The sequence below is a fragment of the Bufo bufo genome, chromosome 2 (assembly GCF_905171765.1).
Source record: "Bufo bufo chromosome 2, aBufBuf1.1, whole genome shotgun sequence".
Lineage (NCBI taxonomy): Eukaryota > Metazoa > Chordata > Amphibia > Anura > Bufonidae > Bufo > Bufo bufo.
This window is the reverse complement of record NC_053390.1, coordinates 643,604,351-643,748,529: the sequence shown is the minus strand read 5'-3', so window position 1 is coordinate 643,748,529 and position 144,179 is coordinate 643,604,351. Positions and strand designations below refer to the sequence as shown.

The 144,179-nt window shown below is 45.9% G+C and overlaps 1 protein-coding gene across 1 annotated transcript; it reads left to right on the top strand.

The window, feature by feature from the left end:
* The first annotated feature begins 59,500 nt into the window (after window positions 1-59,500).
* On the top strand, window positions 59,501-136,999 carry OTUD4 (OTU deubiquitinase 4). The gene is made up of 20 exons (XM_040418505.1): window positions 59,501-60,008; window positions 68,911-68,994; window positions 78,584-78,634; window positions 82,045-82,091; window positions 85,318-85,390; window positions 86,471-86,552; window positions 98,238-98,385; window positions 99,416-99,470; window positions 99,851-99,962; window positions 102,946-103,010; window positions 119,790-119,890; window positions 121,136-121,257; window positions 122,324-122,492; window positions 124,817-124,973; window positions 125,181-125,304; window positions 133,221-133,270; window positions 134,178-134,304; window positions 134,466-134,720; window positions 134,839-134,879; window positions 135,326-136,999. Exons 1-20 carry the CDS (start codon window positions 59,859-59,861, stop codon window positions 136,442-136,444), a joined length of 3,132 nt encoding a protein of 1,043 aa, XP_040274439.1. The 5' UTR covers window positions 59,501-59,858; the 3' UTR covers window positions 136,445-136,999.
* The last annotated feature ends 7,180 nt before the right edge of the window (window positions 137,000-144,179 follow it).

The window sequence follows — 144,179 nt, the reverse complement described above, 5'->3', positions numbered from 1 at the left end:
TGACATTTTGGGTCCATGGCCTGGAAACTCCCCAGATCTTAATCCCATTGAGAACTTGTGGTCAATCCTCAAGAGGCGGGTGGACAAACAAAAACCCACTAATTCTGACAAACTCCAAGAAGTGATTATGAAAGAATGGGTTGCTATCAGTCAGGAATTGGCCCAGAAGTTGATTGAGAGCATGCCCAGTCGAATTGCAGAGGTCCTGAAAAAGAAGGGCCAACACTGCAAATACTGACTCTTTGCATAAATGTCATGTAATTGTCGATAAAAGCCTTTGAAACGTATGAAGTGCGTCTAATTATATTTCACTACATCACAGAAACAACTGAAACAAAGATCTAAAAGCAGTTTAGCAGCAAACTTTGTGAAAACTAATATTTGTGTCATTCTCAAAACTTTTGGCCACGACTGTACAGGTTGTGTCCCTTATGATTCTACATATCAACATAAGGGACCATACTATTTGATCGAATATTCTATGCTGATTTATGCATATGGATTCAACATATGTTTTTATCCATTTTCTATCCACTTTTCATTTACTATTATGAATCAATAATTTTAATTCACTTACGAATATCTATTATTAACTATTTATTACTATTAACTAGTAGTTAATAGTAATAAATGAGACTATATTTTCATACGGATTGATTAGGAGCACCATCACTACCATCACCATTCTGAATACCAATATAAATATTCCATTCATTTGCATGTATTTATGTACTTTTATATGTATATACATGTGTGTTTACTGTGTTCATCATACACATATGTATATATTTACCGTGATCAACATTATTATTATTATCATTAGTCTTACTGTTAATTTTACTTTTAAATCTACCTTTATTATCAATTTTTTTTTAATATGAACATAGTATTTATTATTTAAAATGTTTCTACATATATAGGCTTTTACGCGTAGGTTCCTTGTTTTATATATATATATATATATATATATATAAAAAATCGATTACTTCATACTACAGACTAACTCTAGAACATGTATAATATCCCAAATTTTTTCTTTATAGGTACCTTTTGTATATCATTTTCTTCTATCATATATTTTAGATGTCAAACTGCATATATACCTGGCACTGTATATGCTGTGTGCACTATATATAGAACTATATTACATACTATATACTATATGTATATGTTTCTTACCCCGTTTATATCTCCCTATATTTACAGCAGGCAATCACAGTAATTCTGTGTAATTGCGTGGTGTCTATATACAAATATACATATATATGTATATGTTTTTACAATATATATATACACACACATCTTTACAATTTATTGTGCCTACATTGGGCAATTTTAGAATATTGTGCCCCCATCTATTATTATCTATTTGCTATTTATTTTATTTTACACATAGCCATCTCCTATTAATTCAAATTTTATTTGATATAACTAGCCTATTTACTCTATATATAGCCATATTATCAATTGATTCCCCTATGAATCCGCATATTGGCTCCCTTGGCGGCTACATAGTAGCCAGACCCAGGAACCAGAACTACTATACATCAGCCAAACTACTCTGGAGTTTGTCCTGCCGTGGTGGAACGCATTCTTGCGTTCCATCGGCAGGATATGACGTCCTGATACAACTCTGGCCCTTCCCACACGTCCGACCGTCGTGGAGCGCAGATTGTGTTCCACAGGCGAGTGGATGTGACGCCGGTACACTTCCGGCTCCGGCCAGCGAGGCCGTTCCTCCATTACACCCGGAAGTGAGCCTGTATGCCGTTCTCCACCCCTTTTTTTCCGCAATTTCTGTGGGTATTTACAGTCAGTTCCATAAATATTGGGACATCGACATTTTTGGCTCTATACACCACCACAATGGATTTGAAATGAAACGAACAAGATGTGCTTTAACTGTAGACTGACTTTAATTTGAGGGTATTTACATCCAAATCAGGTGAACAGTGTAGGAATTGCAACAGGTGTGTGTTATTCCCTCATTATCCCAATTACAATGAGCAGATAAAAGGTTCAGAGTTCATTTCAAGTGTGCTATTTGCATTTGAAATCTGTCAACACTCAAGATGAGATCCAAAGAGCGGTCATTATCAGTGAAACAAGCCATCATTAGGCTGAAAAAACAAAACAAACCCATCAGAGAGATAGCAAAAACATTAGGTGTGGCCAAAACAACTGTTTGGAACATTCTTAAAAAGAAGGAACGCACCGCTGAGCTCAGCAACACCAAAAGACCTGGAAGACGACGGAAAACAACTGTGGTGGATGACCGAAGAATTCTTTCCTTGGTGAAGAAAACACCCTTCACAACAGTTGGCCAGATCAAGAACACTCTCCAGGAGGTAGGTGTATGTGTGTCAAAGTCAACAATCAAGAGAAGACCAGAGTGAATACAGAGGGTTCACCACAAGATGTAAACCATTGGTGAGCCTCAAAAACAGGAAGGTCAGAATAGAGTTTGCCAAACGACATCTAAAAAAGCCTTCACAGTTCTGGAACAACATCCTATGGATAGATGAGACCAAGATCAACTTGTACCAGAGTGATGGGAAGAGAAGATTATGGAGAAGGAAAGGAACTGCTCATGATCCTAAGCATACCACCTCATCAGTGAAGCATGGTGGTGGTAGTGTCATGGCGTGGGCATGTATGGCTGCCAATGGAATGGGTTCTCTTGTATTTATTGATGATGTGACTGCTGACAAAACAGCAGGATTAATTCTGAAGTGTTTCGGGCAATATTATCTGCTCATATTCAGCCAAATGCTTCAGAACTCATTGGACGGCGCTTCATAGTGCAGATGGACAATGATCCAAAGCATACTGCAAAAGCAACCAAAGAGTTTTTTAAGGGAAAGAAGTGGAATGTTATGCAAAGGCCAAGTCAATCACCTGACCTGAATCCGATTAAGCATGCATTGCTGAAGACAAAACTAAAGGGAAAATACCCCAAGAACAAGCAGGAACTGAAGACAGTTGCAGTAGAGGCCTGGGAGAGCATCACCAGGGATGAAACCAAGTGTCTGGTGATGTCTATGCATTCCAGACTTCAGGCTGTAATTGACTTCAAAGGATTTTCAACCAAGTATTAAAAAGTGAAAGTTTGAGTTATGATTATTATTGTGTCCCATTACTTTTGGTCCTTTAACAAGTGGGAGGCACATATGCACCGTTCACCTGATTTGAATGTAAATACCCTCAAATTAAAGCTGACAGTATGCAGGTAAAGCACATCTTGTTCGTTTCATTTCAAATCCATTGTGGTGGTGTATAGAGCCCAAAATGTTAGAATTGTGTTGATGTCCCAATATTTATGGACCTGACTGGTATACACATATTAGCCTGCTGTACCTGTTAGTTTGTATTTTCTCCTGAGGAAGGGGAACTGTGGTCCCCGAAACGCGTTGAGCCCGTCTACCTAATAAATGATTGATCTGAAGCCTTCTTGAGTGTGCTGCCATCTATCACTGACATTCTTCATGCGATCCTGGCCAGGGGGGTTTTACATCACAGGTGTTATATGCTTATCCTGATGACTACCCCCCAGCAAAGTGAGTACACATATGTTTTAGTACCGTTTTTAAAATATCCTTTTTTTTTTTTAACTCAATTTTATGGATACTCTCTTGACTTTCATTGCTTTGTCATAGCACGTATCTGGGTGTACTGGTGTATAACCCTGAACTGTAGTATCAGTATTTATCTGTATATTCCTTTGCTATTCATCCTTACATATATATATACTATATGGATTAACAATTTACCATCCTAACTTCACGGGAGAGCTGGCGCTTAACTACTAACCCACCCCCTTTTTTGTATCCTAAGGGGATATGTGTGCACTATAGGAAACTCCTTTATAGGCACCTTCCCTTCATCACATGCCCCCCATCATATACCTACTAAGTGTTTTGATTTTTATCAAACACTCGGTTGAGCTGCCTAGCCCGTTGTTCATCTATCCCATGTGGTCTCTTCTCTCTCTATCCCACCACTGTTGGCGCCCATTATATTTCACCCTTCTTGGGGATTTTATTATCCCTAAAAGATTGGAATAACCTTCCCCCTTCTTTTCTCTTTATTTCATTGTCTCAAGAGCATATGCGGCAGGCTCAGGAAGCTTGGACAACAATTTGTTGCTAAGGTCAGATCCTTTCAACCACGTGAAAGTGTTAGTTCTGGTGCCAACAATAGACAGTAAGGGGGTCATTTATTACGATCAGCTTTTTAGATGCCAGTCTTAATAGCGCAGGGCGCTTCAGTTTGCCTCCTGTTGCTTCCTCCTACTACTCCGCTTCCTCATCCTCTACCGGCTCCTCATACGGTCAGCGTAACACCTTCACCACCAACTTCAGCACAGCCAGGGGTAAACAATAGCAGGCAGTTTTAAAATGTATCTGTTTGGGGGACAAACCCCAGACCACAGGAGCTGTGAACAGGCCTTGAACAACAGACCGATGAGTGGTTGGTGCCAGTGAGCCTCAAGCCCGGCCTGGTGGTGTGCGATAATGGGCGAAATCTCGTAGCAGCTCTGGGACTAGCCGGTTTGACGCACATCCCTTGCCTGGCGCATGTGCTGAATTTGGTGGTGCAGAGATTCCTTAAAAATTACCCCGATATGTCAGAGCTGCTGCATAAAGTGCGGGCCGTCTGTGCGCGCTTTCGGCGTTCTCACCCTGCTGCTGCTCGTCTGTCAGCGCTGCAGCGTAACTTCCCGCACACCGCCTAATATGCAATGTGCTTACAAGGTGGAACTCCACCTTGCACATGCTGGCCAGACTGTGTGAGCAGCAGCAGGCGATAGTGGAGTTTCAGCTGCAGCACGCACGGGTGAGTCGCTCTGCGGAACAGCACCACTTCACCACCAATGACTGGGCCTCCATGCGAGACCTGTGTTCCTTGTTGCGCTGTTTCGAGTACTCCACCAACATGGCCAATGCCGATAACGCCGTTCTCAGCGTTACTATGCCACTTCTATGCCTCCTTGAAAAAACACTGCTGGCGATGATGGAAGAGGATGTGGCACAGGAGGAGGAGGAATCATTTCATAAGGTTTCCGGCCAGTCATTCACAAGTGGCTCCGAGGGTGGGTTCCTGCACCCACAAACACCAGGTACACAATTGTCCAGCCAGGGCACAGTTCTGGAGAATGACGAGGTGGAGGATGAGATGGAGGAGGAGGAACCATGTTCACAGCAGGGTGGCACCCAGACCTGCTCATGGCCATCAATGGTGCGTAGCTGGGGGGATACAGAGGACACAGACGATACACCTCCCACAGAGGACAGCTTTTCGTTGCCTCTGGGCAGCCTGGCACACATGAGCGATTACATGCTGCAGTGTCTCCGCAACAACCGCCAAGTTGCCCACATTCTAACTTGTGCTGATTACTGGGTGGCCACGCTGCTGGATACCCGTTACAAGGACAACATACCATCCTTAATTCCCTCACTGGAGCGTGATCGTAAGATGCGCAAGTACAAGCGCACGCTGGTAGACGCGCTGCTGGTGGCATTCCCACCTGACAGCGGGGGCACAGTGGAAGCCCAAGGCGAAGGCAGAGGAGGATGAAGAGGTCGCCAACGCAGCTGGGGCACCGCCAGTACCTCAGAAGGCAGGGTTAGCATGGCCAAAATGTGGAAAAGCTTTGTCAGCACGCCACAACAACCAGCACCACTAGCTAATATGGAAAATCTTAGCAGGAGGCAGCATTTCAGCAACATGGTGGAGCAGTATGTGTGCACATGCCTACACGTACTGAATGACGGGTCTGCCCCCTTCAACTTCTGGGTCTCCAAATTGGGCACATGGCCTGAGCTTGCCCTTTATGCCTTGGAGGTGCTGGCCTGCCCTGCAGCCAGTGTATTATCTGAACGTGTGTTTAGTACGGCAGGGGGCGTTATCACAGACAAGCGCAGCCGCCTGTCCACAAACAATGTGGGCAAGCTCACGTTAATTAAAATGAACCAGGCATGGATCCCATAGGACTTGTCCGTACCTTGTACAGAATAGACATGTATACCGGCCTTAACCAGCCATTGTTATACTACAGCGCAATTGATCATTCTTGTATTTTGGATATTTCACACTCTTTTGGAGTGTACCCTAATAAAAAAAAAAAAACAGCGTTGGCTACCTCGTCCTCCACCGCTGCTTCCACCTACACCGCTACGTCCACTGACTCCTCAAACTCCTAATCCATATGGACCTCCACCTCATAAATCAAGTTTATTTATTTTTATTTGTACGTATTTTATTTTATTAATTTGTCTGTTAAATTTACAAATTTTTGGGTGTAATATACCACTGCTCTACCTAGTAGACAGCTTAATAAATTTCACTAACTTTTCTGTTACATTTTCGGGTGACATTCAACAATTTTTGGCTGTGATAGACCCCTGCTCTACCTAGTAGACAGCTTAATAAAATTCACAAATTTTTATGTTACATTCTTGGGTTGACATTTTAGTCAGTTTTTGCCGTGAGTAAACCCCTGCTCTCCATAGGTGACATGGACCGAAATTTTTAAAAATCATCTGTTCCATTGGTGGGTGACATTAACCCATTTCTGGCGATGAAAAACCCCCTGCTCTGCATAGGTGACAGGGACTTAAATTTCTAAAATTCGTCTTTAATTGGCCCTTTCATTCGATCCTTCTGCTTTAATAACTTGTCCACATTTCCGCTTCATCCCATTGAAGCCATTGACCTCCCTTGGATGAGGTCTCCCTTTCTCACGCTCCCTCTCTGGCGTGGAACCCTGATTCGCTGATAACCGTGGTAGGCTCAGAAAAGAACATCGAAAGTTGATAGAGAAGATATCCAAATGGATCGTGGACGTCACAGGGACATGCGATCAGGCAGAAGTTATCTAGAGTCAACAAAGTGGCAGCAAGGCCTCTCCTGGCTAACGTTTCCAAATCCAAAATACCCCAGTGACATTCCCTATAATTTTTTATTAATCATTCCAATAACAGGGCATCTTAAGAGTCCTGTATTGTTATTTATCGTCACTACCTCCCAAAGTCAGGAGTGGTTAATTGCCGCGCGCCCCATCCATAACGGCCAAACCCGTGGAACCTTAACATCCAGGTGTCCGCTCAACTGTAATCATAATGGAATTGTAGGTACCATGACCTACTGACCATACATTCTAAAAATCATAATGGAATTCTAGGTACAATTACCTGCTGAGCCAACATTGTGACATCTTAATGGAATCCTGGATACCTTTACCTGCTGACCACAGATTGTGACATCATAATGGAATCCTAAATACCGTTAACTGCTGACCAAACATTGTGACATCACAATGGAATCATAGATACTGTCATATATTGCCCATACATTGTGACAAAATAACGGAATCCTAGGTAACATCCCCTGCTGACCCAACATTGTGATATCATAATGGAAATCTGAATACCATCATCCACTGCACATACATTTTTACATTATAATGAAATTCTGGGTACCATCACCTGCTAAACATACATTGTAATATCATACTGGAATCCTAGATACCATCATCCACTGTCTATCCATTTTGACATCATAATGGAATTCTAGGTAATATTACCTGCTGCCCATACATTGTGACATCATAATGGAATCCTGGACACTATCATTTGCCTCCCATACATTGCAACATCATAATGGGATCCTGGATACCATCATCCACTGTCTATTTATTTCGACATCATAATGGAACTTAGATAACGTCATATGCAACCCATACATTGTTACATAATAATGGATTTTTTTTAGAACATCATCTGCAGACCCAACATGGTGACATTATAATGGAATCCTGAATACCTTTATCCACTTCCCATACACTATGAAATCATAATGGAATCCTTGGTACCATTAACTGCTGACCATACATTGTGGGATTATAATGGAATCCTGGATACTGTAAACCAGTACCCATAGACTGTGACATCATAATATAATGATAGATAGTGTCAAATATTGCCCATACATTGTGACAATATAATGGTATCCTAGGTACCATCACCTGCTGATCCAACTTTATGACATCATAATGGAATCCTGGATACCATCATCTGCTGCCCATACAGTTTCACATTATAATGGAATCCTAGGCACCATCCCCTGCTGACCCTACATTGTAAGATCATAATGGAATCCTGGATACTATCATCCTGTCACGAGGGTGTCAAGAGCCACGCCTGACTCCGTTATACCCGGGGTCAGGAAGTCGCAGCGGGTGGCTGCGCGCTCTATGTAGAAAGATAGTGCTGTTTCTTTATGGTAGCTTTCTGGGTTTGCCTTGCAACCCTTTTTGGCTCACTCAGGGATCTGTAGATCCTTCTCCTCAGCTGTTTCTTGTCCAGCACTCCCAACCTCCTTATTGTCACGTCTGTGACTGATCCAGACAGGTCTGGGAGGAGAAGGTCGCAGCGACTTGCTACTCGCGATAGCTTGTGAGTTTGCTCCATGGTTCAGGGTATGTCATCCGGGTTTTGCCTTGTGAACCTTTTTGTCCTGACTGGGAGTTTGTAGGCATCCTTCTCAGGTGAGTCCTGTCTGCCACTCCCAGCTACTATATTAGTTTCAGTTTCACTTGCAGTCATTGCCAGATATAGTCCTTACTTCCAGTTCTATTCTGACCTTTGAAGGAGATCGTTTGATGGTGTTGCTGTGGAGCTCTTGTCCGGCGTGGACTGTCGTGATTGGGATCGCCTTCTCTGCTCGTGACTGGATAAGTCTATCTCTGCTATAGTTTGTTTGTTGCTGTCTTCTCCTGCTGTTCTCCTAGACATGAGTGATGGTGACTAGTGCTCCCATCGGCCTTTCCCCACTCTAGGCTTGTTAGGGTGACTGAGGGTTAAGGCATCCTGCTCGCCGCACGGGTTCACACCCCGTCTAGGGTATCAGGGCAGACAGGTGCCAGCTTAGGGTTAGTCAGGGGTGGCCATACTATTCCCACCCGTAGATAAGGGTCCCCCTTCCCCTCTGTCTGGTGCGACACGACTGCTGCTGGGATAGCAGTCGTGACACTTATATTCCCCTCTCCCACTTCTCTGGTTGCCAGATATAGAGCTTCCTGCCTGGACTTCTATACTGACCCACTGGAGCTGTGTAGCTGTGTTCCCTGGTTGTTGTTCCAGAACGTTACCCTCCGGATCCCTGTTGGGCCTTGGTGGTCTGCTGTTGTCGCCCACCTGGGATTATATGTTTGTCTGTATTGTCTGTCCTCTCCTTGGTGTTTTCCTCTTAGTGTCAGTGGTGCGGACTAGTGATCCCACCGCCCCGTTCACTACATAGGGCTCATCTTAGGGAAAGCCAGGGTTTAGGCACGTGATCGGCGTACGGGTGAGGAACCCGTCTAGGGACGTAAGGGCAGTCAGGTACCAGCCGCAAGGTGAGTCAGGGGTCACCACCTTTCCTTCTCCCTTGGACAGGGCCTTCCCATTTCCCTCCCTTTGCGTGACGCCGGTCATTACATTATATCTGGCCCTTATTTTGTGTAGGTAAAAAAAAAATAAAAAAAAAATAAAATACTTTTTTCTTTCTACCTACTTAGAATCCAGTATGGATCCAATTGCTGCTTTGTCAAAGCAACTTCAAGGCCTGTCTTTGGAGGTGGCAGGATTGAGGGCGTCGGTCCTCCAGCAACAGCAGCAATTGCAACAGACCGCAAGCCCAGCGGTTGCTACAGGTAACCAGGTTGTTGCGGAACCCTAGGTTGCTCTTCCTGACAGATTTTCTGGGGGAAGGGACAAATTTGTGACGTTCCGTGAGGCCTGTAAATTATATTTTAAGCTGCGCCCTTACTCCTCTGGTAATGAAGAACAGCGGGTGGGGGTTGTTATTTTCCTGCTACAGGGGGACCCGCAATCCTGGGCGTTCTCTTTACCCAGGCTCTCCGGTCAGTGGATGAATTTTTTGGGGCCTTGGGTCTCATATATGACGACCCTGACCGAGTCGCACTGGCTGAATCAAAATTACGGAGACTCCTACAGGGAGAGTGGCCAGTAGAGGAGTATTGCTCAGAGTTCCGTAGGTGGGCTACGGATACCCAGTGGAACGACCCGGCTCTCAGGAGTCAGTTCTGCTCTGGGTTATCCGAAAGGATTAAGGATGCGCTTGCGCTGTATGAGACTCCCTTGATGCGGTTATGTCCCTTTCTATCAGAATAGATAGACGTCTTAGGGACAAATTGAAAAATCCGGAGCAATTGGTAACCCCTCCCAAGCAGCAGTTAGTCTGTACGGACTTAGACGAGCCTATGCAGCTAGGAGGAACTACTCGTCAGGTCCATCCTCCTGAGGCTCGCCGTAGGCATAGGGTTTGTTTTTTCTGTGGGGAGAGGGGTCATTTTATTAATGTCTGTCCTTCCTTCCTCAAAAACAAAAGACCGTCGGAAAACTACTAACCCCAGGCTGTGTGGAGGATGTTAGCCGGGGGGTATACGTTTCCTCCATATGAACATCGCAATTTGTGTTGCCAGCGGTTGTTGTTTTTGGTGTTAAGACGGAGACTATTTCTTTTTTTTTAGACAGTGGAGCAGGAGTAAATTTGATAGATGCCCATTTTGCCCACACTATGGGTTTGTCTCTCTGTACGCTACAGAGACCTATTCCCATATTCGCTATTGATTCTGCTCCTCTGTCTCAGAGAAACCTCACTCACATTGTCCATAACTTACACCTTCGGGTAGGGGACCACCATAACGAGTTGCTTTCATGTTATGTTCTGGAGGGGCTTCCCACTCCGGTGGTGTTGGGTCTTCCCTGGTTGGTAGCGCACAATCCAGTGGTGGATTGGCAGGCCAGGGAGATATTGGAGTGGAGTGAGCATTGCAAAGAAAACTGCTTAAATAGCAATTGCTTAGTCGCCTCCATAGCTACCCTACCTACATTTGTTTCAGACTTTGAGGACGTTTTTTCTGAAAAGGGTTGTCAGAAGTTACCACCTCACCGTCCTTATGATTGCCCGGTTAACCTGATTCCCGGTGCAAAATTACCCAAGACCAGGTTATATAATCTTTCGGGTCCGGAGAGACAAGCCATGAAAGATTATATCTCCGAGAGCTTGGCTAAGGGACACATCAGACCCTCTTCTTCACCCGTGGCTGCAGGGTTTTTCTTCGTTAAAAAGAAAGATGGAGGCCTGCGTCCTTGCCTAGATTTTTGCGAATTAAACCGGATAACCATCCGAGACCCATACCCTCTTCCTCTCATTCCTGACCTGTTTAATCAGATTGCGGGTGCTAGGTGGTTCTCCAAACTTGATCTTAGGGGGGCCTACAATCTGATTCGTATCAAGGAAGGGGATGAGTGGAAGACAGCTTTTAACACCCCTGAGGGGCATTATGAAAATCTAGTCATGCCTTTCGGTCTGACCAATGCTCCTGCTGTCTTCCAACATTTCGTTAATGACATTTTTAGTCATCTTATCGGCAGGTTTGTGGTGATATACCTAGATGATATTTTAATTTATTCGTCTGATCTGAAAACACATGAGGTGCATGTCAGACAGGTACTGCAGGTCCTACGGACAAATAAATTATATGCTAAAATTGAAAAGTGTGTCTTCGCCGTTCAGGAAATACAGTTCCTAGGTTATTTATTATCTGCTTCAGGTTTCCGTATGGATCCTAGGAAGGTCCAGGCAATTTTAGATTGGGATCTTCCTGAGAACCTCAAAGCACTGCAACGGTTCTTGGGCTTCGCAAATTTCTATAGAAAATTCATTAAAAATTATTCGGTGATTGTAAAACCCCTTACTGACATGACTAGGAAGGGGACTGATTTTTCTAAATTGTCTGACGCCGCTTAAATAGCTTTTTCCACTCTAAAAGAGAGGTTTACCTCGGCACCTGTACTAATCCAACCTGATGTCTCCCAGCCTTTTATTGTTGAAGTCGATGCGTCAGAGGTGGGAGTGGGGGCTGTGCTGTCTCAGGGTCCGTCTCCTGGCAAATGGCATCCTTGTGCTTTCTCATCTAAAAAACTATCTGCAGCAGAAAAGAACTACGATATTGGCAATAGGGAACTATTAGCTATTAAACTAGCGTTTGAAGAATGGCGTCACTTTTTGGAGGGGGCAATCCACCCCGTCACTGTTATTACGGACCACAAAAACCTTCTGTACCTCGAATCAGCTAAGCGTCTCACCCCTAGACAAGCTAGGTGGTCGCTATTTTTTACCAGGTTTAACTTTGTTATTACCTATCGTCCTGGGGCAAAAAATACCAAGGCAGATGCATTATCTAGTTGTTTCCCTGGAGGGGGTAATGTGAGTGATCCGGTTCCCATTCTACAAAGAGGAGTGGTTGTCTCTGCGGTACACTCTGTTCTGGAGGGGAAGGTGTTAGAGGCCCAGGGGGACGCCCCGGTCTCTTGCCCCTCAGAGAAATTGTTTGTACCGTTGAACCTGCGTCTCGAATTATTAAAGGAACATCCTAATTCGGCACTTGCTGGGCACCTGGGTAGTAAAGCAACCTTGGAGCTATTGTCTCGTCGTTTTTGGTGGCCAAGGTTGCATCAGGATGTAATGGATTTTGTGTCTTCTTGTTCTACTTGTGCGCGCGCAAAAGTCTCTCATACATGTCCTGCAGGGTCTTTATTGCCACTTGTCATTCCCAATAGGCCATGGACACATCTGTCAATGGATTTTATCACTGACTTACCTTTGTCTGCGGGTAAAACAGTTATCTTGGTAGTAGTGGACAGGTTTAGCAAAATGGTACACTTCATTGCGTTACCCGCACTACCTAATGCTAAGACTCTTGCTCAGGTATTCATCAGTGAAATCGTGAAGCTTCACGGGGTCCCTTCCGATGTTGTTTCGGATCGGGGAACCCAGTTTATTTCTAAATTTTGGAAAGCTTTTTGTTCCCGTTTAGGGGTACACTTGTCCTTTTCCTCAGCTTTCCATCCTCAGTCAAATGGACAGACTGAGCGTACCAACCAAAACCTTGAGACATATCTAAGATGTTTTGTGTCTGAAAACCAAGAGGTGTGGTCATCATATTTACCGTTAGCCGAGTTTGCCATAAATAATCACTGTCAGGAATCTACTGGTAAGTCACCATTTCTTGGTGCATATGGTTTTCATCCCCAATTCTGTACTTTCGAAGAGGGGGGGGGTCTTCTGGGGTTCCCGAAGAGGAACGGTTTTCGTCATCTCTTTCATCGGTATGGCAGAAGGTGCAAGCTAACTTGAAAAATATGGGAGGTAAATATAAATGCATGGCTGATAAGAGGCGGTCGCCAGGTCCGGACCTAGGAGTGAATGACTATGTGTGGTTGTCTACTAGGAATATTAAATTAAAGGTTCCCTCTTGGAAACTGTTTCCTAGGTTCATTGGCCCTTACAAAATAGTAGCCATCATTAACCCCGTGGCTTTTCGCCTTGAGCTACCTCAGACTTTTAAAATCCATAACGTCTTCCATAAGTCGTTACTCAAGAAATATGTTCCACCTCTAGAACAGTGACCGCTGCCACCCCCTCCTGTTGTTGTGGATGGTAATCTAGAGTTTCAAATATCCAAAATTGTTGATTCTCGTCGGGTCCGCCGCTCTCTTCAATATCTGGTGCATTGGAGGGGTTACGGTCCCGAGGAAAGAATGTGGGTTCCAGCGTCTGAGGTAAACGCCGACAGGTTAGTTCGGGCTTTTCATGCCTCTCATCCTGAGAGACCTAGTCCTGAGTGTCCGGAGGCCCCTCATAGAGAGGGGGTACTGTCACGAGGGTGTCAAGAGTCACGCCTGACTCCGTTATACCCGGGGTCAGGAAGTCGCAGCGGGTGGCTGTGCGCTCTATGTAGAAAGATAGTGCTGTTTCTTTATGGTAGCTTTCTGGGTTTGCCTTGCAACCCTTTTTGGCTCACTCAGGGATCCATAGCTCCTTCTCCTCAGCCGTTTCTTGTCCAGCACTCCCAACCTCCTTATATTCCCCTCTCCCACTTCTCTGGTTGCCAGATATAGAGCTTCCTGCCTGGACTTCTATACTGACCCACTGGAGCTGTGTAGCTGTGTTCCCTGGTTGTTGTTCCAGAACGTTACCCTCCGGATCCCTGTTGGGCCTTGGTGGTCTGCTGTTGTCGCCCACCTGGGATTATATGTTTGTCTGTATTGTCTGTCCTCTCCTTGGTGTTTTCCTCTTAGTGTCAGTGGTGCGGACTAGTGATCCCACCGCCCCGTTCACTACATAGGGCTCATCTTAGGGAAAGCCAGGGTTTAGGCACGTGATCGGCGTACGGGTGAGGAACCTGTCTAGGGACGTCAGGTGCCAGCCGCAAGGTGAGTCAGGGGTCACCACCTTTCCCTCTCCCTTGGACAGGGCCTTCCCATTTCCCTCCCTTTGCGTGACGCCGGTCATTACACATCCACTGTTTATGCATTTTCATATCATGGAATCTTTGATAATGTCATATGCAAACCATACATTGTGACATCATAATGGAATCCTCAATACTATCATCCACTGGCCATACAGTGGTGAAAATAAGTATTTGATACACTGGCGATTTTGCAAGTTTTTCCACCTACAAAAAATGGAGAGGTCTGTCATTTTTATCGTAGGTACACTTCAACTGTGAGAGACAGAATCAAAAAAAAATCCAGAAAATCAAATTATATTATTTTTAAATAATTATTGGCATTTTATTGCACAAAATAAATATTTAATACAAAAGAAAAACAGAACTTAATATTTAGTACAGAAATCTTTGCATTTACAGAGGTCAAACGTTTCCTGTAGTTCTTGACCAAGTTTGCACACACTGCAGCAGGGGTTCTAGTCCACTCCATACAGATCTTCTCCAGATCTCTCAGGTTTCGGGGCTGTCGCTGGGCTACATTGAGTTTCAGCTCCCTCCAAAGAGTTTCGATTGTGTTCAGAACTGGAGACTGGCTAGGCCACTCCAGGGCCTTGAAATGCTTCTTACAGAGCCACTCCTTAGTTTCCCTGGCTGTGTGTTTCGGGTAATTTTCATGCTGGAAGACCTAGCCATGACTTATCTTCAATGCTCTTACTGAGGGAAGGAGGTTGTTGGCCAAAATCTCGTGATACATTGCCCCATCCATCCTCCCTTCAATACGGTGCTGTCGTCCTGTTTCCTTTGCAGAAAAGCACCCCCAAAGTATGATGTTTCTACCCCCATGCTTCACAGTCGGGACGGTGTTCTTGGGGTTGTACTCATCCTTCTTTTTCCTCCAAACATGGCGAAGTTCTATTTCGGTCTCATCTGACCACATGACTTTCTCCTATGCCTCCTCTGGATCATCCAGATGGTCATTGGCGAACTTCAAACAGGCTCTGACATGTGCTGGCGTGAGCATGGGGACCTTGCGTGCCCTGCAAGATTTTAATCCATGACAGCGTTGTGTGTTACTAACAGTAATCTTTGAGACTGCTCCCAGCTCTCTTCAGGTCATTGACCAGGTCCTCTCATGTAGTTCTGGGCTGATTCCTGACCTTTCTTAGAATCATCCTTACCCCAGGAGGCGAGATCTTGCATGGAGCCCCAGTCCGAGGAAGATTGACAGTCATCTTGTGTTTCTTCCATTTTCTAATAATTGCGCTAACAGTTGTTGCCTTCTCACCAAGCTGCTTGCTTATTGTCCTGTAGCCCATCCCAGCAGGTCTACAATTTTGCCCCTGGGATCCTTAGACAGCTCTTTGGTCTTGGCTATGGTGGAGAGGTTGGAGTGTGATTGATTATGTGGACAGGTGTCTTTTATACAGGTAACAAGTTCAAACAGGTGCAATTAATACAGGTAATGAGTGCAGAGTAGGAGGGCTTCTTAAAGAAAAACAGGTCTGTGAGAGCCAGAATTCTTTGTGGTTGGTAGGTGATCAAATACTTATTTCATGCAATAAAATGCAAATTAATTATTTAAAAATTATACAATGTGATTTTCTGGATATATTTTTTAGATTCTGTCTCTCACAGTTGAAGTGTACCTACGATAAAAATTACAGACCCCTCCTGTTGGTAATTCATTCTTTGTAGGTGGGGAAACATACAAAATCACCAGTGTATCAAATTTTTTTTTTCAGCTGCTGTCCCAACATTGTGACATCATATTGGAATCCTGGATACCATTATCTGCTGCCCATACATTGTGAAATCATATTGGAATCCTTGGTACTGTCATCCACTGCCCATAGGTTGTGACAATATAATGGAATCCTAGGTACCATCACCTGCTGACCCTACATTGTGGCATCATAATAGAATCCTGGATATCATCATCTGCTGCCTATACACTTTTACATTATAAATCGAACCCTAGGTACCACCGCCTGCTAAACATACATTGTAATATCATAATGGAATCCTGGATACCATCATTCACTGTCTATCCGCTTTGACATCATAATGGAATCATAGGTACAGTATCATCACCAGCTGTGCATACATTGTGACACCACAACAGAATCCTAGGTACCATCATCTGCTGACTATACATTGCCACATAATGGATTCCTGGATACATTGGCGCATTACAGTACTTGCAATATTGGCAGACCACAGGACTACTATGGAGACAGGGGGGGCCCCGCACTGACTGAACTTGCTCTTCTCTTCCCTATGTGAAAACACAGCATTTTTACACAGCCGCCACTAGAGGGGGTTCAATGTAAAGAAGTTATTACAGCTTCAGTTGTAGTTGTATTAAATTCTACTCAATGAGCTCCCACTATTGGTGACTGCAGATAGCTAGCTTTGCAATAGAAGAGATGCAGATTTAGCAATGTATTTTTGTTAGTTTTCTTGTTCGTTATTCTTTGGGAAATATGGTTTTCAGAATGAGTGCTATATATTTGAGGCACCTGTTCCACTTTTTCCAACATAAAGTGGGACAAAGTGGGTAAGGCCACAGGCAACTTTTGTCAGAAATCTGGGGCATTACACATTTTCTGCATTGCCTAGGTGTGATTGATGCACTTATTCTGGGAAACTAGGCTCCACATGGTCATCCTTAGACAATCTGCAAATTTCTGCAGATTAATTTTTATTTTGTGGTACAATGTGGCAAACACCTCATGAGTTGTGAATGCCGATGTAATCCGATGCACCCAATACTGCCAGTGAAGATGCTGTTGATGCATTCTTCTCAATCACAAATCAAGTAGTCTATAGAAAAAAATCTGATGGGCAGGAAGAATGGTTTGTTTCAGCCAATGTACAGAACGGCATCTGACTGCTGCTGTAAAATCCTGTATATATACAGTCAGGTCCATAAATATTGGGACATCGACACAATTCTAACATTTTTGGCTCTATACGCCACCACAATGGATTTGAAATGAAACAAACAAGATGTGCTTTAACTGCAGACTGTCGGCTTTAATTTAAGGGTTACAATTTACATCCAAATCAGGTGAACGGTGTAGGAAGTACAACAGTTTGCATATGTGCCTCCCACTTGTTAAGGGACCAAAAGTAATGGGACAATTGGCTTCTCAGCTGTTCCATGGCCAGGTGTGTGTTATTCCCTCATTATCCCAATTACAATAAGCAGATAAAAGGTCCAGAGTTCATTTCAAGTGTGCTATTTGCATTTGGAATCTGTTGCTGTCAACTCTCAAGATGAGATCCAAAGAGCTGTCACTATCAGTGAAGCAAGCCATCATTAGGCTGAAAAAACAAACAAAAAAATATCAGAGAGATAGTAAAAACATTAGGCGTGGCCAAAACAACTGTTTGGAACATTCTTAAAAAGAAGGAACGCACCGTGAGCTCAGCAACACCAAAAGACCCAGAAGACCACGGAAAACAACTGTGGTGGATGACCCAAGAATTCTTTCCCTGGTGAAGAAAACACCCTTCACAACAGTTGGCCAGATCAAGAACGCTCTCCAGGAGGTAGGTGTACAGTATGTATGTCAAAGTCAACAATCAAGAGAAGAATTCACCAGAGTGAATACAGAGGGTTCACCACAAGATGTAAACCATTGGTGAGCCTCAAAAACAGGAAGGCCAGATTAGAGTTTGCCAAACGACATTTAAAAAAGCCTTCACAGTTCAAGAACAACATCCTATGGACAGATGAGACCAAGATCAACTTGTACCAGAGTGATGGGAAGAGAAGAGTATGGAGAAGGAAAGGAACTGCTCATGATTCTAAGCATACCACCTGATTAGTGAAGCATGGTGGTGGTAGTGTCATGGTGTGGGCATGTATCTCTGCCAATGGAACTGGTTCGCTTGTATTTATTGATGATGTGACTGCTGACAAAAGCAGCAGGATGAATTCGGAAGTGTTTCGGGCAATATTATCTGCTCATATTCAGCCAAATGCTTCAGAACTCATTGGACAGCGCTTCACAGTGCAGATGGACAATGACCCAAATCATACTGCAAAAGCAACCAAAGAGTTTTTTAAGGGAAAGAAGTGGAATGTTATGCAATGGCCAAGTCAATCACCTGACCTGAATCCGATTGAGCATGCATTTCACTTGCTGAAGACAAAACTGAAGGGAAAATGCCCCAAGAACAAGCAGGAACTGAAGACAGTTGCCGTAGAGGCCTGGCAGAGCATCACCAGGGATGAAACCCAGCGTCTGGTGATGTCTATGTGTTCCAGACTTCAGGCTGTAATTGACTGCAAAGGATTTGCAACCAAGTATTAAAAAGTGAAAGTTTGAGTTATAATTATTTTTCTGTCCCATTACTTTTGGTCCCTTAACAAGTGAGAGGCACATATGCAAACTGTTGTAATTACTACACCGTTCACCTGATTTGGATGTAAATACCCTTAAATTAAAGCTGACAGTCTGCAGCTAAAGCACATCTTGTTCGTTTCATTTCAAATCCATTGTGGTGGTGTATAGAGCCAAAAATGTTAGAATTGTGTCGATGTCCCAATATTTATGGACCTGACGTAAGATATAGGCTGGGCCAAAAGGTGGGAAAAAAAACAAAAACCAGGTCCTAGAAGGTGCTTTTAGTCCGTTATTTAGATGGATAAGGTGAATAGATCCGTCAAAATAACGGACGTAAATGCATCAATTTATTTTATTTTTTACAGAGTAAGGCTTATTGCACACGAACGTGTGTGCTCCGTGGCTGTATTGCAGACCGCATTTGTGCATTCCGCATCACAGATGCGGACCCATTCACTTCAATGGGTTCGCATATCCGGAGATGCGGAACGGAAGCACGGAACGGAACCCTACGGAATGCTTCCATGGGGTTTCGGCCCATACATCCGTTCCGCAAAAAGATAGAACATGTCCTATCTTTTTGTGGAACGGCTGGATCGCGGACCCATTAAAGTGCGGCTGCCCTACGGTGGGTGCATGAATGGCCACAGGGCGCACACGTTCGTTTGCAAGATGCCTAAGGCTCTATTCACACGTCCGCAAATTATTTGCGGAACGGGTGCAGACCCATTCATTTTCAATGGGTCCGGAAAAGATGCGGACAGCACCATGTGTGCTGTCCGCATCCGTGATTCCGTTCCGCAAAAATATAAAGATTGTCCTATTATTATCCGCAAATTGCGGTCCGTGGTACAATACAAAGTCAATGGATCCACAAAATGCGGATTCCGTTCCTGGAAATTAAGTCCTGCTCATAGAGACCAAAGTGCTAGGCCTTGGCAGGGCTGGATATAGAGACATCAACAGAGAAGTTGACCAGATTTCAAGATGTCAAAAACTTTGGACGTGGAGAAATTAATAGTCCTCATCCACGATCGTCCAAATTTATGGGATAGTAGTAAGGACTCCTAGCATGACTGGATAATGAAGGACAGGTCGTGGGAGGAGATCAGGAAATACATTTCTGGTTCTGATGAATGGGAGAAGGCAGATGCAAAAATGAAGCAAAGCATCAGTAAGTAAAGACATTATATTTTCAGTTTATGTATGGCCTTTCATGTGAACACCATGTATTCAGGACTGGCCAACCTGTTGCTCTCCAATAGTTTAAAAACTACTACTCCCACCATGACGTGCTCAGGGAGAGCAGGAATCCATGAATAACCATGACTCTTCTCAGGTGGACGTGACTCTTTTTCAGGCCCAGTCTGCAATGATTGTGATGTTGGTTCTTGGCAACCACTAACTTTTAAATGACAGACCACTGAAATCAACTCACCTGTCACTACTTTATGCTGCTGTTAGTATGGACAGCATAAAGTTGATGACAGGTTCCCTTTAATATCTTAATAACAAAATTATACATTTATATTGTAAAATTGTGCGATTTTAAGTGAACGCACCCAGAAAGAATTCTGACACAATCCATATTTATGTGAAAGAGGCCTACATTATTTCCTAATCCTATACATGATCAACCTATAGGAATTTACAATTGATGTATATTATATGATATAAAAATAATTTATATTTTTAAAAAATAAATTATATTAATTGGACTGTTGACAACCTGAGCGAAGAGGCAGAAGTATCCAACACTCAAGCTGCTGGAATTTCTATTTAACCTGCCGGAGAAAATCCAGAAGCACCTGCTCCTTAGTCATCGCAAGAACAGCTTGTAGAGCATGAAGAGGAGTCCCAGTCTTGTGAGAGGCCACAACAAAATATTTCAGAAGAGCTGCCAGTAAATACATCTCGCCGTTCATCAGGCAGACAAAGGGGTCCTCCTCCCCACGATTCTGGTTCAGATACCAGAACCATATTTGAATCACGTGTTCTTGACTATCTAAACCAGAATCGTGGAGAGAGTAATGAGGAAACTTTATTAAAAAGTTTGGCACCTTGTTTGAAACGTGTGCCTGATGAACGGCGATCAAGGTGTATAGGAGCTATGGTCATGATTATGGACCTAATTGCAGGTCCCCGAGAACCTAGTGATGTAGTTCACTATATGGAACAAGTGCATGATGCCATGTTGAATTGACCCTTTAGGCACACTAGTGTTTGCCCTAATCCTCCTCCTCATTATTACCAGTCTTCTGAAACACTGTCTATGGAGAGGGCAGTACATGGGCAATTACCAATCTACTTCTGAGGACAGTCATCAACCATCTACTAGTGCAGGCGTCCTCGCCGTTCCACACATTCCCGGCGCGTGCGCACTGCATTGCCCATTATGGGCAGAGGAACAGGGACTTTCAATGCGCATGCACCAGCCTGCGCAACCCGATCCAGCCCGCGGAGGCGCAGGATTTCAGACAGAGAGGAGGTAATCAGATTAAACAAGGGTGGGCCAGAGGGGTGAAAGAGGAGGGGTTTGGCAAGCAAAGCGCCGAGGGGCCTGGGCACCGGCCGCATGAATGCTGCCCCTGGACACCTTCAGAACCTAATTACCATATGGTATAAAAGTGTTTTTGGGAGAAAATCGGCGATGGACTGCAATATGAAAGGTACCATAGTAATCTGGGGAAAGTAATGGAGAACCTGATCTGAGTGGTCTGTAATGGTCATATTTGGTGAAAGACTCCCTTTAAGTTTATTAATATTCTGATTTTGTTTATTATATAATAAATGTTATATTATATAATGTATCTGAGTTTATTTTTTAATTAATTCAAAATTTCTAGAACATTATACACAGCTAGTTTTCATGGTAAGAGACCACCCTGCAATCCATCATATATGGCCGTATTTTCACAATATAGGAAAGAGCAGTAGCCTATGTACACACCCATTTTCTTGGCCACCATAGAGGCTAATGTTTTTTCCGATTGTGTGCAAGCACTACGACCGCTGATGGATTGCTGGATAGTCTGTTACCATGGAAACGAGCAGTGTATAAAGTATGAGAAAAGATGACAGCCAGCAAGGGAAGCAATATGGACTATATTTAGAGTCAATAATGAGTCTTCACAAAAAATATCTTTATTGATTATCTTTTATTAGGCCATTAAAAATGTATATACTTACCAAATTTTTTCTGTAACTGCCTTAAAATTTTTTTTTTAGCACTCCTTTTCTCTATAAGATGTAAGAAACAGGTATCAACATGGTGCGGGTACAATTGCGTAGAATTATTACTATTTTTTAAGATGTTGTTATTTGTAATGAGGTATTAGAAGGTATTAAAACTAAATTCTAATAAAGTAATAAAACAAAAGTAAAAAAATTCTTAATCACTATCATTATAATAGTATATCGATAGTGGAATTTGGAAATTACAAAATACCTCTGGACTGCAGAAGTAGTCGGCATAGACTTCCCGAACAGCTAGTCCAGCAGTTCCAGGTCATCCAGTCCGACTCTGATCAAAAATGACAGAAGTCATATTTTGACCAATATCTGCATCAGCTGAGGCATCATGTATCCAGGTGAAGTTCTGTAGCAGTACACACGCCTGAATCACCAGGGTGGCATTGTCCGGATTCATCTGTATGGATGACATTAATACTCTCCACTTAGTAAACAGTATTCCAAAAGCGCACTCCACATACCGACGGGCGCGAATCAATCGATAGTTGAAGATGCGCTTCTGGTCAACCAGATCGCGTCTAGGGAAGGGCCGCATTAGGTGGGGGGACAATTCGAATCCTGCCACGATCACAAATGGAGCCGGCGGACCTGCAGATCCGGGAAGTTTTCTTGGCTCTGGCAGGGCAAGCTGGTTTTCGCAAAGCCGTTCACCCATTCTGGAAACACTAAAGATGCGGCTGTCTGAAGTGCTCCCGTAGACCCCGATATCCACAATTACAAACCTGTAATTACTGTCAGCCAAGGCCATCAGCACCACAGAAAAATATTGTTTGTAATTGAAGTACCGGGAACCTGAGTGAGGCGGCTTCTTTACACGGATATGTTTTCCGTCCAGTGCCCCAATGCAGTTAGGAAACTGCGCTGATTGGTAAAATCCCTCAGCGATATGAAGCCAATCTTCTGCCTTGGGGGTGGGCATCACCGCTTCTCTGAGTTGCTGCCATATGACTTTACACGTATGACAGACGATCCCAGAGATTGTTGAGATCCCAAGGAAAAACTCAAAATGCAGCAATGCAAGCGAATTTCCAGTTGCAAGGAATCTGAAAACAAAAACATTTATTTAATATATAATTTTTTTAAATAAACTTACCAAAATATACATTATTACATTTTCTTACCTCAACGTGACTATAAGCCCTTGCTCGGCAGAGATGCTGCACCACATGCCCGTGTCCACGAAGTTCAGGTCGGGATGTAGAGACGACAACAGATTATCAAAGGACTCCATGGGCATACGGCAGAAATTATGGAATTTGAAAGGGTCCTGACACAGGTCATTATATATAGTGTGGAATTGTCCCTTCTGATGACGCTGATGGGATGAATCCACTGTCTCCTCCTCCTCTCCGGTTCTTCATCCAGCATCGCTGCTTGTTGTCCAAATAACTGAAATAGGAGCCAATAAAAAAGAACTCCATTTATAGCCTTTGGCATGATATCGTTGTAGAGAATGCAAGAAAAAAATGCCTATATCAAGCAAAATTTTCACACAGAGCTCTTAACGACAAGATGAACCAAACAAAATGGCACCTGAGCTGTCACACGACTTGACTTTTATTCTCTTTTTAAATGATCCGCAAAAAAACGGATGACATACGGAAACAATTTCAGGAACAACGGATCCGCAAAAAATTGACCGCAATTCGGGATATAGAAAAATACTTGTGTGAATGGACCCTAACTGTTATTTTAAACGGATAACAAAGAACTGAGAAAAGTGAATGGTGATGTGAACAAGTTCTTATCTATACAGAGGTGAATCTGTCATTGTCATCCTACCTGTAACGATAAGCAGATGACTGCTATAAATTGATCTATACAGAACAAGGAGTGGCGCCTATTATGAGGCTTTGTAGCCAGTGCAAAAAATGCAGGATTTTATGTTTTTTATATAGATATCGCTATGGAAAATTAAAAATAACCACCAAAAATTATTTAGAAACGTTTCACATAAGAAATGTCAATACATTAGGTAACTTTTTGATGACACGTTCCATTTAATAAAAGTGGGAGCAGAAGTAAAGCCTGATTATAGGAGAAGGAAGCATCTTTGATAATATATTACGTTTCTGATATTCGTCTTTACAATTAATTTATGGAAAAAAACTGTTACTTTTCAGTAGTTTATACATGGCAATACCAATGTTTTATTTTTTTATTGTTTATTTGTAAAATTTTGGCTACTTTCACACTAGCGTTTTGTACCCATTCATTGTCAATGGGGACAAAACGTAACTGAACAGAACGGAATGCTCCAAAATGAATCCCGTTATCATACCGAAGAGCAAACCACAGCAAGCGGGATGCGGAGCAAGACGGATCATGACCCACAATGCAAGTCAATGGGGACGGATCCGTTTTCTCTGACACAATCTGACAATAGAAAACGTTGACTTTCAATGGAGTTCATGACGGATCAGTCTTGGCTACGTTAAAGATAATACAACTGGATCTGTTCATAACAGATGCAGATGGTTGTATTATCAGTAACGGAAGTGTTTAACCGAGCAAAGACGCTAGTGTGAAAGTAGCCTAAAAAGGTGGAGAGAGTTGAATTGTTAGTGCTTTTGTTTTTATATTTTTTTATTTCATCTTTATTTACCCTAGGGGACTAAATTTGATTGCTTATACCATAAAATGCAATAATTACTGCAGACTACAGCGATTTTAACATCTTTTTTAAGCCCTGTCAAATGCAGGGCTTAATAGGAATGTTAACATGACAGACCTGGCAGCCACCAGAATTTCCCCTTGGAGGTCAGAAGGCGCCCCCCTCTGACTAACCTCTAAGGGCCCTGTTACACCTACAGATTCTGCAGTTGATTGTTAGGTGGGAAGCATTCCTTCCCGACAGTCGCCTGCTGGCTAGTAGAGGAGACCACTTTTATTACATACAGCGATCTCCTCCTCAGTATGGGAATGAGCGAATGCTAATGCCATCGCTCGTCCCTATACTGAATCACTGTTTACCGGAAGCAGAGTACTCATTACACAGCACGATCTACCGCCAGCAAATTATAATTTTTAAACACATTTAAAGACTCCAATTACCCAATGAACAAGCAAACTTACACTGCCAGATCATTGCTAACGAGCGTTACTATAAACCCTTGTAAGCGATGATCTTAGCAATTATCTGCAAGTGTAATAGAGCTTTAAGAAGCCGCAGTCAATATTGATCCCAGCATCTGAGGGATTAAATCGCAGGGATCAGAGTTATCTTCAATCCTGGTCACTGTGGTTAGGTGTCAGATATATTATACAGCTGAAACTCTTCTGACATTATGGCGTATATGTACAGCAAATGAGTTAAAGAGGACCTTTCACTAGAATAAAACATCTAAACTAAGCATACAGACATGGAGAGCGGAGCCCAGGGATCCCCCTGCACTTATTGTTATCCCCGGGGCCGCTCCGTTCGCCCGGTATAGCCTCCGGTATCTTCATAGTTAGGCTCCACCCAGGGGAACCTGCCGGCGTCTCATTCTCCCATGCTGTAGCGCTGGCCAATCGCAGCGCTCAGCTCATAGCCTGAGAGAAAAAAAAAAGCCTCTCAGGCTATGAGCTGAGCGCTGCGATTGGCCAGCGCTACAGAAAGGGAGAATGAGACGCCGGCAGGTTCCCCTGGGTGGAGCCTAACTATGAAGATACCGGAGGCTATACCGGGCGAACGGAGCGGCCCCGGGGATAACAATAAGTGCAGGGGGATCCCTGGGCTCCGCTCTCCATGTCTGTATGCTTAGTTTAGATGTTTTATTCTAGTGAAAGGTCCTCTTTAAAGAAGTTAAAGAAAGAAAAACTAAGTTATTCAGCACATCCTAATGTTCCCATGGCTGAAAATACAAAATCAAACACACAATGCAACATCACTCTGTATACACAAAATACATGATCACAATATATACACTGTCAAGTTACATTATTATGATCACCAGCTTATATCCAGAGTAACCGCCATGTGCAGCACAGACAGCAGCTAAACAGTCTGGGAGTGACTTCATAAGGTCCTGGTGGATTGTCACAGGTATCTGGAGCCATGCTGACTGCAGTACATCCCATAGCTGCTGGAGGTTGAGGATCCATAGAGCGAACATGATGATCGAGGTGGTCTCAATTGAGTTCTAGTCTGGGAAATTAGGGACCAGGGTAGTACTTGTAAGTCTAACAAAGTGCACAGTTTCACAAATACTACCACCCTTGGCCTAACTCTGATAAATTGTACCTTTTACCCATGACAACAATGAGGGATATGCATGCAGACAGTCTATCACCTTATATAGCCACCAAACCTGCTCAAGATACCCGACTTCCTGCATGAGTCACGTGCTGCCAAAATTAGGAAGTGCTCATGATAATGTGACTCAACTGTGTATAAACGAATGCTGTACTCACTATGTAAATGCATGTGAAGTACTTACAGTAGCAAATACATTTTGATCAAAATCATTTGTGCCTATCCACTACAGCATGGCAACCTCTTCTTAATGGGAATCTCTTCTTAACAGGAACCTACGCTAACTGCTACCTCTTGTGGTGCCAACTAGCATTCAATGAATTTAGGGAAGGCAGGTTCCATATATACACTGAACCCACTCTGTATTTTATCTAAGGGGTGTATTCACTGGCAGGTGTCATAAGTGTTTAGACCCCACAGTTTTTTGTAGGAATTAATGCAAATCAGGTGGAAAAAAATTCAATTTTATCACATTTGTATCCTTTGAAAGTTTATTGTACAACACACTTGAAAATGAAGAAACATACCCAAAAATATATCATTCTGTTTTTCCTCAGGATAGGTCATCAATATCAGATTGGCAGGGTTCCGACTCCTGGAACCACCAGAGGATGCAGTGCTCGTGCAAGCGCTACTTTCTCTTCAAGGTTACACTGCGTGTTGTCTCACTTGCAGTGGTGAGCAGTGTAATTACAAGTGCTAATCCTATTCAAACCCCTGGCACAACCCCTTTAACATTAAAGACATAACTGCTTTCTTCCAGAGTTACACCTGTTCACATCACTGGAGCTGAGCTGCAATGCCACATACAACCTGTGGACAGACAAGGCACTGTTTTTATTTCAAGGAGTATTCTAGTTTTAAAATTTTAAGCATCAATTGACAAGAAACAACACATACTATCATGTACTAATAGTGATTGTTTATCTGCAATGCCCTGTTTTCCTGAACTCCATGATGGTGACCTGACATTTTCCACCATGTTCGTTACCTATCCCAATGACATGACGTCTACATCTGAGGCGTGGCAAGACTTGTAAGGCTCTGCCCTGTAGACACAACATCATCAGTGAACTGGTGTGGTGTTCTGCTCATTCTCCTGGACCCTGTCCTGTAGATGTGATGTCAGCAATCTGAGGTCGCAATAACGCCTGTAGAAGCGCCATAGACGCCTGTTCAAGCCATTTTACTCCCTGGAAAAATTAGGCATGGTCTTTTTCTAGTCAGGAGCGCTGTATCAGAAGCTGCCAGGATCGGCACACATGAAGCCCCGCCCCTGACATCTGTCTCACCAGGTGCAGCTCCAGAGTCTGGACTAAACACAACACATTGCATGTGATCAGCCATGTGTGTGGGAGGAGTTAGGGGAACACAGGCTCCGTGTAGGACTGTGCTGGTGGAGAATGCAGAGGTACTTCATGTATGGAAGGTGTGTATGTCAGTGTAACCAGTTTATTGTACAGTTTTCTGTGTGTAATGTGCACACATTAGTTCTATCTGTGTAATGGACATGTAGCAGAGCTGTGTGTGCAATGTGTATATGGTAAACTATCTGTGTAATGGGCATGTGGTAGAGCTGTGTATGTAATATGTATAAAGTAGTATCAGGTGGGCGCAGTGTATGGTAGCGTCAGGTGGGGGCGCAGTGTATGGTGGCGTCAGGTGGTGGCGCAGTGTATGGCGGCGTCAGGTGGGGGCGCTGTGTATGGCCATGGTCTTATGTTTAGTGTGTGATGTTGGATAAATGTAAAGTATTATATATGAAAACACTTAGGAGGATATCTATTGATAAGTTACACGTAGGAAAAATAGGTTGGAAGAAAATCGAAAATTAACGTGCTTCATTAGGAAACTTGATACCTTTATTAATAAATGGGTATGAGCAAGAGTGGTCGATATGTTCAGATGCTCTGATGTATAAAAAAACAAAAAAAAAAAAAAAACCTCCTATTATAGATAGGTGGTGAAATACTGAATCACTATAGGGGCGGGGGTAATGTTGGGTAAGTCTGTGGAAAAATACTCTCCCTAGACGACCCTATGGAACTATGTCCTTAGCACAGGGATGTCCCCTGATGGTGGAGACACCCTGCCCCCGTACCTAGGCCTGGATATGGCCCTAGTGATGCCCTACTTAGAAAAGCTGGATCGGGAAATATTGATCCAGTGAACAAAACAAAAAGAATAAGTCTAATATAAAAAATATAAAGACACGACCCCTTGGGGTCGTGTCTTTATATTTTTTATATTAGACTTATTCTTTTTGTTTTGCTAAGGACATAGTTTGCTAAGGACATAGTTCCATAGGGTCGTCTAGGGAGAGTATTTTTCCACAGACTTACCCAACATTACCCCCGTCCCTATAGTGATTCAGTATTTCACCACCTATCTATAATAGGAGGTTCGTTTTTTTTTTTTATACATCAGAGCATCTGAACATATCGACCACTCTTACTCATACCCATTTATTAATAAAGGTATCAAGTTTCCTAATTAAGCACGTTAATTTTCAATTTTCTTCTAAAGTATTATATATATGAATTACTGCAAAATTTGTACTCTGAAATGTGCAGTTTTGCCTTACTGGGGAGGGGGGGGGGGGGGGCAGAAAACCAGTATCTGGTGTGGCCACCATTTGCCTCACACAGTGCAACACATCTCCATCGCATAGAGTTAATCAGGTTGTTGATTGTGGCCTGTAAAATGTTGGTCCACTCCTCTTTAATAGCAGAATGGATTAGGCAGTGGCTGAGGGACAGACAACAGAGGGTTGTAGCCAATGGAGTATATTCAGACCAAGGTCTTGTTACCAGTGGGGTACCTCAGGGATCTGTTCTGGGACCCATATTGTTTAATATCTTTATCAGCAAAATTGCAGAAGTCTTCGATGGTAAGGTGTGTCTTTTTGCTGATGACACAAAGATTTGTAACAGGGTTGATGTTCCTGGAGGGATACACCAAATGGAAAAGGATTTAGGAAAACTAGAGGAATGGTCAAAAATCTGGCAACTAAAACATAATGTTGATAAGTGCAAGATAATGCACCTGGGGCGTAAAAACCCAAGAGCAGAATATAAAGTCAGTGATACAGTCCTAACCTCAGTATCTGAGGAAAGGGATTTAGGGGTCATTATTTCAGAAGACTTAAAGGTAGGCAGACAATGTCATAGAGCAGCAGGAAATGCTAGCAGAATCTTTGGATGTATATGGAGAGGCATTACCAGTAGAAAGAGGGAGGTGCTCATGCCGCTCTACAGAGCACTAGTGAGACCTCATTTGGAGTATTGTGCTCAGTACTGGAGACCATATCTCCAGAAGGATATTGATACTTTGGAGAGAGTTCAGAGAAGAGCTACTAAACTAGTACATGGATTGCAGGATAAAAAAAAAAAAAAACTTACCAGGAAAGATTAAAGGACCTTAACATGTATAGCTTAGAAGAAAGACGAGACAGAGGGGATATGATAGAAACTTTTGAATACATAAAGGGAATCAACAAGGTAAAAGAGGAGAAAATATTTAAAAGAAGAAAAACTGCTACAAGAGGACATAGTTTTAAATTAGAGGGGCAAAGGTTTAAAAGTAATATCAGGTAGTATTACTTTACTGAGAGAGTAGTGGATGCATGGAATAGCCTTCCTGCAGAAGTGGTAGCTGCAAATACAGTGACTGGGTTTACGCTGGGTTCACACATGAGCGTACCTTGTTGCGCTCTGTATGCGCGATTTTATCGGGCGTCTCCGAAACTAGCAAACGCCCATTGTCGCGCGTTCCGGGAAGTCTATGTACGGGAACGCGCGACCATACGCCCCAAAGAAGCTCCTGTACTTCTTGGGGCGTAGGGCGTTTTACAGCGCGTTCGTACGCGCTGTAAAACGCTCAGGTGAGAACCATTCCCATAGGGAATCATTGGTTCTTGCCTGTTGAGCGTTTTACAGCGCGTAGGAAAGCGCTGTAATACGCTCAGGTGTGAACCCAGCCTTAAGCATGCATGGGATAGGCATAAGGCCATCCTTCATATAAGATAGGGCCATGGGCTATTCACAGTATTCAGTATATTGGGCAGACTAGATTGGCCAAATGGTTCTTATCTGCCGACACATTTTATGTTTCTATATGAAGTTGCAGTATATTGGCAGGAACTGGAACACACTGTCGTATACGCCAATCCAGAGCATCCCAAACATGCTCACTAGGTGGCATGTCCGGTGAGTATGCTGGCCATGCAAGAACTGGGATGTTTTCAGCTTCCAGGAATTGTGTACAGATCCTTGCAATATGGGGCCGTGCATTATCATGCTGCAACATGAGGTGATGGCCGTGGATGAATGTCACAACAATGGGCCTCAGGATCTCGTCACGGTATCTCTGTGCATTCAAAATGCCATCAATAAAATGCACCGGTGTTCGTTGTCCATAACATACGCCTGCCCATACCAGAACCCCACCGCCACCATGGGCCACTCGATCCACAACGTTGACGTCAGCAAACCGCTCACCCACACGACGCCACACACGCTGTCTGCCATCTGCCCTGAACAGTGAAAACCGGGACTCATCTGTGAACAGAACGCCTCTCCAAAGTGCCAGATGCCATAGAATGTAAGCATTTTCCCACTCAAGTCGGTTACAATGATGAACTGCAGTCAGGTCCAGACCCCAATGAGGACGACGAGCATGCAGATGAGCTTCCCTGAGACGGTTTCTGACAGTTTGTGCAGAAATTCTTTGGTTAAGCAAACCGATTGTTGCTGCAGCTGTCTGTGTGGCTGGTCTCAGACGATCATGGAGGTGAACTTGCTGGATGTGGAGGTCCTGGGCTGGTGTGGTTACATGTGGTCTGCGGTTGTGAGGATGGTTGGATGTACTGCCAAATTCTCTGAAACGCTTTTGGAGATGGCTTATGGTAGAGAAATGAACATTCATTGCATGGGCAACAGCTCTGGTAGACATTCCTGCAGTCAGCATGCCAATTGCACGCTCCCTCAAATATTGCGACATCTGTGGCATTGTGGTGTGTGATCAAACTGCACATTTCAGAGTGGTCTTTTATTGTGGGCAGTCTAAGGCACACCTGTGCAATATTCATGCTGTCTAATCAGCACCTTGATATGCCACACCTGTGAGGTGGATGGATTATCTTGACAAAGGAGAAGTGCTCACTAACACAGATTTAGACAGATTTGTGAACAATATTTGAGTAATGGGTCTTTTGTGTATGTAGAAAATGTTTCAGATTTTTGAGTTTAGCTCATGCAAAATGGGAGCAAAACCGAAAGTGTTGCGTTTATTTTTTTGTTCAGTGTAGATATATCATCCATTATTAGAGGTATACATGGATATATCATCCATTATTAGAGGTATACATAAATATATCCTCCATTATTAGAGGTATACAAAGATATATAATCTATTATTAGTGGTATACAGAGATATATCCGCCATTATTATAGGTATACAGAGAAATATAATCTGTTATTAGAGGTATAAAGAGAAATTCTCCATTATTAGCAGTATACAGTGAAATACAGTATGCTCCATTATTAGGGGTATACAGAGAAATATTCTACATTATTAGCGGTATACATATACAGTCCTGATCAAAAGTTTAAGACCACTTGAAAAATGGCAAAAAAAAATCATATTTAGCATGGCTGGATCTTAACAAGGTTCCAAGTAGAGCTTCAACATGCAACAAGAAATGGGAGTGAGACAAAACATTTTTTGAGCATTCAATTTAATGAAAACAACGAATAAACTGAAACAGGCTGTTTTTCAGCTGATCAAAAGTTTAGGGCCACATCTCCAAAAAAATTATAAACCGCCCCAAAACAGAAATCCAACTTCCAAACATGAACTCAGTAATGAGTAGCTCCGCAGTTATTGTTTATCACTTCCAAAATTCGTTTTGGCATGCTTGATGCAAGCGTTTCCATGAGGTGAGTGGGAACATTTCTCCAAGTGGTGAAGACGGCCGCACGAAGGCCATCTACTGTCTGGAACTGTTGTCCATTTTTGTAAACTTCCCTTGCCATCCATTCCCAAAGGTTCTCAATTGGATTTAGATCAGGGGAACACGCAGGATGGGCCAAAAGAGTGATGTTATTCTCCTGGAAGAAGTCCCTTGTCCTGCAGGCATTGTGTACTGTAGCGTTGTCCTGTTGAAAAACCCAGTCGTTACCACACAGACGAGAGCCCTCAGTCATGAGGAATGCTCTCTGCAACATCTGGACATAGCCAGCGGCCGTTTGACGCCCCCTGCACTTCCTGAAGCTCCATTGTTCCATTGAAGGAAAAAGCACCCCAGACCATTATGGCGCACCCTCCACTGTGGCGCGTAGAAAACATCTCAGCTGGGATCTGCTTGTCATGCCAGTAACGTTGGAAACCATCAGGACCATCAAGGTTACATTTTTTCTCAGAGAATAAAACTTTTTTCCACCTTTGAATGTCCCATGTTTGGTGCTCTCTTGCAAAGTCCAAACGAGCAGTTCTGTGGCGTTCAAGGAGACGAGGTCTTTGAAGACATTTTTTGTTTTTGAAGCCCTTCAGTCTGAGATGCCGTCTGATGGTTATGGGGCTGCAGTCAGCACCAATAAGGGCCTTAATTTGGGTTGAGGATCGTCCAGTGTCTTGACGGACAGCCAATTGGATCCTCCGGCTCAGTGCTGATGAAATTTGTTTGGGTCTTCCACTTGACTTTTTTGTTCCATAACCCTCAGGATCATTTAAGAAATTCCAATGGCGCGCTGTGAGAGACCCTGCTTATGCAGTTCAACAACCGACCACATTCAAAAAGGGAGAGTTTTTTTGCCTTTGCCATCACAATGTGTGACTACCTGACAGAAATTGACAATGAATCCACATCTTTGCACAGATTTGGCCTTTTAAAGACATGTGGTCCTAAAATTTTGATCAGCTGAAAAACAGCCTGTTTCAGTTTAATCATTATTTTCAATTAATTGAATGCTTAAATTTTTTTTTGTCTCACTCTCATTTCTTCTTGTTGCATGTTGAAGCTCTACTTGGAACCTTGTTAAGATCCAACAATGTAAAATATGATTTTTTGCCATTTTTCAAGTGGTCTTAAACTTTTGATCAGGACTGTATATCGTTCATTATTAGAGGTATACAGAAAAATAACCTCCATTATTAGAGGTATACAGATATATATCCTCCATTATTAGAGGTATACATAGATATATCCTTTATTATTAGGGGTATACAGAGAAATAACCTCCATTATTAGAGGCATACATAGATATATCCTTCATTATTAGAGATATACCCTCATTATGAGAGGTATACAGAGATATATCCTCCATTTATAGCGGTATACAGAGAAATATCATTCATTATTAGGAGTATACAGAGATATATCCTCCATTATTAGCAGTATGCAGAGATATACCCTCCATTATTAGAGGTATAAAGAGATATATAATCTATTATTAGTCTTATACAGAGAAATATCCTCCATTATTAAAAGGTACGTGTATACAGAGAAATATTATCTATTATTAGGGGTATACAGAGAAATATTCCCCATTATTAGCGGTGTACATACAGATCCTCCATTATTAGCAGTATACATATATATCCTTCATTAATAAAGGTGTACAGAGAAATATCCTCCTTTATTAGAGGTATACAGAGAAATATCCTCCATTTTTAGGGGTATACAGAGATACAGTGCCTTGCAAAAGTATTAACCCCCCCCCCCTTGACTTTTTTCGTATTTTGTTACATTACAGCCTTAAATTCAATGTTTTGTTAATCTGAATTTTATGTGATGGATCAGAACACAATAGTCTAAATTGGTGAAGTGAGATGAGAAAATTATATAAATAAAACTATTGTTTAGAAATAGAAAACAGAAAATTGGCATGTGCGTATGTATTCACCCCCTTTGTTAGGAAGCCCATAAAAAGCTCTGGTGCAACCAATTACCCTCAGAAGTCACATAATTAGTGAAATGATGTCTACCTGTGTGCAATCTAAGTGTCACATGATCTGTCATTACATATACACACCTTTTTTGAAAGGCCTCAGAGGCTGCAACACCTAAGCAAGAGGCATCACTAACCAAACACTGCCATGAAGACCAAGGAATTCTCCAAACAAGTAAGGGACAATGTTGTTGAGAAGTACAAGTCAGGGTTAGGTTATAAAAAAAAATCTAAATCTTTGATGATCCCCAGGAGCACCATCAAATCTATCATAATCAAATGGAAAGAACATGGCACAACAGTATCACGACCGGCGTGCCGATCACATACGTGACGCAAAGGGAGGAAAAAGGGAAGGCCTTGTCCAAGGGAGAGGGAAAGATGGTGACCTCTAACTCACCTTGAGGCTGGCACCTGACTGCCTTGACGTCCCTAGATGGGTTTTTCACCCGTACGCCCATCACGTTCCTAAACCCTGACTTTCCTTAAGATGAGCCCGAAGTAGTGAATAGGGTGGTGTGAACACTAGTCCGCACCACTAACACTAAAGGGAAAAACCAGGGAGACAACAGCGGACAACAAAAGACCAACAGGGATCCGGAGGGTAATGCTCTGGTACGACAACCAGGAATAACAGCTACACAGCTCCAGTGGGTCAGTATAGAAGTCCAGGCAGGAAGCTTTATACCTGGCAACCAGAGAAGTGGGAGAGGGGAATATAAAGAGGTTGGGAGTGCCGGACAAGAAACAGCTGAGGAGAAGAAGCTACGGATCAAAAAGGATTGCAAGGCAAACACAGAAAGCTACCATTAAGTAACAGCGCGATCTTTAGACATAGAGCACGCAGCCACCCGCTGCGACTTCCTGACCCCGGGTATAACGGAGTCAGACGTGACTCTTGACACCCTCGTGACAAACAGCAAACCTGCCAAGAGACGGCTGCCCACCAAAACTCACGGACCGGGCAAGGAAGGCATTAATCCAAGAGGCAGCACAGAGACCTAAGGTAACCCTGGAGGAGATGCAGAGTTCCAGAGAAGAGACTGGAGTATCTGTACATAGGACGACAATAAGCCGTATAGAGTTGGGCTTTATGGCTTTCTTCTGGCCACTCTGCCATTACTTTCAGCTAAAAACGAAAAGGCACGTTGTGAGTTTACGAAAAGGCATGTAGGAGACTCCCAAAATTTATGAAAGAAGGTGCTCTGGTCTGATGAGACTAAAATTGAACTTTTCGGCCATCAAAGAAAACGCTATGTCTGGCACAAACCCAACACATCACATCACCCAAAGAACACCATCCCCACAGTGAAACATGGTGGTGGCAGTATCATACTGTGAGGATGTTTTTCAGAAGCCGGGACTGGGAAACTGGTCAGAGTTGAGGGGAAGATGGATGGTGCTAAATACAGGGATATTCTTGAGCAAAACCTGTACCACTCTGTGTGTGATTTGAGGCTAGGACAGAGGATCATCTTCCAGCAGGAAAATGACCCGAAACACACTGCTAAACCAACACTTAAGTGGTTTAAGGGGAAACATGTAAATGTATTGGAATGGCCTAGTCAAAGCCCAGATCTCAATCCAATAGAAAATCTGTGTTCAGACTTAAAGATTGCTGTTCACAAGCGCAAACCATCCAACTTGAAGGAGATGGAGCAGTTTTGCAAGGAAGAATGGGCAAAAATCCCAGTGGTAAGATGTGCAAGTGTTATGGACTATTGATACAAAATGGATACTTGCTTGTTGAGAACTATACTGTAGTTAAAATGGCGGTCACGTACCCAGCCAATGCCTATAACAAGAATCTTGCTCTTTGCTTTATCATGCATCACAAGACGGTTTCCGTTCAGCTCAAGCAAGCAGCTTCAAAGAAAGAAGTAACGGCTTCACCCACCAGCAAGGGGGGAGGGAACTTCCTCTTGTCATCGATGTGACAGACAATACAGAGTTTATAGCCAATAGAAAAGATACACGCCACTTTACACCCCCCACTCCTTTCCGTCCTATATACTGTCTACTGTTCCGCAATAAACCAGAGATCCTGTGCTGTGTGCTGTCTCAGTATTGATCTCTCAGTATACGAATACTTAACATTAATTAATTTGGAGCAGTACATCAACCGAACTGGCAGCTTGACCAGAACCAGAACACAAGCTCATAGAGACGTATCCAAAGCGACTTGGAGCTGTGATTGCGCAAAAGGTGGCTATACAAAGTATTTACTTTAGGGGGGTGAATAGTTATGCATATTGACTTTTTCAGTTATTTTGTCCTGTTTGTGGTTTGCTACACAATAAAAAAATATTAAAAGTTGTGGCCATGTTCTGTAAATTAAATGATGCAAATCCTCACCAATCCATGTTAATTCCAGGCTATGAGGCACCAAAATACGAAAAAGTCAAGGGGGGGGGGGGGGGGGGGTAAATACTTTAATACTTTTTAAAAAGGCACTATATATCCTCTATTATTATCAGTATACAGAAAAATATTCTACATTATTAGCAGTATACAGAGAAATATCCTCCATTATTTGCAGGTCACAGAAATATCCTCTATTATGAGAGGTATACAGAGATATACCCTCCATTATTAGAGGTACACAGAGATATATCCTCCATTAAGATAAGATAACCCTTTAATAGTCCCACCATGAGGAAATCCACAGTGTTAGGCCTCATGCACACGATCGTTGTTTGTTTCCACGTCCGTTCCGCTGATTTTAGCGTTTCTGATGCGGACCGTTGAAAATGCGGATAGTCTACCGTTTGTTATCCGCGTCCGTGGTTCCAGTCCTTCAAAAAAATATAACCTGTCCTATTCTTGTCCGCGAAAAATGGTTCGCGGACCCATTCAAGTCAACGGGACCGCCAAAAATGTGGATGCACAACCATCTGTCATCCGCGTCCGTTTTTGTAGAATCAGTATCCTGGGTGGGGATATTAAAATTATACTTTTGACTTCCGGTTCCGGCACCAACATGGACGGACGTACTGAGTAGAGCTCCGCATCTGCCTGCTCTGGAAAACCTCTGCTCTCCCACCTATCAGGCTCGGTACAGACACAGATCTGGGCCCACATACACCCGGACGTTCCCGGGCATCATATGGAAAGATTTGTAGTCAATATGGGGAGTAGAAATCGACAAAAGGGGCAACAGAGAACAGCTAGAGCAGCGTCAGTGCCGCACGAGATGGCGGAGTATGATCCCTCCCCCCGCATGGAACCTGAAAAGGCACCGCCATTACCACCTAAAGATGATCTTGTGGAAGATGAGGAAACATCGGGTGGAATAAGTGTGGATTACAAGAAGCTGGCACTCGAGGTGGCAGCGCGAATACTACCTGACTTACAAGAATCCCTCTCCAGTACAGTCTCGGCGTCCCTGGCGCAGATACGACAGGAAATATCTGATCATGGCCAGCGCTTAAAGGAAATAGAAGAAAGGGTCAGCTCTCTGGAAGACGACCAAGCCAGCCATTCGGCGAACTACTCCAGTCTTCTACAAGAGAACAAAAAGATAATTGCAAAACTGGAAGACTTGGAGAATCGCTCCCGACGGAATATAAGGTTAGTTGGGATACCTGAATCTGTTCCATTAAGTGACCTTATACATGTATGCGCACAAGAACTACCCAATGTGCTAAATATATTATCTATATGCAAGGTAGAGAAAGCACATAGAGTGGGCCCAGCTCCTACACTAACCAAACAACACCAGGATGGTTCTTCTCTACACGCGGCACTGGATCAAAGGCCTAGACAGGTCATCGTCCGGTATCTCGACTACTCAGAGAAGGCCTCTATCCTCCGAGCATATAAAAATCACAAAGCCCCTCTAGAGCTTCGGAGGAAAAGGACATTGCTTTTTGAAGATTTTTCGGTGGATGTCACCAGAAGAAGGCGGGAATTCTCGTCCGTCTGTTCAGAATTGTATCGGGCCCAAGTCAGATTTGCACTAATCTATCCCGTGACGCTTAAGATTTATGATAGCGATGGATCTGTGCACACTTATCAAGATCCTCAAGAGGCAAAGAAAGCCCTACAAGACAGAAACATGGAAGTCCGAACGCAGCGGGAGCAAAGAAATGGGAGTCATGGCTACATGCCACATAGGTCCTCACCGAAGTCTGTTGCAGATGCCAATACAGCTTTCGATCCCAGAGAACAGAGGAAGAGACCAGGAACTTTAGTGGTCTCATGAAAGGCTGATATAAGCATATGCCGCTTCTCTAGTGTTTAAAAGAAAAGATGCGGGTAACGGTTTCTTAATTCAAACACCCCAAGATTTTGCATTGTATTAAGTGTCGTTTTACAGAGCTATAAGAATGCGGTTCGCCACAGGCTTAGTAGGTCTATAATAGGAGAACTGCGCTCATGTTGGGAAGAAGTGAAGTCCAAATCAGTTCTCATTTAAGTGAGCTTATGTTATGGTTTTTAAACGGGTTGTTTGTTATATTGTGGGGGGTATGTTGTGGGAAATGGGACTGCACATCTCAGAAATATGATCATATGCATAGATACAATAAGGCACATATAGGAAAAAACACCAAGTATAATTCTAGAATCAGGGATCAGCAACCTCCAGCACTCCAGCTGTTGTGAAACTACAATTCCCAGCATGCTCCATTCATTTCTATGAGAGTTCTGAGAAGAGCAGAGCAAGTATGCATGCTGGGAGTTGTAGTTTCACAACACCTGGAGTGCCGGAGGTTGCCTACCCCTGTTCTAGATTATGACAAAGATAGTAACGTGGAATGTTAAAGGTCTGAAATCACCACATAAGCGGTTGATGATACTGAGACACCTCAAGCGCTTGAAAGCAGATATTGCTCTACTCCAGGAAACTCATCTGTCTAGGGTAGATTTTACTCGAATGCAAAGAATGTGGGTAGGGTAGGTTTTAGGTTCGCCAGCTTGCAGCTCCAAGGGTGGGGTGCTACTGTTGATCCACAAGAATTTGCAGCACAAAGTGATCTCCACCTCTGAAGATCAGGAGAGTAGATTATTACATGTACATCTCAGCGTGTCAAACGAAACGTTGAGTATATTTAATGTTTATAGCCGGAATGACAATAATTCGGAATTCTTCAATAACTTGAGGAATAAAATAATTCAGGACATGGCCCCTCTTCAGATAATAGCGGGAGATTTGAATACAGTGATGTTACATGACGAGGATAGGTGTAGTTCATCGACTAAACTAGTAAAACCTAGACATAGGGATACCATTTTAAAACAAATTACTTCGGAGGTGGGATTACATGATGCTTGGCGTAGTTTTCACCCAGAAAACAGGGAGTTCACTCATTTCTCATCAGTGCATGATTCCTGGTCACGCATTGACTATATTTTTTAGTCTCTGACATTATTCTCCAAAAAACCTTGGGAGTGGAGATTTCAGACATGGTGATCTCGGATCACTCCCCAGTGAGCATAGAAATAGCTGACACTATTCCAAAGGGGACTGACTTTCTGTGGAGATTCCCCTCTGATCTAGCCACAAACGAGTCCTTTTCGGAACTACTGAATCACTGTATTGGGAAACAAACTCCCCCTCCAGCGATTGGTATGGAGGGCAGGTAAAGCTGTTCTGAGGGGTAAAATATTGTCTTACACGAAAAGATTTAAAAAACAAACATTTTTGAAACTAAAAGAATTAACTGATATCCTTAGGGAATCATACACCAACTATCTGTCTCACCCCTCAGATAGTTCCAAATATAAATGGCAGGCACCCAAGGCTGAGTATGATAGATGGGTCAGGAACAAAGAAGAACTGGCTAGAAAAAAGAGGGAAGCGAAGCTCTTCAAGTATGGGAATAAATCGGGGAGGCTTCTAGCCTGTTTGGCAAAAGGGATGAGATATCCCACGCAGATATCTGCCTTGAAAAATTTGCAGGGCACTTTGATCCATCGGCCAACAGAAATAGTAAATGTCCTGAGAGAATATTATGTTAATCTTTATTCACATTCAAACGATGTACCCACGCGAGGAAGGGAGTGGTTAGAATCCCTTTCCATGTCCCAGATTTCACAGGCTGATTTGTCAGTATTGAATCAACCCATCACAGAGGACAAGGTTCTGAAAGCTATACGCCAATCAAAAAAATGGCAAAGCGCCAGGCCCTGACGGGTTCATGAACAAATTTTATAAATTGTTGGAACCGAGATTGTCTAAAATCCTTGCATCCCTATATAACCAGATATTACAGGGCCAGAATTTGCCGTCTGATATGACCATGGCATATATTAAAGACAACAACCTCAAATTTTTGTCAAAGATATTGGCAGATAGGTTAGCTCCCTTTATGCCCAAACTTATAACGACTCATCAAGTAGGATTCATTCAAAATAGGTCAGCGGTATATAACATTCGGAAGGTGTTGGCAGTACTTGATGTGATCAAAATGAATCCGCATGTTCATCCATCTCCAGCTCTATTGACTATAGATGCGGAAAAGGCTTTTGATAATGTGAGCTGGAGATGGTTGAACGAAGTACTCGACACTATGGGCTTTACGGGTCCATTTAGAACATATATCTCAGCATTGTATTGTTCCCCCCTAGCGAGGATTTCCATTCCGGGTTTCTTGTCAAGGCCTTTTCACTTACAAAAGGGCACTAGGCAGGGGTGCCCATTATCTCCCTTGCTGTTTAATTTGGCATTGGAGCCGTTATCTAGGGCGATATCCAATAATGATCAGATTAAAGGCATAGCTGTGGGTAAGAAAATGCTCAAACATGCCCTTTTTGCCAACGACTTATTGATGTTTCTGGCAGCACCGCAAACAGATATACCAATCTTGTTTGATCTCCTCAATCAATTTGGTCATATGTCAGACTTTAAGGTAAATATGTCCAAGTGTGAGCTATTATATCTATCACCACCTCAGAATGTAAATGTGAAGTTGTTACAAAATCTCCCAGTCACAATAGCAACTCACTCTATTAAATATTTGGGTATTAAAATAGGGAAAACACCGGAATCATTATATGCCTTAAATTACCCTCCTCTATTTAAAAAGATTATTTCGGAACTAAAATCCTGGTTGATGTTACCTATCTCTTTCTTAGGGCGCTGCCATTTATTAAAGATGATGAGCTTCAGCAAACTTTTATATCCCATGCAAACACTGGCACTCCTCATAAAACACACAGATATCCAAGCCCTGTAAAAAGCTTTCCGCTCTTTTGTTTGGCAGTCCCAGAGGAGTAGAATATCTCTACGCACACTGGCTAGACATAAAACAAGAGGAGGGGTGAGCTTTCCGGATATCAGAAAATACAACTTGGCCAGCTTGATGAGACATAGTATAGATTGGATGAATGACACATCCCACTATTCAGCGTCATATATAGAATCAGAAATGTCTAAACCCTGGAGTCTAAACACTTTATTACACACAAAATATGCGATGATACCTACTCAGGTATAGTGTCCAAACATAGTGTCCTGCTACGCAACACGATAGCAGCCTGGAAGACGGTTAGAAAGTTATTTAATTTGCCGTTCTTAACATCCAAAAAGATGAGATTGTGGAATCATCCAGAATTTAGGGCACTGTCGGCAAATAAACAGTTCCTTCAGTGGATAAGTGTGGGCATATTGGAGGTCCGTCATCTATGGAATCACAATGAGCGCAGGTTTCATACCTTTGAGGAGCTGCAAACTCTGTACCACATACCCAAGAATCACTTTTTAACATACCATCAGATAATGTCGTTTTTAAGGCATAGGGTTGTTGATTTATCTAGGGAATTCACTAGCAATCCTTTTGATACTTTCTTGAACTCCTCAGGTACTAGGAAAGACCTTTCGACAATATACAGTGTGATGAGAGAAACGAAATCCAAGCAGGGCTATGCTTCGCTATTCAAAACATGGCTTAAAGATTTTCCTAGTCTGGCTCTTCCAGATCAACTATTAGAGGGGTGGACTCTGGTTAGGAAAATAGTATGTAGCGAGATATAGAGAGAGTCGTGTTTTAAAATAATACATAGAGCTATATAAGAAATCCTGTCAAAATTGCAGCGGACAGAATAACACACTGTCCAAAGTGTAATTTACCCAACACAGATATCACTCATGGTTTGTGGTCATGTACAAAGTCTCAATCTTTTATATCCACGATTAATACCAAATTTCACGCACAGATCCAAATGGATCCGGAGCTTTTAATATTCCATGTAGGAGGGGAAAATAACAGTCTCAAGGTCAAAGATGCAATTCATGTGATGTTACTGGCTGCGAAAAGGTGTCTTCTAAAACACTGGCTTAAACCGGATATGCCAGTTATGAAAGAAGTCATTCAACATTCGTTAAATTTTTGGACTTTGGAGCGTATAGAGGCTGAAGGGTGTAGGTCCAAAAAGACAACTCCTTTTTTCAGGAAATGGAGACCATTTATGAATGCTTTCTTTACTGATCAGGAGATAGTAGAAACAATTTCCCCGTTCGCATATACAGAATGGTTTGCCAAACTGGGGCTTTTAGACCCATGGTACCAACTGTTTCTGAAAAAGACAAATAACAAAAACTAGGAAACAAGTGTCTTGAAAAGGCTCATTTTATTTCTCAGGGCGCTTTTTAGATATAAGTCATAATTCTTGGGAGGATGTGTTATATTAACTCCATGATGTCAAATGAATAAGGAGCCATGACTCTGAGATGATGTAGAGTTGGGTGGGGGGAGGGTTCTATGTCTTTATTGTTTGTAAAGATTTCACATACTTGTCAAAAGATGATATGACTGATGTCCATTATGTGGAAAATCCTAAATAAAAACATGTTTTTAAAAAAAAAAAGACACTTTTTTTACCTTCTTTTTTTTGGCGGTCCGCCAAAAAAAAAAAAAATGCGAGACAAACGCATGAGGCCTTACAGCAGCACACAGAACACAAAAACTCCAAAATAAAAGCAGTACAGTACAGATAAAAAAAAGTAAAAAATAAGGGATATAGATAACATTAATAGTCAGCGGGTGCGAACCCGCTGTCACACGTGACCCACCTCCTCAGAGGGGGATGACTAAGTGTACCCCTTGTTCTTCAAATTACCTCTGATGGTTAGGATAGACTTTCCCAAGGGGTACACCAGGCCCTACCTCTGAGGGGGGTTGGAACACGAGGAAACGAGAACCTGGGTGTGGACCCACTCGACTGGCCTCCAGATGATACGAGACACCCAGAAGGTGCAAGGTGGCCAGAGGCTGATCAGACAGAGGCAAGGGAAGGTCTAGGTACAGATTCTGAGGTCAAAGCAGGCAGCAATATGGCGAAGTCTGAAAAAGAGGTCCAAGGTTAGGGCAGGCGGCAAGATAGCAAAATCCATAAGACAAACTAGAAGGTCAGGGCAGGCCGCAGTAAGGCAAGGCCTGTTCAAGATGCAGGGTCTGGTACACTATAATGGCAGACAATTAGACAAGGCTAGGAACCAAAGTTGGTCAGACGCCTTTAAATACCTCCTGCAGACAACCCATAGGCTGGGGAAGATAGAAGGCGTGGACATGCTGCCTCACATAAGGAGGAGAGACACACCCTAAATGCACAAAAGGAACTCTGAGCCAGAGTGCAATCTCTGCTCAGAGCCAGGAGGGAGATGCTGGTGGCAGGGGTGCCATCAACAGCTAAGAACCCTGTTGCCCGCGCCTCTCAGTACGACGTGCAGCAGCAGGGAGGAGTGAGAAAGCCTGGCGCCCGTAACTGCATGTGGGGACAGAATCACAGGTACAGGAAGCCGGGTCAACATACAGCTCATAGGATTCAGTCGCTGGATGGAATGATATCCACTGGAACTCGTAGGCGTTGAGTGCAGTCTATCTCTGCTTCAGTCTGTGTTTGTTATACAGCCTAATAGCTGCAGGGAGGATTGACTTCAGATAGCGCTCCTTCTCACACTTGGAGTGAAGCAGTTGGTCACTGACTGTACTGTTCAATGCTCTCACCGTCTCATGCATGGGATGGGAGTTATTCTCCACCATGGAGGTCAAGTTGGAGAGCATCCTTCTCTCACCTACCACCTAGACTGGCTCTAGGAGACTACCCAGGATGGAGATGACCCTTCTAATCAGTTTCTCAAGTCTCTCGCTCTTTCTGGTTGAGATGCTGCTACTCCAACAGGCCACTCTGTAGAAGATGGCTGTGTCACGCCCTGCCCTGTGAGCGATCTGAGAAAATCTGTCAGACTTGCTGCACATGAATTTGACAGATTGCTTTGGGAAGGATCCCACCCCTCACAGGTTCTGCTCATTAGTTAGTTAGTAATGCTATTTATATCTGCCTCTCACTATAGCCCTTGCGGTTTATAGTTTCTCCTGGAGATCTCTTCTGGTGTTTGGTGGATCTCCTGCTCCCAGTTCGTCTTCAGTTAAGTTCTCCTTCCTTCCCTTCTGTTTGTACTGGCTAGGCCTTAGGTAGACGCTGGTTCCTTTATCTTGTGCAAAGAACCGATTGTCTTTTCGCCTGCTCGCTAGCTGAGGGTTTATGTCAGTTGCAGCAGGGCTTAAGTTGGTGTGCATGAACACTTCTACCATCGAGATTTGTTCATGTTGGTAGCAGTCAAAGGCTCAGGGATTGTCAGGAGGTGACCTTTCCCTGTTGCCTAGCTGTGGGGCCTAGCCTGCTGTTTTGTTAAATTTTGTTGTGTTTGGTTTGCTTCCCTTCCCTCACCTACCATGACATTATAAACTGGCCATACCATTTTTTTCCCCTTGCTCTGTGCAAAATAGAAGCTATTGGAGGTTGCTGACCTCCGCAATTCAGTTGCACGGTGTCAGAGATCTTTGGCATCTGGCGCCGCTGGTGGGAACCAGGTCAGCCTTGAACCAAAGGTCGCTCTCCCAGATAGGTTTTCCGGGGAAAGTGATAAACTTTGTTCAGTTCAGGGAGTCCTAAAATAGTTATTACTTTACATTCCCCATATGTCTAATTCATGTTTGGATCATTTTGTGAATGCCATTTTATTCTTGAAATTTTTCTGAAAATTCCAAAACCGACTTTTTAAGGACCAGTTCAGGTCTGAAGTCACTTTGTGAGGCTTACATAATAGAAACCAACCAAAAATGAAACTACACCCCTCAAGGTATTCATAACTGATTTTACAAACGTTGTTAACCCTTTAGGTGTTCCACAAGAATTAACCCCTTAAGGACACAGCCTTTTTACACCTTAGGACCAGGCCATTTTTTGCAAATCTGACCAGAGTCACTTTAAGTGCTGATAACTTTAAAACGCTTTGACTTATCCAGGCCATTCTGAGATTGTTTTTTTCGTCACATATTGTACTTCATGACACTGGTAAAATTAAGTCAAAAAAATTATTTTTTTTGCACCAAAAAATACCTAATTTAACAAAAATTTGGAAAAATTTGCAAATTTCAAAGTTTCAGTTTCTCTACTTCTGTAATACATAGTAATACCCCCAAAAATTGTGATGACTTTACATTCCCCATATGTCTACTTCATGTTTGAATTGTTTTGGGAATGATATTTTATTTTTTGGGGATGTTATAAGGCTTAGAAGTTTAGAAGCAAATCTTGAAATTTTTCAGAAATTTACAAAAACTCAATTTTTAGGGACCAGTTCAGGTCTCAAGTCACTTTGCGAGGCTTACATAATAGAAACCACCCAAAAATTACCCCATCTAAGAAACTATCCCCCTGGAGTAAAAACTCCCTAAAAGTGACCCCATCTAAGAAAGTACACCCCTCAAGGTATTCAAAACTGATTTTACATACGTCGTTAACCCTTTAGGTGTTGCACAAGAGTTATTGGCAAATGGGGATGAAATTTGAAAATTTCATTTTTTTGCCAAATTTTCCATTTTAACCCATTTTTTCCACTAACAAAGCAAGGGTTAACAGCCAAACAAGACTGTATCTTTATTGCCCTGACTCTGCCGTTTACAGAAACACCCAATATGTGGCCGTAAACTACTGTACGGCCACACAGCGGGGCGTAGAGTGAAAGGTGCGCCGTTTGGTTTTTGGAGGGCTGATTTTTATGGACCGGTTTATTTACACCGTGTCCTGTTTAAACCCCCCTGATGCCCCCCTGGAGTCGAAACTCCCTAAAAGTGACCCCATTTTGGAAACTAGGGGATAAGGTGGCATTTTTTGGGGGACTATTTTTAGGGTACATATGATTTTTGGTTGCTCTATATTACATTTTTGTGAGGCAAGGTTACCAAAAATTGAAATTCTGAAATTTCATCTCCATTTGCCATTAACTGTTGAGGAACACCTAAAGGGTTAATAAAGTTTGTATAATCAGTTTTGAATACCTTGAGGGGTGTAGTTTCTTAGATGGGGTCACTTTTAGGGAGTTTTTACTCTAGGGGGGCATCAGGGGGGCTTCAAAAGGGACATGGTGTCAATAAAAAAGGCCATCAAAATCGGCCTTCCAGAAACCATGTCGGTCCTTTCCTTTTGCAGCCTCCCTTTTACTGATACAGCAGTTTACGACCACAAATGTGGCATTTCTGTAAACTGCAGTATCAGGGTAATAAATATTAGCTTTTGTTTGGTTGTTAACCCTTGTTTTGTTACCGGAAAAAACGGATTGAAATGGAAAAGTGCCAAAAATTGCGTTTTTGGCACCGTTTTTTTTTTGTTTTTTTAACCGTGTTAATCTGGGGGGTTAGGTCATGGGATATTTTTATAGAGGAGATTCTTACGGACGTGGCAATACCTAATAAGTCTACTTTTTTTTTACAATTATTTAGGTTTTTGACTATATTATCCTTTTTGATACAAAAATAAAATTTTTGGATCTCTAAAGTCTAGGTGTCATTTTTTTATTTATTTTTTATCCGATTATCTTATGTGGGGGCTCATTTTTTGCGGGACGAGCGGACGGTTTTATTGGCACTATTTTGGGGGCTATATGACTTTTTTATCGCTTGCTATTAAATTTTTTGTTATGTTTGGTGACAAAAAATAATCGTTTTTTGCACTTTTTTTTTTGACCGTGTTAATCTGGGGGGTTGGATCATGAGGTATTTTTATCGAGGAGATTCTTACGAACGCGGCGATACCTAATAAGTCTACTTTTTTTACATTTATTTAGGTTTTAGACTATATTATCCTTATTGATACAAAAAAAAATTTTTGTATCTCTAAAGTCTAGGTGTCATTTTTTTTTTTTTTTTTTATCTGATTATCTTATGTGGGGGCTCATTTTTTGCGGGACGAGCGGACGGTTTTATTGGCACTATTTTGGGGGCTATATGACTTTATGATCTCTTGCTATTAAACTTTTTGTTATGTAAGGTGACAAAAAAAAATCTTTTTTTGCACCTTTTTTTTTTTTTTTTCCTTGACCGTGTTAATCTGGGGGGTTAGGTCATGGGGTATTTTTATAGAGGAGATTATTACCGACGCGGCAATACCTAATATGTCTACTTTTAATATATTATTTTCTTTTTTTGGGTGTCTTAAGTCTGAGAACCAGTTTTTTTTTCCGATGTCAGTGCTAAATTGGGATATAAATTTAGTACTCCATGGAAGTGTGATACTCCCTGAAGCAACCAATAATGCAGAGGCCCGGATGATCGGGGCACGTGTCACATTGTGTAGTGGTGTCCTTCCGTATCCCCCTCCTGTGACACACTCTGCACCTTTTTTGGGTTCGTCCCTTCTTTCCAGTATGGGGGACCACACCTGGAAAGTGTTGGCCAAGGACGATCCGGGCACCTACAGTTCCCGAGGTACTCCGGCCTGCTCTTTCCCGGTCCGAAAAGATCAGGGCTTTGAGGACTGCCTCATAGAACTGGAGGAATGTCCCTGTGCTGCCAGCGCTTCGGGATAGTACAAAAGAGTTGTACATGGCAACCTGCACCAAGTAGACCGCAACTTTTTTGTACCATGTCCGGGTTTTGCGCATGGCGTTATATGGCTTGAGGACTTGATCCGAGAGATCAACTCCTCCCATATACCGATTGTAGGCGACGATACAATCGGGCTTGAGGACCGTTGCCGCGGTACCTCGCACAGGGACAGGGGTGATGCCGTTACCATGAATTGTGGACAGCATAAGGACATCCCTCTTGTCCTTATACCTGACCAGCAACAGGTTTCCAGTGGTAAGGGCACGGGTCTCACCCCTGGGGATAGGTACCTGGAGGGGGAGGGCAGGGAGGCCGCGTTGATTTTTCCGCACGGTCCCACAAGCGAACGTGGATCTGGCGGCAAGGGACTGGAACAAGGGGATACTGGTATAAAAGTTATCCACGTACAGGTGGTAACCCTTATCCAGCAGTGGGTACATAAGGTCCCACACAAGTTTCCCGGTAACACCCAGAGTGGGGGGACATTCTGGTGGTTGAATCCGGGAATCTCACCCCTCGTATATACGAAATTTGTAAGTGTACCCTGAGGTACTCTCACAAATTTTGTATAGCTTTACGCCATACCTCGCCCGCTTGGAGGGCACATACTGGCGGAAAATGAGTCTCCCCTTGAACGCAATGAGAGACTCATCAACTGCGACCTCCCTTCCAGGTACATAGGCCTCCATGAATTTGGCCCCAAAGTGATCGATGACCGGCCGTATCTTATACAGACGGTCATGGGCAGGATCACCTCGGGGTGGACATGCTGCATTATCGGAATAATGCAGACATTTCCGGATGGCCTCAAACCGGGAGCGTGTCATGGCTGTACTGTAAAGTGGGGTCTGGTATAGGACGTCCCCACTCCAGTACAGCCTGACACTGGGTTTCTTGACCAGGCCCATATGCAGCACGAGGCCCCAAAATGTCCTCATTTCGGCTGCACTGACCGGCGTCCAGCCACCGGGCCTGGCCAAAAAGGAGCCCGGGTGTTGAGCGACGAACTGTTGGGCTTACAGATTCGTCTGCTCCACCATCAGATTTACCAGTGGGTCACTGAAAAAATGACGAAAAAAGTCATATTTAGTGTAGCCCACTGTGGAAATCTGGATTCCTGATTGGCCTACAAAATCAGGAATCACGGGCTCGTATCGCTCTGGGCTACACCAGACAAGTTCACCGGCAGGGTGCTCCGGTGGATTTAACTGGTGGGCTGGGAAACCAGTACGAGCCCCAGAGCTGCTCGTACTAGGCTGGGCCACAGGGTCCCTAACATGGCGGTCCCCTTGCTCCGCCTGGCGGCGTCTCCGCCGCCTTGGGGGCTCATCATCATCGCTAGATGATGAGGAGGACGCGGATGACAACAGGAAAGTGGGGTCATCCTCGTCCTCACTGGGACTCTCGGAGTCGGAGGCAAGCTGGGCGTATGCCTCCTCGGCCGAGAACATCCGGCGGGCCATAGGGGAGTGTGTGTGTCTGCGTGTATATGTGCGTGTGTGTAACTCTTTATTTTGTTGATCAGCGGTGAGGTGTGCGATGCGCTAACAGTGGCCGGACACTAAGTGCCGGCCACAGTCAGCGTACACCAAAAAAGAAAAAAAAAAAAAAGAAAAAAATGCACCCCAAAAAAGGTGGGGGGGGGGGCAGGGGGTGGGAAGTGGCAGCACCCCTGTGCTGTGGACCCCAGACACCCTAACTTAGGCAATCAAAGTTCAGAAACTAACTTTCCCTTTTTTTCCCCTGCCTAAACCAAACTTTCCCTGTGCTGTCCCTATGTACCTGATGGGGGGTGCTGGGGCACAGATCGGGTCCTGGGGGCAGAGATCGGGTCCTAAGAGTCCTGATCCAAAGTTTAAGACCACTTGAAAAATGGCAAAAAAAAATCATATTTAGCATGGCTGGATCTTAACAAGGTTCAAAGTAGAGCTTCAACATGCAACAAGAAGAAATGGGAGTGAGACAAAACATTTTTTGAGCATTCAATTTAATGAAAACAACGAATAAACTGAAACAGGCTGTTTTTCAGCTGATCAAAAATTTAGGACCACACCTCCAAAAAAAAACGAAACCCCCCCAAAACAGAAATCCAACTTCCAAACATGAACTCAGTAATGAGTAGCTCCGCCGTTATTGTTTATCACTTCCAAAATTCGTTTCAGCATGCTTGATGCAAGCGTTTCCATGAGGTAAGTGGGAACATTTCTCCAAGTGGTGAAGACGGCCGCACGAAGGCCATCTACTGTCTGGAACTGTTGTCCATTTTTGTAAACTTCCCTTGCCATCCATCCCCAAAGGTTCTCAATTTAATTTAGATCAGGGGAACATGCAGGATGGGCCAAAAGAGTGATGTTATTCTCCTGGAAGAAGTCCCTTGTCCTGCGGGCATTGTGTACTGTAGCGTTGTCCTGTTGAAAAACCTAGTTGTTACCACACAGACGAGGGCCCTCAGTCATGAGGAAAGCACTCTGCAACATCTGGACAAAGCCAGCGGCCGTTTCACGCCCCTGCACTTCCTGAAGCTCCATTGTTCCACTGAAGGAAAAAGCAACTCAAACCATTATGGCGCCCCCTCCACTGTAGCGCGTAGAAAACATCTCAGGTGGGATCTGCTTGTCATGCCAGTAACATTGGAAACCATCAGGACCATCAAGGTTAAATTTTTTCTCATCAGAGAATAAAACTTTCTTCCACCTTTGAATGTCCCATGTTTGGTGCTCTCTTGCAAAGTCCAAACGGGCAGTTCTAAAGACGTTTTTTGTTTTTGAAGCCCTTCAGTCTCAGATGCCGTTTGATGGTTATGGGGCTGCAGTCAGCACCAGTGAGGGCCTTAATTTGGGTCGAGGATCGTCCAGTGTCTTGACGGACAGCCAATTGGATCCTTCGACTCAGTGCTGATGAATTTTTTTTTGGGTCTTCCACTTGACTTTTTTGTTCCATAACCCTCAGGATCATTTAAGAAATTCCAAATGACTGTCTTACTGCTTCCCACCTCAGCAGCGATGGTGCGCTGTAAGAGACCCTGCTTATGCAGTTCAACAACCCAACCACGTTCAAAAAGGGATAGTTTTTTTGCCTTTGCCATCACGTGTGACTACCTGACAGAAAATGACATTGAATCCACATCTTTGCACAGATTTGGCCATTTAAAGGCATGTGGTCCTAAACTTTTGATCAGCTGAGAAACAGCTTGTTTCAGTTTATGCATTGTTTTCATCAAATTGAATGCTCAAAAAATGTTTTGTCTCACTCTCATTTCTTCTTGTTGCATGTTGAAGCTCTATTTGGAACCTTGTTAAGATCCAGCCATGCTAAATAAGATTTTTTGCCATTTTTCAAGTGGTCTTAAACTTTTGATCAGGACTGTATATATATATTTTTTTTATCAGAAAAAAGAAAAAAAAAAGTGCTCCAAAAGCAGTGGAGCTTTATGTCACTGGTGACAGAAATTTGTCACTGCTGGCAAAATTAGTGACAAGGACTGGTCACAGATAGAAGACAGAGATTCGGAGGTATGGGGGTTTTTGAAACTGAGTATTTTATAATCGGAGACAAGTCCTGACGTCGCCAATATTTTTATTTATTTATAATAAACGTTAGTCTAACTTACCCTAAAACTAGAGCTCTAACCCTGATAACTCCCTAACTAACCCTAATGAATTCTCAAAAAGCTTTCTGACAGGTTACTGACCGTATGGATGGCAGGGACTGGGGGGTTTATTGAAGTGTAATTGTGTGTGCTGATGTACTGTCACTATTGGCAGCCCGAACACTGTGACAGGTAAAGGGGACAAATGAGGGGCACTTTTGGTGTGTGTGTTTTTTTTCACAGGTCTTTCACTGGCTCCGATCACTTCTCTCACTGAAATGAGAGGATCGAAGCTGAGATAGCGTTCTGTACATAACTCATTGTGATTGGTCCACTGTCAGGAACGGATCAATCACAATGAATTATATACAGAAAGCTATTTCTCATCTGCAATCCTGTCATTTCAGTGAGAGCCGGAAGCCAGAAGAGGAGAAGTGTGCGGGAATGCGCTCAATTGCTCGCAGGGAGGAAAAGATGAGTGGCGGTGATCTGCGGCCGGGACCACAGCCGATTGGTCCCTGGCCTTCAAGGGCGAGTTGATCAGTCCTCCTCGGCCGGGGAGCATTTAAATGAACGCTGTGCATGTACAGCGGAATGCGTTCTGGCACAGTTTCTGCATTATGCAAAGAGATATGTGTTTGGTATAGATTCCGTACCTCTCTCGCAAAAATGTCTAAGTCATATTGTGCATGATATTCATTTGAGGGTGGGTGATTCTCATGTTGAATCCTTTTCTTGTTTTGTTCTTAAAGGTTTGCCTGCTCTGCTGGTTCTGGGTTTACCATGGTTGACCAAACATAACCCTACCATTGATTGGCAAACTAGACAAATCAGTAATTGGAGTGATTTTTCTATGGAAAACTGTCTCGGCGCATCTATTTCTGGGGTATCCTCTGTTACCTCCATTTCTTTCAGATTTTTCGGACGTATTCGCGGAGATCAGGAATCGCCCCCTCATCGAGAGTATGATTGTCCGATCAATCTTATTCCCGGAGCGAAATTGCCAAAATCTGGGTTATATAATCTTTCCCAACCTGAAAGAGTAGCTATGCTGGAGTATATTGCCGAGATTTTGACAAAAGGGCATATTAGACCATCTAAATCACCTATGGCAGCGGGCTTCTTTTTTGTAAAACAAAAAGACGGGTCCCTGATACCGTGCCTAGATTTCCGGGAATGGAATCTCATTACTGTCCGTGACCCTTATCCCCTTCCCTTGATTCCGGATCTATTTGATCAGATTGTTGGTGCCAAGGTGTTTTCTAAGTTGGATTTAAGAGGAGCTTATAATCTGATAAGAATCAGGGAAGGGGATGAATGGAAGACGGCCTTCAATACCCCTGAGGGTCACTTCGAGAACCTGGTTGTGCCTTTTGGTTTAACTAATGCCCCGGCAGTCTTCCAGCACTTTATCAATTATATTTTTCATCATTTGGTGGGAGGTTTATCGTTATTTACCTCGATGACATACTGATTTACTCACCCGATATGGAGACTCATCAGGATCATTTAAGACAAGTATTATTGATCCTTCGGGAGAATAAATTGTATGCTAAGATGGAAAAATGTGTGCTGTTCGGGAACTGCAGTTTCTGGGTTACTTACTTTCTGCCTCAGGTTTTCGTATGGATCCCGAAAAGGTCAGTGCGGTACTAGAATGGGACCGGCCAGAGAATCAGAAAGCTCTGATGCGGTTTTTAGGATTTACTGATTACTACAGGAAGTTCATCCTGAATTATTCCACTATTGTCAAACCTTTGACCGATATGACTAGGAAGGGTGCTCACTTCTCTCTCTGGTCGGTAGAGGCATTACAGCCTTTTTCTGCAATTAAGGAATGTTTTGCTTCCGCTCCCATTCTGATGCAACCCGATGTGTCTTAACCTTTCATTGTGGAGGTAGACGTGTCAGAAGTGGGAGTCGGAGCAGTTTTGTCGCAGGGTCCCTCTCCTAGCAAATGGCGTCCGTGTGATTTTTTTTCTCTAAGAAACTCTCTGCCGCCAAAATAAATTATGATGTTGGGAATAGAGAGAGTTGTTAGCCATCAAATTGGCCTTTGAGGAATGGCGTCATTGGCTAGAAGGAGCGATTCATCCGATTACGGTAATTACTGACCATAAGAATCTGGCTTACCTGTAATCAGCAAAGCGTCTGAACCCTAGGCAGGCCAGATGGTCATTGTTCTTTACCAGGTTTAATTTTGGGGTCACTTATCGTCCTGGGATCAAAACGTCAAAGCAGATGCTCTGTCACGTAGCTTTCCTGGGGGGGGGGGGGGGGGGGATTCGGAGGATCCCGTTCTGATTTTGGCCGATGGGGTGGCGGTATCCGCTCTTTATCCCGAGCTGGAGGCGGAAGTGTTGGGGGCTTAAGGTGAGGCACCCGATTCCTGTCCTCCAGGGAAGATGTTTGTTCCTTCAGAACTGCGACACAAGTTTTCAAGGAACACCATGATACTGTCCTTGCGGGACACCCTGGGAGTAGATCCACGGTGGATCTTATTTCCCGGAGATTCTGGTGGCCAGGTTTGCGTAAATGTGTTGAGGGCTATGTAGCAGCTTGTGAGACCTGTACACGTGCTAAGGTGGCTCACACTCGCTATCAGGATCTCTTCTTTCTTTTGTCCATTCCATCTGGTCCTTGGATGCATTTGTCCATGGAATTCATCACTGATTTACCAAGTTCCTCAGGGAAAACTGTGATTTTGGTGGTGGACTCAGTAAGATGGCTCACTTTGTACCATTATGCTAAATGCTAAAACTCTCGCTCAGGTGTTTATTGATAACATCGTGAAATTACATGGCATCCCCTCTGATGTGGTGTCTGATAGGGGGACGCCATTTGTCTCCAGGTTTTGGAAGGCGTTTTGTACTCGTCTGGGTATTCAGTTGTCTTTCTCTTTGGCTTTCCATTCTCAGTTGAATGGACAAACTGAGCGCACTAACCAAACACTGGAGACTTATTTGAGGTGTCTTGTTTCTGAGAATCAGGAAGAATGGTCCTCGTTTTTGTCCTTGGCTGAGTTTGCCTTGAATAACCGTAGACAGGAGTCGACTGATAAGTCACCATTTTTTGGCGCATATGGTTTTCACCCTCAGTTTGGTACTTTTTCCGGGACTGAATCTTCTGGTATAACTGAAGAGGAGAGATTCTCTTCTTCGTTGTCTTCTATCTGGTGGAAGATTCAGGTTAATTTGAAAAAGATGGGCGAAAGATATAAATGGATGGCTGACAAGAGACGTATGACTGGTTCGGACCTGTGTGTGGGTGATTTGGTGTGGTTGTCCACTAAAAACATTAAGTTTAAAGTACCCTCTTGGAAGTTGGGCCCAAGATTTATTGGTCCTTACAAAATCTTGGCCATTATTAATCTGGTGGCGTTTAGCCTGGAACTTCGCAGGCCTGGAAAATCCATAATGTGTTTCACAGGTCCTTGTTGAAGAAGTATGTTAAACCTGCTGAACCATCTCCTTTGCCTCCTCCTCTTTGTCTTGGTAGATGGTAATCTGGAGTTTCAGATCTCCAAAATACTTAACTTGCGTGTTCTTCGGGGTTCCGTTCAGCACGTGGTGCATTGGAGGGGATACGGTCCTGAGGAAAGGATGTAGGTTCCGGCTACCGATGTCAATGCTAGCCGCCTTGTGAACGCCTTTCACAGGGCACACCCGGATAATGTTGATCCTGGGTGCCCGGAGGTCACCTGTAGAGGGGGGGGGGGGGGGGGGGATATACTGTCACACCCTGCCCTGTGAGTGATCTGAGAAGATCTGTCAGACTTGATGCACGTGAATCTGACAGATTGCTTTGTTGTGGCTTTGGGCAGGATCCCACCCCCTCACAGGTTCTGCTCATTAGTTGGTAATGCTATTTATACCTGCCTCTCAACATAGCTCTTGCGGTTTATAGTTTCTCCTGGAGATCTCTGCTGGTGTTTGGTGGATCTCCTGCTCCCAGTTCGTCTTCAGTTAAGTTCTCCTTCCTTCCCTTCTGTTGTTTGTACTGGCTAGGCCTTAGATAGACGCTGGTTACTTCATCTTATGCAAGGACCCGGTTGTCTTTTCGCCTGCTCCCTAGCTGAGGGTTTGTGTCAGTTGCAGCAGGGCTTAGGTTGGTGTGCATGAACACTTCTACCATCGAGATTTGTTCATGTTGGTAGCAGTCATGGAAAGGCTAAGGGATTGTCAGGAGGTGACCTTTCCCTGTCCCCTAGCTGTGGGGCCTAGCCTGCTGTTTTGTTTAATTTTGTTGTGTTTGGTTTGCTTCCCTTCCCTCACCTACTGTGACAGGCTGATGCCAGCACAGAGTTGAAAAAGGTCCTAAGAAGTGCCCTCTGCACTCCAAAAGCTCTCAGCCTCCGAAGCAGGGGTATACAGTGAAATATCCTTTATTATTAGAAGTATACAGAGAAATATTCTCAATTATTAGCAGTATACCGAGATATACCCTCATTATTAGCAGTATACATAAAAATATCCTCCATTATTAGAGGTATACAGAGATATATTCTCCATTAATAGCAGTATACAGAGAAATACAGTATCCTCCGTTATTAGAGGTATGCAGAGAAATATTAGACTCTCAGCCAATATATTTTGATCAGAACACATCTGTGCCCACCTACCTGCGCCAAGGTGGTCTCAGTCAGACAGGACCTACTCCAAGGCTAGTTTCACACTAGCAGCACGGATCCGTCCTGCCGCTAGTAAACGCGTGCCCCCGGACTACCGCTCCGGCCCCATTGACTATAATGGGGGTGTGGCGGAGTTCCGGTGGCAGCACATGCCTAGAGGCCGCCGGAATAAAAGTACGACATGTCATACTATTATTCCGGCGGCCTCTCGGCATGCGCTACCGTGCTGCCGCCAGAACTCTGCCCCACCCCCATTATAGTCAATGGGGCCGGAGCGGTAGTCCGGGGGCCCGCGTTTACTAGCGGCAGGACGGATCCGACAGCCTGCCGAAGGTCTGATGAAATTCACCTAAGCCTACCTATGCTGTTGGGCATCTATATTCAGGAGAGCAGACCAGACCCTGAACATATAGTGTGCTGCTCCTAGTTACCTCTGTGTGCATTCAGCAACCTCCATTATTAGAAGTGTACAGAGAAATATCATCAATTATTAGTAGTGTATTGTGTTTACACCCTCATTATGAGAGGTATACAGAGATACATCCTCCATTATTAGAAGTATAAAGAGATATATCCGCCATTATTAGAGGTATACAGAGATATATTCTTCATTACAAGAGGTATACAGATATCCTCCATTAGCAGTGTATATATATATATATATATATATATATACACACACACATACTCCATTATTAGCCATATACAGAGATATACACTGTCATTATTAACGGTGTACAGAGAAATACCATCTATTAGCAGTATACAGAGATTTATCCTCCATTATTAGCGGTATACAATGAGTACACCCTCATTATTAGCCATATACAGTGAGTACACCCTGATTATTGGCCATATACAGTGAGCATACCCTCATTATTAGCCATATACAGTGAGTACACCCTCATTATTGGCGGTACATAGTGAGTACACCCTCATTATTGGCGGGTACACAGTGAGTATACCGTCATTATTAGCCATATACAGTGAGTACACCCTGATTATTGGCGGTACACCCTGATTATTGGCGGTACACAGTGAGTACACCCTGATTATTGGCGGTACACAGTGAGTACACCCTGATTATTGGCGGTACACAGTGAGTACACCCTGATTATTGGCGGTACACAGTGAGTACACCCTGATTATTGGCGGTACACAGCGAGTACACCCTGATTATTGGCGGTACACCCTGATTATTGGCGGTACACAGCGAATACACCCTGATTATTGGTGGTACACAGCGAGTACACCCTGATTATTGGCGGTACACAGCGAGTACACCCTGATTATTGGCGGTACACCCTGATTATTGGCGGTACACAGTGAGTACACCCTGATTATTGGCGGTACACAGCGAGTACACCCTGATTATTGGCGGTACACAGCGAGTACACCCTGATTATTGGCGGTACACAGCGAGTACACCCTGATTATTGGCGGTACACAGCGAGTACACCCTGATTATTGGCGGTACACAGCGAGTACACCCTGATTATTGGCGGTACACAGCGAGTACACCCTGATTATTGGCGGTACACAGCGAGTACACCCTGATTATTGGCGGTACACAGCGAGTACACCCTGATTATTGGCGGTACACAGCGAGTACACCCTGATTATTGGCGGTACACAGCGAGTACACCCTGATTATTGGCGGTACACAGCGAGTACACCCTGATTATTGGCGGTACACAGTGAGTACACCCTGATTATTGGCGGTACACAGCGAGTACACCCTGATTATTGGCGGTACACAGCGAGTACACCCTGATTATTGGCGGTACACCCTGATTATTGGCGGTACACAGCGAATACACCCTGATTATTGGTGGTACACAGCGAGTACACCCTGATTATTGGCGGTACACAGCGAGTACACCCTGATTATTGGCGGTACACAGCGAGTACACCCTGATTATTGGCGGTACACCCTGATTATTGGCGGTACACAGTGAGTACACCCTGATTATTGGCGGTACACAGTGAGTACACCCTGATTACTGGCGGTACACAGTGAGTACACCCTGATTATTGGCGGTACACAGTGAGTACACCCTGATTATTGGCGGTACACAGTGAGTACACCCTGATTATTGGCGGTACACAGCGAGTACACCCTGATTACTGGCGGTACACAGCGAGTACACCCTGATTACTGGCGGTACACAGCGAGTACACCCTGATTACTGGCGGTACACAGCGAGTACACCCTGATTACTGGCGGTACACAGCGAGTACACCCTGATTACTGGCGGTACACAGCGAGTACACCCTGATTATTGGCGGTACACAGCGAGTACACCCTGATTACTGGCGGTACACAGCGAGTGCACCCTGATTACTGGCGGTACACAGCGAGTGCACCCTGATTACTGGCGGTACACAGCGAGTGCACCCTGATTATTGGCGGTACACAGCGAGTACACCCTGATTATTGGCGGTACACAGCGAGTACACCCTGATTATTGGCGGTACACAGCGAGTACACCCTGATTATTGGCGGTACACAGCGAGTACACCCTGATTATTGGCGGTACACAGCGAGTACACCCTGATTATTGGCGGTACACAGCGAGTACACCCTGATTATTGGCGGTACACAGCGAGTACACCCTGATTATTGGCGGTACACAGCGAGTACACCCTGATTATTGGCGGTACACAGCGAGTACACCCTGATTATTGGCGGTACACAGCGAGTACACCCTGATTATTGGCGGTACACAGCGAGTACACCCTGATTATTGGCGGTACACAGCGAGTACACCCTGATTATTGGCGGTACACCCTGATTATTGGCGGTACACAGTGAGTACACCCTGATTACTGGCGGTACACAGAGAGTACACCCTGATTATTGGCGGTACACAGCGAGTACACCCTGATTATTGGCGGTACACAGTGAGTACACCCTGATTATTGGCGGTACACAGTGAGTACACCCTGATTATTGGCGGTACACAGTGAGTACACCCTGATTATTGGCGGTACACAGTGAGTACACCCTGATTATTGGCGGTACACAGTGAGTACACCCTGATTATTGGCGGTACACAGTGAGTACACCCTGATTACTGGCGGTACACAGTGAGTACACCCTGATTACTGGCGGTACACAGCGAGTACACCCTGATTATTGGCGGTACACAGCGAGTACACCCTGATTATTGGCGGTACACAGTGAGTACACCCTGATTATTGGCGGTACACAGTGAGTACACCCTGATTACTGGCGGTACACATTGAGTACACCCTGATTATTGGCGGTACACAGTGAGTACACCCCGCTCTGTGCTCGGGTATGCCGCCGCCGCCGCTGTGCGCCCGGCCCCGGTGATGACAGCCGCCACTTCCTGCTCCTCCCCGTCCTCCATCTCGCCGCCCGCTCCCTCTACTCCTCGCTAAACTGAAAACAAAACTTTTCGCATCCGGAGTCACTTTCGCTTCTGGTTGAGGCTCCGGGTGCTCGCGCCGCCTGTCATGTGCCCGGGCTCCGTGCTGGCTGCAGCTCAGTAGCGGGGGCCCCGTCTGTCACCTCCAGCTGGCACTGCACGTGGAGATCCTGTGCCCCTCTCATGCCCCCCACACACAGGCTCCATGCCACACGGGCCCTCACCTCCCCATGCCCGGCTACCCGTCTCCCAGGCGGGCTAGATAAGGACACTTGGCTGGCTTTTCTTGACTTTCGGTTCGGCGTTTGCTTTCAGCCATGGACGGGCACAGAGAACAAGGCGCAGCCCCCGGGAGTGCTGGAAGCACAGAGGAGGCTGCAATGGACACTTATCTGAGGGCTAATGGGCTGTACAGGAAGAAGATTGCCAAGGACGGCTCCTGCCTGTTCAGGGCAGTGGCCGAGCAGGTAGGTACTCCCGGTAGTGTCACCTCTGCTATGGGGGTCTCTGTAGGGGGCTTCAGTCCCACCTCCGGCCTGCAGGTGGCAGTGTGTGATTACACGCCCCTTAGGCCTCATGCACACCACAATATTTCTGTGCTCTCTGCACTGACCTATTCATCTCTATGGGGCGCGCACACATCTGTATACAACATGTCCTGTTCTTGTCCTTAGCAGAGAATAGTCCTTCCTATTGATGGAAGTGCCCAAAATGTGCTATGGATTTCTCTGGATCCGTGTGCAGTCCGTTGAGCACACTGAAAAAAGTGCAGTCGTGTTAATGGTCCCTAAGAAATATTTTCTAGGGAAGTTCCCTGATGGCGAAATGTACAGGGGTTCTCCTCTGTTCCCAAAGTCATAATCTTTCTTTAGCACAGGTAGAACCTTCTTCACACGTCCGATTTTCCATGACTTTCGTGTGCGTTCTTCTTCTCACTCCCATACTCGAATGGGCTATTCTGATCCACATCAACCCACCAGCAAAGCGGACATGTGTGAATAGAGCCATAGACTGGTATGGGTCTGTGTGCGTGGGCAGCACGTGGAATAAGGATAGGTTATAAGCACACCTGACCACTGCGGAGGTTAAATACTGTATGGCGGTTCTTGTCACTTAGGTGGTCTCCCCCAGCTACTCAGCAGATATGGGAAACGTTGTATGTGACCACCAATACCACCCCCTCCCCATAAATAAAGCTAGATCTTTATAGTAGGGTGCAATGTCCGTTTTTGTTCCAAGTGAAGCAATGACGGGTCGCCCTTTCATCCCTCCAGTGTCATGGTTGGACATGCCTCCATATTTTTGGGGATTGTCTATTTATAAAGAGAATTCAGGAGCACTGAACTATTTTGGGGAGGCCATCTTGGGTTCTTCTCATGGACCCCAGGCTCTGCTACCTGTTTTAGAGGGTTGCATGCTTGTAAACATTTAAGCCTCACGTGGGTGGTATAGAACTGTAATGTGGTGGCCATAGAATTATATGGGGATTATACTGCCTAATTCTGTGGGTCCATACTGTCAGTTCCATGTGCCCTTTAATGTAGTATGGAGATATCCTTCTAGGTAGAACGTGGTACCTCGTGGAGCTGCCACATACAGTGCAGGAGGCCATGTTCTTATAAAATCTCTCCTATTGTACATGAAAAAACCTCCTTGAATCATGCTGATTAGTGTTGAACGAACTTGTGTTTTAAGTTCAGCGTCTAAAGTTCGGGTTATCGAAGAATCGCGTTATGGATTCCGCTACCACGGACCATAATGGAATTTAAAATCCATAACGCGATTCTTCGATAACCCGAACTTTCGACGCTGAACTTAAAACACAAGTTCGCTCAACACTAATGCTGAACTTTCCACCAAGAGCACCTGGATGTCCATTTTGGCAAATCGGTAATGGAGCAGAACAAGCTGATTAAATGGGATAGGTGATACATCATGGATTGCTGGGTTCCAACAACTGGGACCCTCCATGATCTCAGGAACAAGGGGTCCCTAGGTGCTCTCTCTGCATGGACCAGCAATGCGCATGTTGGTCCTCTGTTCTATTCACTTCTGTAGGACTGAAGTAGACAGAGCTCCCTCACACCCATAAAAATGATTGGAGCGGTGGAGCACTACTAGTCTGTTCAGAGAGGGCACTTGGGGACCCCTCATTATCCCAGTGGTCGGACCCTTGAGGGATGAGCAAACTTGTGTTTTCAAGTTCGTCGTACAAGGTTCAGGTTATCTAAGAATTCCGTTATGGATTCCGCTTATGGTCTGTGGTAGAAGAATCCATAACGGAATTCTTAGAAAACCCAAACCTTGTACGCTGAACTTAAAAACACATGTTCGCTCATCACTACTTCTCACCTATGCTGGGGATAGATGATAATTTTCCAGAGATAACAGTGCATACCTATTAGGCCACCTATTAAAATCCATAATTTAAAGAGATCTTTTCTATTCTTTTTTCACATGTTATCTGTCTAATCTAACTAATGTCTGAAGCCTCATTCACACGTCAGTGTCTGTGCTCAAATCCGTGAGAAGGTGGTCAGTGAAGGACCCATGTGTCCATTTTTTGCTGTCCGTGTGCCATCCGTGTTTCATTGACCCTGCACAGCTGAAAAATAATTTTCAAAGCATCTTTCTAATGATCAGTGAAAAACTGATGTCATCACGGATGTTTTGGCGGTCCCCTACACTATAATGGGCGGAACACTAAAAAAATAGAGCATGCATTTGTGCTAAAAAACGGAACCACGGACACAAATTAAAATGAATGGGGACGTGTGCTGTCCATGGAGAACACGTACAGCAGACGTCCATGAAACACTAACGTGTAAATGAGGCTTAAGGCCTCGTCTACAGTTCCGTTTTTCACTGACATGTGCTGTCCGCATTTTCCACGGACAAATGGTAGCCTTCGGATAAATACACAGTAGCCTTTTAGTGGTGGAAATCAAAGTAATAAATGTCTTTTATTGTTGGCACACCACAATTCAACAGGCGGCAGTGATCAGCTTACTTCAGCCGACACTTAAAGAAAAAAACAATTCAGTCCCGAATCTGAACAAATCACATAGGAAGGATTAGGGCACAGTACCGTACTCCCCACGGAGTGGATGGGGACCTTGCTTTGTCCTTTGTCTCGGGGGAGACCCTCCGGTTTTCACTCAGCTTCAAAAACACACAGCTACACAGAGCTCCACCGTCAGCCAGGTAATCACCCACCTGACCCTGCTGGCTGACTTTTTGTAAGCCCGTCAAAACCCGGCCTGGACCGTGGGGAGTAGCCATCCGCCCAGTACTATGGCTACTCCCAATAAGAGCCGTCCCGGATTATTTTTTCACAGCTATGCTAACTACCAAAGTGTCCATCAGCAACTGCTGCGGACATATGCACTACTGGCTCCTACTTCACCGTGGCCAGGAACCTCGGTGACACACATCTTCCATCTATGATGGTCCTTTGTGCCTTTCTACACCATGTACCCATTGATTTAAATGTGTCTGTTCACATTTCAGCATTTCTTTTACTGACCGTGGGTACTTTGATCCGTGATGCCGACCAAGCACACCCATTGAAGTCTATGGGTCAGTGAAAATCACTAACATACATCCGTGTTATGTCCGGGTGCGTCCGTTTTTCACTGAAGACTAATAGGAGACTCTTTTTAGAAATGAATTTTCAGCTGAGCAACTGTCAGTGAATTACAGATGACACACAGATGGTAAAAACGGACACACAGACAAACCGCGGATCCTTCACGGATAGCTTTACGGATGAAACACGTACTCTTTTTTTTTTTCACGGACGTGTCACTGACATGGAAATGTGAACGAGGCCTAAGGCTGTGTTGTCTGCTTAACACCTGTCTTTATACCTTGTCCACTTGTCTACCAGGTGCCAAGGCCTTTGCGCCTCTTTGCTCCCAACCATGGTGTTAAGGGTGCATCACACGACCGTAGTGTTTTGTCAGATTCGCAAACAGGGATACCGGTCATGTGCATTCCGCAATTTGCGGACCGCACATGACCACCACCTTTATAAAAAGTGCCTATTCTTGTCCGCGATTCTGGACAAGAATAGGACATGCTCTATCCTTTCTGAAGAGCCGCGGACCGGAACTACAGATGTGGAGAGCACACGGAGAGCTGTCTGCATCTTTTGTGGCCCCATTGAAATGAACGGGTCCGCACCTGTTCTGCAAAATTGCGGAATGGGTGCAGCCCGTTCATGCAGCCGTCTGAATGGGCCCTAAAGGGAACCTGTCAGGCAGAGGTCGCGCTACGTTTTTTCCAGAAGAGTAAAAATACTCCTTATACCATTTTTGAGGAGTATTTTTAGCCGAGGAGGAGTAAGAAATTTGTGGTAATTCATATATACACTGCTCAAAAAAATAAAGGGAACACAAAAATAACACATCCTAGATCTGAATTAATTAAATATTCTTCTGCAATACTTTGTTCTGTACATAGTTGAATGTGCTGACAACAAAATCACACAAAAATTAAAAATAGAAATCAAATTTTTAAACCCTTGGAGGTCTGGATTTGGAGTCACACTCAAAATTAAAGTGGAAAAACACACTACAGGCTGATCCAACTTTGATGTAATGTCCTTAAAACAAGTCAAAATGAGGCTCAGTAGAGTGTGTGGCCTCCACTTGCCTGTATGACCTCCCTACAACGCCTGTGCATGCTCCTGATGAGGTGGCGGACGGTCTCCTGAGGGATCTCCTCCCAGACCTGGACTAAAGCATCTGCCAACTCCTGGACAGTCTGTGGTGCAACGTGACGTTGGTGGATAGAGCGAGACATGATGTCCCAGATGTGCTCAATTGGATTCAGGTCTGGGGAACGGGCGGGCCAGTCCATAGCATCAATGCCTTCGTCTTGCAGGAACTGCTGACACACTTCAGCCACATGAGGTCTAGCATTGTCTTGCATTAGGAGGAACCCAGGGCCAACCGCACCAGCATATGGTCTCACAAGGGGTCTGAGGATCTCATCTCGGTACCTAATGGCAGTCAGGCTACCTCTGGCGAGCACATGGAGGGCTGTGCGGCCCTCCAAAGAAATGCCACCCCACACCATTACTGACCCAATACCAAACCGGTCATGCTGGAGGATGTTGCAGGCAGCAGAATGTTCTTCACGGCGTCTCCAGACTCTGTCACGTCTGTCACATGTGCTCAGTGTGAACCTGCTTTCATCTGTGAAGAGCACAGGGCGCCAGTGGCAAATTTGCCAATCTTGGTGTTCTCTGGCAAATGCCGAACGTCCTGCACGGTGTTGGGCTGTAAGCACAACCCCCACCTGTGGACGTCGGGCCCTCATATCACCCTCATGGAGTCTGTTTCTGACCGTTTGAGCAGACACATGCACATTTGTGGCCTGCTGGAGGTCATTTTGCAGGGCTCTGGCAGTGCTCCTCCTGTTCCTCCTTGCACAAAGGCAGAGGTAGCGGTCCTGCTGCTGGGTTGTTGCCCTCCTACGGCCTCCTCCACGTCTCCTGATGTACTGGCCTGTCTCCTGGTAGCCTCCATGCTCTGGACACTACGCTGACAGACACAGCAAACCTTCTTGCCACAGCTCGCATTGATGTGCCATCCTGGATAAGCTGCACTACCTGAGCCACTTGTGTGGGTTGTAGACTCCGTCTCATGCTACCACTAGAGTGAAAGCACCGCCAGCATTCAAAAGTGACCAAAACATCAGCCAGGAAGCATAGGAACTGAGAAGTGGTCTGTGATCACCACCTGCAGAACCACTTCTTTATTGGGGGTGTCTTGCTAATTGCCTATAATTTCCACCTGTTGTCTATCCCATTTTCACAACAGCATGTGAAATTGATTGTCACTCAGTGTTGCTTCCTAAGTGGACAGTTTGATTTCACAGAAGTGTGATTGACTTGGAGTTACATTGTGTTGTTTAAGTGTTCCCTTTATTTTTTTGAGCAGTGTATAATACGTAGTCCTAAATAATGTTAAGATGTTGCTATTCCTGCAAGGAAACCATTACCAGTCTCCTCTATAATGTCTTCCATGTAGGAATAGCACATTTTGACCATTTTAAATGTATCTCTCAGAAGACTGAATCCCTACCTTTCTGAAGCACCAAATCTATCACGTAGGGATCGGAGTGGTAGACTGTGCAAAACACAATGCAATAGGAATTCAACAGGGATGTCTGGTCGTTGTGGCAGGGAGTAGTGAGTGTGGATAGCACATGGATGTCCATATTTTGTGGATCTACGATTTGCAGACCTCAAAATGGATACAGTGGTGTACATGAGACCTAATGGAGGCAAAATGGCTGTCCGTATATCTGGGACAATCTATTGCCTATTTGCCAATCCTCCTTGGTTTTTCTGGAGTCTCCCTAAAAATGTAAGCCCTCTTAGATCCCAGCAGGACATATATAACATTGCACCAATCACAAATTGTGCCGTCTAATTACGATAAATTCATTTAATGTGCTCACCAATAATAAAAGTCTTCCAATAGTCACATTCACTTCATGTTCTGGACGGTCGGGCTGCGGGTCACTTTCTCCATGTGCTCACAGCGTCCTCTGCAGTGAAGAACGTGCGCCCAAACTCATAGCCCACCCCAACACATCACCCCCAGTCTCCATGTCAACATGCGCTGCCGCCGACTAGCCTGGCACGGACCCGATCATTTTATTCATCCGAACGGGTAAAGCATGCTCAGGCATATAGTGCCCTGGGGGGAGTTTGTTGGTATCTGGTTACTATGGCGTTTGGGCACACATTATCTTCACTGGAGAGGACGCCGTAAGCACATGGAGGAAGTGACCCACAGCTTACCCCGCCAGGCGCCACCCGGTGAGAATCTCGCACCGCTGCAGGACTCTTCCTCCTCACTTCCGAGCGGTGTGCCGAATGGTCCGGCTGCCCGCTCAAACCGATCAATAACAAAGCTTCTTGCTGTAAGGAGCTTTGTTATTGGTCATTTCAGGCACAGGCAGCATCGCTGCGCTGCACGTGCCGTTCACAGCGCTCACTGCGCTGATGAAAGGCAGAGAAAAGTCGAAGGCGTATTGGTACGCCTTAGACTTTTTTTAAGGAGTAAAATCACCTGAACACGCGTCCATTGCGCTTGTACAGGCGTTATTGCGACCTCTGCTGTCAGGTGCTTCATGATGCCCGAACCACAGGCAGCAAGAAATGCCAACAGGCTCCCTGGTAACAAACTCCACAGACTCGCCGCCAACTTGATTGAGGGGTCTCTCCGTAAACACATTAGATGGCCATCTGATACCGGTGAAACTGGCGGGTTTGGCAGAGGTGTATCTAATGATTATGGCATATCCGCAGGATATTTTATAAATCTGGGTACCACCTCTGGGGCCTGATCCTGTCTCGAGAAAGAGGCCCTGCTTCCATTGTGAAAGATGAGGTGTCTGAGCATGTACGGTTCTCTCCATTCACTTCTATGGGACTTCTAAAGATAGGCGCGCACGGCTGCTCGGCAATTTTTGGAAGTTCCACAGAAGTAAACGCCGAGAGCCACACTTTCTCATCCACCTCTACATTCTCGGTAGGGTGAGGTGGGTCCACATTTTTTAGATAGGCGTGGGTCCACAAGATATGCCATAAATGTCTAGATTGGAACGGATGATTCAGGCAATTATCGGGAACCAACCAGATGTTCCCGATAATTGCTTCCTCGTCAGTTAAGATGCAGGCTGCGTTTACATGTAGCAATCACCTCTGCTGTATGGGAGCATTACAGGGATTGATTGTCCCCATAGAAAATCATTGTTCCTGGGCAGCAGATCGCTGTTTACACAGGCCATTCTGCTGCGCAGAAACAATTATTTTACGTGCCGGCGAAAAGACCTGATCCCCTGATGAATTTGGTCATTCATTGGGTGATTGTCGACACTTTTTATACAGGGCAATTATCAGGAACAATTATTTCCACAAACGCTTATCCACGATAATTGGCCTGATTATCGGCCCGTGTAAATGGACCATAAGGCTGGAGCTACGCAGCACTTTTGGCCATGATAAGTATCAAGCAAAAAATGAGAGAGATCTATAGATATTGGTACAAGTAGTATAAAATATTTGTAGCTGGAGGCAGTGCTTGTCTATGTCAGCGGACTGTAGTAAATATACTGCTTTCCTGAGGCTCTGTAGTGTACAGCTACCTGCAATAGGCATGCAGAGGTATAGGAAGGTTGCTGTGTTATCTGTGATGTTTGGGGGTAGCGGTATAGGGCACATCAAAGCCATTTACAGCAGCTGCATCAATGCAATGTACCTTTTATTGACGGAACACCCCTTTAATACTGCAAATCTTTCTCATATTGTTTTAAAGGGCATCTGTCAGCAGATTTGTACCTATGAAGCTGGCTGACCTGTTACATGTGCATTTGGCAGCTGAAGGCATCTGTGTTGGTCCCATGTTCATATGTGCCCACATTACTGAGAAAAATTATGTTTTCATATATGCAAATGAGCCTCTAGGAGCAACGGGGGCGTTACCATTACACCTAGAGGCTCTGCTCTCTCTGCAACTGCTGCGTCCTCTGCACTCTGACAGGGCAAGGCAGTATAAACGTGATCATGCCCGGTCCTGACTTCACCTAAAGGCTCGCAATCTGCAGTGCGCTTCAGTATCCGGCACAGGCGCAGTACATGAGAGAACTGCCAGCGAGCCTCTAGATACTGGAGGAGAAGTCAGGGCCAGGCGTGATCAGCTTTTTCATTGCCTAGCCCTGTCAATCAAAATGCGGGGGACGGGTGTCGGTTCCAGAGAGAGCAGAGCCTCTAGGTGTAACAGCAATGCCCCCATTGTGCCTAGAGGCTGATTTGCAGAAATTAAAACATCATTTTTCTCAGTAATGCGGGCACATATGAACATGGGACCAACACAGATGCCTTCAGCTGCCAAGTGCACATGTAACAGGTCAGCCAGTGTCATAGGTAGAAATCTGCTTACACATGCCTTTTAAGTATTTTACTGCTGTTCTTATTAAGGCTTCATTCACACGTCTGCAATTGTGGTCCGCATCCGTTCCACAATTGTGCGGACCCATTCATTCTCTAGGAGGACGGAATGGATGCGAGCAGCATTTCCGGAGCGCGCCGCCGATCTTCCTGTCCGCGGCTCCGGAAAAAAATAGAACATGTCCTATTCTTGTCCGCAATTGTGGACAAGAATAGGCATTTCTATCGGGGTGCCGGTCGGGTGTATTGCGGATCCGCAGTGCACTACGGACGTGTGAATGGACCCTAACACAGTTTATGGCTGATGATAACCTAGTCATTGTAGATCAGTGGCAGTCATTAAAAAAGGATGGCATAATATGATGAGGATCTGTAATATGACCATTATTTTTTTCTTGTAGGTTTTGCACTCTCAGGCACAACATTTGGAAATCAGGCAATCCTGTATAAAGTATCTGCGGGAAAATCGAGCCCACTTTGAAGCAGTAAGTAAAAGAAGAGCTTCCCCTTACCGGTGTCCTCTTCTTGCAGCTCATCTTCACGTATTGTATTAAGCCTCATTCACACATCCGTGTCCTTGCTTAAATCCGTGAAAAGGTGGTCAGTGATGCCTTTGTGAAGATGTCCGTGAAGGATCTGTGTGATCCGTGTGTCGGTTTTTTGCTGTCCGTGTGTCATCCGGACACTGCACAGCGGAAAAATAATTTTCAAAGCATCTCTTCCTAATGAACAATGAAACATGGATGGCATCCGTGTTGCATCCGTGGTTTTCACGAACCCATAGACTATAATGGGCGTGATGGATCCGTGAACAAAATGGAGAATGCATCCGTGCTAAAAACAATGTGAATACACACATTAAAATGAATGGGCACGCGTGCTGTCCGTGGAGAACACGTACGGCGCACGTACCTGGAACAATGATGTGTGAATGAGGCTTTAGGGTATGTTGAGCAAACAGAGGGTCTTCATCTAGTTAAAACCCCCCTTTACTCAATAAAGCATAGCCTCTAGCTGCCGTGATGACGCTCTTTATAATAATGAGCATCTATGGTTTTCAGTGGCTATTCTCATCCTGTTTTATTATATCTGTATTAGCTCTGCATGGAAAAATATGCTTTTAAGGCTCTGTGTTTCACTGTCCATTTGCTTTCTAAATGCACGGTGAGGCAACTTCCTAAATATTCTGTTAAAAATGTCCTCCCATTTAGCTGCTGTAGTGTCTGTATCTCCTTCACGTAGCTATCTATCCTGCTGCTTCTGACATGCATCCAATAGCAGGCCCCCTCTCTATTCTCTTCATCCCTTCGCTCAGTGTTAGGGCTCATGCACACGGTCGTTGTGCGGCCCGCATGCGGTGGGTCCGCAATACACGAGCACCGGCCCATGTGCGCTGCGCAATCACGGAGATGTGGAACAGAATCACGGATCGGAAGCACTACGGAGTGCTTCCGTGGTGTTTCTGGCCGTGCCTCCGCACCGCAAAAAATTAGAACATGTTCTATTTTTTTGCGGTGCGGACGGATCACGGACCCATTCAAGTTGAATGGGTCTGGATCCATTCCGGCCGCCGAACGGATGTTGCCCACGTATTGGGTACCGCAAATTGCGGTCCCCAATGCATGGAACGGACACACAACGGCCGTGTACATGAGGCCTTAGAGATAGCAGAAGGGGAAGTGAGGTGGTTTTACATGGCAAATCAGAGTGCAGAGAGGGTAGCAAGCATGCACATCTTCAGGGTGGGCAGGTTACACAGGCTGTCAATATCATAGATATAGTGGAAAGCAGTCACTAGGCTGTCTGCAGGAGGAAGAGAGTGAATCGCACAAACCGAGAGGAGAGGGGGGATATCGCACACACTTCAGCATCGGTGATACTGGAGAAGAGATGCCTCATGAGCTGTAGCAGGATAAAGCAGTATAGGAATGAATCTGTGCTTGTGTATGAGAGCTAGTGAGGACAGCAACAGTCTGGTCACAAGGAACGCACATCCACATTGCGGTGTAGCCTTACAAAGAGGGACTTGTCCCATTGAGTAGAGTCTGAAACTATATGCAGGTTGTAAACATCAAGGGGTCTGATTAAACAGTTCAAGACCATAACATTTATCCCATTTCCTTACCAGGCGCAGTTTTCAATTTTTTTTTTTGTACGTATGTCTTTGAAAGTGATAACTTTTTTTCTATTCGTTATGTAAATTTTTTGTGCTTTTTTTTTTTCCGTTGATGAATGGGGCTTTATTTTATGTCATTTTTAGTTCAATATTATATTTTTCTCTTTTGCCTGTGACAGCACCCCTGGAGAGACCGCCTCCTCCCCCTCAGGACAGGAAACGGGAACCAAAACCACCTTTTTAATGAGGGATCATCCCCTCGACCTCCAGTTCTGTTTCCTGTCCTAAGGGGCAGGAGGGAATCTGATCCGCTGGAAGATGAGATGAATATAGAGCTGCGGGGGCCCCGGCTATTGCTATAGTGTGAGGAGGGTTACCCCGTGTGGCATAAGACTCCTCTAGGAGCTGCTGCAGAAGTCTGGGCTCCCTTCTCTCTCCCTACCCCTTCCGTTCTCCTTTCCGGGTCCTGGGAGGATGCGAACATCTGCGGCCATGTTCGCATGTTTGGCCAACGGCCTGCGTGCAGGATTCCTTTACTTCCGGGTTGCGGCGGTGCAAGGAAGTTGGCGCTGTGGACCAGAAAGGGAGCGAGCCGGCTTGCACGCACCGAGGAGAAAAGCCCAGCCGGCTCTCTGCCATATTGAGTGGAAGAAAGTGGCAGTTCCTCCATTCTGGCTTGTGTTTGCTGTAGGAACATGGAGCAGGCTCAGCGCGCTGAAACCACTAATGATACATCGGTACCACGGTGGGGTAAGAAGGGTTATACCCCAGCATGAATTGTTTGTAACAGTGCTCATGGGGTCATGTTTTGTTGCTTAGGTATCTAAGGAGTCTTCCAGGAAGACCTCCAGAGTAAAAGAGAGGGGATGTGCTGTATGTAAGAAGAAGCTACCTTCTGCCTGGGCAAAACCCCTATGTCAAAGGTGTATCAGCAAGTTAATGAAGGAGGAAGCTGTATCTTTAATGGGCAGCATTAAGCAAATGATCTGTGAAGAGGTCAGAGAGTTGGTTAGCGGTTTAATAAAAAGTCGCCCCTAGTGACAGTGATATACTTTCTGGTTTGGAAGGAGGAGACTGGGTATCATCAGATGAGCCTTCGGAGGACGAGGCCGCAGGGAAACCACTTTTTCATGTCGAGAACAGTAACTCCCTAGTCAAGGCGGTTAGGGCTACCATGGGGTTGGATGATCAAAAGTCACAGCAATCAGTCCAGGACTCTATGTTTGAAGGTTTAGGTCCCAAGAAAAGAAAGGTGTTTTATGTGCATAAGAACATTCAGGCGGTGATCGCTAGAGAGTGGAAAAAGCCTGATAAGTTTTTTGTTCCTTCTTCGGTGAAGCGGAAGTATACATTTAATGAAGAGATCTCCGCTCCTTGGGATAGGGCCCCAAAGCTTGATGCTCCAATGGCGAAGATGTCCAAAAAAGCCGCTCTCCCCTTTGAAGATATGGGTTCGCTTAAAGACCCAATGGACAAGAGAGCAGAGGTTTATTTAAAAAAGAACTGTGAAGAACTGTAATGCTTAGATTTCCCCTACGACCATGTCTGCACCCTTGAGAGACCGCCTCCATCATCAGGACATGAAACAGGAACTTTTGTGGAGCGCTTATAATGAGGGGCTCTGCCCCTATAGCCCCAGTTCCTGTTTCCTGTCCTAAGGATAGGACATGCGGTGGAATTAAAGGATTAGGCTGCAGAAGCCCAGCGTAATATTACCAGTGTGGGTTACCTGGTGCAGCGTCTGGGAGCCGTCTGCCAAGTCTGGGGCAGCGTCCTTCTGGGTCGCGGACTTTGGTTTGTCGAGTTGTGGTTTTGGTGCAGTCCCAGTTGTTACTGTGAGGTGGCCCCGGCACGCCGGATCCTCCTGGCAGTGTTTAGGAGGTCCGGGGCCTGTACTGTTCTGCTTCCGGTAGCCTTACAGAAGCTAGGGGAGGTTTCCTTCTTTTCTAGGCACGCTCCGTGCGTTAACCGGCTGTTGCGGGTCGCGACTTCCGGTATTTGGAACGCAGTTTGGTTCCGGGTAATCAGCGTTCCGGAAGAGGAACCTGTACATCCTCCCCATAAAGGCCACATTTGGTACGCCGGCAGGGACCCGACCTGGGTTGTTTAACCTCCCTTTCAGCGTGCGGTCAGAAGGATCCCAGCCAGCCTGCAAGCATCCCCAGGTGCATATGGACGCTCTATCCGGAGACATGGAAGAAGAGAGCGGTGAGCGCGCTGATGTACAGGATGGTCGCAATGGCAGACCGGTATTACTGGTGGGGTAAGGGGTCAATCCCCACCTTTTGTATTTATCCCTGTTTGGTTTATTATCTTATTTTGTTTAAGAATATTAAAGAGGCCCCTAGGAAAGCCGTCTGCAGAAAAAAAAACTTGCTTTTTCCTGGTCTAAAATGTTATGTCAGCATTGTGCTAATAAGGTGTTAGAGGAGGAATCCCCATCATTACTTCAGAGCATGAAAGAGATTGTCAAATCTGAAGTCTCTGATTCTATCAAAATGTTTAAGAAGTGTCTACCTTCCTCAGCTACGGGCAAGCAAGGTCATTCTAATATCATATCTGATAGTAAATCTTCCGAGGAGAATGAGCAAGGAGAGATCCTAGATAGTTCAAGTTCTTCCTCGGATGAACAATCCTCGGGTAGACCTTTATTCTCCTCTGAGGATACGGATTCCTTACTCAAAGCTATTAGAACCACAATGAAGGTGGATGAATCTAGAGAACAAAAGTCCGTTCAAGATATAATGTTTGGGGATCTGGGTCACAAAAGATCTAGAGTTTTTCTGTTTAATGAAAATTTAAAGCATTTAATTCAGAAAGAATGGAAGAAACTCGATAAGAAGTTTTTATTCCCAGAAGTGTAAAGAGAAAATATCCTTTTGATGAAGACGAGTCATCCTGTTGGGACAGGCCTCCTAAACTAGATGCCCCTATTGCAAAAATCTCAAAGAGATCTGCTTTGCCTTTTGAGGATCTTGGCGCTTTACCTTTTAAAAAAGTTTGGGCGGTCTCTACTCAGGCCTTTAAGCCTAATATAGCCACTACCTCCACTGCCAGGTTATTGAAATTGTGGCTTCAGGATTTAGAATCCCACATCCAGAATAAGACCTCTAGGGACCAGCTCCTAGGTTTTTTTCCCACTATACTTAAAGCGGTGGACTTTTTTTCAGATGCATCGGCCGATGCATTAAGATTAAATGCCAGATCCGCTGCTCTTTTCAATTCAGCTAGAAGAGCGATTTGGCTGAAAGGATGGTCTGGGGACACAAGTTCGAAAAAGCAAACTTTGTTCTATACCATGTCAGGGAGAATTTCTGTTCGGTTCACTTGTGGATGACCTCTTGGAAAAAGCCTCTGATAATAAGAAGGGGTTTGCCGTATCTAATCCCCCTAGGAAGCAGCAGTTTTTTCGCAAAAATAAGAGAAGTTTCGATAAATCAAATAAAAAGCAAAACAGGTGGAGAGAAAACAAGGGTAGAAGAGATAGAGGTTTCCTCTTTAATTCCCAGTCCTCTTCAGGGAAGGCTATCTGTTTTTTCTCAGGCTTGGGGAAAATTTTCTGCAAGCCCCTGGATAAATGGTATCGTGTTTGACTCAAAATTCAGCAAAAGACCTAGCACTAAAGGAGGAAGTGTTTTACCTTTTAAAGAAAAATGTCAGTTCCCGTCCCAGACTCGAAAAAGGAAGAGGGTTTTATTTTTCCCCTTTTCTCGTACCCAAGCCAGTTCCTTCAGAATGATCATAAATCTGAAAGACTTAAATCAATACCTCGTCTACAAAAAATTCAGAATGGAGTCCGTACAGTCGGCAATGAAGCATCTTTTCAAGGACTGTGTAATGGCTACCTTTGACATAAAGGACGCTTTCTACCATGTCCCTATTCATGCCGATTTCCAAAAATACCTCAGAGTAGCTGTGTCTATGGAAGGTCAGGTGAATAATCTACAGTACAGAGCTCTTCCATTTGGAATTTCCCAGGCTCCGAGGCTTTTTACGAAGTTAATGGCAGAGGTTATGGCCCACATAAGGGAAAAAGACATTCTCGTTATACCTTACTTGGATGACCTCCTGATAGTAGCAGAATCTGTGGAACTTCTATCGTCTGCTGGAAGTGGTAAACATTTTAATAAATCTCGGATGGCAGATAAACTGGGAAAAATCCAACCTAACCCCTTCCCAACAATGTGTCTTTCTAGGTTTTATCCTAGATTAAGTAAATCTACGGTGCATCCTCCCTTAGCACAAAATAGACAGATTAAGAAAAGACGTGCGAGTCTTGATGGCCTCAAAAAAATCAAACTATCTATCAGGCAGGGGATGGCAGTTCTTGGCAGAATGACCTCCACAATACCAGCAGTAGGTGGTTTCGCTTCAGTGGCAGATCCTAAAAGAATGGCAAGGATCATTGTCCCCGTTGGATACCCCTCTTCCTCTCACCCCACAGGTGATACAGTCCTTAAACTGGTGGCTACAGCCTTCAAATCTGTCTCAGGGCCTCCCCTGGATTCTGCAAGAACAAGTAACCATAACCACAGATGCCAGCCCAACCGGATGGGGGGCATTCTGTCAGTGGGGGGTGCTGCGGAGAGTTTGGAGTCTAACAGAAAGCCAGGATTCCCAAAATGTCAGAGAACTAAGAGCGGTTCTGCTAGCCTTAAAGGGTTTCGGTCATCAGAAATTACGTTATGTAGCTGACTGACATTAGCGATGTGCTAATGTCAGCAGTACATAACAGTATGACTTATAACTCCTTGCCTGCCGCCGTTCTCTTAAAATAAAGACTTTTAAAATATGCTAATGAGACTCTTGGTGCTACTGGGGCATTGCTTCAGCACCTAGAGGCTCGGTCTACGCACCCTTTGGCACGCCCAGTTGATTGACTTTCGAGTTCTCCTCAGTGTCCCGTAAATCCCGCGCCTGCGCCGTTCCTTTTTGTATTCGGCGCAGGCGCAGTGAGTGAAGGACGTGCTCCTGCTGCCGGCTTCCTTCCTTCGGCACAGGCGCAGTGAGGAAGCCGGCCGCAAGAGCACGTCCTTCACTCACTGCGCCTGCGCCGAATACTAAAAGGGATGGCGCAGGATTTACGGGACCCTGAGAACTAGCGTGCTTATTAAACCAGACCCAGCGTTTCTGCCTAAAGGGGTCTCTCTCTCTTTCATAGGTCCCAAGATATTGTTCTCCCATCATTGTGTCAATCCCCTAAGAATGAGAAAGAAAAGAAACTACATTGTCTAGATGTCAAAAGATACCTGTCACATTATCTGAATGTCACCAGTCAATGGAGTAAATCCTCTAGAGTGTTTGTACAATTTGGGGGGGGGGGGGGGGGGGGAATAGGGGTAGTATGGTTACATCCAGGACTCTAGCCAGGTGTATAGTAGGTGCTATCCTTTTGGCCTATTCCTCAGCAGGGCAGGATTCCCCTTTTAGGTTTCGGTGCTCATTCAACCAAATCTGTTTGTTTCATGGGCAGAAAGGCCTAATGCATCTTTAGAGCAGATCTGTAGGGCTGCCACATGGAAGTCTCCAAATACCTTTTTCCGTCACTAAAAGTTAGATTCAGACTCTAATGATACTCTTTCCTATTACAAGCAGTAGTCCCCCTTCCCAAGCTAGTTCTATTCTGGTCGTCTCTCAAGGGTGCTGTCATGGGCGTAGGGGAAATTCAGGATTACTTACCGGTAATCATTTTTCATATATATATTAATAAAAATAATAAAAATTAGGACTTCTCGCAGATTAACTGGGGCTATTGGGGCAGAGCCCCTCCTTATGAGCTCTCCACAATTGTTCCTGTTTCCTGTCCTGATAATGGAGGCGGTCTCTCAAGGGTGCTGTCATGGGCTCATGGAAAAATAATTACCGGTAAGTAATCCTGAATTTCTTAGCCGACGCTTCTGCGGATTCCTTAAGATTTTCCGCTAGGGCTTCCGCCTTATCTAATTCTGCCCGTAGGGCAATTTTGGTTAAAAGGCTGAAATGGGGATACTAGCTCCAAGGCAAAACGTTGTGCTATTCCTTGTGAGTTTTTGTTTGGGCCGATCCTTGACGATTTGCTAGAAAAAGCCTCAGACAAGAAAAAAAGGTTTCCCTCTGTTAGTCAGCCCCCCAGAAGGCCTTTCCGTCCCAGATTTAATCGAGAAAGCTTTAAAGGGAAGCAAAGAGCAAAGCAGTTTACAGGTGCGGGTAGGAAAAGTAAGGGATTTCTTTTTTTCCGGGTCAGATGCCTCAAAAAAGCAGTCCCAATGACGCTCTTCAATGGCAGAAGATCTCCAATCTCCGATTTGTAGTTACAGATTACCCTTCAGATCCCACAAAACAGCTATCATCTCAGAAGTTTTTCCCTAATAGAGAGAGATTTCGTATGGAGTCCATCAAATCGGCGGTGAACAATCTTTTCCCGGACTGTTTTATGGCAACAGTAAACCTGAGGGATGCGTACTATCATGACCCTATCCATCCCAGTCACCAGATGTTTCTGCTTGAGAAAGGATCATATGTGAGCCGAAACGTCGCTTGTGCCACCTTATGGGTGAATAAATCCTTTTTTCACTGAAGATTCATCTGGAGTGCAGCCCGATTTCTTTATTCCGTATCAGTGGGTAAGCACCAGTTACCATACTCGGGCAGTGCACCCTTTCTACTTAGTTTTTTGGCTTAGTGGTGCTGCTGGTGATTTTTTTTTCCTATATATATATATATAATATATATATATATATATATATATATATATATATATATATATATATATATATATATATATTATAAAAAAAAGAAAAAAAATGTTGTGTATAATGTTAGGTTGTGAAGATATTATGTTTCTTAGTTCTTGAGAAAAGGACTGGAGATAGAGTGGATGATCCCTTTTTGAAAAGGCGGTTCTGTTTCCTGTCCTGAAGAGGAGACGGCGGTCTCACCAGGGGTGCTGTCATAGGCTCATGGGAACCTATTGCCCTTCAGTGTAATCCAATCTTTTTAACTTTTTCTAAAAAGGAAAAATTATTAAAAAAACTTTGGAAAACAGTTTTTTTTCTTCTCATTTAAATATTTTTTTTTTTGTTAATGGTGCAAAATGCAGCTAAGACCCATGCAGACTTCCAGCCCCTGACCGTCCCTGCCTTCTCTATGGGTAGCCGGCTCCCTGCTCCGGCAGCTTCATGATTAGTGTGCACCTCTGATCTGTGCAAGGACGTTGTAAAACCTCTGTGCAGAGATATGTGCCAACCGCCCGGTCGTATATAACCAACAGGTAGAGAAGGCAATGTGAAGTCAGTGTAGGAAATATACTGAAACAATATCCATAGTTGCCAACAGTCCCACGTTCAACAAGATTGTCCCCAGTTTTCACAGACAATCCTGCCAAATTGTCCCAGTTTGAAAATGGGTGGAGTTTATACAAACCCTGCCCAGAAGTGAGTGTTCCCATGTGGAGTTGCGAGCATCCAGGCAGGGCTTCAATGACACAATTTTACCAACAAAAATCTTGGCACACATGGGCATCACATAATGTTACAATGCACCCTGCAGAATGCTAACTGGACACCAGTAAAAATGGGGATGGCCGTTTTAGATTTTCACTACTCTGGGAGGGGCTTAGTTGCCTGCACCGCCCACTAATGACCATGTATGGAGAGGTAATTAATATACAGATGACTCAATCGCTGGACTGTGGAAATTTCATGAGTCATGGAGATAGCATCCATTTCATGCTACAATGTGCAAAGAGGTAACTCCCAGGAAAAGAGAACCTTCTGGAAGTGGCTCCCTATGAGTTGACTTTTTAATAAGTCTTGGAACACGACATGGAAAAAGAGCCAAACCCTCTTTTCATATCCCCCCCCCCCATGGATCATTGCTAATGAGTCTCCATACCATGGAGCACTGCTAAAAAGTCTGATTATGTGAATGTCTTTTTTCTCATTGTTTTAAACTGCTTTATTTATTTATTAATTTTTTAGTTTATTGAGGGATCTTTTGAAGAGTATTTGAAACGTCTTGAAAATCCACAGGTACAGTAGACATGTATTTTCAATAAAATATGCCACTACATGTGAACAATCAGAACATGGAGGCCATTTAAGTGAGAAGAGAGACGGGTCATGTTGTCTCCTAGAATAATTACAATCAACATGATTTTAAATATAAAAAGCACATACATTGTCCCTTGTGAATGTCTGCAGATCTCTGGTGCATCTCTTATGGTACACCAAGAGTCCCTGAGAATTTAGTATTTTCGGTGATTACAGATCACTGTTGGCAAGTGTTAGACATACATTTTAGTTAGGAAAAAAAGGTTAAAAGGGTTTTCTAGGACTTTATTATTGATGATGACCTATCCTTAGTTCCAAACGTCACAAGTACATGGACAGCACTGATTTAATCAGGTGCAATAATTCCTGATTTTATTGGTAATCCGCCACTAGTATGTACTCGCATATGTGTAGCAATGTTTTGGATCTTAAGGGTGTGGTTGTCTGTTTTCCGGAAGAAAACAGCAACAGATGGGAATATCCTGCTAAAAAGAACTGATCATTTCTTACCTGACAAATCCTATGCCACTGCTCTGGTACTCCAGTTGGGCCTTGTTTACCTGGCTGCAGTGATGATATCGACAACATGTGACCGCTGAAGTCATTCACTGGCATCTTCAGTTCACTGCTGAGGCCAATGAATGGCTTCAGTGGTACCCGTCTGGGAGAACTAGAGCAGTGGCATGGGATCTGTCAGGTAAGTAATATTTGCTTCCTTTAGAAGGAGGATCTCATTGTTGTCTGGTTTCTTCCTGATACCCCCTTTTAATTTAGTGCTCTTTTTTCAGTCTGGTGAACTGGACAGCTGAAAGGAACACATTTAGGCTACATTCACACGTCCGTATTTTTCTACATCCCGATTTTCGGTCCGTTTTTTGCGGATCCGTTGTTCCTGAAAATGTTTCCGTATGTCATCCGTTTTTTGCGGATCCGCAAAAAACGGAAACATGTGAAAACTCAAATCCGACAGTATATTCTAACACAGAGGCGTTCCCATGGTGATGGGGACGCTTCTAGTTAGAATATACTGAGAACGGTGTCCATGACTGCCCCCTGCTGCCTGGCAGCACCCGATCTCTTACAGGGGGCTGTGATCCGCACAATTATTGTGCGAATCATAGCCCCCTGTGAGAGATCAGGTGCTGCCAGGCAGGAGGGGGCAGACCCCCCTCCCTCCCCAGTATTGAATGTGCCCAGTGCGGCCTCACCTCTCCCCCCCCATCATCGGTGGCCAGTATTAATAAATGTGCCCAGTGCGGTCTCACCTCTCCCCCCCCCCCCCATCATGGGTGGCAGTGCGGATTCCCAGTATTAATAAATGTGCCCAGTGCGACCTCACCTCTCTTCCCCCCCCCCCCATCATTGGTGGCAGCGGAGAGTACCGATCGGAGTCCCAGTTTAAATCGCTGGGGCTCCGATCGGTTACCATGGCAGCAAAGACGCTATTGCAGTCTTGGCTGCCATGGTTACTTAGCAATAAATACAAGCATTATACTTACCTGCGACTGCGAGCTGCGATGTCTGACCGGCCGGGAGCTCCTCCTACTTGTAAGTGAAAGGTCTGTGCGGCGCATTGCTTTTAGCATAGACCTGTCACTTACAAGTAGGAGAAGCTCCCGGCCGGACACACATCGCAGCTCGCAGTCGCAGGTAAGTATAATGCTTGTATTTATTGCTAAGTAACCATGGCAGCCAAGACTGCAATAGCGTCTTTGCTGCCATGGTAACCGATCGGAGCCCCAGCGATTTAAACTGGGACTCCGATCGGTACTCTCCGCTGCCACCAATGATGGGGGGGGGGGGGAAGAGAGGTGAGGCCGCACTGGGCACATTTATTATTACTGGGAATCCGCACTGGCCACCAATGATGGGGGGGGAAGAGAGGTGAGACCGCACTGGGCACATTTAATACTGGGGAGGGAGGGGGGTCTGCCCCCTGCTGCCTGGCAGCACCCGATCTCTTATAGGGGGCTATGATATGCACAATTAACCCCTCAGGCGCAGCACCTGAGGGGTTAATTGTGCAGATCACAGCCCCCTGTAAGAGATCGGGTTCTGCCAGGCAGCAGGGGGCAGTCATGTACACCGTTCTCAGTATATTCTAACTAGAAGCGTCCCCATCACCATGGGAACGCCTCTGTGTTAGAATATACTGTCGGATCTGAGTTTTTCACGAAGTGAAAAATCAGATCTGTAGAAAACTTACTGGGAATCCGCACTGCCGCACTGGCCACCAATGAATATAGAGGGAGGGGGGCACATTTAATACTGGGGAGGAAGCCTAATTTCCAGGAACGGAATCCGCATAAAACGGATGACATACGTAATGACATACGAATGTCTTCCGTTTTTTGCGGATCCATTGACTTTGTATTGGTCCAGGATCCGATTTTTCAGGACAAGAATAGGACATGTTTTATATTTAAACGGACATGCGGAACGGAACAACGGAAACGGACAGCACACATTGTGCTGTCCGATTTTTTTCCAGGACCCATTGAAAATGAATGGGTCCAGATCTGGTCCTGATCTGTTCCTGAAAAAACGGAACAGATCAGGAAAGAAAAAACGGACGTGTGAATGGACCCTTATATTAATGGCCTACGGCAAATGGCGTAGCGGGAAAAAATATAAAACGGCCAATAATTTTTTTATAAAAAGTGATCAAAAAGTCGCACACACTTAAAATTGGTATCTCTAAAAAGAACAGATCGTCCCGCAAAAAATTAGCCCTCACACAGCCCCGTACACATAGCTACAAAAAAGTTATAGGGGTCAGAATATGGTTATGAAAAAAAAAAAAAAAAATTCTCTCAAAGGTTTTAATTTTTTTTTTCAGTATTAAAACGCAAGAAAAATTATACAAGTGTGGTATTGTTGAAACTGTACTGACCTGGAGAATAAAGATAACAGGTCAATTTTACCGCATAGTGTACAGTGTAAAAAATAAAAACCTTTATCAGAATTGCGTTTTTTCCCAATTCTACCCTATTTGGAATTTTTTCCCCGCTCCCTATTACATGGTATGCAACCGTAAATGGTGCCATTAGAAAGTACAACTTGTCCCGCAAAACCCAGGGTCTTAAGGGGTTAATGAACAATTGATGCCACTTTAAAGCATAGGCAAAAGTTTTACTGATGGTACAGCTTCAGAGGGGCTTTGATCATTTGCTAGGCAAATAGTCGAAACCTCACCAGTCACACTTTGATGACATTCCTCAGCATATGCTACCCGTTAACTGGATAACTTTTTTGTAGGCTGTTTTGGGTCACATACTTGATTTTCCAGAAACAGCCCATTCATATACTATACTTGCATGTTTTCGTCAAGTGTCTGATTTTATGTTGGGAACATGTTTTTTAAATGTATACCCACTTTTTCCCTGTAGGAATGGGTTGGTCAAGTTGAAATAAGTGCCCTTTCTTTAATGTTCAAGTAAGTAATGTCCTTTTATTTTTCTTGCATGTACAAAATGCAGTAGAGATTTACCAAAACCCAATATTTCTATGCATAAGTGATCTGTACAGGTAGTGATGTCATAAATGTAAAAAATATATATAAACGTAGTGTCTTGTGAAAGTATTCTCCCTCACTGGTGTTTTTCCAGATTTTGTTGCATTACAACCTGGGATTAAAATGGCTTTTAATTTAGATTTTATGTGACTGACCTGACAAAAAGAAAGAAAAATGTCTTGTTCAACAAATAGCTAAAGAAATAAAATGAAAAGTTGTGAGTGCGTTTGTATTCACCCCCAAATAAGGTCTGGTCCAACCAATTAACTTTCAAAGTTGCAGAATAAGTTGACTAAGGTTCCTTATTCCCCTGTGTGCAGTCAAGTGTCACATGATGTGGCAATAAATCTACCTGTTCTGGAAGTTCCGAGTCTGTAACACTAGTAATGAAGCAACGTGAAGACCATGGAGCACTCCAAAAAGGTCAACATAGAGAAGTATACCTGAGGGTTGGGTTATAACATAATATTGAAAGCTTTAGACATTCCACAAGCACCTTAGATCCATTATAACAAAATGGAAAGAATATGGCACAACTACAAACCTGGCGAGAGAAGATTGCCCGCTAGTACTCGCAGAGCGGGCAAGGAGGGCATTCGTCAGAGACTCAACAGAGACCACAATGATAACATTGAAGAAAAACATAAGAAAACACTTGGAGTTTGAAAAGTCCTTTTGGACTTTGAACACTTTTGGAGTTTGAAGCTTGTGGCAGACTCCCCAAACACCATGGTCTTCTGGTAAGATGAGAATAAAATTGAACTTTTTGGTCATTATGGCAAATGCTGTGTGTGGTGCAAACCAAACACTTCCCATCACTCCTGGGACACCAGTCCTACAGTGAAGCATGTTCATGGCAGCATCATGCTGTGGGGATGCTTCTCATTGGCTAGCACTGAAGAACTCGACAGGATTGAGGGAAGCACAGGGCACTTCTTGAGGAAAACTTTTTTTTCCCATCTGCCAGAGATTGGAGACCAGGATGGAGGTTCACCTTCAATGACCCTAAACATACTGTTAAAGCTACACTATAGTGGTTTAAGGGGAATCATGTTAATGTCTTAGGATGGCCTAGTCAAAGCCCAGACCTCAATCCAGTTGTGAATCTGTGTCCTGACTTAAATACTGCTGGACACCAAGCAACCCATCTAACTTGAAGGAGTTGACAGTTTTCCTGGAAGAATGGTCAAAGATGAGGCTGCTGCAGCCAATTGCAGGCCGCAGTGATGACCTGCTACCTTGCGTCACATGACCAGTTGTCATGATGCAAGATGAGAAGGTCATTGCTTGCCCCTTTAACCTCGTATACACATCTACTTCCTCTTTCAACATAAATCTGATCTTATCACATGTATTACTAAATGTTCTAAAAGTCTATTGTCAAGATACCCCTGCCATAAAACCATAAACTTTATCTGAAGTTATATATTTTTTTTTCTTTTCCTGTTTAAACATTAAAGAGGACCTTTCACTTGTATAAACTATGTGAACCGAGTATGCTGCCATATAGAGCGGCGCCCGGGGATCTCACTGCACTTACTATTATCCCCGGGCGCCGCTCCGTTCTCCCATTATAGGCTCCGGTACCTTTGCTCCTTAAGTTATAGTAGGCGGGTCTTCCCTTGTCCTGTGGGCGTCTCCTTCTCCTAGGCTGCAGCGCTGGCCAATCGCAGCGCACAGCTCACAGCCTGGGAGAAAAAAACCTCCCAGGCTGTGAGCTGTGCGCTGCGATTGGCCAGCGCTGCAGCCTAGGAGAAGGAGACGCCCACAGGACAAGGGAAGACCCGCCTACTATAACTTAAGGAGCAAAGGTACCGGAGCCTATAATGGGAGAACGGAGCGGCGCCCGGGGATAATAGTAAGTGCAGTGAGATCCCCGGGCGCCGCTCTATATGGCAGCATACTCAGTTCACATAGTTTATACAAGTGAAAGGGCCTCTTTAAGCTAAAGGTACTTTCACACTAGCGTTTTTGTTTTCCGGTATTGAGTCCTAGGGGCTCAATACCGGAAAAAAACTGATCAGTTTTATCCTAATGTATTCTGAATGGAGAGCATTCCATTCAGGATGCATCAGTTCAGTCCCTCTTACGTTTTTTGGGCCGGAGAAAATACCGCAGTATGCTGCAGTTTTCTCTCAGGCCAAAAATCCTGAGCACTTGTCGGAGTGCCGGATCAGGCATTCATTTCTATTGTTCCATTGCATGGTTTTGCGGTCTGTGCATGCTCAGACCTTTAAAAATTAGAAAAAAATAAATACCGGATCCGTTTTTCCGGATGTCAACCGGAAAGACGGATCCGGTATTGCAATGCATTTGTGAGACGGATCCGCATCCAGATCCGTTTCACAAATGCATCCATTTTCGTCCAGATTGCCGGAACTGCCTGCCGGAATCCGCTGCCGCAAGTGTGAAAGTACCCTTAATTGTTGTTTTCGGGAGATCCTTCAGAGGATACTTTTATCTGAAGAATTTCACTTTCAGTTTTATTATCTTTCCATTTTTTATTCTGCATTCTGAAAGTGATTATGATGGTGGCCATCTTGTCTGAGCTGCTATTGACTTCACTTAGAGAACTGCGTTACCTCAGCCACAGGGCCATAGGAATCTCTTGTTTGGAGAAGGCTAATTGACTTCTATTGGAGAGTCTTCTAGGCTCTGACCTGTGCAGGGAGGGGGAGGAGATAAGCTTTGAACATCTCCTATTGTGAATGGCGGATCCTGTATTATCTATGTATAGGTGATACCATTTATTATAATCTGCCTGTGATGATAATGAAATGATTGCTGAGAAGTGATCTCTACAGAACAGGACATGACAACTTTTCATATGGCCAAATTGAAACCTGCAGGATTTCAAGATTCTTTTTTTATTTTATTTAGAGTGACATGGAAAATTAAAAAAAATAACTCGCTAAAATGTTTAAAACACATGTTTGGCATCAAAGTGATTTATATAGTAGTTTTTTTTCTCATCATACGCTCCCTGTTTTTAAGTGTATACATTTAATGCCATGCTAGATCTTACAGATGTGATATACTGGCTGTCTTCCCTCTACTTCTGTAATGTGTTTTTCATTGAGATAAAAAATATTTTGAATTAGTTTTTCAATCTAATAGACTTTCTCCTTTTTTTTTTTTTCTTCTTCAGCAAAGATTTTATAATTTATCAAGAACCTAATACATCTCCTGCTCGTGTCACTGATAATGGCTTTTCTGATAAGGTTGGTTGGATTAGGTGACATTATATGATTGGTTGATGACCACTCCACCTTTGAAATCCTTTACCTGGTCCCTGTATGCTTGATTACAATGATGTCGAATAAAGTCCATTGTAGCTATTGGTTATCTATGTAACAGGATAACCTAGTGTTGAAGGGGTTGTTCGGGTTCAGAGCTGAACCCGGACATACCCTTACTTTCACCCAGGCAGCCCCCCCGAGGCTAGCATCGGAGCATCTCATGCTCCGATGCGCTCCCTTGCCCTGCGCTAAATCTCGCAGGGCCCAGGCTCTTTTGTTTTCAATAACACACTGCTGGGCAGAAACTTCCGCCCGGCAGTGTGCTCGGTGACGTCACCGGCTCTAAAGGGCAGGCTTTAGCACTGCCCTAGCCGTTTTACTGGCTAGGGCAGCACTAAATCCTGCCCATCAGTGCCGGTGACGTCACCGGGGTTCCTGGCAGCCCCATGGAGAGCCCGGTACGTCACCGGATCTCCAAAAAATGCCTTTGCCCTGCGCGATTTAGCGCAGGGCAAAGGAGAGCATCGGAGCATGAACTGCTCCGATGCTCTTGTCAGGGGGGCTGCCTGGGTGAAAATGGAGGGATGTCCGGGTTCAGCTCTGAACCCGGACAACCCCTTTAAGAATTTCACAATGGATGTATGCTCATTCAAAATTCTACATTCACGCAGTATAAAAATGAAGGCTTCAGTGGTATAAAGCAAAACACTTTGAAGACAGTTCTAAGCAGATGAGGATAACAAATTGTGCTGCCATAAGAAATCATTGTTGTTGGCACAATGGGTAAATGTTCCATCTATTCCAGGCTGTGTGATCTAGCACGCAACTCCATTGGGAACCTTTGCTAGGTAGCAATTTAGCTGCCCGCCCTGCAAGGAGTAGTATATGTCTCATAGGGGTGGTTTGAAAACCATTACTTGTAATGGGACCTATAGTGACACCTCTTGTGCTCGGCAACCAGTAAGGCGATTCCTTTGAGGTGTCATATGAGACCTGTTTTCTGAAGTACTTAACTAAAGTAATAAAAATAATGCTATTCCATATGTGTGTTTTCTGTTTTAGATACTGCTTTGTTTTTCTAATGGAAATCATTATGATATCATATACCCTGTGGGTTTTGCTGAGAATGCCGCTATGTGCCAATGTAAGTAAAAAAAAAAAAAAATAGAGATATATAGAACAGGTGTAAGAGACTTGAAGGGGTCGTTCACTTTAAACAAGCACTGCTTTTTAGAAGGTGCTTAGACATTAAGCTGATCCCATATTGTCCACATGCTTGAATCCCCAGGCATCCGCTGTTATTCCCGGGGGAAACATGGCATTAAATGGGCAGATTTATGTGTAGAACATCTGCACTAAAAACGCACTATTTATAAAGTTGTTTTTTTTATGTGGATTTGATGTGGATTTTATGGAGATTTTCACCCTTCCATTGAAAAGGGTGAAATCTACACAAGAAAAACAATCTTGTGTAAAAATCCACACAGCAGGTCAATTTCCGCACCTAAGGGAAAAAACTCAATTTCCATGAGATTTGTGTAATCTCATCCACTTTGCTGGTACTGTATTAGGCCTCATGCACACGACCGCTTTTTTTGCGGTCCGCAAAAACGGGTTCCGTTTTTCCGTGATCCGTGACCGTTTTTTCGTCCGTGGGTCTTCCTTGATTTTTGGAGGATCCACGGACATGAAAACGGATCCGTCCTGACTTACAATGCAAGTCAATGTTTGACGTTGACACAATATGGTGCAATTGCAAACGGATCCGTCCCCCATTGACTTTCAATGTAAAGTCAGGAGTTAATATACCATAGGATTGGAGTTTTGTCCAATCCGATGGTATATTTTAACTTGAAGCGTCCCCATCACCATGGGAACACCTCTATGTTAGAATATACCATCGGATTTCAGTTACATCGTGAAACTCAGATCCGACAGTCAGGGGGCGTCGAGCCCCGGATGTTTTGACCAGTGCCCCGAATGTATTCCTGGCAGTGCACTGGCAGGGCCGGCCGGCGCTCTGACTCTCCTGCGCTACACTGGCCCCGCCGCTCATGTCTTAATCCGCCTGCCCTGTGCCTGCAGAGTGCAGACTTAACTTAACTTGAAAAATCATCCCCAGATTATGCAGCCGGCCGCTCATCTCGGTGATTCCTACTGCAGCTCCGCATCCGGTAAGAGCAGGCAGTGCGGGCGGCGCTTGCTCACTGACGTCAGGCGCCTGCTCCTCCCACTAGGCGGCGCAGGCGCGTGACGTCAGTGAGTGAGCACCACTCACACTGCCTGGAGGCTGGAGCGGACTAGCTGAGTGAGACTAGAGAGAGACTCTCTGACTGAGTAAGACTAGGTCACTATCTTTTAAAATAATGTACAGTTGTACACTTCTGTGAGTGGAGGGGAGAGGGATCTGTGGTGGATGGCACTGTTATGGGGAGGGCTGGGGGATCTGTGGATGGCACAGTTATGGGGAGGGAGGGGGATCTGTGGATGGCACAGATATGGGGAGGGGGATCTGTGGATGACATTGTTATGGGGAGGGGGATCTGTGGATGACATTGTTATGGAGAGGGGGATCTGTGGATGGCACTGTTATGGAGAGGGGGATCTGTGGATGGCACTGTTATGGGGAGGGGGATCTGTGGATGGCACTGTTATGGGGAGGGGATCTGTGGATGGCACTGTTATGGGGAGGGGGATCTGTGGATGGCACTGTTATGGGGAGGGGGATCTGTGGATGGCACTGTTATGGGGAGGGGGATCTGTGGATGGCACTGTTATGGGGGGGGGGATCTGTGGATGGCACTGTTATGGGGAGGGGGATCTGTGGATGGCACTGTTATGGGGAGGGGGATCTGTGGATGGCACTGTTATGGGGAGGGGGATCTGTGGATGGCACTGTTATGGGGAGGGGGATCTGTGGATGGCACTGTTATGGGGAGGGGGATCTGTGGATGGCACTGTTATGGGGAGGGGGATCTGTGGATGGCACTGTTATGGGGAGGGGGATCTGTGGATGGCACTGTTATGGGGAGGGGGATCTGTGGATGGCACTGTTATGGGGAGGGGGATCTGTGGATGGCACTGTTATGGGGAGGGGGATCTGTGGATGGAACTGTTATGGATGATCTGTGGGGTTGCCTAGATAGCTAGGCCCTTCACTGTAGTTATTAACCCCATTATTAACCCCATCCCCTATTCACTGAAGGGGGACTGCTGAAAGGGGTTAATAACTACTGTGAAGGCCCCCCCATTTTGGTGGCGACGAGGGCGTGGCTTCATGGGATGGGGCGTGGCTTCATGGGATGGGGGCATGGTTTCACGTGGGCTCGTGCCCCGGATGTCTTCAGACCCTAGCAACGCCCCTGCCGACAGTATATTCTAACACAGAGGCGTTCCCATAGTGATGGGGACGCTTCAAGTTAGAATATACTACGAACTGTGTACATGACTGCTGCCTGGCAGCACCCGATCTCTTACAGGGGGCTGTGATCAGCACAATTAACCCCTCAGGTGCCGCACCTGAAGGGGTTAATTGTGCGTATCATAGCCCCCCTGTAAGAGATCAGGGGCTGCCAGGCAGCAGGGGACACACCCCCCTCCCTCCCCAGTTTGAATATCATTGGTGGCCAGTGTGCGCCCCCCCTCCCTCCCTCTATTGTATTATCATTGGTGGCCAGTGTGCGCCCCCCGGCCCCCCCTCTATTGTATTAATATCATTGGTGGCCAGTGTCCTGGTTGCCATGGTTACTTAGCAATATTAGAAGCATCATACTTACCTGCTGCGCTGTCTGTGACCGGCCGGGAGCTCCTCCTACTGGTAAGTGAGAGGTCTGTGCGGCGCATTGCTTAATGATCTGTCACTTACCAGTAGGAGGAGCTCCCGGCCGGTCACAGACAGTGCAGCAGGTAAGCCACCTCCTCAGACGAGCTCCACTCCGCCCTTTGTTCTCCACCTCTGCTCACAGGACGCGGTTTAACCCTTTCAGCACTCTAATAAGAGCAGTTCCTTTATTCAAAAGAGGGGGGGGGGGGGCGCACACTGGCCACCAATGATATTAATACAATAGAGGGGGGCCGGGGGGGGCGCACACTGGCCACCAATGATAATACAATAGAGGGAGGGAGGGGGGGGCCGGTTTGGGCCGCACTGGCCACCAATGATATTAATACAATAGGGGGGGGGGGGGGGCCGCACTGGCCACCAATGAAATTAAAACTGGGGAGGGAGGTGGGGGGGGGGGGGTGCCCCCTGCTGCCTGGCAGCCCTTGATCTCTTACAGGGGGCTATGATACGCACAATTAACCTTCAGGTGCAGCACCTGAAGGGTTAATTGTGCTGATCACAGCCCCCTGTAAAAGATCGGGTGCTGCCAGGCAGCAGGGGGCAGTCATGTACGCAGTTTGTAGTATATTCTAACTAGAAGCGTCCCCATCACTATGGGAACGCCTCATTGTTAGAATATACTGTCGGATTTGAGTTTTCACAAAGTGAAAACTCAGCTCTGAAAAAGCTTTTATGCAGACGGATCTTCGGATCCGTCTGTATGAAAGTAGCCTACGGACACGGATGCCAATCTTGTGTGCATCCGTGTTTTTTCACGGACCCATTGACTTGAATGGGTCCGTGAACCGTTGTCCGTCAAAAAAATAGGACAGGTCATATTTTCTCGCCCATATTCCTTGGGGGACACAGGAAACCATGGGTATAGCTCTGCTCCCTAGGAGGCGTGACACTAAGTGAAAGCTGTAAGCCCCTCCTCCATCAGCTATACCCTTCAGCCTGGAGAGAGAGACTGCCAGTTTTTGCTTAGTGTCCAAGGAGGCAAGACACTCCCTGCTTAGGCAGGGTTGTTTTTCCTATAATTTTTTATTTTTTTGCGTTATTTGTTGTTTTTAATTCGGATTTTTTCTACTTACAGGGACAACAGAGGCGCACTAGACCCCTCTGTTTCTCCCGGGGTTGAGTTGCGCCAGTACCGGTAATTCCGCACTGCCGCCTCCCCCACAGAAGACAAGGTGGACCAGGGCAGCCTCGCTCCCCTGCGTCCCGCCAGCTCAAGGGTCGCCCGCACGCCAAGTCCCTCCCCCGGCTTCCTGCCACTGCGGTGCCAGTAGCTGAAGGGGCGACCCTGCTGGATGGATTGAGGGCGAAGACAGCGTATGGTGAGAGTGGCTGCTCCAGCCTCCCCTTCCCTCCCTCCCACCGCTGCTACATCTACGCTCCCCCCCCCCCCCCCCCCATGGGCATATCGGGGCCGGCAACTTTACCGGGCATCATTTGGGGGGGACTTCGTCTTCTTTAGCGGCAGGGCATCAGGGGGACGGCTGTAGGCAGGAGGCCGTCTGCCACATCCAGGCGTGGCGGGGGCCGCTTACTTGGCGCGAACGGCGCCATTTCACTTGGCCGGCACTTCACTACCTCGGGGGTTAAATCATTTTGCCGCGTGCGCGCGGCTCTGCTTCTCCTTCAGCGCGGCAGGGGGGGGGGCGGAGCTTCCTACATGCGCTCCGCTACTTCCTGTTTCGTCGGGCTCCACATCTCTAGTGCTGCGTGGAATCCTCTCTGCCGTCCAATCCTGAAGCTATTCATCTCCGTGCCTGCTGCCTCTCCTCCACAGCCTCCTTCAGTCTGCTGCCCTTGCTGCTGCCGCTTGCATCATCCGGGTAGGACTGTTAACCCCCTCCGTGCCACCAGTACTGTTGCTTGGGTGTAATCCCCGTTCCGTTTTTTCCCTGGGGTCTCCCACTTTAAGCGCAACATTTTTTCCACCATGTCAGACCCTTCTGCAGCTGCCAAGCCTTGGTACCATGCCTGTACCGCTTGTAGGGAACCCTTTCCCCGGGGGCAGTCTGATCCGCACTGTCCTGCATGCCGAGCTCCACCGCAGCCTCAGTCGCCCGCTGTGTCGCTCCCTGCTTCCTCTGACCCGCCTGACTGGGCTAGATCCCTGTCCCAGGCCGTGGAAAGCCTCACTCATGTCGTGGGCCGCCTAATAGACAGGCCGCCTACCCCGCAGGCCGCCACTCTTACTGTCGCGCCCTCCGGGTCCACCGCTTCTGCCGCTGCAGCGGGTTCACCCTCTCTTAGTGACCCCTCCCGAGCTAGGCACTCTCAGAAGCGTTTTAGAGTAGAGCGAGCCTCCTCCTCGGATGCCTCCCTCTCCCCGCGTGCGCACTCAGACGGGCCTCTCCTCTCCAAAGGATTCGCCCTCTGAAGGTGAATTGGCGTCTTCAGATTTGGAAATGGACTCTGCCCTGCCGTCCAAGCTAGCCTCAGCGATGGGTCAACTCATCTCTGATATTTGTGACACCTTTAAGGTGCAAGATGACCCCCCTAGCTCTGACGCAGCTAGCGTCTCCTTTATCAGACCCAGGCAGGCCTCAAAAGTCTTTCCAATCCACTCTGATTTCTCCTCCGTGGTGTCTAAGGCTTGGGCTCGCCCGGACGCCCGTTTTGTCAACCCCAAGAAGCTGGACATTTGCTATCCTTTTCCAGCCGATGTCGTGGCCACCTGGTCGTCCCCACCCAAGGTGGACCCCCCTGTGGCCCGTCTGTCAAAGAACACGGCCATCCCTGTTCCCGACGGGTCCTCTCTTCAGTCAGCGGAGGACCGTCGCATGGAGACCCTTTCCAAGGGCATTTTTGCTGCCTCCGGTTCTGCCCTCAGACCGGATTTTGCCTCTGCTTGGGCAGGTAAAGCAATCTCTGCTTGGGGTGCGCAGCTGGAAGAGGAGTTGGACTCGGACGTCCCCATCCAGGACCTACGTTCCTTGGCCCAGCTTATTATTCGGGCCGGGAATTTTGTTTGTGAGGCCTCCCTTGATGCGGGAGCCCTTATAGCACGCTCCTCCGCCCTGGCAGTTTCCGTCAGGACGGAACTCTGGCTGAAGGTTTGGAAAGCGGACGCTGCCTCCAAACGTTCCTTGGCGGGGCTACCGTTTGCGGGTTCCCGCCTTTTCGGGGTCCGCCTAGACGAGCTTATTTCGGAGGCCACGGGTGGTAAAAGCACCCATCTTCCTCAACCCCAAGCCAGGGGCGCCCCCCGCGGACGCCCTGGTGCGTCTCGTTTCCGGTCCTCCCGCAGGACCTCTGGGGCTCCCCCCACAGCTGCCGCTTCGGCCCCTCCCCAGGATAAGCGTAGGAAGCCGTTTTTTCAGGCGCAGCCCTCCTGGCGCAGGCCGCAGGCTGCCCTCACACCCGCAACAAAGCAGTGCTCTGCCTGAAGGCGCGCCGCCACCCACCCGGGTGGGGGGCCGGCTCCTCCTTTTCAGGGACGTCTGGATGGCTCACGTCTCCGACGCCTGGGCTCTCGAAATTGTGTCCTCCGGATACAAAATCGAATTTGCGTCCTTCCCTCCAGATCGGTTCTTTCGCTCCCGCCCGCCACGGGATGCGAAAAGCGCGGCTGCGTTCTCCGCGGCTGTTCAAGCCTTACTAGAGGAAAGGTTCCAAGGGTTCTATTCGAACCTCTTTGTAGTTCCCAAGAAGGGAGGTTCGGTGCAGCCCATTTTGGACCTCAAAAAGCTCAACCGTTTTCTCCTCCTTCGACGGTTTCGGATGGAGTCCCTCCGTTCCGCGGTGGCTTCCCTGGAGCGGGGAGATTTCATGTCTTCCATCGATATACAGGATGCCTACCTCCATGTTCCGGTAGCCCGGTGTCACCATCGCTTCCTCCGATTCGCCGTGGGGGACCTCCACTTCCAATTTGTCGCCCTTCCCTTTGGGCTGGCAACAGCCCCCCGGGTGTTCACCAAGGTCCTGGCCCCGGTTTTGGCCTTACTCCGTTCCAGGGGTGTTTTTCTGCTACCGTACTTGGACGATATCCTCATCAAGGCTCCGTCTTTTTCTCAAGCGGTTGCCAGCGTGGATCTCACTCTAGAGACTCTGGCGAGGTTCGGTTGGGTCATCAACTTCCCCAAGTCCTCCCTTCCCCCCTCCAGACAACTGGTCTTCCTGGGAATGCTTTTAGACACGGGAGCGGCGGAGGTACGTCTTCCCTCGGAAAAACGACTGACCCTCCGTCGGGCGATTCGGGGTCTCCTTCTCCACCGTCGACCGTCCTTCCGCTTCTGCATGCGGGTCTTGGGGCAGATGGTTGCCTGCTTCGAGGCGATCCCATTTGCGCAGTTTCACTCCCGCCCTCTCCAACGGGCGATCCTCTCCTCCTGGGACAAATCGCCGGAGTCTCTGGATCATCCCTTCCATCTATCGCCTCCGGTGCGGTCATCTCTCCGCTGGTGGTTACAGTCCCCTCTTCTGGGCAGGTCCTTTCTGCCGCTCAACTGGTTGGTGGTTACAACCGATGCCAGTCTCTTGGGCTGGGGAGGCGTGTTTCCTCCCCGATCCGTCCAGGGCATTTGGTCTTCATCGGAGTCCAAACTCTCGATCAATGTCCTGGAGCTGAGAGCGGCCCTTCTGTCTCTGCGACACTGGACTCATCTGCTGAAGGGTCATCCAGTTCGTGTGCAATCGGACAATGCCACGGCCGTGGCGTACATAAACCACCAGGGGGGCACTCGCAGCGCTGCAGCAATGCGGGAGGTCACCAGCATTCTCCGTTGGGCGGAAGCCCACGTCCCGGCTCTATCTGCAATTTTTATTCCAGGGGTGGACAATTGGGCGGCGGACTTCCTCAGTCGCACCACCGTCGACCCCGGCGAGTGGTCTCTTCACCCGGAGGTGTTCGAGGCCATTTGCCTTCGTTGGGGCATACCGGATGTGGACCTCATGGCCTCCAAATTCAATCACAAGGTCCCCGCCTATCTGTCCAGGGCCAGGGATCCGGGAGCTTGTGGAGCCGACGCCCTCGTTCTTCCTTGGCGAGGCTTCGCGCGTCCATACATATTCCCTCCCATCCCTCTCCTGCCCAAGGTCCTTCGGAAGATCGCGGCGGAAGGCGTCTCGGTGATTCTTGTCGCTCCGGACTGGCCCCGCCGGTCTTGGTATGCCGACCTCATGCTGCTCCTGGCAGACGCGCCCTGGCCGCTGCCCGCCAGGGAAGATCTTCTCTCTCAGGGACCGATCTTCCACCCGCGTTTAAGGTCCCTACGTTTGACGGCTTGGTTGTTGAGACCACCGTCCTGACACGTAGGGGTTTTTCTGCGGACGTCGTCCGCACCATGATCCGCGCCCGAAAGCCGTCCTCTTCTAGGATCTATTATAGGACCTGGAGGACCTATTTGGGGTTCTGTGCCGATCTGGGGATTCCTCCGCTCCGCTTTTCTCTCCCCACCGTTTTGTCCTTCCTGCAGAGCGGACTTGCCCAAGGTCTGGGTCTTAGTTCTTTGAAGGGTCAGGTGTCTGCTCTGTCCATTTTGTTTCAGCGCCCACTGGCCCCCCTTGGTCCTGTCAAGACCTTCCTTCAGGGCGTGGCTCACGCGGTTCCCCCGTACCGCCCTGGGACCTGAACCTGGTTCTCTCAGCGCTCCAGGCTTCTCCTTTCGAGCCTCTGCGGACGGTTTCCTTGCGACTTCTGTCCTGCAAGGTTATTTTCCTTGTAGCCGTCACCTCTCTTCGGAGGGTGTCCGAATTGGCTGCACTCTCCTGTCTGGAACCTTTCCTAGTGTTCCACCAGGACAAGGTAGTTCTTCGTCCGGTCCCTTCCTTCCTTCCTAAGGTGGTCTCCGCCTTTCATCTGAACGAGGACATCGTTCTCCCCTCTTTGTGTCCTTCCCCTTCCCACCCCCGGGAGAGGAAGCTTCATCGCCTGGACGTTGTCAGGGCGCTCAAGGTTTATCTGGAGGTAACCAGCTCTTTCAGGCGTACTGACTCGCTCTTTGTGGTTCCAGAGGGGTCGCGCAGAGGGATGGCGGCGTCCAAAGTTGCTATCGCCCGTTTTGTCAAGATGGCTGTTACTGAGGCTTATCTCGTCAAGGGCAAGGTTCCGCCCCTTGGTGTTACCGCTCACTCCACTAGAGCGGTCGGGGCTTCCTGGGCTCAGAGGAATCGGGCTTCTACGGAGCAGATTTGCAAGGCGGCCACTTGGTCCTCCTTGCACACCTTCACCAAGTTCTACAGGGTGCATACTCATGCGTCGGCTGACGCTGCTTTAGGCCGTCTGGTGTTGCAGGCGGCAGTTGATTGATGCCTCTAGTGTTGGTCTAGTTTATTCTGGTCCCTCCCTTCTGGGACTGCTCTGGAACGTCCCATGGTTTCCTGTGTCCCCCAAGGAATATGGGCGAGAAAAGGAGACTTTTGTATTACTTACCAGTAAAGTCTCTTTCTCGCTCTTCCTTGGGGGACACAGCACCCGCCCTTCATTTGGGTTTACAGTTGTGGTTCCGGCTTGGTTGCCCCCGTTGGGGCTCGACAGTTCTTTTTTCCGGTTGGTGGTTATCTTTCACTACTTGGACACGCAACTGGCAGTCTCTCTCTCCAGGCTGAAGGGTATAGCTGATGGAGGAGGGGCTTACAGCTTTCACTTAGTGTCACGCCTCCTAGGGAGCAGAGCTATACCCATGGTTTCCTGTGTCCCCCAAGGAAGAGCGAGAAAGAGACTTTACTGGTAAGTAATACAAAAGTCTCCTTTTTTTGACGGACAGGATACACGGATAACGGAGGCGGATGACAAACGGTGCATTTTCCGAGTTTTCAATGGACCCATTGAAAGTCAATGGGTCCGCAGAAAATCACGGAAAACGGAACAACGGTTCACGGACCCATTCAACGGTCGTGTGCACGAGGCCTTACTCTGCGGTTTTTCTGGAGTAAATCAGTCTTAAAAATCTGCACGTAATCGGCACCATGTGAGGGCACATCACAGGGGAAAGCACCATCACAACAGAAACAAAGCATTACACATGCTGATTCAAATTCAGACCTCATCAAGGGCGACAACTTCATGGAGTTTGTATGTTCTCCCCTTGTTTCCTCCTTTACTCCAAAAATATACTAATCGGGAAATTGGCTTCCTATGATATTGACTCTAGGGAGTATTATGTGTTGGGGGATGAGCGCCTATAGGGCAGCCACTGACTTCCCAGGGAGTAGTGCTCTTTACAAATATTTAGTGCAGGCATCATGTTCTAGAGCAGGAGGAGCAGAGCAGATTCGGTATAACTTGTTTATTGGTCTAAACCTCATCTCATTCTGGGTTTAGGAATCCATTGAGGGGTCTTAGCAGTGACTGACCGCTATCTCTTTATGTACATTTGCAAGAAAGGCAGTCAATTATTGGGACCGCCCACTGGACTCCAAAGTCCAGAATAATTAGAGGTTGAGATCAATACAAGTTGTAACTGCACTGACCGGAAGAACTGCTGGTCTGGGACGCTTAACTCCTTAGATGCTTGCGGCATACAAGTGGTTACAGAGGGAGCAAATGAGCTGACAGGGTGCTGATGTCTGTGCATGCAGACTGGGGCCTAGTGAAGGTCTCAGCAGGCTGCTCCTCTGGCGCAGCCTGCTGGTGGATGTCAGTATAGCACTTACAGTAGAATACATTGCACTATTCTTGCAGTGCAATGTGTTTTAAAAGTGGTCAAAACATCACCTAATATAGTCCCCTTGTTGGACTATTAAATGGTTAAAAAAAAAGGTTTAAAAACATTTATTTAATAAAAAAAATTCCAAGTAAAACAAAATGCACCTTTTTTTCCATTGAAAAAAAAATGCTTTTCAATGGGAAAAAATTACAAAAATAAAATCTTGGTATTGCTGCATCACACAGTGATACCAATTATCACAATTATGTAATTTATACTGAATGCTGTAAAAAAAAAAGTGCTAGAATTGCTGCTTTTTGCTTATCTGCACCCAAAAAACTGAGTAAAAAGTTATCAATAAGTGCTGTGTACCCCAAAATCATACCAATGAAAACAAGTCATCCTGCTGGTCACTAAGGGGTTAAAGTGTACCTGCACTTTGAAAAAAACTGTTCATATGTCATAGGGACATATAAACTTTGATCTGTGAGGGTCTGAGTCCTGAGAACCCCAGCAATGGCTAAAATCTTGTGCGGGTTCACCTTTCTGAAGCTAGCAGTGACTTTGTTAACTTGACCTGTGCATGCGCCAGCAGCCTGTGCGAGACTTCAGCCGGTAGTATGATGACGCTAGGAGGAAAGATGATGAGTGGGGAGGAGCGGGGCTCACTGCTAATGGGTTCGGCCCCTTTTTAACCTAATTAGCATATTGATTGAAACATGTTTTTTGGGGGTTGGAGAACATGGATTTGGATTTAAGTATTGCAGCGCTATAGGGTCATACAGTCAGTAAAAAAAGATTCTAGTGATATTTAAAAGGATGTACATCTATCTTTGGGGTGGGATGGTTCTTTAAAGGGGTTGTTCACCCCTGGGGACATTTTTTGCAGACCTCCCAGCGTGGCTGGACCCTTGGTGGAATCCTATTTACCTGATCCCCGCTGCTGGGTTCCAGCTCCATCCCTCCTTGTGTCAATATCTGGTTTGACATCGGTCACGTGGATCCCAGCGAGAGGGTGGGCTATTCCGGTTGTTTGTACACAGGATAGGGAATAACTAGTAGATCGGTGGGGGTCCTACTGCTGGGACCCCCACGATTATGAAGGTGGGAACCCTGTGGAGCCCCCAAAAATAAACGAAGCAGGCGGTCAGGCATGCGCATACCCTCTCTAATCATTTCTATGGGAGTTCCAGAGATAGCCGAGTACATCGCTTGGTTAGTTCCAGAACCCCCTTAGAAATGAATGGAGCAGATGTGCACAAGCCTGACCAACCGCTCCGTTCATTTTGTGGGGGCTCCATGGATTTCAGGGTCCCCAATCTGTGGAAAGGGGTTAACTTCATATAACTGGAATACTGAGGAATGTTGACTAATCTGACATCCTGTTCTTTTCATTCCTTTTCAGCTATCATTTATGACATACTCTATGAGAAGGTGTTTGGACTTTGTGTTACAAAGCATGTGTCCAAAGCAGATACTTTTGATTGTAAATCTGAAGAAGAGGTTTTCATCAGTGGAGCTTCAGGATCTGATGGGGAAAACGAAGCTGCCAGGTAAGAGCATTTCTTACTAAGCATTGTGGTGAGGACTCTATCATCTTGACTGAGAGAAGCTTGTGGACCATGGGTGATTTCTAGTTGGAGTTTAGTCTATTCTTTATGGGTATTCTATATGCCATTGGTTTCATGACAGTGGTGCTGCAATTGTCAGTTTAATATTTCAAGTGTAGATTTAGGCCTATTGCACACGACCGTATGGCTTTTTCAGTGTTTTGCGGTTTGTTTTTCACGGATCCGTTGTTCTGTTTTTTGTTTCCGTTGTGTTTCCGTTTCTGTTCCGTTTTTCTGTTCCGTTTTTCCGTATGGCATATACAGTATACAGTAATTACATAGATAAAATTGGGCTGGGCATAACATTTTCAATAGATGGTTCAGCAAAAAACGGAACGGAAACGGAAGACATACGGATGCATTTCTGTATGTGTTCCGTTTTTTTTGCGGACCCATTGACTTGAATGGAGCCACGGAACGTGATTTGCGGGCAATAATAGGACATGTTCTATGTTAGAACGGAAATACGGAAACGGAATGAATACGGAGTACATTCCGTTTTTTTTTGCGGAACCATTGAAATGAATGCTTCCGTATACGGACCGTATATGAAACGCAAAAAATGGCCAGTAAACGGGGGAAAAAAAAAAATGTCCGTGTGCAGGAGGCCTTAGTCTTAAGCCTCATTCACACGTCGGTGATTGTGAGCCAAAACCAGGATTGGAGCCTCCACAGACATAAGGTATAAGGGGTAGATCTGCACCTGGTTTTAGCTCACAATCACTGACGGAAATCACTGACTAAACACTGACGTGTGAATGAGGCATTACTCAGATGTCATTTAGATGTCCCCGGCCCTCATCATGACCGCATACTACAACCTTCAAAAAAGTGAATGCTGATAAAATGCTTGCTTGATTTCAGTGCGTTTTAAACATTTTTAATGACGCGAGACAAAGACCAAACCTACAAGTTCAAGGTATATACGTACCCTCATTCACTGTGATGTGTATTTTTTTTCTTATACTTGCAGGAATAATCAGAATTTTGCAGATATGAATGGGTTTAAATCTCACAAGGATGGCAAGGTATGTTATGGGTTATAATGAATTTTGATTTGCAAATCACTCCAGTATTGTGACACAAGCAGGACCGAAACATCATGGATGGGACCTACAGAAATAGCTGTGCGTATTCACTTGTGTCCAAAGTCAGTATTCATGCCCAATCTGCTGGAAACCCCCTTTACATGTAAGTTTCAGTGTGAATGCCCCCATAGACAGTACCTTCACTTAGTTAGTGTATTCTGTCTTGGGATGGTTTCCCATTGAATCGGTTTCATCACAGCTCTATGTTGTAAAGGCAATAAGATTAACCCTTAGATCCAAGTCTCTTTATTTTAATTCTTAATCATTTTAAGTTCTGTTCCTCTCATCCTTTTTTTTTCTTTTTCTTTTTTTTCCAGCAGGTTCTCCCAAAAAAGTCTGGACCTTCTTCTGTCCCCCCATCTGCTCTTCGGTCACTAAATCCAGCAGTATATAGAAATGTGGAGTATGAGGTTTGGATGAAATCACAAAGAGGTAAAAGTAGATGAAATAAACAAACAAAATATAGCTAGACTTAAGGCACCAAAAGAAAATGGTCAGAATTGATCTGCACTGGAGTTATTCCTGCTGTGCTGGATACATGTATAACCATCATATAGTATGGTCTATGTTCTTGGTTCTTTAAAGGGGTTTTCCCATCTCAGACAATGGGGGCATATTGCTAGGATATGCCCCCATTGTCTGATAGGTGCGGGTCCCACCTCTGGGACTCGCACCTATCTCGTAAACGCAGCAATCAAAGTAAAGGGGGGAGCACAGTGCATGCGCAGCTGTCCTCCATTCATTTCTATGGGGCTGCTGAAAATAGCCAAGCGCTGGCTCTGCTATTTCCGTCGGCCCCATAGAAGTGAATGGAAGCTGTGGCGTGCAAGCGCGGTGCGCTCCCATTAATTTCTACGGGGATTCCGAAAATAGCAGAGCATGTAGCCCGGCTATTTATGGCGGGCCAATAGGAGAGCTTGGTGGTGGCCGGACCTGACACTGCCAGCCACCACTTTGCCGGCTTCGTTTTTGACTGCATTTACGAGATAGGTGCGGGACCCTCTCTGGGACCCGCATCTATCAGATAGTGGGGGCATATCTTAGCGATATGCCCCCATTGTCTGAGATGGGAATACCCCTTTAACATATGTTTCTGACCATTGTGCCTAAATTAGTAGTACTATAAAGTAAAAGGATATCTGCTTCAGTTTTAAGTGAAAAGGCTGTGTCTTAGAAAATGAAACAAATATATGGGTTAGGCTACTTTCACTCTATCTTCGGCCAGGCTCCCGAACGCTAATGTGAAACTAGCCTTAGACTAACACCGTAAAAAATAATAAAATTACCTTTACAGTCAACATTCTAAAAAGCTGACATTTTTCTTTTGATGTTAAGGCAGAAAACACGCCTTAATGCCTTAAAATGTAAATGACAAACAGGTATCACATAATATAGGACAACTTTTACCCCATGTCGATTTTCACTGTACTTGGGGCTCATTCACACAACCGTATATTTCTGTCCGTATCCATTCCGCAATTTAGCGGATCGGATGCAGACCCTTTCATTTCAATGGGGCCGCTAAAGATGCGGACAGCACACATAAAGAAAAAATGAAGTGTGTTACGAATAAGATATATTTTTGCACATGAGTTGTACAATCACATTACTTGAGAAAGACTCTGTGAAGTCGAAACGTCGCACATGTCTTGGTGAATAAACCTGGCGTATCCTTGAAGACAGTGAGAGCTGCAGTAATTCCTTTTTATCTACCCCAAAATGGTGGCATTCAAAAATACAACTCTTTCCACAAAAAACAAGCCCCCATACAGCAACTTCAGAAAAATTAAGAAAAATGATGGCTATTAGTTGGCGGGGAATAAAAACTTAGAGACAAAAAAATCTTGCATCTTGAATTCGAAAAAAGCTGTGTCCTTGGGTGGTAGTTGAAGGCTGATAAGTAGCCAGTTGTGATGGTATCGGATTTCTCTAGTTGCTATGTGGTCTTTAATACTACCAGTAGTCTATAGATTCAGCTGATTACAGTACTACCTCAAAGACATGAGTCTTCACAGCAATCGCCAACTTATGGAAGGATGGAGATACACATATGCTATACATATATGTGCATGAGCTTATAGTACACAGCAGCCACCTGCCCTGGTACCCTCTCATGGTGGCACACAAGGGCAGTATGGTGTGTGCTGGTTACCTCCAGGGCTATATATGTTCTTCTCTCACAAAGGCTCGCCATCATCCACCCGGAGATCACAGTGCACCAAGAGATAATTGCAGTAGCTTGCTGCTGTCCTTTGCATCAGTACCTACCCTGTCCGGGGGCACGACTACGGTCCTCACAAACTGATGATTGAGGGAGTATGGCAGTATAGACTCCATGCTATAGTGTTGTTGGGGCAGTAGACCACACGTTATACTACCAATTGTTCATTGTAAACCTACATTTTTTTGGAAGGGGTTGGAAATTTGTGTCAATGTGATCAATGGTTAGGAATACGTGTGGAGCCTGCACTTTGGGTTTCCTTATGTCATCTGCTACTCTCCAAACCTACTAATGCAGACTAAAAACTAAAAAAGGTCTGTTAGAGCTATTGTTCCAATATTGCCTCCATTTGACGGGGCAACAATTGCTTGCTGAGTCCCCACTGTAAGCCAATACTCTTTATAAATGTATTTAGTTTACATTGTGTCTTGTGACAAAAACCAAAACTACAGGGTGGCCCATGAAAAAGTAGCCCGCTTACAGCGATAGTATGACAAGATGAGTGAGTAAGTGGATTATTACATTTTTTTAAATTACCCACAAGTCACAAAAGATGCTCACAGTGGTCCCGGTTCACGTCTAGGCATCTATGGACACGTCAGATTATGTTGTCTGACACTGCTTGCAGCTATTCAACATGATGCTGCAGAAGAAAAAATGTCCTGCTTTTTCCAACAAGATGGGGCAACACGCCGCACCTCATGGAGCTCACTGACACGGGTTCATGAACTGTTTATGAAAGAGCGTACTGTGAGCAAGGGGTTATGGCCACCACGTTCCCCAGACTTGTCCACATGCAATTTTTATCTGTGGGGAAATTGTCGAGAAAGTGTCCGCTAACAATCCACATACTCTGGATGAACTCAAGGAGAACATCACAGACACTATCAGCAGCATCACTGCTGAAGAGCTGCAAGCAGTAGCTGGAGTAGATTTCAGGCATCATTTATGCCAGAAAACTGGTGTACTTGATAAATGTTTTGGGGCCAATGGCTTTGCCCCGCCACACCCCTTTTTCAGAAAGTGGCGAGGGCAGCATAGATTTAGGTGCAATGGTGTTTAAAAAGTCACAAACACAGGGTTTGTGACTTTTTTACACCAGAAAACTGGTGTAGGGGGCATGATAAATTGTTCCCATGGAATTTACATTGATCACACTTTTCTTATACTTAGTACATGTACGTTGTATTTTAGATCAGCAGAAGCTTGACTTCTCCATCGCTGCTGGAATGCAGTATTCTGTTGGAGACAAATGTCAGGTAAGTTATTACATTTTTTTTTTATATGGCTTTTAGAAAATGGAGACACAAAAACATATATATTTTTTTTTCATAGATGCTTTTCTTGTGTAAAACTGAAATAGAGTTGAAAAAGTAGACATTGTTGTAGGTATTGCTGCATCCGTAACAACCTGCTCTATAAAAAATATCAAATGATCTACTCCCTCAGATGAATGCCGTAAAAAAACATTAAATAAAAACTGTGCCAAAACAGCTATTTTTTGGTCACCTTGCCCCAAAAAAGTGTAATATTGAATAATTAAAAAAATCATATGTACCCGCACGCCAAATCCCTCTTCCAGCGTCCTGCCACTACGGTGCCAGAAGCTGAAGGGGCGACCCTGCTGGAACGGACCGAGGGTGAAGACGGCTGATGGTGAGAGAGTGGCTTCTCCAGGCGCGAATTATTCCCGCTTGGAGGTTCCGCTGCCCCCAGGGGATCGCTGCGCCGCCCCCCAGCCCGGATCCCTGTTAACCTTTTGGGTACCGGCCGGCTCCCATCTAGAGGAGACCCTAAGATGGCTGGCCCCCTTCCTGCCTCAGAGAGGCTGTGTTAAAAAAAAAAGAAAAAAGATAAATAGTGGGATTCTTGTTGGCTGCACAGGACGCTGCAGCCTGACCTCAGTAGTGCTGGCCGTATGCTTGCCCCCCTTCCATAGGCGGCATGTCGCGCTCCCCAACCGCGGCGCTTTCCAGGTGCATGTTCCCCTTCTAGGCGGACCCTTGCCCTCTCCCGGGATACGGCGCTGGCCAGGTGCAGGCCGCCCTTTCTATAGGCAGAATTCGTCACCCTTTCCAGTTACGGTGCTGGCCATGTGCATGACCCCCCCATCCTAGGCGGAATACTGCACTCTCCCTGGCTGCGGGCTGGTCTTGAGCATGACCCCCTTCTGTAGGCGGAATACTGCACTCTCACCGGATACGGTGCAGGCCATGTGCACGACCCCCTTCCAAAGGCGGAACGCTGCACTCTCGCTGGATTCGCTGCCGGCCATATGCATGACCCCCTTCCATAGGCGGAATGCTGCACTCCCTCTGGATCCGCTGCCGGCCATGTGCATGACCCCCCTTCCATGAGCGGTGTGCTGCACTCACTGGATTCGCTGCCGGCCATGGGCATGCCTCCTTTCCTCAGGCGGCATACATACATTCTCACTGACTGTGGTTGTTCTCTCGCCAGTACGTTGCTGGCCATGTGCATGACCCTCATCCATGGCGGGGTGCTTGCACTCTCCTTGGATGCGATGCTGGCCATGTGCATGACCCCCCTTTCTGGGCGGAATACTGCACTCTCACAGGATACGTTGCTGGCCATGAACATTGCCCTCTTCCATGGGTGGAATGCTTGCACTCCCATTGGATACTGTGCTGGCCTTGTGCATGACCACCCCTCATTCCATGGGCGGAATTTTGCACGCTCACGAGACTCATGGCTGTCCTTGTATATGCCGTGCTGGACTCGTACATGTTCCCCTTCATTGGCGGAGTAGTTGCACTCTCACGGAATTCGGTGTTAGGTGGATTATTGCACAATCACTTAATGCTAGGATAACCCTGTGCATGTCCCCCTTTCACTAGGCGGACCTCCTGTGTTCCTGCTGGATATTGTGCGGCCATGTGCATGGTCCCCTTCTGGGCGAAATATGGTATGTCCTACTTCTCTGAAGTTGGTACTGGCCTTGGGCATCACCCCCTTTTTGGGGCGGGCCTTTGCACTCTTGCCGACTGCAGTGTTTGCCAGGTACATTTCCCCCCTTTCTGGGCGGACTGCCTGCGTTCCATCGCATGCCGTACTAGTCTTGTGCATAACTCCCTTTCAGGCTGCACTTTGCACTCCCGTAGATACTGTGGGACTCTGTGGCTGGCCCCCTTCGCTGAGTGACTATTTTGCAGTGAGCGGACGTTCTTGTGCGTTTTGGGCCGTGTATGCTTCTCCTCCCGTAGGTGGGCTTCTCACTGCTTATGGGGCTGCTCGTACGTATGCCTCCCTTCCTCCTGCGACATACTTGTTTCTCTTGGGATACGATGCTTGCCGCAAGCCTTGCACTCTTCTCTGAAGAGATCATTCTGCTTCCACCTGACCCGGACGGGCTCTACTTGCTCTCTCTACTGCACCGAGCTAGGCGGTACTCGTTTCGAGTTTGGATTGTATATTGCGGTTCCGTTGTGACTGTATCCACCATGTTTGTTGGCCCTTCCACCTGGGGAGTGTTCGTGGTTCTTAGATGCGTACCCATTCGTCCTCCCACGGCATTGCTTTCCTGCGCAAGAGGTCATATGGACGAGAGTGCTGTCTGCAGCGCCCCTCGAATTCTACGTTGGCTCTGGCGGGACTACGGTTCCCTCGCCTACTACCATTTCCTCCTCTTCGGATGCAGTGTGGTATGAGTCCTTCCTATTGGCGCCCCCTGCACTTAAGTTCTGCTCTGCTACCAGGTTCGGGCCGCTCTTCTCAGGAAGGTGACCCAACTTCTCTTGGGTGCTCGATTTGTCCAGGTCAGGGGGAACTCCACTTTGGGTTCTTCAGGGTATTCGACTAACAACGCACAAAAATATATATGGTGTGGGGTACACGTTCACTACGGAAATATCAATTCACAGCATGACAGAATGTTACTAACAAAAAACAATAAATAATTTATTAGGGATAATGGTGGGTATAGATAAAATCAGGCGTACAGGAAATCAGTAGTGTGGAGAGGGACCTATAATATACCATCCACAACTCTGATAGCCTGACTAAATTACCTATATATATGTGGCAAGAATCCAGTGTTGGAGCACACTGATATCCAGCCTAAGTATATAGGGTGTAATGTATGCAGCACCCAACCTGGGGTTACTATGTAGAGTGCAATTCACTGTTACAGCTGCTAATTGTGTTGTCTAGCAAGCTGGTGAATTCACAACTCAGTAAATGCGGTGCACTGGGTTCTGATACACCCAGAAGCTGCTCCCCTATGGGCTGAGTGATGTATGTAACTTAGCTGTGCTCTCACAACGGCACTGGTGATCACTATATCACTGCAGTGACATGCCCTATGCGCTGAGCACAGCTGACATCAGTACTCCGCTCTACGCGTTTCAACATGCTTATGCAATTGCATGTCTCATCAGGAGCGAGCTACACTTGGTATTTAATTTAAGATGTCATGAAACAAACACCGCACTGTAACGTGCGTCTCTCGGCCCTGTGATGGCCATGTGTGGCCAGCCGCACGCCGAGTCTAAATAATCTAAGACCCGCCCCTATGCCGGTGGGTGCCGGCTCCAGCATCCAATCAGGGATAGAAACGCATCCTCTGATGCGCTCCCTGACTATGCCGTCGCCCTTTACGGCGTCATGCCAGCACGGGGAGGAGCATCACTATGCTCTCTTACATCTAAAGGGAATTATTCCGATGCGGTCATAAAGCAGTCAAGTGACAGCACTCAGACAAGATGATCAGGGTATTACAAGGAGATCGATTAGAGAAAAGAACAGCCATAAATGCCTAATTACAGCAAAGTAGGTGACATATTTGAGTTGGAATATCTTACAAAGTACACCACTATGCATAAGATGATATGACATCTAGTGTCTAATAATCACCTAAAGGACATATTAGAGGCGCTACTGAAATGCATACAGTTGCATAATGATACAAAGGAGCTCTAAATAAAGCAGGCAAAAGACAATGCCTCATTTAGTCCCTTGGGGTGAACAGTGTCTAGTTTACCCCACACCATATATATTTTTGTGCGTTGTTAGTCGAATCCTTTATTACTGGGGAATGGCAGGTTTCCTGTCAAGTGATTTCAGTGCGGAGAGCTGGCTAGGGGACCCTAAGGAGGTCTTTTCTGAAAAGGAATGGTCATCTCAGACAGCATATGTGAGCATCACATCTTCCTTCAAAAACCTGACACGTGTATATAAGGACTACATACGGTGCTGGTGGGAAGTCCAAACCTTGGACACGTATATTAAGAATAATATTGTTCCAAGAGGATTGAGAAATCCTATTTTCTCGCCCATATTCCTTGGGGGACACAGGAAACCATGGGTATAGCTCTGCTCCCTAGGAGGCGTGACACTAAGTGAAAGCTGTAAGCCCCTCCTCCATCAGCTATACCCTTCAGCCTGGAGAAGAGACTGCCAGTTTTTGCTTAGTGTCCAAGGAGGCAAGACACTCCCTGCTTAGGCAGGGTCGCTTTCCTATAATTTTTTATTTTTTGCGTTATTTGTTGTTTTTAATTCGTTTTTTTTCTACTTGCAGGGACAACAGAGGCGCACTAGACCCCTCTGTTTCTCCCGGGGTTGAGTTGCGCCAGTGCCGGTAATTCCGCACTGCCGCCTCCCCCACAGAAGACAAGGTGGACCAGGGCAGCCTCGCTCCCCTGCGTCCCGCCAGCTCAGGGTCGCCCGCACGCCAAGTCCCTCCCCCGGCTTCCTGCCACTGCGGTGCCAGGAGCTGAAGGGGCGACCCCCGCTGGATGGACTGAGGGCGAAGACAGCGTATGGTGAGAGTGGCTGCTCCAGCCTCCCCTTCCTCCCTCCCACCGCTGCTACATCCCCCATGGCCGCTGCTACATCCCCCATGGCCACTGCTACATGGCCACTGCTACATCGACCCCCCCCCCCCCCCCCCGGGCATATCGGGACCGTTACCGGGCAGGGGAGTTTATCTGGGCAAGTCCTTGGCTGGGACGCTGCCTTCAGAGGACGGCTGCAGGCAAAAAGCAAGCCGTCTGCCACATCCAGGCGCGGCGGGGGCCGCTTACTTGGCGTGAACGGCGCCATTTCATATTGGCCGGCACTTCATCACCTTTGGGGTTAAAATCATTTTGCCGCGCGCGCGCGGCTCTGCTTCTTCTTCAGCGCGGCAGAGGGGGGGCGGAGCTTCCTACATGCGCTCCGCTACTTCCGGTTTCATCGGGCTCCACTTCTCAGTGCTGCGTGGAATCCTCTCTGCCGTGTGATCCTGAAGCCAGTCATCTCCGTGCTGCTGCCTCTCCTCCACAGCCTCCTCAGTCTGTTCCCCTTACCGCTGCCGCTTGCATCATCCGGGTCTGGTAGGACTGTTAACCCCCTCCGTGCCACCACTTTTCTTTGGGGTCTCCCACTTTAAGTGCAGCATCTTTTTTCACCATGTCAGACCCTTCTGCAGCCGCCAAGCCTTGGTACCATGCCTGTACTGCTTGTAGGGAACCCTTTCCCCGGGGGCAGTCTGATCCGCACTGTACTGCATGCCGAGCTCCACCGCAGCCTCAGTCGCCCGCTGTGTCGCTCCCTGCTTCCTCTGACCCGCCTGACTGGGCTAGATCCCTGTCCCAGGCCGTGGAAAGCCTCACTCATGTCGTGGGCCGCCTAATAGACAGGCCACCTACCCCGCAGGACGCCTCTCTGACTGTCGCGCCCTCCGGGTCCACTGCTTCTGCCGCTGCAGCGGGTTCACTCTCTCTTAGTGACCCCTCCCGAGCTAGGCACTCTCAGAAGCGTATTAGAGTAGAGCGAGCCTCCTCCTCTGAGGCCTCACTCTCCCCGCCACGCGTGCGCACCCAGACGAGCCTCTCCTCTCCAAAGGATTCGCTCTCTGAAGGTGAATTGGCGGTTTCAGATTTGGAAATGGACTCGGCCCTGCCGTCCAAGTTAGCCTCAGCGATGGGTCAACTCATCTCTGATATTCGTGACACCTTTAAGGTGCAGGATGATCCTCCTAGCTCTGACGCAGCTAGCGTCTCCTTTATCAGACCCAGGCAGGCCTCAAAAGTCTTTCCAATCCACTCTGATTTCTCCTCTGTGGTGTCTAAGGCTTGGGCTCGCCCGGACGCCCGTTTTGTCAACCCCAAGAAGCTGGACATTTGCTATCCTTTTCCAGCCGATGTCGTGGCCACATGGTCTTCCCCACCCAAGGTGGACCCCCCTGTGGCCCGGCTGTCAAAGAACACGGCCATCCCTGTTCCCGACGGGTCCTCTCTTCAGTCAGCGGAGGACCGTCGCATGGAGACCCTTTCCAAGGGCATTTTTGCTGCCTCCGGTTCTGCTCTCAGACCGGTTTTTTGCCTCTGCTTGGGCAGGGAAAGCAATCTCTGCTTGGGGTGCGCAGCTGGAACAGGAGTTGGACTCGGATGTCCCCATCCAGGACCTACGTTCCTTGGCCCAACTTATTATTCGGGCCGGGAATTTTGTTTGTGAGGCCTCCCTTGATGCGGGAGCCCTTATTGCACGCTCCTCCGCCCTGGCAGTTTCCGTCAGGAGGGAGCTCTGGCTGAAGGTTTGGAAAGCGGACGCTGCCTCCAAACGTTCCTTGGCGGGGCTACCGTTTGCGGGTTCCCGCCTTTTCGGGGTCCGCCTAGACGAACTTATTTCGGAGGCCACGGGTGGTAAAAGCACCCATCTTCCTCAACCCCAAGCCAGGGGCGCCCCCCGCGGACGCCCTGGTGCGTCTCGTTTTCGGTCCTCCCGCAGGGCCTCTGGGGCTCCCACCACAGCTGCCGCTTCGGCTCCTCCCCAGGACAAGCGCAGGAAGTCGTTTTTTCGGGCGCAGCCCTCCTGGCGCAAGCCGCAGGCTGCCCGCACACCCGCAGCAAAGCAGTCCTCTGCCTGAAGGCGCGCCCCCACCCACCCGGGTGGGGGGCCGGCTCCTCCTTTTCAGGGACGTCTGGATGGCTCACGTCTCCGACGCCTGGGCCCTCGAAATTGTGTCCTCCGGATACAAAATCGAATTTGCATCCTTCCCTCCAGATCAGTTCTTTCGCTCCCGCCCGCCGCGGGACCCGAAAAGCGCGGCTGCGTTCTCCGCGGCCGTTCAAGCCTTACTGGACAGGGGGGTGATTACCCCCGTTCCTCTAGAGGAAAGGTTCCAAGGGTTCTACTCGAACCTCTTTGTAGTTCCCAAGAAGGGAGGTTCGGTGCGGCCCATTTTGGACCTCAAAAAGCTCAACCGTTTTCTCCTCCTTCGACGGTTTCGGATGGAGTCCCTCCGTTCCGCGGTGGCTTCCCTGGAGCAGGGAGATTTCATGTCTTCCATCGATATACAGGATGCCTACCTCCATGTTCCGGTAGCCCGGTGTCACCATCGTTTCCTCCGATTCGCCGTGGGGGACCTCCACTTCCAGTTTGTCGCCCTTCCCTTTGGGCTGGCAACAGCCCCCCGGGTGTTCACCAAGGTCCTGGCCCCGGTTTTGGCCTTACTCCGTTCCAGGGGTGTTTTTCTGCTACCGTACTTGGACGATATCCTCATCAAGGCTCCGTCCCTTTCTCAAGCGGTTGCCAGCGTGGATCTCACTCTAGAGACTCTGGCGAGGTTCGGTTGGGTCATCAACTTCCCCAAGTCCTCCCTTCCCCCCTCCAGACAACTAGTCTTCCTGGGAATGCTTTTAGACACAGGAGCGGCGGAGGTACGTCTTCCCTCGGAAAAACGTCTGATCCTCCGTGGGGCGGTTCGGGGTCTCCTTCTCCACCGTCGACCGTCCTTCCGCTTCTGCATGCGGGTCTTGGGGCAGATGGTTGCCTGCTTCGAGGCGATCCCATTTGCGCAGTTTCACTCCCGCCCTCTCCAACGGGCGATCATCTCCTCCTGGGACAAATCGCCGGAGTCTCTGGATCATCCCTTCCATCTATCGCCTCCGGTGCGGTCATCTCTCCGCTGGTGGTTACAGTCCCCTCTTCTGGGCAGGTCCTTTCTGCCACTCAACTGGTTGGTGGTTACAACCGATGCCAGTCTCTTGGGCTGGGGAGGCGTGTTCCCTCCCCGGTCCGTCCAGGGCATCTGGTCTCCATCGGAGTCCAAACTCTCGATCAATGTCCTGGAGCTGAGAGCGGCCCTTCTGTCTCTACGACACTGGACTCATCTGCTGAAGGGTCATCCTGTTCGTGTACAATCGGACAACGCCACGGCTGTGGCGTACATAAACCACCAGGGGGGCACTCGCAGCGCTGCAGCAATGCGGGAGGTCACCAGCATTCTCCGTTGGGCGGAAGCCCACGTCCCGGCCCTATCTGCAATTTTTATTCCAGGGGTGGACAATTGGGCGGCGGACTTCCTCAGTCGCACCACCGTCGACCCCGGCGAGTGGTCTCTTCACCCGGAGGTATTCGAGGCCATTTGCCCTCGTTGGGGCATACCGGACGTGGACCTCATGGCCTCAAAATTCAATCACAAGGTCCCCGCCTTTCTGTCCAGGGCCAGGGATCCGGGAGCTTGCGGAGCCGACGCCCTCGTTCTTCCTTGGCGAGGCTTCGCGCGCCCATACATATTCCCTCCCATCCCTCTCCTGCCCAAGGTCCTTCGGAAGATCGCGGCGGAAGGCGTCTCGGTGATTCTGGTCGCTCCGGACTGGCCCCGCCGGTCTTGGTATGCCGACCTCATGCTGCTCCTGGCAGACGCGCCCTGGTCGCTGCCCGCCAGGGAAGATCTTCTCTCTCAGGGACCGATCTTCCACCCGCGTTTAGGGTCCCTACGTTTGACGGCGTGGTTGTTGAGACCACCGTCCTGACACGTAGGGGTTTTTCTGCGGACGTCGTCCGCACCATGATCCGCGCCCGTAAGCCGTCCTCTTCTAGGATCTATTATAGGACCTGGAGGACCTTTTTGGGGTTCTGTGCCGATCTGGGGATTCCCCTGCTCCGCTTTTCTCTCCCCACCGTTTTGTCCTTCCTGCAGAGCGGACTGGCCCAAGGTCTGGGCCTTAGTTCTTTGAAGGGTCAGGTGTCTGCGCTGTCCATTTTGTTTCAGCGCCCACTGGCCCCCCTTGGTCCTGTCAAGACCTTCCTTCAGGGCGTGGCTCACGCGGTTCCCCCGTACCGCCCTCCGGTACCGCCCTGGGACCTGAACCTGGTTCTCTCAGCGCTCCAGGCTTCTCCTTTCGAGCCTCTGCGGACGGTTTCCTTGCGACTTCTGTCCTGCAAGGTTATTTTCCTTGTAGCCGTCACCTCTCTTCGGAGGGTGTCCGAATTGGCTGCACTCTCCTGTCTGGAACCTTTCCTTGTGTTCCACCAGGACAAGGTGGTTCTTCGTCCGGTCCCTTCCTTCCTTCCTAAGGTGGTCTCCGCCTTTCATCTGAACGAGGACATCGTTCTCCCCTCTTTGTGTCCTTCCCCTTCCCACCCGCGGGAGAGGAAGCTTCATCGCCTGGACGTTGTCAGGGCGCTCAAGATTTACCTGGAAGTAACCAGCTCTTTCAGGCATACTGACTCGATCTTTGTGGTCCCGGAGGGGTCGCGCAGAGGGATGGCGGCATCCAAAGTTGCTATCGCCCGTTTTGTCAAGATGGCTGTTACTGAGGCTTATCTCGCCAAGGGCAAGGTTCCGCCCCTTGGTGTTACTGCTCACTCCACTAGAGCGGTCGGGGCTTCCTGGGCTCAGAGGAATCGGGCTTCTACGGAGCAGATTTGCAAGGCGGCCACTTGGTCCTCCTTGCACACCTTCACCAAGTTCTACAGGGTGCATACTCATGCGTCGGCTGACGCTGCTTTAGGCCGTTTGGTGTTGCAGGCGGCAGTTGATTGATGCCCCTGGTGTTGGTTGAGTTTGTTCTGGTCCCTCCCTTCTGGGACTGCTCTGGAACGTCCCATGGTTTCCTGTGTCCCCCAAGGAATATGGGCGAGAAAAGGAGACTTTTGTATTACTTACCAGTAAAGTCTCTTTCTCGCTCTTCCTTGGGGGACACAGCACCCGCCCTTCATTTGGGTTACAGTTGTGGTTCCGGCTTGGTGGCCCCCGTTGGGGCTCGACAGTTTTTCCGGTTGGTGGTTATCTTTCACTACTTGGACACGCAACTGGCAGTCTCTTCTCCAGGCTGAAGGGTATAGCTGATGGAGGAGGGGCTTACAGCTTTCACTTAGTGTCACGCCTCCTAGGGAGCAGAGCTATACCCATGGTTTCCTGTGTCCCCCAAGGAAGAGCGAGAAAGAGACTTTACTGGTAAGTAATACAAAAGTCTCCTTTTTCCCACCGCTCGTGTTCGTATCAGTGATTTCCTCGCCAAGTGGGAACAAGAGTCGATTGATGGCTCTTTACGCCTTTATGAGGCTACTACTTGACGAGGAAAAACGGCTGCTCAACAAGAGTGACAGTAAGCTGAAAAAAAGCATAGCTCAAACCAAAAAGTTCAGTGAACACACTGACTTTGTTAAAAAGGAGACTCTATTGCAGCAGAATATAGAACGGTTCACTTGTTACATTAAAGAAAAGAAACACCTTTTTATACAACAGGGACATTAAGGACTTCAAAGAAGGGAAGGTGTTTGATTTTGGCCCAAAACGACCAACTACTTCGGAGGTTGATACAGAGTTGTCATCCTCTGAGGCAGATACGGACATTGAAACAGGATCTAATACATTTAGAGGCAGAGGGGGATCCAGAGGGTCATCAAGAACACGAGGTGAAAGATCAGGCAGAGGATCTAGGTTTTTTTTTTTTTTAGACAATACACCCCCCGTTTCAGACTACCTTTTACGCCACAAAAAGACAACAGAGGGTCCCAAATAGAGGACCTCCAAGTGGTGAATCTGTCTAAACGCATGCTGTCTCAACCAGAAATAGAGGTTCTACGAAAGGGCCTCTCTTTTGTACCTCTACAAAAATTTTATCTGCTCAATTGGGTCAAAGACCTTCACCTTTATGCACGCAAGCTTAAATGGAAAAAAAAAATTCTTACTCATGACACTCACATGTGTCAGGAGTTGGGCATTAGGATGGAGGAGGTAGAAGATGTACAGCTACTGGCTGGTCTATATGAGGAAGGCACTAGGGATATTGGTGATGGCCCATTCACAGACTTGCGATATCCGTCCAAAATGTTCCCCCCGATAAACGACAATACCCCCATTGACACCTTTGTCACGGTTGTTACTCAGGACCTTCAAAATCTGAAGGGTCAACCTTTAGGTCGTGACAACCTTAGTCCCCAGGAAAGAACAGATAAGGGGTGTAATATTGTCATTATGGATCAGGAAGCATATTGTGATATGTGCCTCACCATTTTACAAGATGCCACCACATATAGACGCCTCCCATCGGACCCAACCTCCATTTTTAGGGAACAGCTGTCCACACTCCTAAAGAAAGCGTTAAGGGAGAAACTTATCAACAAGACCGAACTGGAGTTCCTGTTACCCAAGTTCCTGATCCGGGCTGTGTTTTATAGCCTTCCTAAGTTACACAAGCAGAGTATACCACTCAAAGGCAGACCCATCGTGTCGGGGATTGGGAGCCTCACAGCCAACATTAGCACATATGTTGATGTGATCTTGAGGCCCTTTGTGGCATGTTTACCATCCTATGCCCGCGACACGATAGATGTTTTACAACGCCTTGAGGGCATTCAATGTGAGGCAGACACTTGGCTTGCTAGTTTGGATGTGGAGGCCCTGTACAGCTCTATTCTACATGACAAGGGCTGTCAAGCTGTACGGGCCTTCCTCCAACAGAGAGCTGCACACCTTAACCGCCACAATATTTTTGTGATGGACCTATTAGAATTTGTCCTGAATCACAACATGTTCCTGTTTGACCGTCAGGTTTTCCACCAGCTCAGGGGAGTTGCGATGGGTAGCCCGTGTGCCCCGACTTACGCAAATCTCTACCTGGGCTGGTGGGAAAAGGAGGTTGTGTTTAGTGATTCCATGGAACAGTACACGTCGTCGATATTAATCTGGATCAGGTATATCGACGACGTGTTTCTGCTATGGAAAGGGTCGAAGGATTGGTTCACTAAATTTGTACCTGAATTAAACAGCAATCAGCTAGGCCTATTTTTTACGTCCGATATACAGGAGAGGGCAATTACATTTCTGGACCTGACTATCACTGTGGCATCAGACAGGAGAATTACGACCAACCTGTTCCGGAAGCAGACAGCCACGAACAGCCTGTTGAGGTGGGACAGTGGCCACCCCCTGGCCCTCAGACGCGGCATTCCTAAAGGCCAGTATCTGAGGGCCAGGAGGAACTGCTCAGAATTGAGGGATTTCAAGGTGGCCGTGAATGACCTGCGGTCACGGTTCACACGCAGGGGGTATCCTGAGCAAACACTCAGAAAGGCCTACCATCACTCGATGAGTGTTAACCGTGATCAATTATTGACCCCTAAGCAGAGGCCACTGGACCAACATCTCCCGAGAATCATAGCTACATATGATAAAGCAGAAACACGTATACAGGAGATTCTTCAGAAACATTGGCCCATCCTACAATCTGACCCTGACATTGGTGCACTAGTGTCAGATCGTCCCGCCATCACATTCCGTCGTAGCTCTAATATACGTGACCGCCTGGTCCACAGTATTTATCTACACCCCACATCGGATACCTGGTTCAGGAATACACTTACTGGCACCTTTCCATGTGGTAAATGTGTCATCTGCAGTAACATCATGAAGGGGCCATATTTCATGAGCCAAGTAACAAAGGAGAGATTTTCTATCAGATCCTTTATCAGATGTACATCAGTGGGAGTAGTGTACCTCATCACCTGTGTGTGTGTGTGGTGTACAGTATGTGGGGAAAACAAGGCGCGAGCTACGGAGACGTGTTGGTGAACACCTATTGGACATTAAGAACAAGCGCGATACATCTGTTGCACGCCATGTCTGTGAGTCTCATGAGGACAATCCAGACGTGCTGCGGGTCCAGGGGTTTGAACATGTCACTACATCCATTCGCGGAGGTGACATTGATTTGTCATTGCTCCGCAAGGAGACACAGTGGATCTTTAAACTAGACACTGTTCACCCCAAGGGACTAAATGAGGCATTGTCTTTTGCCTGCTTTATTTAGAGCTCCTTTGTATCATTATGCAACTGTATGCATTTCAGTAGCGCCTCTAATATGTCCTTTAGGTGATTATTAGACACTAGATGTCATATCATCTTATGCATAGTGGTGTACTTTGTAAGATATTCCAACTCAAATATGTCACCTACTTTGCTGTAATTAGGCATTTATGGCTGTTCTTTTCTCTAATCGATCTCCTTGTAATACCCTGATCATCTTGTCTGAGTGCTGTCACTTGACTGCTTTTATGACCGCATCGGAATAATTCCCTTTAGATGTAAGAGAGCATAGTGATGCTCCTCCCCGTGCTGGCATGACGCTGTAAAGGGCGACGGCATAGTCAGGGAGCGCATCAGAGGATGCGTTTCTATCCCTGATTAGATGCTGGAGCCGACACCCACCGGCATGGGGGCGGGTCTTAGATTATTTAGACTCTGCGTGCGGCTGGCCACACATGGCCATCACAGGGCCGAGAGACGCACGTTACAGTGCGGTGTTTGTTTCATGACATCTTAAATTAAATACCAAGTGTAGCTCGCTCCTGATGAGACATGCAATTGCATAAGCATGTTGAAACGCGTAGAGCGGAGTACTGATGTCAGCTGTGCTCAGCGCATAGGGCATGTCACTGCAGTGATATAGTGATCACCAGTGCCGTTGTGAGAGCACAGCTAAGTTACATACATCACTCAGCCAACAGGGGAGCCGCTTCTGGGTGAGTCAGAACCCAGTGCACCGCATTTACGGAGTTGTGAATTCACCAGCTTGCTAGAAAACACAATTAGCAGCTGTAACAGTGAATTGCACTCTACATAGTAACCCCAGGTTGGGTGCTGCATACATTACACCCTATATACTTAGGCTGGATATCAGTGTGCTCCAACACTGGATTCTTGCCACATATATATAGGTAATTTAGTCAGGCTATCAGAGTTGTGGATGGTATATTATAGGTCCCTCTCCACACTACTGATTTCCTGTACGCCTGATTTTATCTATACCCACCATTATCCCTAATAAATTATTTATTGTTTTTTGTTAGTAACGTTCTGTCAGGCTGTGAATTGATTATTCAGGGTATTCGCCTTCTGCGAGGCGGTGAGCCGGGCGTCTCACAGAGTAGCGGGTGTTCTGCCTTTGAGCTGTCCTACTATGACTTCCCTGTTGCCCACTCCTCCTTTCGGTTGGAGGGTGTTATGCCGGCCTCGGTCTCGACTGCTTTTTCTCGTCGGCTCTGTTTTGGCTCCCGCTCGGGACATATCATTCCGATGTGGCGTCTGCCCCGGCCAGGCTTCAGAGGCTGTTCCTTCACTGCCCTCCCCTCTGGGGAGAGCATGGTTTTTCACTTGGATGGTTCCGGTGTTCCTTGTGGCCATCGTACCGTCTCCCTCGTTCACTCTGGCTGTACTAGCTGTGCGCCCATTTACCGGGTCTACCGCGTTCTGTCCTCCCGCTTGGGTGCAGATTGCGTTTTCCATTCTAGGCGATGGTCCTGCTGTAAACTTAATTTCTCGGTAACTTGGGAGGACTACCCTTCGGTCCAGATTGTCCTTAGATCTCCCACACCGGGACTATAGAACCCCTTCCTCTGGTGGCAACATCGAACATTGTCCTGGCATCTGTCGGATGCTGGGAGGACCCTTTCGGTTCCTTCCGTCTGTCCTTCTGCTCCCCCACTCCAGGTGGGTACGGGACGACGTTGCTCGGGGGCCGACGGGACCAGTTTTGCCGGACTCTTCTGCCCGTGTTACTTGTCTGCGCCTGATCACATTGGGTTTTTTCCCCGCTTTCCCAGGCGATTCCAGCGGGCACGCTAGTGTTCGCTCCCGGCCATGCTTCATCCAGGATCTATTATCGGACTTAGAGTTCTTACCTGAGGTTCTGTGGGAAGCTGAGCTTTTCCCCACTCTGCCTTTCCCCCCTAATAGTTCTGTCCTTCTCCAGTCCGGCCTGGACCTGGGACTCTGTTCCTTGAAGGGTCAAGTGTCGGCGCTGTCCATCATCTTCCAGCGTTCCTGGCCCCTCTTGGGACTGTCAAGACCTTCTTCCACGGAGTGGCTCATTGGTTCCTCTGTACCACCCTGTGCACTACATACTGAGCTCTCGGCGCTCCAAGCTTTCCTTTGGAGCCGTTACAGAAGTTCTCTCTACTCCTTCTGTCCTGTACTGTTGTTTTTCTGTAGCCATCATGTCTCTCAGACGGGTGTCTGAATGGCGGCCCTTCTTGTTCCGAGCCTTCTGTCCTTCCATAGGACAGGGGGGTTCTCCATCCTGTCCCTTCCTTCCTTCTGAAGGTGGTATCTGCCTTTCATCTCAACGAGGCTATCGTCCTCCCCTTCCCACCCCCGGGAACGGACACTTCACCGATTGGATGTTGTTCGGGCCTTGCAGTTTTACTTAGAGATCACCGGCTCTTGTCGACGCTCGGACTCTTGTGTTTCCAGGAGGTCCGCGCAAAGGTTTGACGGCCTCCAGGGTGGCTTTCCCCCGCTTCATCAGAAGGCTATTGCTGAGGTTACCGCACCAGGGGAGGGTTCCGCCTTCGGTGTCACCGTTCATTTCACCAGAGCGGTCGGTGCATCCTGGCCCAGAGACATTGGGCTTCGGCCGCAAATTTGTGCGAGGCGGCCACCGGTCTTCCTTGCACGCCTTGCCAGGTTCTACAGGGTGCATGCTCGGGCTTCGGCGGATGCTGCCTTGGGCCGCCTGGGTTTGCAGGCGGCGGTTACTTGATGCCTTCGGGTGCTTCGCCTTGGAGCTGTGTTCCCCCCCTTCCCCCCCCTTGGACTGCTCTCGGACGTCCCAAGGTCTTCTGTGTACCCCAAGGAAAATAGGCGAGAAAACGAGATTCTTGTATAACTTACCAGTAAAATCTCTTTCTCGCTCTTCCTTGGGGGACACAGCACCCACCCATTCATTGTTTTTTCTACACTGTTTCCGGACTTGGTTTACCCCATTGGGTAGTTGGCTTGTTGGTTCCACTTGTTGGACATTGCCTTTTCTCACTACTTGGACACACAACTGGCTGTCTCTCTCTCCAGGCTGAGGGTATAGCTGCTGGAGGAGGGGCTTAACAGTTTTCACTTAGTGTCACACCTCCTAGCGAGCTGAGCTATACCCAAGGTCTTCTGTGTCCCTCAAGAAATTGCGAGAAAGAGATTTTACTGGTAAATTATACAAAAATCTCGTTTTTTCCATTGAAAAAAAAAATGTTCAGTGGAAAAAGTTGCAAAAATAAACGCCCTATCCACATATTTGGTATTGCTGCATGTGTAACGAACCACTCTACAGAGTTATCACTTAATAGTTATAAACTATTATATAGTTGATTAAAAAAAATGCAAGAATTGCAGTTTTTTCTTATTCACCACTGGAAAAAAATTAATAAAAATGCCATAGATCAAAAAGTGTTATGTACCCCAAAATGATAGCAATGAAAGCTACAAGTCGTCCCACAAAAATAAAGCCCTAACACAGCCCCGTAGAAAGAAAAAAAAAAAGCTATGGGTCTTAGGCTGCGGCGATAAAAAAAAAAGTAAATGTTTTTTGCAAGTGTTTTATTGTAGTAAAATTTTTTTTTTTTTTTTTAAATCTGTATTTAATATCGCTCTAATGTTCATTCTCTAGAAGTAAACCGTTAGGATTCCATGACTGCAAACAGAACATACAATAAAGTCTGTGAAACCTAGTGCTAATACTGGAATACGTCTTTAATATTAACTTTCACAGTTCTAGTTTGCTGTGTTCATAATTGCTCTACTCCTATTACATATATGAACACTGTGAGAAGAACACGCATTAGCTGCTTCCAAAAGTTTTATACGTTTATTTATATTTTTAATTATGTGCTGATCCTGTATGGTACATTATGTGCTCAGGGCTCTTCTCACATTCAGTCTATTTGTCTGCATTTGAAGATCTTTTTAGGAAACCCTTTTGTACTTCATGCTCCAAGTGCACTGTACTCATTTAATCCATTCTGGTAATTGCTAATTGTAGGTCCGCTTGGAGTCAGGCGGAACGTTTTATAGCGCGCACATTCAGGAAGTTGGTGCAGATAATGGACCGGCCGTCGTCTTTGTGGAGGAACTGGGGCGAAAGTATGTATTTTCTGTGGTTATTTCCAGATCTTAGGGTGGGTTCACATCACGTTTTTCCCATTCTTTTAACGTATACAAAAAACGTATACGTTAAATGGATGCCTAAGACTGATGACCTACAGTGGCATCAATCCGTTCACCATACAGTGGCATCAATCCGTTCACCATACAGTTCGATTGTGTAAAAAAAAAAAGTATACATTTTCTTACTATTGTAAAAAAAAAGTATACTTTTTTTTAACCGGACTGTGCAGGATAGAAGAAAGTGGTGTGCTGCGTTTTTGTATTTTTATTTTTTTTCTAACGTATATGTCAAACTGAGGCATAAAACGTGATGTTAACCCACCCTTATACTGCTGGTTTCTTTTGACCAAGGTAACCAACCTGGTCTTACCAGGATAAGGAGGCATCCTCTGTCTATGGGAAATAAGCTTTCACCTTTTGCTCTCTGTGAGGCCTCATGCACACGGCTGTTGTTTGGGTCCACATCCAAGCCGTCGTTTTGGCGGCTCGAATGCGGACCCATTCACTTCAATGGGGCTGCAAAAGATGCGGACAGCACACAGAGTGTTGCTCCATTCCGTGGCCCCGCTAAAAAAATAGCGCAAGAATAGCTTTGCGGACAAGAATAGGAATTTATAATGAAGGCTGTCTGTGCCGTTCCCGCAAATTGCGGAATGCGTACGAACGCCATCCGTGTTTTGCGGATCCGCGATTTGCGGACCGCAAAACACACCACTGTCGTGTGCATGCGGCCTAAGAGCAGTGATACTATGGAACGCTCTACCAGGGGAGGTTGTGGTGGCTGAATCACTGAAAAGGTTCCGGAGGGAATTGGATGCCTTTCTTGAAAGTAAAAATATTACTGGTTATGTTACTAGATTTCTATAGATGGGACGTTAATTCAGGGATGTATTCTGGTTGCCATATTTGGGGACTGGGAGGAAATTTACCTCCCAAAATGGGGTAGGGGGTATCTATCTCATGAGGATTTTCCTTTCTCTGTATCACCACAGTAGAATTAGAGGTTGGACTTGATTGGCCCGTGTCTTTCTTCAACTTTATCAACTATATAACAATGTACCTGTATAGGACTCAGCGTAGCACCACAAAATGTGGACCGAAGTAGTCTAAAGTTGAGAACAGTAGCGGCAGCTGATATTGTTTTTGGTTTTCTATAGGTTGGTGTGATTAGTTATCAGTAGTTTCAGCTTTTTCATCTGTTTACTGACTTTTCGTTTTTAGACATGTTGTTCAATTGAAAAATCTTAAGCCCATCTCCTTAAACACAAGTGCAGATGGTTGGAACACTGTTGCAGGGAAAAAGGTAAAGAAGACCTCTGCAAGTAGCACAAGTGGTCACGTAGGTAAGCATGTGTACTCATGTTTGGGTTTTACATGTTAGAGGGATTGTGTCAAGTATGATAGTTATCCGATATCCACAAGAGAGAGGTCAGCTATCTGATCCATGGGGGTCCCCACCAATCCTGAGAATGGGTTCCCGTGTTCTTGTCCAGATGGAGCAGCAGGCCAAGCATGTGCCCATTCCTTTTTTATGGAATTGACAGAGATAGCTGGGTACCATGTTTCTGTCCTAATGGAGTGACAGGCTGAGCATGCACCCTGCCGCTTCATTCATTCTCTATGGGACTGTCAGAGGTAGCGGGGTTCTGTGTTCCTGTCTTAATGGAGCCGCTGGCTGAGCATGAGCCCTGCCGCTTCATTCATTCTCTATGGGACTGCCAGAGGTAGCGGGGTTCCGTGTTCCTGTCTTAATGGAGCCGCTGGCTGAGCATGAGCCCTGCCGCTTCATTCATTCTCTATGGGACTGCCAGAGGTAGCTGGGTTCTGTGTTCCTGTCTTAATGGAGCCGCTGGCTGAGCATGCACCCTGCCGCTTCATTCATTCTCTATGGGACTGTCAGAGGTAGCGGGGTTCTGTGTTCCTGTCTTAATGGAGCCGCTGGCTGAGCATGCACCCTGCCGCTTCATTCATTCTCTATGGGACTGCCAGAGGTAGCGGGGTTCCGTGTTCCTGTCTTAATGGAGCCGCTGGCTGAGCATGAGCCCTGCCGCTTCATTCATTCTCTATGGGACTGCCAGAGGTAGCGGGGTTCCGTGTTCCTGTCTTAATTGAACCGCTGGCTGAGCATGCACCCTGCTGCTTTATTCATTCTCTATGCGACTACCAGCGATGGCTTATTACAGGCAGTCCTATACAGAATGAATGGAGAGAGAAGGCGCATGCTTGACCTGCTCAATCAGGACAGGAATATGGGACCCCTGCAGTCAGACACCCACCAATCAGTTTGTTATGCCCTATCCTGTGGATAGGGGATAACTTTTATGCTTGGCACAACCTAAGATAACGGGGCAAGGCTTGCGGTTTCTCTAATAATTCCCCCCCCCCCCCCCCCCCCCCCCAAATCTTTAGAGAAGGATTACAGGGGACAGAAGAATTATGGAAAAGCTGTAAAAGTGCAGCCTATGCCCTCTCGTCTGCAACAAATTACCACAAACAAGCAGCATGGGATGTCTCCAGATCAAGCTACCCTGAACGAGAACAAGGGACGGAGCAGGACTCCTCCGAAAGTGCCTGGAAGGTAAAATGCTCTGACCTGCTACAAAGATTGGAATTCTGGTCATGAACATAACTGAAGTGAAATACTAAAGGGGTTGTGCAGTCATGTAATAGTGTGTACTGCAAGAAAATGTCGACTAGCACCTCCAAAGTTACAGATGCACATCCATAAAGCTACATACAAACAGCAAACAAAATACGTATGGAAGAACACTGTTGCATGCAAACAAAAGAACTAGAGATTAGGGATTATTTTGAATTAGGAACCCTTCTGTAGAAGCCACTTTGACGTTGGTAGATGGACCCGACACACGTTTGATCAAAAATGTGCGCAAATCTCTAGTTATCCCTAATCTCTAGTTATTTTGTTTGCATGTATAACAGTGTGCTGCCATACTTATTGTTTGCTGTCTGCATATAAAAGTGTATAGACCTAATTATGGTATCGTAAAACAATTTATTTACTAATAGTGTTTCCAGTTTGACTCCTTTTTCTGACACGTGACTGCGGTTATCCAGTGTACACTGATGCGGCCTGGCGTTCTGTTACAAGTTAATATTGGTGAACTCTGTGCCCCTGCGCGGCTGAAACTAGCAGGTGGCTTTCCCTGACAAGCTTTGAGCCGGGCTTCTGTGATGTATGACATCCTGTCAACCGATTGTGCACTGTGCCTGCGCTCAAATGAGCAGGCACTCGCCTAACATCATATTACGGGTACGCTGTGTAAGACGATGGGGCTGCAATTGGCGGAAGTCATGCGATCAGCAGACCGAACAAAATTCGTGTCACATCAGTGTACGCCAGATAGTTGTGGTCACTTGACCGTGGGTATGAAAGGGGAGTTGAAGCCCAATTTGGAAACACTATATTAGCGCTGATGTGAATACAGCCTTACTATCTATTTCTTTCTGTTTCTCCGTTATGGGAGCAGAAGAACTAAAATAATGGAAGTGCTGTATTTAGCACACACGGTGGCTCAGTGGTTAGCACTGGGGGTCCTAGGTTCGAAATCCGACCAAGGACAACCTCTGCATGGAGTTTGTATGTTCTCCCCGTGTTTGCGTGGGTTTCCTACGGGTACTCTGGTTACCTCCCACACTCCAAAAATGTACTGACAGGGAACTGATTGTGAGCCCCATTGGGGAGAGTGTGATGCTAATGTCTGTAAAGCGCTGCAGAATATAGTACCGCTATATAGGTGCATAAAATAATAAAATAAATAAACTGACGGGAACGGAGCCTAACAGATCCGTTAGAAGTTTTTTTGTTTTTGTTTTTCAGAGAAAAAAAAAGTCCTTTATGCAGAACTTTTCTCTCTGCTATTTTTGACAAACTCTGTGATGGAAACCCTGAACGGAGCCGCCGACTCAGATGTGAATGTAGCTTAAATGAATTGTTTTAGGATATCAAAATTGTGCCTATATAGTTTTATATGACTGTTATGTGACAGGGAATGTATGGCCTATCCACAATATATATTATAGATTTTATTCCTACAAAAAGGACATCCCTCCATTTACGTCACAGTTGTCTGATTGGTAGTGGCTTATGCTGTTAACTTTCATCTCCATAGATTGCATGGTAAAACACCCGCCACATACTTTGGAAACAGTGGGAACCTCCTTTTGGTTTTTCAAGCTAAATGATCTTATTCTTATGGAGCAGGCATGCTCAACCTGAGGCCCTCCAGCTGTTGCAAAACTACAACTCCCAGCATGCCCGAACAGCTATCAGGCTTCAGCAGGGCATGGTGGGAGTTGTAGTTTTGCAACAGCTGGAGGGCCGCAGATTGAGCATCCCTGTAATATGGAGGATTTGACCTCTTCCTTTAGTAGCTCTTATGCTGCTTAATATGACTGGAAGATGTGAACTACAGGAATAGTAATGTTATGGCAGCTAACTAGATGCCTCTCTCATCTTTCCTCTCCTCTCGTTCTTTTCATCCTTCTGGGACCATTAATGGGCTCTCCCTCATTTTTCCAGTTCGTTCCCCAAAACTGATGCCCTTTTAGGCAGTGCTTCTCTATTCCGTTGCATCATGCCCCAAACCCCACATTATAAATGCCCCCCCCTCCCATATTTCTGAGAGTTGTTTAGTATTAATATTTATACTGCACTATCATAGCTGTTGATTGGCCATCTAAACTTCTTTATGTTCTTAATATAAGGGCAATGCCTTTCGGAAAGCAATATTTGAGAAGTGATTGAAAATGATCTGTTAGAAACTGAAAATTGGTTAATTGCATTGCTCCTGTGGGGTCTGTAATACAAGAAGAAGCCCAAATATTATGTAGCCCAAAAAGAAATTTGGATACACATGACTTCTTTCTGCCCTCTTATTACAGGAAGCTGGAGCAGAGTGAGGAGTCTGGTTACTTCAAGAGAGAGAACATTCACTTTGGCTTAACTCCTGAGGAACGTCAGGAGAAGCAAGTGATTGAGGAATCCAAGTCTTTGTATGAAATGCAAAACAGAGATGCCGATGCCTTTCCAGCCCTCTCTGTAAGTGGTTAATGTTACTTATTCCATTCTTCTTAATAAAACAGCTAATATAAGAAGCTCTGTAATTGATTGATCAAAAGATGGACCACAGCTATAAATCCCACGGGAAATTAAAGTGGCATCCTATTGCTCGATAGATTTCTATGGCATTTATTATACTGCTAGGCTGAAGGTTATTTGATATTTTGGGCTATCTTTTCATTTAAGGCACCAGCTCCTGCTGATACATCTATACAGAGTTCTGATGCTTTACCCTTGAGAAAAAGCCCAGCACTCCCTAGTGAAAAAAGCACTAGGAGGAAGTCTGAAGCAGAAGATCAGAAAAACAAAGGTTGGCTTACTATTCTTTTATGTGGACTTTATATAATCTGTGTCCAACACTGTCAGTTCATCAGGCAACAGATTGAATGCTTTATTTAAAAAAAAAAGTAGATATGAAATAACAAAGTGAAGCAATTTAAATATCAACATAACGTATTATGCCATGAATAGCTGAACCGTGCCGGAGCGTGGTTACTGGTGTGTTCCCATTAGCCGTCCGTTTCTGATCTCCGTACCGTGGGAGTAGAGTGTGGGCTTTATGTTTAAGTTCAAGGTATGGGTCAACAAGAGGTTTGGGGAATTGGGCCAATCCACAAGTCTAATAGAAGGTTTCTCTATGTAATTTCAGGCTTGATGTTTGTTTTTTTTTTATAGTTTTTTCTGTATAGAATTGTTTAGTGTTTGGAACATTCAGGGCCCAGATACAGTATACTAAGGCTAGTTTCACATCTCTGGCAGCAATTGTTCGGAACTGGCACTGCCGGATGCAACCGGAATGCCGTCCTGGACCCATTAACTGTAATTGCGTCCGGTGGAGATCCGGGCCACTGTCTGGCAAAAATGCCAAGAATCAGCCAGACAGAAACCGCTGAAGCTTGTGTCCGTCCGATTCCTGGCATTCTCTGCCCGAACTAGCTGCTGGATCACAATGCAAGAGATGTGACACTAGCCTAAAACTTGTTTTTGTAAAGTCCGTCGGCACAGAATGCGCAAAATTAATTGAGGGCATATTAATTGTGGGACCAGCACCAATGTCGGATAGGTGCTGGTCCCACCTGTGAGACCTGAACCTATCTCTTGAACAGGTGCAGCATGCTGTTGGCTACTTCTCGCCCATATTCATTGGGGGACACAGAGACCATGGTATAGCTATGTCCTCTAGGAGGCGTTGACACTAGATAAAGCTGTTAGCTCCTTCCCTGGCAGCTATACCCCCTCCAGTCTGGAGAGAGAGCTTCAGTTTTTTCTAGTGTCAATAGGAGGCAAGACCTCCCTGCTCTGCAGGGATCTCCTGAAGATTTTTTATTTTAGTTTATTTTTTTCCCCCTTCTTTTTCAGATGGGCAAACAGGGACGCCTCGCCTCCCTGTTCTCCCGGGGTCGAGTTGCGCCAGTGCCGGTGTCCCGCACTGCTGCCTCCCCCACAGAAGACAAGGTGGACCAGGGCAGCCTCGCTCCCCTGCATCCCGCCAGCCAAGGGGTCACCCATCCAAGCCCCCCTTTCCAGCGTCCTGCCACTATGGTGCCAGTAGCTGAAGGGGTGACCCTGCTGGACCAGAGGAGGGGTGAAGGCAATCTCTGAAAAGCCGCGCTGCGGCTTGCTGGGCCGCAGCCTTCGTCCCTTCTCCCCCTCCCCCAGTCGCCTGCTGAGCCACTGCCTTAACCCTTCATGGCCACCCACCATTCTTGGGCTGGCACCTGATTATCTGGGGCCCTTCCCCTAAGTACACTGTACATGAGTGGAGGATTTAACCCCTTAGGCCGGCTTCCTAGTTTTATGAAAAAAATATTAAAAAATTGTAATATAGGACATGTCCGTCCGTACGGATCCCCCTCCTCAGCCACACTTGCATAATTCCCAATACCGCCTCCGGGCCGTTTGGTTGATGATTCTCCACCTGCACTATCCAATGCAGGACCACTGCAGGATCCCTATCCGTCCTCCGGGGCCGTTTGGTTGATGATTCTCCACCTGCAAAATCCAGTGACGGACCACCGCAGGGTTGGTTGATTATTCTCCACCTGCGCAACTCAGTGAAGGTTCTCTGCAGGATCCCAATCCGTCCTACGGGGCCGTTTGGTTGATAAATTCTCCACCTGCGCCATACAGTGGAGGACCTCTGGGATTCCCAATCCACCCTCCTGGTTGTTGGTTAATAATTCTCCACCTGCGCAGACCAGTGGGGTCCGCTGAAATCTCCCATCCACCCTCCGGGGTTCTTTGGTTGATAATGCACCACCTTCGCAATCCGGTGGAGAGACTTTTGGGAGTTTCCGTTCCACCCTCGGGGGGTTTGGTTGATAAGTCCCCGCCTGCGCAGTCCACAACTGCCAGGGTCGAGATTCTGAAGGGTAGCTCTACGCACAAGCGAACCGCAGCAGGACAATTTTCTCCTTGAATATTTCCGCTCCCCTACTCTTCCTCCCTAAAAATCATGCTCAGACACACCCTCCCTCACTGGGGCAGGTCCGTCCATAAAGAGGGGAGAACCTCTGATTCGGATCCTGATATGAGTGCATTACCCACTTCCTTTGGTGGTGTAACTGCACTACTTCAGAATACAGTGCCTGCTTTATACATTGTCCCCTGCCATAGGTGGACTAAGTACAATGACTTGGGGTTCGGGACCTGCCATATGCAGATCCATCAGTGGCGCGATGACATTGTCACTGGTTACATTATGTGCTGTATACATTACCCCCTTAGGTGCACTATTGCACTCCACGGGGTACAGGACTCGCCATATGCGCTAGTTCGCTGTGGGCATTCGCCCCCCTTCTTAGGTGGGGTATTCTCTCTACCACTGACCAGTATTTGCCGTATGCTCACACCTTCCTTAGGTAGCTAATTACTCTACCATTGAATGCGGTTCCGACTGTCCGCTATCCTTCCATAGGCGGAGTGTTGCACATCACCGTGCTTCCGTCGCATTTCCCCCTTCCGCTAGTGATCCACTAGCGGGGAGTAACTAAACATCTTCTGCGGCACTACGGCTCTGGGTGCCTTCGCTTATTTCCAAGAGGGCGTGGCTACAGTTGGTTCTCGCAGGCGCCCGACACCCTTACCCTAGTGTTATATGGGTGCCACCAGTGGATACGGTGGCTATTCATCGTTACATCCTTCTTTTGGTGCTGGTTTTGCACCTGATTATGACATCCTCTGTCTTCCAGGGGGTTCTTAGCATCACTTGTGGGTCCCTTGCCTGGCTTCCTTCTCGGGCGGAGTTCTTTTGGCACGGCCGCTTGATCTTTGGCTACTTCTGTATAGCGTCGGTCTCTTACAGGGTAGGGGCTTAGACCTAGCCTATTGCTTCTCCTGCCTGTCCCCCTCTGGCTCATGGTTCATTGTCACCCCGTATGCCTTGGTAGTTCCTACGTTGCTACCTTCCCTCACCTGCGTTGCATGGGGTATTCGTTTGGTGCCTTTCCATTCCAGACACGATCTGGTCCTAACTGGTGGGCTGTGCCGCCCTCCACATTCTTCCTCCTACAGGGACTCTTCCATTGGTCCGGGTGTGCTAACGGTATCTTCACAAGGGCTTCCGCCTTCTCTCCAGAGCCAGAGTTCCGGAAGCATCCGCCATGGAGGTCCTGATTCTCCTTGGCGGGAGTTTCTTCCCCTCCTCCTCAGGGTTCTACGGAAGGTCCGGATGGAGGACATTCAGACATCCTAGTCGATCCGAAACTGACTCGTCGTGCGTGATATGCCGACCTCTCCTGGAGACGTCCCTTAGTCACTGCCACTCAGAGACGTCCTTATTTCAGGGGGTTCAGTCTTACATGACCTTTTCAATGACGGCGTGGCTATTGAGACCGCCGTTCTAACGTGGAGAGGGTTTTTCGGCGGACACCTTCCTCACTATGATTCAGGACAGGAAGTCTGCATCGCCAGTATTTATTCTGGGACCTGTAGGTCCTTCTGAGGCTTCTCTGAAGCCAAGATGTCCCCCTCACTTTGGGGTTTTCTCTTTCCTTTCTACTTTAAGGGTTGGACCTTTTGTTTAGCCCTTGTTTCCTTGATGGGTCAGGTGTTGGCACTTCCGTCTTGGGCAGCCTTCCAGGTTCCCTGGTGCCCGTGGGAATCTTCTTTCAAGGAGCGGCACATATGGTTCCTCTGTATCGTCCTTGCAGCTTTGGGATCTGAATATGGTTTTCTCAGCATTCCTTCTTCTCCCGAAGGTAGTCTCTGACTTCCATAGCACGTTCCTTTCCTTCGCGCCCTACGGAAGGGAGTTACATTATGGACGTTGTCAGTGTTCTACTCATTATTAGCAGCCTCCAGTCCCTCTTGGCGTACGGACCCCCTTTTTCTCTCGGGAGGGTCATCGCTGGGGATTGGCGGCCCCCAAAGGGCGATTGCACGTTGGATTCGGTCAGGCAGTGCTGCAGCTTACCACGCTCGGAGCGGGTTTCCACCTTTTAGGTGTCACGGCTCACTCCCCCAAAGTGGTGGGCGCTTCTTGGGCTAGGAGGAATCGGGCTTTGGCTGCACAGTAATGTAAGGTGGCTCCGGTCCTCCTTGCACATGTTCGCAAGAAGTTGCCAGGTGCATACTTATGCATTGATGGTCGCTGTGTGGGCCGCGTGGTCTTGCAGGCGACAGTTCTTAGTTGACTGCACGGGCGCTTGCTTCATGGGTCTGTGGTTTTTCCCTCCCTGTTGGACTGCTCTCGGACGTCCCATGGTCTCTGTGTCCCCCAATGAATATGGGCGAGAAAACGAGATTTTGTAAAACTTACCAGTAAAATCTTTCTCGCTCTTCATTGGGGGACACAGCACCCACCCAGTATTGTTGTTCGGCCACAGTTGTGGCTGCTGCTGGTTAGAACCTGGTTCGGTTCTTGGCATTGTTGCTGTTCCACATTGTTTCGTTGGTTTACTTGCTTCTCCTACTGCTTCTCACAAACGGAAGCTCTCTCTCCAGGGGTATAGCTGCCAGGGGAGGAGCTAACAGCTTTATCTAGTGTCAATGCCTCCTAGAGGACATAGCTATACCATGGTCTCTGTGTCCCCCAATGAAGAGCGAGAAAGAGATTTTACTGGTAAGTTTTACAAAATCTCGTTTTTTGCAACTCCCATAGAAGTGATTAGAGGGGGGCCTTGCTTGCGCGGTTTGCTCTAGTTGATTGAGAGCTGCAGGTCCCAAAGCTGGGACCCGCACCTATCTGACATTGGTGGCATATGCTAACAATACAGCCTTCTGGCATGTACTGCAGAGCTGATCTTGGCCTGCAGAGGCCCAGCAACTTGTGCAGTTACCCATGACCCAGCAATCACATGATTGCTAGTACCAGGGCAGGAAGTGATATTGCCACTGGCTGATCTGTATACAGCGATGGGGAATTAGGAATAGTAGAAAAAAGTCTCTGCTTTCTCAATTGGGAGCCCAGTGGGCTCCCCGCTCCTGCAGCTGCTAACTTCTCAAGGACATTTAGAAACATCCTTGCAGACTTAAATGTGGACCACTAAGACGTATATGGTCTACATGAGGTCTGTAAGTGGTTATAAAAAATAGTGTTCCTTTTATAGACCTGTACAACAAACCCTTCCACTGCATAAACCTTCCTCTAACTTCAATTAAAGATAGTTTTTTTTTTTTCCTTGCATTATTTTCCTGTCTGTACCGAATGAGAGTGCACTAGAGAATTCAAGCCAGGTGCTGTGTACACAGAGCCTGCCGAGCATTAGGAACTTCAAAATGGTTTCCTTTGTGAAAGACAACGAAAATACTGCTGGGGATATTACTAGTACAAATTAATATTAAACCTCTCTAAAATAGGTAAGGTAAAAATGGAAGGTGAGAAGTATTTATTTTTTCTCCTGGTCATCCTGCTGCACACTATTGGAGTCAATAGGTCTAAGGGTACTTGAGGCAGAGGATTCCGGCAGTCCGGACGTAAACTGCGGATCCGTCTGACAAATGCATTGCGATACCGGATCCGTCTATTCGGTGTCATCCAGAAAAACGGATTCGGTATTAATTTATTTTTGCATTTTTAAAGGTCTGCGCATGCGCAGCCTGAAAAGCCAGATCCGTTTTGCCAGAACACTTAATGCCGGATCCGGCACTAATACACTTCAATGTAAATTTAATGCCGGATCCGGCATTCCGGCAAGTGTTCAGTATTTTTGGCCGGAGATAAAACTGCAGCATGCTGCTGTATTTTCTCCGTCCAAAAAACGTAAAAGGGACTGAACTGATGCATCATGAACGGATCGCTCTCCATTCAGAATGCATTAGGATAAAACTGATCATTTTTTTCCCGGTATTGAGCCCCTAGGTCGGAACTCGATACCGGAAAACAAAAACGCTAGTGTGAAAGTACCCTAATTCGGCAATGATCTTTATTGGGGCTGGGCAATTTTGCCCAAAAAAAGTAAACTCGATCATTTAACTTAAGAATTTAAGAACTATTATCTATTTTTCTCGATAATTTTTTTTTTTATAGCGATAACTTTTATTTTTTTATATTAATGTAGCCATATAACAGCTTCTTTTTTTTATGGGACAAGTTGCATTTTTTTTTTTTTTTTTTTTTTTTTTTTTTATTGACACCATTTTGGGGAGAAGCAGTGTTACCAGGGCTGGGGCACACTGGAAGTAGCAGTCTTTCCAGGGCTGGCGGCTGCAGGTGCGGGGACTTAATGGGTTGCAGCTGGGGACAGGCCTGTGAGCTGCTCTTCTCCAGCAGGATCCTCTTCCTGCTCAGAGTTGACTTGAGACAAGGCGCTGAGCATCCTCCATAAGAGGCTCACCAACCCACTGCACCACCAGATTCTAAACAACCTGCACCGATGCAGCACATTGGACAAAAAAAATATATAGATTCTTTGGTATTTCAAAAGATAACATTGCTGGACTCTGAAAGGGCATATCGAATTTAAGGGATTTTCTGAGATTTTAATACTGATGACCTGTCCATTGAGAATGCATTGGCTGTGCCGCTATACAATGTACGGCGCTGTGCTTGGTAAGCATGAAGAAAGCCGCAGCGCTCACAGGAGCGCCGGAGACTTCTCAAACAGCTGATTGGCAGGGGTCCCGAGGATAGGTCATCAGTATTAAAATCTCGGAAAGCGCTTTTAATTTGATTAATCACCCAGCCCTAATCTCTGTGCTGTGTAGTAGAAACATTGTTGCTTAATATTTTCACGTCATATAGCTGTGTCTAAATAATGTAACACAGGGATTTGTGAACATAACGGGATCTACCTAAAATCTGCTGTGCATTAACATAAACAAGAAGAGATGCAAGTAGCATGCTATACCACAAAATCCGGAGAACAGTCAGGGAACCTTTCCGCTCCCATATGCTGCCTTGTTAATACTGTTTGTTTTTCATAGTGTGGTGTATTATTTTTTAGTCGGAGCTGTATTTCTAAGGCCCCTTTCACACAAGTGAGTATTCCGCGTGGGTGCAATGTGTGATTTATTTCAATGGGGCTGTGTACATGTGCGTTGGTTTTCCCGCATCACTTGGGCGTTGCGTGAAAATCGCAGCAAGCTCTATATTCTGCGATTTTTCCACGCAACGCAGGCCCCGTAGAAGTGAATGGCAAGTGCAGATACGATGCGTTTTTCACTGATGGTTGCTAAGAGATGTTGTTTGTAACCCTTCAGTTTTTTATCACGCGCGTGCAAAGCGCATTAAATCGCATTGCACCCGTGCGATGATAAACGAACAACTGAACGCGATTGCAGACCAAACTGAATGACTTTGTTTCACTGAACGCATTCGCAACACATCCGAACCTAATCCGCACACGCTTATCTGCAAGGGGCCTTATTGGGGGTATTGCAGCCAGGCATAAAAACATGAAATTCAGGCTCTTTGTATATGTTTTGACCAAAATGCACAGGCCCACTCACCATGTCATGGTGGTCTCTTTCAAGAGGGTTCCTACACTAATTTGGCACAGTACCACATGGCAAGCGCTGACACAACACAGCATCTGCAGGTATGAAGACCCTGCAGACCAACAACATCCCTCGCGTCAGGCTAAGACCCCTTGCCACTGAGGCACAGCGGCCATGCAGCACCGCACCATGTGAACACATCTCCTTTCCATTTCGTCTCTAAAACTAATTGTAACCAAGTGCCTGTGTCTGCGTGACCCAAGTGTATTTTTCTGCCGTTTGGCAGAACTTGCATATCTCTTTACAGGAATTGCATTTTTTTTAATATGTGTTTTTTCTTTTGTTAAGTCTCCAGACTGGCACAGCCTCCAAAAGTGATTGAGGAGAAATTAAGTGAGGTACAATTACATGTAGATCGCATTTGAACAAATTATGTACAACTGCTTCTGGTTTCTCAATCCTTATATAAAAAGCATTGCTTCTTGTATCCCTATAACATGGTATAACGCACTGATCTACATTAACCACCTGCTCTCATTGTTCTGGCCAAGAGATTTAAAGGGGACCTGTAGGCTTTCCTGATAGGTCTGTTCTAGTCAATACTTATATTGTCCATGAAGTAACAATTCTGGAGCATGAATTCTTTCAATTCTGTATCGTGCCATTCCACTGTTATTTCTCCTGGAAGTGTACGAACAAATTGATAGCTGGGTGTTACGATTCCGTTTGTTGCTACACACTTCGACATTTAAAGCACCAGGTTTCTGTGTCCAGGTGTGTAGGGACATGCTCCATTGACAAGTGGAATAGTATTGTAATGTATTCACACATACAGTAGGAATTATAGATGGATACTACTATGCAGAGTTGTTAATTTCATGTAGAATACAAAGACTGTTTGGAGAACTTACAGGTCCTCTTAATAGCACAGCAGCACATAATTTAGACCAGTGTTCTTCAACTCCAGTCCTCAAGGCCCACCTGCCGGTCATGATTTGAGAACATCCCACAGAATGATTGCCTGTGGTATGTTCTGATGCATTGACACTAAGTACTGTATATCACCTGCTCAATATTAAGGAAATCCTTAAAATATGACATGCTTGGGGTTGGGAGGACTGGAGAAACAGTGATTTAGAATACAACTTGTGTCTTTGAGATTTGAAGTAAATTGAAGTTTATAGGAAGCAAGCTTAATAGTATTCATTAGTATTTCAAAGAACTGGTTGGATAAGAGGGTAGGCCATGTGTACGTGAAATCTGAAATAGTAGTACTCATGTTGATCGCTGATCTATAATTGACAGGAAATAAAGCCGCTTGCTACCTCTGAATCGGTTGTTTCACATGATGTCACCGTTCTTCCAACCCCTGCTGAGCAGCAGACACCCACCACAGTGCCTTCTGTACCTGCCGTGGTCTCATCTTGGTCAGGTTGGTCTGGTGTCTGTCTGTCTAGCCTCTTCTAATTTGGCTGTAAATGAATGACGCACAGTGAAGTAGTGGGACTGATGATTTATCACAGAAACATGCAGTACTCCTAAAAAAACCATAGGTCTATAGTGTGTGATGGAACTGCGTTGTTTTCTTTTTAGGGACTTCAGCAGAGATGCCTACTTTCCCCAGAGCTGGCTCTGACTCTGTATTACAACCTCAGGTGACATCAGCCCAGTTCACACCACTTCCAGTTTCAATTCCAGCAGTTAACCAGCCTTTACTGCCTATGCCACAGACGCTGAGTGCTTACCAGGACCCTCTTTATCCTGGATTTCCTGTCAATGAAAAAGGAGAGCAAGCTACTGCCCCTCCTCCCTACTCTCTCTGTAAGAATGGAGATGACCTACCTACCGGTGAGTCAGACTGATGTGGACTCATTTCTTTCACTTGTTATAAACTAAATGTAGATATTGTGTATGTGTCTGAGGAAATATTTCGAAGAATTAAAGATTATTACTTTATTTTTTTCAGATAAAAGCATCCTTCATTTCTTTTACAACCTTGGCATAAAGGTTAGTATTCAGTCGGACTCCAGGGGCCAGACTTATCATTAAACTACTCCACTTCTGTGGCGTGAAAAAGTCACACATCTTTTGCACAAGTGGAGTGGTGAGGGAGGTGCTGGGGCCGGTGGTCATCTTCTACATCAGAAAACTGGTGTAGAACACCGAAATCTAGATCAGTATAGGTGCACAGACTGCCGGATGCTGAGCCTAATTTATGACGATGCATATGCCGCCGAGTTACTTATCGTAGTAGTACTAGGATTTCACAAATGATTGATCGTCATCATCACTATACATAAATGAGTGGTATTTATCTTACTCTTCCTTAAAATGGTATTCTTTTAGCGAATTCATGTGCATTTGTTCTTTTTATTGTTCTAACGGTGCTATTTGTTCATAACTATGCCACAACAGAGCTTTAATTCTTTTTCTCTTCACTTACCTTTTCTCAGGCTTACACGTGTCCAATGTGGCCCCCACACTTATACCTGCACCCTCTTCACCAAGCCTACTTAAGTATTTGCAGGATGTATCCAAATGTTCACGTTTACCCACAAAGCCATTGGGTACAGGAGGCTGCTGCAAACCAAAGTGAAGTAGATCCTTCGGTCTTTGCTCATCAGAGTGTGGTGGGAAATGAGAACCAGAGCGAAGACCCTGCAAGCTTATGTCCCCCAGTGGTTGAAAGCCCACCGGTCCAAATCCCAGTGACTGGTGGGGAAATGGCTCCACAACCTTATTCATCGGAAGAAAAATGCCAGTTCCAGGCACAGGGCAGCGAATTTGAAGACCTGCTATCAAACAAGACAGTGCTCCCACAACCTCCTTTTGGACAGAGTTCCTACATGGGACCGCTACCAATAGCTTCTCCATTTTTCCCACAAGTTTGGTATGGATATCCATATCAAGGATTTATTGACAACCCAATGGTACGGCATAATATCTTCATTACCCCTCAGGATTCAAGTTTGCCTGAAAGCATTTCAGCAGGCACTGTCTTAGAATATAATGCAGTTCAATCAGCAATAAGTCAGCCCTATCATATTGTGGGTGAACCAGCTAGGCCTCTGTTGCCTGCTGCTACTATTGCTAGAGAGTCAGGGTTGAATACCACAGCGGTCAAAGAGGAACAAACTTCAGCTATGGCCGTAATGGAGCAGCAGAAGCCTCCAGCTAAATTGACCGATGGTCAAGTGGCTCCATTAACAGAAATGCCAGAGGGCAAAAAAGGAGAGAAGAAAGAAGCTTCAGTACCAGTAGTCATGGCACCTATAATTCCACCTGAAGAGAGGCCGCTTAGAGCAAGGGAAGAAAGCTCCGAGGATGAGAGGGAGGTATCTAACATGCTGAGTAGCGGAAGATCAAAAAACTTTTACAATCAGTCATTTGGTAGTAGGAGGCCTCGCAATGACAGGTATTATCAAACCAACAGAGGAGGCTACCAGTATAACAGAACTGATGAGGGGTGGAGGGGGCAAAGAGGCAGAGAGGATGGCTCTTACAGAAATTTCAGAGGCCGGCCAAATCGAAGACGGCAATTTGGAGATGCTTATAAACAGCAACATGAGTAGGCGCTCATTGATGATCTCAGTTAAGAATGTTTGTATGTTTTTCTTTGTATTTATTTGGACATTATATACTCCAGATAATAAAATAAGAATCATATATTCTTTAAAGTACAGGTAAAGGTTTAGAAATTGGGAGAGTAAAGTAACCCATACGTTTGTATTTTTTGTCTTCCTAGCTCAGTCTCTACCACTTTACTGTTCTTGTGAAACAGACTGATGGCGGAAATGTGTGGTATTCATTTCTTTATTCATGTAGAAGTTTAGGTTTACCACCAGAACTAGTAATTGTAATAAGAAGAGGACAAATTGTCCAGCCTGAACTCCAGATTCTCAACACTTAGTAGACTTGCAGTGATGTATTGGGCTACTTTCACACTCTTGTTTTGGCTTTCCGTTCCTGAGATCCGTTCAGGGCTCTCACAAGCGGTCCAAAACGGATCAGTTTTGCCCTAATGCATTCTGAATGGAAAAAGGATCCGTTTAAAATGCATCTGTTTGCATCAGTTCAGTCACCATTACACTTTGGAGACTCAGCGTTTTGGTGTCCGTCTGATGAAACTGAGCCAAACGGATCCGTCCTGACACACAATGTAAGTCAATGGGGACGGATCCGTTTTCACTGACACAATCTGGCACAATAAAAAACGGATCCGTCCTCCATTGACTTTCAATGGTGTTCAAGACAGATCCGTCTTGGCTATGTTAAAGATAATACAAACGGATCTGTTCTGAACGGATGCAGACGGTTGTATTATCTGAACGGATCTGTTCATGACGATTCCACACAAAACGCGAGTGTGAAAGTAGCCTTAGACCGTCACACTCTATATGGAGTTGGCTGTATGTTTAAATGCCTTATTGTTCTTTTAAGACTACCGATCAGATCTGGGTGGCTGTTGCTTCTAATTGTGCTTCCGTTCCAAAGGCCTTTCATCTTTGAATGAACTTGAATGTTGTTACTTATGATGGCATGTTGTAAATAGCAAACTGTTCAATCACTTCTCTGTTTGGAGGGGGTCAAAAGTGTTGCATGTCTACACGACTATTAAAAACACAGTCAGTATTTGCGGGGTAAATCCCAAGTCAATATGGGAATGTTAAGATTTTTATCCACAGCCTCTCCGTCCTATGGTAACTTCTAATAACCATTATTAAGCATTTTTTGTTTAAAGTTTGGGTAAAGGGTAACACCATGCCGTGTGTGATTCATAGACCTGCTCTAGAGACAATAATTAAAGGGGTTGGCTACTTTTCAATGTCATTTCTCAAAAAGCCATAAACTGTTATGTACATGACTTGTTCCTGGCTACCATTACTTCCGTGCAGGGGTTGAACAGCAACTAGATGTGTCTGGCAGAATCCCCTGTACCTGTGCATGCGCTAGATACGTCCACTTGCTGTTTAGCGCCTGTGCAGAAGTACCGTTAGCCAGGAACAGCCTAAGGAAGCAGTTACGTGAACAAGTGACTTTGAAGTATGGATGTGGAGGATGCCAGGCGAATGTGTTTACTCCACCGACGACCGCTCGGAGACGATACAAAGTCACGTACGCTTGTATGGAGCATACATGACTGTTTATGACATTTTGAGAAATGTCATTCTAAACTGGCCAATCCGTAGGAGGATGGTAGTGTAAACAGTTTGCTATATAGCTGCTAGCAATAACCCAAGGCTGCAGGATACACATTTTGGGGGCTTGTGTTCAGACAGAGAACTTGTGAAAGAAAACCTGTATGCTCTATTTTGCACTGACATATTGAAAAGATGTGTAAGCACATTGAGTATTTTATTTTAAATCTGTGTATGTAACTACGACGTTCTTTTCATTTTGTGTTCTAGAAAGATTATTTTTAACTCTTCATTGAGTTTAACAGAAACATATTTTTGTTATGCAGGAATATTTAATGTCCTCATTTATTACTCTTCTTCTTATTTTGAGTTTTTTTGTTGGTTCTTTTAAAAGCTTGTGGTGGACTTGAATGTTTTTTTTTTTCTTCTGGAAATAATATGTACTTGATGCCTCTTGTTTCCGGGGATGCTTTCTCAGAAGCATGATATGAATTTGTCCTTTATATCTTTTGTGTGTGGTGTGCTATCAAAACAGCTTTTGCTGTCATCATGTTTACATGTTAAGTTTGTTGGTTTTTATTTACTACATAAATCCAGATTAAAGGATTAAGAGCTACTGATTCCTTGGTATGAATAACTTTATTTCTGATGTATTTATATTACCTGAAAATCTATTTTGTGTCTATATGTTTGTCTTTTATTATAGTTAGTAAAAAATATTTACTGACAAATAAAATAAGATTGAAAAGAAACCTACTTTGGATATGAATGGATAATTCAATGTTTTATCATCCTGCCTCACTGTCAAACACCATCTCATAGCTGTTGATTTTGAAGGTATGTAGCTTTATTTTTGCAAATTTTGAGGTCAGATTTACTTATGCTGTATATGACTTAAAGTGGTTGTCTCACTTTAGCAAATGACATTTATTATGTAGGCAAAGTTAATACAAGTGCGGGTCCCACCTCTGGGAGAACGGAGCAGGGAGAGCTGTGGCTGGAGGACCCCGGATTTCCCGCAGTCCATCCACCACCAAGCGCTGCTCCCCGGGGCGGCCCCTGCTCCCATTCATTTCTTTGGGGCAGACTGAAATAGCCGAGCCAAGGTGCATGCACAGTGCGCCCTCCGTTAATTTCCCTGCTCCGTTCTCATTGCTCATTGAGATGGCAAAACCCCTTTAAGGCTGTATTACACTGGCCGATTGTTGGACAGATCACCGCTAACATGCGCTTGTAGGAATGCTCGTTAGGGATGAACTGGCAGTGTAATACTGCCACCAATTACCTGATGAATGAGGAATCCAGATTTTAAAGCAGGCTTGAAAATCTTTAAAAAATCATTTTGCCTGACCCTGCTCTCCCCTAACAACCTCTCTAATCAGGAACTCCCCACACACGTTAAAGTGTCGGTCTCCTGTTCCATTGAAGGTGCTAGTCACAGTGCCGGAGGCTACAGGGAACAGCTGATCAGTGAGTGTATGTGATGTCAGACCCTCACCAATCGGATATTGATGACCTAACCCGAGGACAGGTCATCAATATCAGGAGCCTGGAAAACCCATTTGACAAGAGCCAATTCCAATGCACTCCTGGGAGATGCAGGTGCTTGATGAACTGATGCCCACCCACAGAAAGGGATAATATAGTTAAAATAATGGTGTGCATTGTCAAACAAGAAAAGTAAGATCAGCTCACCTCCATTATAGGTGTGGTGCATGAACGCAGGGCTAGCTCCCAGGGATCATAGAAGAAAAACGTGAATTGTTCAGCAAAATATCTTTTTTTCCATTCCATCCACCATGACAGCCACAATGAGAGATGACCCTTGACCTCTGTAGGGGCAGGAGTACACAGAGAGTTTAAATTGGTTCCGCCTATCCCGCCTGTTAAAAAACCTACACTATCCATTCAATCCTCCTCTGACCCAGAGGACATTGGTGAGGATACCTCTACCTCCAGACAGGTGCTTGAGGAAGACCTTCTCTCAGAAGGAGAAATTGTAGAGGATGATAAATGCTTTTTTTCCTCAGATGAAATGGAAGAGTTACTTAAAGCAGTAAGATCAACCATGGGTATAAAGGATACTCCTAAGCCTCGTACGGTACAGGATGAGATGTTTGGGGGATTACGCACTAAAAGAACCAAAGTGTTCCCCATTAACGAGAATATCAAGTATATGATACTGGACGAGTTGATAGAACCCAAAAAAAGGCTAGGGGTATCTAAAGAGTTCAGGAACAGATTACGGTTTGATCAAGCTGAATGTAAAACATTTTTTGATATTCCCAAAATTGATATTCAGGTGGCAAAAATTGTAAGAAAGACTGCCTCATCTTTTGAAGAGTCGTCACAGTTAAGCAATCCAATGGAACGCAAAGCAGACTCCCTTTTAAGGAAAGCATGGGAAGCTGCTATGTTTGGTGTCAAAACCAACGATGCAGCCAGAACAATGTATTTCTGGTTATCAGAATTAGATGATCACTAAAAAAAAAGACCCCCAGGGGAGATATCATAAATTCTATACCGCTATTAAATTCAGCAACAGCCTTCTTGGCAGACGCCACGGCAGAGTCTGTACACTTTGCCGCTAAAGATGCAGCCTTTTCTAATGTGGCCAGGAGAGCTTTATGGATGAAAGCGTGTTCAGGGGATAAAGCCTCCAAGGCTAAACTGTGCTCTATTGCCTTCTCGGGTGAGTTTGTTTTTGGCCCAGTGTTAGATAAGATACTGGAGAAAGCGGGCAACAAAAAAAAGGGGATTTCTGGAGGAGAAAGAAACAAGAGATCCTTTCGTCAGTTCTATCCACAATCTAAACCCTACAGAGGATAGGGTAAGACAGGTTGTTGCAGCTACCCTAAGGGCGGAAGAGGTAGAGGATTCATCCTTAATCCCCAGAATAAACAAGGCAACAAACAATGACGCCAGAGTGGGAGGCAGGTTGAAGAATTTTCTAAACCAGTGGAATCTGGTTACGTCAAATCCATGGGCCCTAAACATCATAGCCCAGGGATACAGAATAGCAGGAAGGGAAACAATATCATTCCTTATCTGGACGACTTCCTAATAATTGGCAGCTCAAGAGAAGAAACCTCCTGGACCACAAAAGAGTTTATAAGTACCCTTTCAGGTTTGAGATGGGTAGTAAATCTAAAAAAATCCATACTCACCCCATCTACAAAAATAAGGTTCCTAGGCGTAGAGTTAGATTCTGTATCCCAGAGGACCTATCTACGCCAGGACAAAGTAAGAGCGCTCAGAGACGAGATAAGATGCTTTCAGAAAACATACAGGTGTTCCATTCGGAAGGCGATGAGCTTATTAGGGAACTTAACTTCATGTATAAACTCAGTTCCATGGAGTCAGGCCCACACAAGAATCATGCAGACGTGGATCTTAAAAAGATGGAACAGAAAACAGTCATCCTTAGACTGGATAATACAGGTGCCACTAGCGGTCAAAATAGAACTAGATTGGTGGAAAAGAGGAAAATCTGCTTCAGGGCACAGAATCAGGGTACAGAATGGCTCAGGATCCCAGAAGTTCAGATCATAACCGACGTCAGTGCTTCAGGTTGGGGTGCAAAGCTATGCAGCCAGTTTTTCCAGGGAGACTGGCCAGTCAGCATAAAAGAACTTCAAATTACAGAGAGCTGTATGCAGTTCTTATGACTCTCCCACACGTTGTAGACATATTAAAAACAGACATCTGAAAGTCCTCTTGGACAATATCACAACGGTGGCATACCTGAAACATCAGGGAGGCACAAAATCCAACCAGCTAATGGAAGTAGCAAGAAGAATTTTTCCTGGGCAGAACAGGACGTTCTCTCCTTAACAGCGGGGCAACTAAAGGGGTCAGATAACCTAGAGGCGGACTTCTTAAGCTGAAAGACAATAAATCCAGGAGAATTGACATTAAACCGAGACTGTCACCGCCAGTTCTGTGAGAAGGTCTGGCAGACGTTCTTCTCTACCTCTTGTATGACGTTCTTTGTTTTGGTTTCACTTTGTCATCTCCTTTCCTTCTGTAAGGTGTCACTTATTTAGACTAATCGTCTTCCTTTTTATTCCCTCTTAGACTGCCTCACTTTGCAGTTTATACTACTTCCTGGATGAAGTGTTCACTGCTGGAGGCTGCTGCTGCTGTTTGCTCAGATAAGTCTTTTCCTTTATTGTGTTTCCTTGCTGGCTTGATTCTAGGTGACCCTGACTCCGTCCGTATTAAGTGCAGGGAGCCGGTGGTCGTGTCCCCTCACTATTATAGGGTTTTCAGGTGTCACACAGTCTTAGGCACAGTCTTGGGGTGCCAATTTTATCACTACCTACAGTAGCTATCACAAGGACGTGAGGAACATTCTTTCTAAATATTGGCATATCATCAAAAAAGACCCATATATAGGCAAATCTCTACCAAGCCATCCGCCCCTAACTTTCAGGAGAGCAAAAACCCTAAAAAATCTGTTAGCACCCAGCAAGCTACGTGAATCTCATCACAAAGCAACTGGGCTAAATATCAGTTCATTTATACCATCTAGACCAGCGGGTAGCACAAAATGCAGACAATCTAAATGTCTATGTTGCCTCTCTATACAAAATTCTACCTCTTTTCGTAGTAACACTACTGGGGAAATTTTTAATATCAAGCAATCAATGGACTGTGGGTCAAATAATGTGATCTACGTGCTGGAATGCCAATGTGGATTACAGTACGTGGGCCGCACCACACAGACGTTACGGAATAGGTTGAACAAACATCGTTCAAACACTAAGAAGAAATTTATGCAGCATAGTGTATCAAGACACATTACGGATAAACATCAGGGTCTTTTTTCAAGTATCTCTGTCATACCTATAGAGAAAATCTATGCCGATACCCGGAACATTACACAAACAATCAAAAGACGTGAAATGTTCTGGATTTATAAACTTAATAGCCTGAGTCCTCAGGGCTTAAATGAGGCATTTGAAATTAATCTATAAACTGATGATATCAATTCACTCACCATTGAAAATTTGAGAAATAGATCCTTCTCTCTATTAGATTCAGACCCTAATTATACAACTGTAGTTTTGAACTCTCTCTCTTTTTTTTTTTTTCAAAAAAATCTTTGCTGATAGATTAACAAGTCTACAACAACATCACTAATATGACATATTTTGGTGGTGGCTGTTGATCATCAGGTACTTCGGGATGGTGGCGACATGCGTGTATTTTTACATACGCATACGCCCACTTACATCCCCTAGATCCTGTATTAATAATGGCAATATATTATTGGGTGGATTGGACAGTGTTCCACCCATATACATGTTCAATTTTTTTATTTTTTTTTTAAGTTTTTTATTTTATTTTTTATTCCAATTCTTTCTATCAGAAGGATTGTCTTATCTAGTTTTTTATACAAGTGGCTAAATGTATTTAATTCCATTTTAAGGGGCGCACGCAGCGCAATTGTTTTATATACCTTGCATCATTTATATATAAAATTATGCATTCCCCTCTTCTTTTATATATTTATATATATATATATATATATATATATATATATATATATATATTTATTTAATAATTTTAATGTTTCCCCTAAAAAACATTTTTTAAAGGTCATATTGTGCCACTTTGCATTTAATATTCTTTTTTTCCCTAGGAATCTAATCATTGTACTTGTAGGGTACCATTGCATGTATATCATTACATGTATATGACCTCTTCTATTATATGATCCCTCCCCCTCTTTTATTATACATTTGAACACTACTTTACATTTTGTAAACAATTTTACAAATGTTTTTGTTGTATCATAGTAGTCTTCAGGTCAGAGTGTCCCTTGTCATATAGAAGCGGCCCTCATAAGTTCTTACTGTATCATGCGATGTTAGATCGCATAAGTATAGGCCAGACGGCACTCTTACCTTTGAAGCGTCTTTAAAGCTAGGTAACGGCACTCACGTGACCGGAATCTGCTCATGTGATCCGGGTCACGTGACGTCAGGCCGAATGATGTGGGTCAGCTTCCTCATAGAGGACGGCCTTTCTACCATTGAAACATCCTTGTAACTTAGCAATGGTTTTCACGTGATCCGCTCATGTGATACAGAAGCTCCACCCCTCACCAGGATTCGCCCATGTGATACAGGTCCTTTACTCCTAACAGCACTATATTATAGTC

What these genes read in the sequence shown, in the direction of transcription:
- OTUD4 (XM_040418505.1), top strand. Translation starts at nt 59,859, where the DNA reads ATGGACGGGCACAGAGAACAAGGCGCAGCCCCCGGGAGTGCTGGAAGC. An exon ending in GGGGAAAACGAAGCTGCCAG is followed by an intron (nt 98,386 to 99,415) that starts GTAAGAGCATTT and finishes TTATACTTGCAG; the next exon opens with GAATAATCAGAATTTTGCAG. An exon ending in AATCTCACAAGGATGGCAAG is followed by an intron (nt 99,471 to 99,850) that starts GTATGTTATGGG and finishes TTTTTCCAGCAG; the next exon opens with GTTCTCCCAAAAAAGTCTGG.